The sequence below is a fragment of the Megascapheus bottae genome, chromosome 6, assembly GCF_031878675.1.
Source record: "Megascapheus bottae isolate mThoBot1 chromosome 6, mThoBot2.hap1, whole genome shotgun sequence".
NCBI lineage: Eukaryota > Metazoa > Chordata > Mammalia > Rodentia > Geomyidae > Megascapheus > Megascapheus bottae.
The window spans coordinates 5,401,754-5,537,840 of NC_143514.1; the positions used below are offsets into that span (position 1 = coordinate 5,401,754).

The 136,087-nt window shown below is 45.6% G+C and overlaps 4 protein-coding genes and 1 pseudogene across 6 annotated transcripts in view; 2 read left to right on the top strand and 3 right to left on the bottom strand.

Moving 5' to 3' along the window:
• Positions 1–2,011, top strand: part of Acp6 (acid phosphatase 6, lysophosphatidic) — a 15,369-nt gene extending 13,358 nt beyond the window's left edge. The window contains exons 9-10 of the mRNA XM_090334161.1: positions 1,140–1,305; positions 1,814–2,011. Coding sequence (XP_090190287.1) covers positions 1,140–1,305; positions 1,814–1,957 — 310 coding nt within the window. The 3' untranslated portion in view covers positions 1,958–2,011. The remainder of the gene's footprint in view (positions 1–1,139; positions 1,306–1,813) is intronic.
• Positions 2,012–11,238: 9,227 nt separating this feature from the next.
• Bcl9 (BCL9 transcription coactivator) lies at positions 11,239–25,110 on the bottom strand. Its single transcript, XM_090334166.1, has 7 exons — positions 25,027–25,110; positions 22,827–23,143; positions 21,670–21,856; positions 21,100–21,199; positions 16,571–18,851; positions 15,364–15,627; positions 11,239–13,571 (listed from the first exon to the last, which is right to left on the bottom strand). The coding sequence occupies exons 1-7, from the start codon at positions 25,077–25,079 to the stop codon at positions 12,445–12,447; spliced, it is 4,329 nt and encodes a 1,442-aa protein (XP_090190292.1). The 5' UTR covers positions 25,080–25,110; the 3' UTR covers positions 11,239–12,444.
• On the bottom strand, positions 25,060–77,941 carry LOC150061289 (uncharacterized). 3 transcript variants are annotated; one of them, XM_090334164.1, is made up of 4 exons: positions 77,789–77,941; positions 30,888–31,018; positions 28,168–28,249; positions 25,060–25,338 (listed from the first exon to the last, which is right to left on the bottom strand). In XM_090334164.1, exon 4 carries the CDS (start codon positions 25,324–25,326, stop codon positions 25,060–25,062), a length of 267 nt encoding a protein of 88 aa, XP_090190290.1. In that variant the 5' UTR covers positions 25,327–25,338; positions 28,168–28,249; positions 30,888–31,018; positions 77,789–77,941. The 3 variants fall into 3 exon arrangements, with proteins under 3 accessions (XP_090190290.1, XP_090190288.1, XP_090190291.1); XM_090334162.1 differs by lacking the exon at positions 77,789–77,941 and adding an exon at positions 35,251–35,412; XM_090334165.1 differs by lacking the exon at positions 77,789–77,941 and adding an exon at positions 33,511–33,546.
• Positions 77,942–86,719: 8,778 nt separating this feature from the next.
• Positions 86,720–87,298, top strand: LOC150061290 (small ribosomal subunit protein eS8 pseudogene; annotated as a pseudogene).
• Positions 87,299–107,222: 19,924 nt separating this feature from the next.
• Positions 107,223–108,347, bottom strand: LOC150061291 (olfactory receptor 5V1-like). Its single transcript, XM_090333727.1, has one exon. The coding sequence runs from the start codon at positions 108,345–108,347 to the stop codon at positions 107,223–107,225; it is 1,125 nt and encodes a 374-aa protein (XP_090189853.1).
• Between the last annotated feature and the right edge of the window lie 27,740 nt (positions 108,348–136,087).

Sequence of the window (136,087 nt, forward strand, 5' to 3'; positions counted from 1 at the left end):
ATGACAGGCATGAGCCACCAGTGCCTGATTGCCCTTCAGTCTTTCACAGTACCTGCAAGGATCCTGCAGTGCTCGCTATCTTTGGCTACTTTGCCACTCTGCCTTGTAGTTAACAAAAGCTATAGAATTCAGTGATAGTCTTCTAGGTGGTGAGTCGATCAATAGGTCAATAAAACTTTATCCTTACTGGGCTTTGGTGACTCATACCTGTAATCCTAGCTACTCAGGAGGCTAAGATCCGAGGATCATAGTTCAGAACTAGCCAGGGTACGAAAGTCCATGAAACTCTTATCTCCAATTAGCCACCGGAAAACCAGAAGTAGTGCTGTAGCTCAAAGTGGTAGCCTTGAGCAAAAGAGCTCAGAGACAAAAAACCAAACCAAAACCAGAACAATCTGATCCTACCCAAGGGAGCAACACCTTTACTATGCGGAGAAGGACCAGACAGGCTTGTTTGTTAATGTTCCTTTGAAATGAACTTAGTTCTCCAGAGGGTAAACTTTCTGATAAAGAAGAGAGCCAACTCTATTTTTTATTTTATTTAATTAATTAATTAATTTATTTTTGCCAGTTATGGGGCTTGAACTCAGGGCCTGAGAACTGTCCCTGGGCTTTTTTCAAGGTTAGAGCTCTACCCTTGAGCCACAGCACTTTTCTATGTATGTGGTACCGAGGAATCAAACCCAGGTAGGTCTTCGTGAATGCTAGGCAAGCACTCTACTACTAGGCCAAACTCCCAGCCCCAAGAGCCAACTCTATTAAATTCATTTATGTAGGGAGTGGGGAAGCATTTCTTTTTTCTTTTTTGCCAGTCCTGGGCTTGGGCTCAGGGCCTGAGCACTGTCCTTGGACTTTCTCAAGGCTAGCACTTAGGAGAGCATTTCTTATGGGCTAGTAAGTCCCCAGACAGACTGGTTCCCAGCTACCTGTGCTCATTGTCTTCCTGAAACTTCACAGGGAAGGAGAAAGTGGGCGGGGCAGAGCTAGCCAGGGGAGTTCTCAGGACAACCTTCCCCTTCCCCTTCCTCCCTGAGAACAGGAAGTGCAGGAGATAGGGCTCTTCCTGACATCTTGTTTCAGAAGAGTTTTATAACCAGCTCAGCTGGGCAATGTCCTGGCCTCCTGTGTCCTTTTTGCAGAAAGCTGTACCTCTACGCAGCCCATGATGTGACCCTTATGCCTCTCTTAATGGCCTTGGGGATTTTTGACCACAAATGGCCCCCATTTGCTGTGGACCTGACCCTGGAACTCTACCAGCACCAGAAGTCCAAGGAGTGGTTTGTGCAACTCTCTTACCATGGGGAGGTAAGATCTCTGGGTGAGAGCTCTGATGGCTTGGCACCTGTGACAACCCCCCTTCTCCCCTGGTTAGCACTGGGTTTCTCTGGGGCCCAGCGCTGCTCTGAAGTCTGTAGGGGACTCACAGCTACAGCCGAGGGCTAGGGAAGAACTTGCATGTGGTATCTGGCCTTCCTCCTGAGTGCCTCTAGCAGGATGTAACATTTTGATTGTGAGGCTAATTTTGAAAACCAGCCAAGTTTTGGGGAGCTGATGTGTGTCCTTAGCCTCTTGGGTGGCTGCGATTCTCTGTCATGGAGGATGGGGTGGGAACTTGAGCTGTCTTAGCTCAGGGAGATGACTGAGTTTTCCTAGGTCATTTTTATAAGCAAGAAGTTGTGCTTTATCCTGTGGGGGTGGGACTTACAGGGAGCCCATCTGGCTGAGACTTGTATATTGCTCAGTTACTGGGCTCAGCTGAGGACAGCAGAAGGAATGGGGTCAGGGGACCCGCTGAGTTCTGTCTCTCCCTCAGGAGCAGGTACCCAGGGGGTGCCCGGACAAGATCTGTCCATTGGACCTGTTCCTGAACGCCATGTCAGTTTATACCACAAGCCCAGAAAAATACCATACACTCTGCTCCCCAGCACAGGTCGTGGAATTTAGAAATGGAAAGTGACTGACTTATACAAGCAAGTTGATTTGCAAATAAAATGCCTTTATATAATTATTACCTTTATAGAACGCTTTATATAATGCCTCAACTTTGTGTGTTTGGGGACGGGGGAACAAGAGGTAAAGTACATTTTTTCTTTTTCCATGGGTCATGAGCTTGAACTCAGGACCTAGACATTGTCCCTGAGCTCTTTTTCTTCAAGGCGAATACTCTACCACCTTGAATCACAACTCCACTTGCTTTTCTGCTCAAGCAGAAAACAATTTGAGTTATAGCTCCACTTCTGCCTCTTGGCTAATTGAAGATAAATGTCTCCTGGACTTTCCTGTCCTGACTGGCTTTGATCCTTGATCCTCAGATCTTAGCCTCCTAAGTAGTGGAATTACAGGCATGAACCACCAGTGAATGCCCAGCTTGTTGCTGTATTATTATTATTATTATTATTATTTCCTCTTCTTCTCCTCCTCCTCTTCCTCCTCCTCCTCCTCCTCCTCCTCCTCCTCCTCCTCCTCCTCCTCCTCCTCTCCTCCTCCTTCTCCTCTCCTCCTCCTCCTCTTCCTCCTCCTCCTCCTCTTCCTCCTCCTCCTTCTCCTCCTCTTCCTCTTCCTCCTTGTCTTCCTTCTTCTCCTCCTCCTCTTCCTCCTCCTTCTTCTCCCTTCTCCCTTCTCCTCTTCCTCCTCCTTCTGTCAGTCGTGGGCTTAAAATCTGGGCCTGAGTACCATCCCTGAGCTCTTCTGCCACCATCTCACTACTTAAGCCACAGTGCCACTTCCAGTTTTCTAGTGGTTAATTGGAGATAAGAGTCTCAGGTCCTTTTGTGCCCAGGCTGGCTTTGAACCATGATCCTCAGATCTCAGCCTCCTGAGTAGCTAGGATTACAGGCATGAGCCACCTGGCCTGGCTATATTTCTTTTTTCACTGAGAGTCAGCACAACTGTTTCACTCCATGAAAATAACCCTCGTAAAGCTCAGTGGCCTCTATCTGATCAACACAAATTTTTGTCTTCCTCAATTTAGATCTTTCCCCTGAACTCCAGTCTCATAACCATCCACTCAACGTCTCCGTTTCGATATTTAGGATAGCCATATGCAAAATATCTCAGCTCTTTCCTACCTTTGCTTGTAGCCTTAGTTACACTGTTAGTTACTACCTCACGTATGGACTGCAACCATGTCCTCCATTGAGGTCTGAACCTCTAGGCTTTCAGATGTATGAGAGAAGTTATTATGATAAAATGAGGTCATTTAGCTGAGCCCCGATTTAGCTGGCTTGTATCCTTATAAAGAGGAAATTTGGAAGCCAGGTGCTGGTGGCTCACACTTGTAATCTAATTCAGGAGGCTGAGATCTGATCAGGGTTCAAAGCCAGTCCAGGAAGACAAGTCTATAAGACTCTTATCTCCAGATAACCAGCAAAAAGCCAGAAGTGGAGCTGTGGCTCAAGTGGAAGACCTCTGGGCCTTGAGTTAAAAAGATAAGAGACACTACACAGACCCTGAGTTCAAGCCTTAGTATTAATACAAAATGAAAGAAAAGAAAGAGGAAGAGAGAAAGAAAAGGAAAGAAATCTGAGCACAGGCACAGGAAAGGCCATAGGAAGCCAGTGGAAGAAGGCAGCCCTTTGAAAGTTGAGGGGAGAGAGGACTCAGAAGAAAACACCCCTGCCAAGCCAGTCATGGTGGCTCATGCTTGTAATCTTAGCTATTCAGGAGGCTGAGATCTGAGGATCAAGGTTCAAAGCCAGCCTGGGTAGTAAAGTCCATGAGTCTCTTTCTCTCCACTTAACGACCAGAAAACTGGAAATGGGGCTGTAGCTCAGGGGCAGGGCAGTAACCTTAAGTTGAAAAGTCAGGGACAGTGCCCAGGCCCAGGGTTCAAGTCCCATGACCAACAAGAAAGAAAGGAAAGAAAGACCCCTGCCCACCCAGCCTTTGATCTCAGACTTCAGCCTCCAGCATTTTGAGGAAATGAAGCTTCTGTTATATAACCCATGCAGTCTGGGGTACTTCGTTATAGCAACCCCCAAAACTGATACACCTGGTATTTTTTCCTGAGGCATTCCTTAGCATTTGCCAGTCTATCCCCATATTCACTCACCTCTCTGTCTAGAAGGCAAGCCAAGTGAGGTGGACATCGTTCCCTGACACGTTGTCCCCAGCAGGAGCCACCCCCAGCACAGCCAGTGCTCAACAACAGCATGTTTGAATGACATTCCTGGGTCCATGCCACTCACCTAGGTTACTGGTATGGCTGCCTAGTGGGCCACACTCTTTCTAGTACCTTCTGAGAGCTGCCCCTTGTCAGCCCCAGCCTTGTTTATCACAGGCCTCCTGATCACATGGAAAGGAGATTTTAGGAAAGCAGATTCCTACTTCTCTAGTGACTTTACCTTAGTTTACACTCCTCTATCCCCAGCTGCAGACATGCATCCTTGAGCTGTCCTGTTCCTGCTAGCCTATAGGTGTCCCGTGGCCGTGTTCGGGGTTTTCCTGTGTCATTAGGGGTTGTCTCGCTCTTCTGTGTGTGGAACAAGTACAGGGGTTGTCACCAGCTGAGTGGATGAGTCCAGAACTCGACCTCCTGGCTCCTGAGCACTCCCCCCATTCGTCACTAGGGGGAGCCTAGGGTAAAGGGAATCTCCAAGGCTTTGGGCTTACACTTGTCATTATGACCCTTGGATGAGTATTCCAGAGTCACAAGCTTGCAGTTAAAAATCCTACTTCTGAGCTGAGTGCTGGTGGCTCATGTCTGTAATCCTAGCTGTTCAGGAAGCTGAGATCTGTGGTTCAAAGCCAGCCAAGGCAGGGAAGTCTCCAATTATCCACCAGAAAAACGGAGCTGTGGCTCAAAGTGGTAGGAGAGCTCAGGGTCAGCTAGACCTGAGTTCAAGCCCCATGACTGACCTTAAAGAACCTGCCTACCTCTGTATGTACTGTCTAACTGGAAAAGTCCATTCAGGGCTGGGAGAGTAAGGGGCGAGGAATGTAGCAGCTCAAGGTTTTGTTGGTATATCTGTCTGTCTAGTTGTGTGTGTGTGTGTGTGTGTACATGTGTATAAAATGGGACTTCAATATCTCTCCCTCTCTGTATTAACCTAGGAGTCACAGATATACCTTGGGTATGCCAATTATTTCCTGAGATGAAGTGTAATGTAAGCCGGTGCCAGTGGCTCATGCCTGTGATCCTAAGAAGGCTGAGATCTGAGAATTGTAGTTCAAAGCCATCCCAGGCAGGGAAGTTCAGTGAGCCAGCAAGATGCCAAAAGTGGAGGTGTGGCTCAAGTAGAGTGCTCACCTTGAGGAGAAAAGCCAAGCAACAGGACAGGGCCCTGAGTTCAAGCTCTAGGACCAGCGTGCTCAACAGTAAAAGCCAGCTAGACTCTAGAGGCCTAGCCTGGGAGCTGAGGGAGGAGCAGAGACCACAAATTGCTGAGCTGGGAGGAACTGACGGAGAGTGTAATTAAGAGAAAGGCTGGGCAACTCATAGGTAAGAAGGACGTGAAGGGTCAGACCAAGCAGGGCAGACCTCGGAGCTGTTAGCTGCGGAAGCCCCCGGCCCTTGTGGAGAGGAGGACCAAAAATGCCAGGGAGAGAAAAGGCCGGAGTGATGGCGCTTAGGCTACCATGTCCCCTTCCTAGCTCACTTCCATGTGTGGGGTAATGTACAGCAGTGGGGAGCAGAAGATGGGAGAGGCAATGGTTTGGGCCTGGAACAAGTGGGGTTTGAATGGGTTTTTGGTGATTGTGTTAGCATGTCCCAATACCAGCACACACACAGACACACAAATTTGTACACAGAAAATTCTAAGTGTACATTTAGAATTGCCTGGGCGTCTAGAATGAAGCCTGCAATGTGCTATGTCACCTGTGTGGCTTAAAACACCAGAGAAGTGCCCGGCACAGTGGCTCACACCTGTCATCCTAGCTACTCGGGAGGCTAAGATCTGAGGATCGCAGTTCAAAGCCAGCCTGGACACTAAAAACCAAGAGACTCTCTCCAATTAACCACTAGAAAAGTGGAAGTGGGGCTGTGGCTCAGGGGGTAGGGCAGTAGCCTTGAACTGAAGAGCTCAGGGTCAGCATCCAAGCCCCGAGTTCAAGCCCCATGACCCCCACACACACAAAAAAAAAACCCACCAGAGATTGGTGCTCAGCTCTGAGAATCAGATTTGATAGCTAAATAAACAACTCAAGACAGACTATCAAGAATTAGGGATCAAAGGAACTAAGTAGCCAATGCATTACATGTTTGATGTATGCAGGCCCTGAGGACCACAGTCAGACCAGCACACGCAGGGTTCAGGAACTTAAAGAGTGGAGAGCAATATGAGGTAGCATATGACACAGATTAGAGCTGGGTGTGGATGGACCAGACTACCTGAGAGGGCGCCAAGGGGACCTTGTAGTCTTCTACAGGCATGGAGCCAGAGGGTTGTGGACAAGGGTTTTGCTTACCTTCAGACTCTGTGATCCTGTGTATCCTGGCTCCCTTGGACAGTCTGAGTCAGAGACGGGCCTCAGTTTGTTTTTCCTGTGGTTGATCCTCTGATTTGGTGACTGGGAACGTTAAAGGAATAAGGATGTGCTTGAGCATCTGGTGACTGCAGTGCAGCCCTACTTACAGTATGGCCCCATGCCCGGTGCCAATAGCTCACGCCTGTCATCCTAGCTACTCAGGAAGCTGAGATCTGTGGATCATGGTTCAAAGCCAGCCCAGGCAGGAATGTCACTGAGGCTCAAGTGGAAGAATACCAGCCTTGAGCAAAACAAGAACGGCATCCAGGCCCTAAGTTCTGTCCCCGCTTTGTGTCAATAAGGCTTTGGGACTCCAGAGAGCTAAATAGTAATCTGAGAAAACACCTTCCTGCTGCCTCCACCATCTTAGACTTCCCTCCCTCTCCCTCCTTTTTTTTTTTTTTGCCAGTCCTGGGCCTTGAGCTCAGGGTCTGAGCACTGTCCTTGGGCTTTCACAAGGCTAGAGCTCTACTACTTGAGCCACAGCACCACTTCCAGCTTTTTTTCTGTGTATGTGGTACCAAGGAATTGAACCCAGGTCTTTGTGCGTGCTAGGCAAGCACTTTACCACTAGGCCACATTCCCAGCCCCCTTCTTTTTGTGTATGCCAGTCCTGGGGCTTGAACTCAGGGTCTGGGCACTGTCTCTGAGCTTTCTTAAGGCTAGCGCTCTACCACTTAAGCCACAGCACCACTCGTGTCTTTTTCTATGTATGTGGTACTAAGGAACTGAACCCAGGGCTTTGTGCATGCTAGGTAAGCACTCTACCACTAGGCCACACTCCCAGCCCTCATGCCTCTTTTGGTAAGGCTTTCCATGTCACCTCATGGCTTAGTTCTCAGCCCCCTTTGCCTTTTGCTTCTCCCTTCCTTATTTTCCCTGCTGGTCTAGATCGCCCACTCATCCCTTAACAGAGTATTTCCAGTTGTGCTCATAAAGATGCCTCACCGCCCCTCGTCCCCCGCCCTCTTCTCCCCAGCTTCCCACCTTTTCTTTTTTTTTTTTTTTTTTGCCAGTCCTGGGCTTGAGCTCAGGGCCTGAGCGCTGTCCTTGGACTTTCTCAAGGCTAGCACTCTACCACTTGAGCCTCAGCACCATTTCCGGCTTTTGTCTATGTATGTGGTACCAAGGAATCGAACCTGGGTCTTCGTGCATGCTAGGCAAGCACTTTAACCACTAGGCCAAACTCCCGGCCCCAAGCTTCCCACCTTTTCATGCAGGATAGCACAGATTTGGGTATGGAGCCTAACCACTTCATTATTTATTGTGTACTAGAGCTTGAACTCAGGGCGTCGTGCACTTGCTTGGCTTTCCTGGGGTGTAAGCGCTTAGCTATTCAGTGGTGACAGTACATTGCTCTCAAGGTTCTTGCTACACAAGCCTAGGAGCAGATTGTTTCCACAGAGCTTGGGGCATCTGTTGTATATATGGGATCTTTGCATTCCCTCACTGGTATCACACTTTTAAATAATGCCAAATATATTTTGAAGGCGTGAGCACCAAAGTACAGTAGAAATAAGGGAAATAAACTTCATTGCAGGGGACTGATATTTCAGCATTGTCATTTACTCACTACACAGTATATGAAAGGTACATACTTACATAAACACATATGTATGGCTGTATGCCCTAGGCTCATTCCTGTACTCTTAGCTACTCAAGAGGCTGAGATCTGAGGGTCACAGTTCAAAGCCAGCCCAGGCAGACAAACTGGAGAGACTCTGGTCTCCACTTAACCAGCAAAAAAGCCCGAAGTAGAGGTATGGTACATGGTAGAGTGTCAGGCTTGTGTGGAAAGAGCTAAGGGACAGTGTCCAGGCCCTGAGCTCAAGCCCCAGGACCAGCCCCACAACAAAGACATAAGTAACCAGATGAATGTGCTTGTGTATGAAACTTAAATGGCTCAACTGCTGACAGCTACTCCAGAGAAGCGAACTGAAGCTTAGGAATCCTGTGGTTTAGTGAACAAATAAAATCACAGCGTTCCATGATCTGTGACCATATACCTGCAGAACATATGCAAGTGGGCATGGCTCTGTTGCTGGCAAGATGCTGGGCTCTGAGAACCAGGCAGCCAGGAGCTGATCTTCAGAGACAACCTTTGAAGCACAGCTAGGAGTGAGGCTTAACTTGCAGACTGACCAGCAGGGATGAACAGAAGTCTGGGAGAAAGTGCTCGTAGGGAAGCACTGGGAAGATGTGGGAAGCTTCTGGAAGGTTGATAACAGTGAGAAATACTGACTCTTGGGAGACCTTATCAGAGAGGACAGTGGATATAGCAAAGAAAGAAAACACTGAAAGCCAGGTGCAGTGGCACATACCTGTAATCCTAGCTACTGAGGAGGCTGAGATCTGAGGATCAAGGTTCAAAGCCAGCCCGGGCACAAAAGGACCTGAGACTCTTATCTCCAATTAACCTCTAGAACACGGGAAGTGGGGTATGGATTGAGGGTAGGGAGGTAGCCTTGAGCTGAAGAGCTCAGGGACAGAACCCAGGCTCAGGGGTAAGACAGTAGCTTTGAGCTGAAGAGCTCAGGGACAATGCCCAGGCCAAGTTCAAGCCCCATGACACACAAAAAAGAAAACACTGGAAATTTCAGTTCACTTTTATTATTGAAGTTTATTATCTGGCCCTGCCTCTACCTTGGCTCTGGCCACTGGGGAAAGGAGAAGGGAAGCTTGTGCAGAACTGTGGGCAGGGGGCTGCTTCCCAAGTGAATTTTTTATGTGTGCCAGAACTGGGATTTGCACTCAGGCTCTCATGCTCTTGCTTAGTTAGCTTTTTTGCTCCAGGCTACCACTGGACCACTTGAGCCACATCTGCTTTTTGCTGGTTAGTTGGGAAGAGTCTCCCAAACTTTGCTGCCCTAGCTGGCTTTAAATCGAGATCTTCAAATCTCAGCCTCCTGAGCAGCTAAGATTATAGGAGTAAACCCCAGTACCTGGCTATCTTCATCCTGTTTTTTTTTTTTTCCTTTTTGCCTCAACCCTTCCTGGGAATTGAGGCAGGAAAGCAATGATACCAACATTAGTGACCACAACACATTATGAGCAGCAATGAATGGAACTTTCCAAGAAGGCAGATCAGGGGACAAATGCCAGTTCTCACCCTTCTGAAGACTCATTTCACGCTCCAGTTACCTGTTACCCTGTTATTTCTGTTCAGAGCCAGAATTCCTGAAGCACAATCCCTTTACACTCTTAATTTCTCTACAATATGAAACTTTCCCATGCAACACCAGTAGAAGACATTTGATTAGGTCAAACTTTTTAATTTGTGAACTCAGTTGTCCGAAAAAGAGACTGACGAGAGCTGCTAGGTGTGATGGTAACATGTCTGCAATCCCAGCTGCTTGAGAAATGAAGGTAGAAGATCAGAGTCGGAGGGCAAGGCAAGCTAAACACAAATGAGACATCCTACATGAAAAACCAACTAAAAAATGCAAAAGGACTGGAGGTCGGAGTATGTGGCAGGGTGCTGAGGAGATATGGGGGGGGGGGCGTCCCTGAGTTCAAGCCCCAGAACCAGGTCCCTAAAAATATAGAGAAAAATCCAGAAAGAACACACATGGAGAAGAGAGGACTGCTCATGGGAGTGCAGAGCTAGAAGAGCTCTCCAAAGCCCCGAGAGAGTGAGCACGCCCAGGAAACACACATACAGAAACAGCAGCCAAGCCCAATTTGGACAGGTTTGTTTGCAGATGCCCGCACCAGCTGCATTTCACTGAGATTCTCCCACCTGAGCACAACAAGCACAGACATCCACACACTGAGCTCAAATGCCTACAGCAATGCCAAACACACACACACACACACCCCAGAGAATTAACTGCACAGAACCACAACAGTGAATCCTTTAACATACACCGTGCAGGAAAAATGGATGTGCTGCCAGATGGGCCAGTTGTGGAGGGACAGGGATGAGTGAGCACTGAAAGGGACCATAAAGGCCATGGGCTGGGAAGACCCCGGATGCACAGGTGCACTAATGGTATTCCACCAGACAAGGCTCGAGGACAGCCACTCATAGCTCAGTCTAACCTTGCATCTTTGGCCTTCTTCATTATCTGTCAAGGTCGATGGAAGTACCCACGAAAGCCTATGAGCTGCACTACAGGGAAAGGCCAGCTGTGGGAAAGAGCGCCTACCTTCTGCTCATAACTAGAATGTCGGGGCTGAGGTAGGGACCATCCTCCAGAAACTACCTTTGTGTATGTGTGTTGGTACTGGAGGCTTGAACTTGAGACAGTCTTCTCCCTACTCTTCTCTCAAGGATGTGCCACAACTCCACTTCCGGGTTTCTGGTGGTTAAATGAAGATAAGCGTCTCACATCGGGGCACCAATGGCTCATCTGTAATCCTAGCTACTCAGGAAACTGAGATGTAAGAATCCTGGTTCAAAACCAGTCCCTGTGAGACTTTATCATCAACCACTCACAAACCTGGGAGCTGTGGCTCAAGTAAAGCACTAGCCTTGAGCAAAGGAGCTCAGGGACAGTGCCAAGGTCCACAACCAATTTAAAAAAAAAAGTTTCACAGACTTTCCTGCCTGGACTGGCTTTGAACTGTGAATCTCAGATCTTGGCCTCCTGAATAGCTAGGATTATAGGTGTGGGCTACCAGTGCCAGGTGAAAAGTTGCTTTCTTTAAATTCCCTCTCTTATGGATCCATCACAACACAGAGGTGCTCTGCTTCCGGGTCAGAGGGAAACAGGATTGCCAGACTACAGAAAATAGGAATCAATGTGAACAACAACAACTAAAAGACAGTTCTGTTTTGTAAGAAACAATATATTTTATTTTTCTGACACCACAGCTCTGGCGAGTGGTTTTGTACCAAATTTAATGGAGGTTACACAGAACGTTTTACGCATGGAAGAGAGAAGAAAGGGAAGAAGGAACCACAGAACTTAAAAACAAACAAACAAACAAAAGTCCTGGATAGCTCTTAGCATCAGCTCCACTCCCCACATTAGTAAAATTCACTTGGGAATTTTCCTAAGAACAGAAAACAAGGTGAGCAAGGAAGAGTACAATAGAGAAGACAGGCTAAGGGGAAAAGGCCACAGGGCACCCTGGGATAGAGCTCTCCCGGCTGGGGCATGTTCCCCAAAGAATATGGGGTACTACCAAAGGGGAGAGAAGAGGAGGGTGGCCAGTGGGAGACACGAGGGGGGGAACACACCTAACCCAAGGGACTGGACAGAGGGGAGAAAAATGTGGTGATTGGTTTGTATATTGTAGATTGTGCTCAAGAAAGCACTGGAACTGGAAAAAAAAACAACACAAACCAACAACAATAACAAAAACAAATGTCCTAAGCATCATTATTTTTAAAAAGAAAAACTTCCCCCCTCCCCCCACCCCTCGCTGAACTTAGTTTCTTTTTTTTTTTTCTTTTGTGCTTTTCATTAATACTCTGTTCTGAGGTCTTAGTTTGGTTTCTGGTTTTTGTTTGTTTTGTTTTTCCTATACACTGAAGTTGAAAGAAAATAGTCCGAAGGTCTGAAGATGGGCTGTCCACCTGAGCAGCCCAGCATTCCTGTTCTCTTTGCCCCTAAAATCTCTGCTAAGATCCCTTTTACAATATAGTACAGTACACACCAAAAACAAAACAAAACCAAAAAAACCTAAATATAAAAAAAAAAATAAACCCAAACCCCAAACAAACGAACGAGAGCCGGAGGGATCCTGGGGGAGCCGGTGGATGTAAACACGCGGAGCGGCGGCCGCCGGGGACGGGGCCGCCCCGGAGCTCGGCCTCTGGCTCCCCACGCAGGTGCCATCGTGGATACCCGAGTCCACAAAAATAAAACTTTAAAAATAAAGACCTGTTGGTTCCGTGACTCGCTGTTCCCGGGAAGTCCATACATTCTCCAGACGCCGGTGTCCGCGGCAGCCGGGCCGGGCCGGGCCGGGCCGCGGGCCAGGGCCTGGAGTCCCTCGGGGACGCTCGCCACAGCCGGCCGTAGCAGCTTAAAACATCATGTTTCCTGGGTTCCCCGGGCCCTGGCTGAACCCGCCCATGCCCACGTCGGCGGCCATGCCCCGGGGCCTCATCTGGGGGGGCATCACGATGCTCTGCTGGGGTCCCATCACGCCCTGCATGGACAGCATCATGCCTGGAGAGCCCACGGGCCCCGGGTGGGGGTAGAGCGCGGCGGGCCCGCGGTCCTTGCCGGCCAGCATGCCCGCGGCGGCGGCGGCCGCGGCAGCAGCGGCGGCGGCGGGGTTGCTCATGAGCGCGGGCTGGCCGGGCATGGAGGGCTGCGCCGGGGACACCATGCGGTGGTGCGGGCCCATCACGCCCTGCTGGAGGAAGGCCGGGGGTCGCATGGGGCTGTGGCCTGGCATGGAGGGCGCTGTGCCCAGGGGGATGTCCGCGGTGCCCACGGGTCCCGGCCCTCCCATGCCGGGCAGGGCCAGCCCCATGCGGGGGGCCTGGTCGCCCATCAGGCCCTGCACGTGCGGAAAGCCCGGCCCGGGCCCCGCGGGCTGCTTGCGGCCCGGCCCTTCCCCGCGCGGGAAGTACTGCAGCGTCTGGCTGGGCTTCTCCGAGGGGATGATGCGCGATAGGTCGAACTCGGGGATCCCGGCGGCGCCAGGCCGGATGACCTCCTGCAGGTCCGGGTCTGTAAACACGGAGGGCATGCTGCTCCCCAGGACGGCGAAGGCGTCGGGACCCGCTGGGCCTCCGGGCTTGCAAAGTGCTGCGTCTGCCGAACTCGGGGCTAGGGGGCCGGGCCGGCCGAGCGGGCCTTCCCCGGGGAAGCCCATCCCTCCGGGGAAGCCGCCCTGTCCCCCGCTGGGGCCGTTGTGGGGGAAGAGGACCTGCTGCGGGGGGGACTGGACCGGAGGGAAGCCCTGGGGGAAGCCCATGCGTCCTTGGGGGCCCATCGGGGGCTCCAGGATGGCATTGTGAGAGATCAGGCCGGGCCCCACGGGGACCCCGTGAGGAGGCACGCCGGGCCCCATGGCGCTTGGAGAGGGCATCTGGCTGGAGTGGGACAGCGGCTGCGTCATCCCCATCGGGCTGAGGGTTGGCATCGGAACCACGGGGTTTGGACCTGGAATTCGAGGAGTCTGTGTATTAATGCCCATTCCTAGAAAGACGAAGATATCAGAGCAGCTACTAAACTCGAGGGCTGATCAGATTAGCAGAAATAAAACGGTTCTGCACCTTGGGTGCACTGATCTGGGCTGGGAAGCATATAGCACACAGCCCGGCCCCAAGAAGATTCATGCACTCATGGGGTCACCAAACCCACACTTCTACACGACTGCATACTACTGAGTCCTCAACAGTGTGACACAACCGCAGAAGGCGGTAGGGGGAAATTCTCCTGTATGGAAATGTCCAAGCTCATAGACAAAGGAGTGTGATCTTCACTGGGGAAATTTAACTCCAGAGGAAATGATCTGCCTTGGTGACTTAAGCCTTGTCCTTTGGGGTCCAATGACCAGAAATACTAATTCAAATATTAATTTTTTGTTTCTACCCTATTGGTATGGTTGTGTGTGGGGGGGGGTTGGTAGTGGGCTTGAACTCAGGGTGTCATACTCTTGCTTAGCTTAACTCTACTACTTGAGCCACCCCTCTACGTCTGCCTTTTGCCTGCTTCACTGGGATAATGGTCTTTCGAATTTGTCTGCCCGGGCTGGCCTTTAACCACAATCCTCAGGAACTCGGCCTGGGAGTAGCTAGGATTACAGATGTGAGCTACTAGTGCCTGGCTTAGTTAACTTTTTTTTTATATTGCCTTAAAAAAAAGACCATTTAAAATTCCGGGTTACACAAAATATCTAAGAAGTGATAACTTCTTAGAAGAAAAGCATGCAGCTCTAGGCCACTGGCGGTACATTTCCCAGTCTAGTTATTGAGGATTGCTGGTCACTGGGTAGCAAGCCCTAAAAATCAGAATCAAACCATCGGCAGAGGCCCTTCCTGTGAGTGGGGCTGGTGAGGGTGGGGGCAGGAGTAGGGGAGGCAGAGGACTAGGAATGGCCCAAATAGGAGAAGTGGGAAAAGGAGAGTTTCATTACCTCTCCAGTCCTAAAGAAAGGCCCCTTCTCCCAAATGGTGGCTTTTCCATTCCCTGACATCCTGGGGCCAATTGCCTTTTCAGGAATATATTCAGGAACTAAAGACATTCCAATCAGCAAATTAAGAAAGCTTTTAGTACTGTTGCAGGAAGACCCCCAAAACCAACCCAACAACAAACCATGAGAAAACAAACTCCATCTTGGTACACATAAGCCTCAGAACTATAAGGAAATCTGCTTTCTTCTGAATCAAATTAAGTGTTATCTTAGATGGGCACTGGTGGGTCACACCTCTTATCTCTATGCATGCTAGTCTTGAGTGAAAAACTCTCAGGATAGTGAGGTGCCTGAGTCAAACCCTAGAAGGTGTTAGATGACACAAGCTAAAACTCTATTGAAGACACACCCCAGACCCAGTCCTGGGGCTTGAACTCAGGGCCTGGCACTCTCCTTGGGCTTTCTCAAAGCTAGTGCTCTACCACTTAAGCCATTGCACCACTTCCTACTTTTTCTGTGTATGTGGTACAGAGGATTGGAACCCGGGGCTTCGTGCATGCTAGGCAAAGCCCTCTACCACTAGTCCACACTCTTGGCCCCTACTGAGCGACACTTTAAGAAGTGTCTGTCTGGGCCGGGAGTTTGGCCTAGTGGTTAAAGTGCTTGCCTAGCATGCATGAAGACCCGGGTTCGAGTCCTCGGTACCACATACATAGAAAAAAGCCGGAAGTGGTGCTCAGGCTCAAGTGGTAGAGCTCTAGCCTTGAGAAAGTCCAAGGACAGTGCCCAGGCCCTGAGCTCAAGCCCAGGACTGGCAAAAAAAAAAGAAGTGTCTGTCTAGGAGCAGCTGCTTACCTGGCATATTATTCATGGATGGCAGGTTGGGAGAGCGAGCGGGCGGGGAGTCGTCATCAGAACTGGCCACGGTCTTGATGGCATCGTGGTATAATGGGGTGGAGCTGGGCATTGCAAACTTGGACATTCGCGACATCATAATGGAGAGCGGGTTCTGGGAGAGGGTGGGCTCGGGAGGCATGGTGTATGGCGTGCTGGAGGGAAGACTTCCAGGGATATTCACAGAGGTGGGCTGGCTGGCGGCCGGAGGAGGTGGGGGGACACCTATGGACAAAACCAAACCATCACAGTCATGGAATGAGATTCCTTTTGAAAGCTATCAAGTCCCAGGATCCTAAGTCAGCGAGGCCCGGAAGGAGAAAGATGAACACAACAGTTATTAGCCCTCAGACACCCACCATCCATCTTGTAGTCAGGCTCCGTGCGTGCAGAAGGGGGCCAGGTCATGACAGGAAAACAAGCATGTGTGCTAGGAGTACGTCAGGAATGTCAGTGCCAGTATGGAGAAAACACGACTTACAGACAAGAGTGTGAAAAAGGAGTGGATTTCTTTCCATTGCCAATCACCATTGACAATTTGACTCAGGCCTTGAAGCAAGACTTAAGACTGGCCACATCATCAGACATAAACATTTCCACAATGTCAAGGGGTTTGTGCCCTGGGCGGGCTGTGCCGCTCTACTACTACCCTGCAGAGGCTGATGGGATAAATGTCCCCTGTCAGCACTGCAGGCCCCAGCCTGGGATCTACAGCTCAGGGCCACTCTGGAGTCGCCAACCCAGCCATCAAAATACCTGCCACAGCCGGGAGGAAAACCCTAACGAACTGTAGGTGTGCGTGGGGTAGGTGGTGTGTGGCACCTGTGGCCCACCGGGAGACAAGCTCTCCACGGCTAGGGGCTGTTTCTGGCACAGTCCACGCACACATTCAACACCAGCCGGGGCAGCGGGCCTGCTCGCTCAGGGGTCAGGGTCACGCCCCAGCTCTCTTGAGCTGCAGGGAGCCCCTTCAAGTCTGTGGGTCCCGTGTTCTACCAAGTCCCAACTATCTATCGTGAAGACATTGCTCCCTCCTTTTAACAGCAGCATCAGGTACCCATGCACACATGGCGCCCACAGTGCACGCCTGGGCCTGCCACTCGTGCTGGCAAAGGCCGCGAGGTATGATATGGAGGAAGGGGGAGAGGGGAGATGGAGGCATACACACCTGACTCCACATTTCCCAGCATGGCTGGCGAGCTCATGGTGAGCGGGGCCTTGTGGTTTGGCGGGATCCCGGGACTCTGGAGGGGAGGCTTGGGGGAGGAAGTCCATCCAGGTGACGGGGCAGGAAGCGATGGAGACTTGAGGTGTACAGGCGAAGCAGCAGCAGACCCCAGGACTGGGGGGGACTTAATGGAAGCAGCGGCGGCTGGGCCTGCCAGCATGCCTGCCAGCTGCGAGGGAGTCTGAGGCGATTTGAGGTTCCCGGAGGGGGAGCCCAGCATCGGGGACTGGACTTGGTGCATGGGGGGCGACTTCAGAGGATTCATGCCTGGGGAGTGCACCTGGCTTCCGGCCACAGCCATCTCCAAGGGCTTGCGTCCCAGGCCCCGCGGGCCGGGCGGCGCGGGGTTGAGGCTCGGGGGGTTGCTGGAGGGGTTGAGAGGTAGTGGCGGCACGTGGCTGAGCCGGCTGTTAGTCCTTTGGTCGGGCCCAACGGGGTCTCTGAGGCTCCGCAAGCTGCTGTTGCTGCCCGGCCCCTGCGACAGGGGCAGGAAGGGCCGGGGGGCCCCCATGCCGTACTCGGGCTGCGGGTGCTCTCCAAACGGCAGCGGCACCATCTTCTGCGGGCCGGGCAGCATGTCCGCGCTCCCGGGCCGCAACTTCATCAGGTCCTCGGGGCCGGCCCCCGCCTCGCGCATCTTCTGAGGTATCATCTGAGAGCCGGGGGCCAGGCCGCCGCCGCCGCCGTCCCCCTTCAGCGCGCCCGGCACCAGCCCGAACTCCAGCTCCCGCCCGGGGCCCAGCTGCGCCGGCATTCCCTTGGGAAAGTCGCCCCGGGAAGGGCTCAGCGGCCCCTCCGCCGGCAGCCGGGGGAAGCCGGGGTTGCTCGCCGGCTCCAGGTGGCGCTGGTTGCCCGGCACCATCCGGCTCCCGTCCAGGCCGGGCCGCGGGCCCTCCATGCCCATGCCCGGGGGGAGGCCGAGCTGCTTCTCGGCCAGCTGCTGCTGGAACATCTCTTCTGGCAAGGCTTGGGGGTTCGGGAAGCGCTCCCCTCGGCCGGGGCCACTGAACACACCCTGGCCAGGGGGGAAGTTTCGACCGTCCGGGATTTTGGGCACCTCGTCAGGCCAACTGACCCCAGAAAGCCCGGGCCGCGGTGCTCCGCCGGGGCCGCTGGGCCCCTCCAGGTCGGCGCTCATCATCCCGGCGGCGGCGAAGGCCGGGAGGCGCATCTGGCCGCCTGGCATGCCAGGGTGGGGATGGGGGGCCATGCCGCGGGGAGGCAGAGAGTGGGGGATGCTGAGGCCATCAGGAAAGGGCTCGGCGCCGCCGCCCGGGGCCCAGCCTTCCCCTGGGGCCATTTGGTAGGGTGGGGGCGGCCCTCGGCCCCCGCCACGCGGCGGCGGCCCGTGGGGCCCGTGGGGGCCATGGGGCCCGTGCGCCAGCACGTCCTGCAGGGCGCACTGCTGCACCGCCTGCTCCTGCTTCCGCCTCTTCTCCTCGTAGAACTCCTGCTGCAGCTTCAGCCAGGCCATCTGCTCCGGGGTCACGTGGTCCAGGGGGTCGGGGCCCAGGGGCCCAGGCTGCGAGTTCAGAGGAGGTGGAACCATGTCGTCCGGAGAAAAGGGGACATCTCTGTGGCCTTGAGGGCCAAAGGCAGCTCCCACGTCTGTCCGGGACCCAGGCCCCTTGCCCAGACTCTGGGACTGAGCCATCATGGCCTGTATTGGCCCTTCCGGTTTCTTCTGAGGTCCATCTGGAACCCCAGGGTTCTGTGGGGGCGCCCCGCTAGGAGTGCCCGCGAACTCCTTCTCGTCGGGGAAGAGCATGCGCTGGATGTCCCGAAGGGTCTGTAAGGAGCGCTCCCGGTGCTCCAGCTGCTCCTGAGACAGGCCGTCGGGGTTCTCGCCCAGCGCGGGGGGCTCACCCCCGGACCCCGGCGGGGGAGCGGGGGCTTTGGGATCTGCTGAGGAGCTGCTGCTGCCCTGGGAGACGGGGGTCACGGCTCGGTTGCTGGGCGTTGAGCTGGGCGCAGTACCATCCGGGGGCAGTGGCGTGGAGCTGGCAGGGCTGCCCACTGGAGGAATTAGTTTGCTGTCTACCCCGGGACTCTCCTGGTCGAGAGGCCGCGGCGGGGCGGTGGGCTTGGGTGCTGGTGCCGGAATGGGGGGAGTTGGCTGCAGTCTGGTGTTCTGGGAAGGATTCTGGTCCTGGTTGGCCGGAGTCGGGGGCTGCTGTGGAAGAGGTTTGGGATCGTTCCGCAGGGCAGGTATCTGTGTGTTCTAGAAAGAATCGAGATATCACTGGTAAATTGAGAAGAACAATTAAAAGAGCAAGGCAGATTACTGAAGATTTGTCCTCATCACATAAATCTACCTTGGCACATATGTGTGCACATGTGTGCATGCATGCACGTGTGTGCTGATCCTAGAGCCCCTTAGAATTTTTCACTCAAGGCTGGTACTATCATTTGATCCACAGCTCCAATTCTGACAAGTTATCAAAAATCTTGCTATACACGGCCCTTCTTAGGACATGGAAACAAGAAAGAAAGAAAGAAAGAAAGAAAGAAAGAAAGAAAGAAAGAAAGAAAGAAAGAAAGAAAGAAAGAAAGAAAGAAAGAAAGAAAGGAAGGAAGAAAAGAAAAAGAAAGCAAGCAAGCTAGCGCACTATCAAATACCATCCTTTTTCTCTCGCCGATGATTACAGATTTCAATAACTTATAAGGCTGCTAGGGGAGAGCCATAGCACCATATATTTGATTATTTTGGGTGGGAGAGCAACCAGTTTGGTGTGGTTTCTGATCAAGGAAAGCTTACTTCCTCCAAGTAGGGGAGGCTAAACCCAACACCAATACAACCGGTATGCAGACTTCTGTCAATCAAATGCTCTGCTGTTTCCAAGTGTAGGCACAAGACACCAGAGCACTGGGCTCCAGCAGCTGAGCAGGGGTGGAGCAGTTTGGCTGCAAAGTCTCCTCAGGTTGGGGGACAGCTAAGGAACTCGTCTCCTTGAGTTTCCTGGGGACCTGACATCTCTGGTTTCTGTTTGAAGTTTGTGATCACCGATTCCATATTTGATAAGCGTTCGTACATTAACTGCAGTAAGATAATCTGCAAGCAGGAAGCACTGATGGAGCAATCCGAGGCTATCTCGCTCATTGATCTGTCCTTCCCAATGGCCAACGAGCTGCCCTTTCTAACAGGTTGGATGATTGCCTTATTATTATTTATTAAGTGCCGCTGCTACAGTAAGTCCTGGATAGAAACATACTGCTACAGTAAATCCTGGATAGAATCACACTCACCAGGGGGGCTTGCATACAAGAAGTGTTTGCAGGATGGGTATGTATGCCCTGGCCTGGGTATGTATGCTCTGACTCAAGAGAGTACAGAGGCCAGGTCTACAATGGTCTTGGAGACTTCCCAGAACCTCCACCTCCCTTCCTTGTGTTCATTTGCTTTTACTTGTTTTGTTGAACCCACTCTATGTATTCCCACACTCCTAAGACTCGCTCTTCCCTCCCACTGAGATCTCTGAAATGTCTCCCCATGTGTAACTCTATACACAAATCATTATGTCTATGCGTATGAACAGCTTATGCACTGTACATACAGAGATCTACAATCTCTGAATATCTGTGTATGTGTATAAATGCATCACTTGCAGGTATTTCATGCACACATAAAGATTTATGTAAAGCCAGGTACCAGTGGCTCATGCCTATAATCCTAAGCTACTTGGAAGGATCATGGGTCAAAGCCAGCCCAGGCAGAAAAGTCCATGAGGCCCTTAGCTCCAATTAACTAGCAAAACGCTGGATGTGGAGGTGTGTCTTAAATGGTTAGAGTGCCAGCACTGAGTTTAAAAAGCCAAGTGAAAACTGGAGGTTGTAAGTTCAAACCCCGGTACTGGCACCAAAACAAAAGCAAAAACACAACAACAAAGACACAGCTCACTTTTTCCCTAATGTAAGCTTCTGCTTGGTATTTAAGACCTGATGAAAAACAGATTTCTTCTAATTTTGAAAACATCAAGCAGGTCAGATCTTTCACTGTGGAATGAATCCTTCTGAAAACCACTAAGACTCCAATTACGGCATCACCACCATGTCCTCCAGTATGGTAGTTTCAGTTGTTGCTTCTATGTTCTTCAACTCACTCCAGAGTGTTACGAGGCTTTTTGTTTTAAAGGTTTTGTTTTTAAAAATGCAAATCTGCTCTGCATGTAGTCAGAATTCAAGTTTTCCTAGAGGTAGTTCCATGAAGGAAATCTTGAGGAATCTGAATAATTCTTCTCTTCCTTATACCTTCTTCCCCTAGTAATTTATCATCAACCAGCATTCTGGTAGAAGAGGCTCCAATAGTATGCTATGCCTAAGGCCCACAATGCCAGGACTAGGGTAAATGCCCAGAATGCAGCTCACTCCCGCCGTGAAGACTAGCTGCATGTATATCAGTGTGCCACCTCCTCCCCTCCTGCACAGCCGCTGGAGAACCATAGAGCCACAATACTGCTACAACAACGTACCAGAGGGGCTGTGCTTCTCTCCGTCTTGTTGTTGGAGACGTTCTGGATGTGGAAAGACACGATTGTTTCAACTTGGCCCTTCAGTACAGCTTCTGCAGCTCTACAGAAACAAGAGGCAGAGCCAAGGAGCACTCATTGGAGCACAAATTCCAAACACTTTCACTCCCGACTAACCTTGCGCAGGCAGTGCTGAATGAGAAGAAATCAAGTGAAGCTTGTTTCTTATTTAGGCTTATCATTTACCATCAAATGTCAAAACTTTAAAAGTTGCCATTGGTGAATCTCCGAAGATTCCTTACACAAACTAGAAATAAGCCTGTAATCCTAGTTACTCAGGAGGCTGAGATCTGAGGACCACTGTTCCAAGTCTGCCCAGGCAATAAAGTCCATGAGACTCTATCTCCAATGAGCCAGCAAAAAGCTAGAAGTGGAGCTGTGGATCAAGTGGTCAATGAAAGCCAAGGAAGCATCTTCAGTGGTTATCTCTGGGGATGAGGTGGGAACTACTTCTCTGGACCCCCTAAGGACACACAAGCCATGCTCAACAGCAAGACACAGACATTAACTTACTTATTGGCCATCTCAGTAGAAAACACGTACACCACTTTGGCTGGCGTCTTCTGGGCAGGCGTGGGCTCGGGGGCAGTAGTCTGGCCGTGCGAGGGGGTGGAAGACCTGGGCGCCGTTGCAGTGGATGGGGTCATAGAGTGTGGTGTGTGTGGATCCTGGGACTTGATGTGATCAGCAGAATTACATTCTAAAAGGATAAGACAACTCACTTGTCACACAAATCAACTTGTTTCTTTTTGCCAGTATTTATAGCAACACAGCCCAAACCCACATTCAGAACTTCAACAAGAAGAGGCAAGGAAACCATCTCTTCTACTCATAAAATGTCAAATATTCTTCTTCCTGAATGACTCATCACAGAACACACCTCCTCTCCTTTCTTCTGTAATAATTATAATCTACCAGATATGAACACTTTACTTTTCTTTCCTTCTTTTTTTTCCATCGGGGTCTCATAATGTCTATAGCCACAGCTGGCCTTGAACTCATCATATAGTACAAGCTGGTCCTGAAATACAAGTTCAACCCTCCTGCCTCAGACTCCCAAATTCTGGGATTACAGCTGGGCACTACCACATTCAGTCCTGGCCACTGTTTTGGATTTGGTTCAAGGCTTCTCCCTTGTTTCAGCATTTGTTTATTTCCTTTTTTTTTTTTTTTGCCAGTCCTGGCTTGAATTCAGGGCCTAAGCACTGTTCTTGGGCTTTCTCAAGGCTAGACCTCTGTCACTTGAGCCATAGTACCACTTTTTGGCTTTTTCTATGTATGTATGACAAATCTGGACCAGTGCTGGGGTCATCAAGTCTTCCTGTGTGTCCCCAAGTTGGCAAGGCATGAACCAGAGAGTACAGAACCCAAGCCATGGAGTTCTTTTGAAGGAGAAGAGAAGTGAATGCCAAAAAGGCATCCTCTGGTGTGGGCTCATGGCACAAACCAGTGGGAACTACTGGCTTGAACTGAGGTTCAAATACAGTGATAGGCTGGAAACACGCGTAAGAATACAGTCTGGTCTGCCACCCACCCCACCATGCCACGGCATCCTCAAGAGCAAGAACTCTTGCAAGCCTGCCTGCTTCCCCCCCCCCCCCAGCCACCGAGCTGCCAGCAGCCCCTCTGGACGCCAGGGACTATGGCACAGGAATCCCTTGTGCACATACCTTTTATGTCACAGTCGTCGTTTGGAGTCCCAGGATCTCTCTGATCAAAGGAGTCAGCGGAAATACTTCGCTCTCTTTTCCCCTTGCCCTTGGCACCATTTCCAGCCCCATTCTTCAGCCCCATGCTCCCACCTGGGCCAGGAAGTGCTTTAGGGGTGTGGCCCCCACTCTTGGAGTCACAGGGGGATGGCTGGGATTGGCTGGCGGAGCCCCCCTGTTTACCCTGACTTGAGAATTTGGAATCCAGCTGGGGGTTTCCAGATGGGGACATCACTGTAGGGGGACGAACCATCACCTCCTGCTTTGACTTAGGGCTACTAAAAGAAACAAGGACAGAGGAGAGCAGAGACCACATTCAGCTGTCAATGCATAGTCAGGAAAAGCAATTTCTATCATGGGTCAAGGGGATGCTAAGGACTAAATAACCCCCCCTCATATTTCACCCCTGCCACTTGCTTTTCCCCTCCACCCTGGCTCCCTTCTCAGAGCTAATGGTGAGAAGAAAAGATCAGGCCTGCCAGGCCTCGGAACCCTAGAGTCACATGGGGACCCATCTCTAGGGCTTCTGTCAATAAAAGACAACGGTTTCTATGTACATAGAGAAGAGACTCTCACACTAAGACTAGCTTAGAGTAAACAAACAGGCATCGTTAAGATCAAAATACTACCCGCCCCCAGACGGATGGCAAGGGAGCCTAGCTTCCCAGCAGCCAAAGGCAAGGGCCTGTCAGTGCCTGCTGGTTAGGGAAACCCTCCAGGAAGGCCCTCCAACAGTAGCCCACTCCCCACACCACAAAGACCAACCTTGCCCAGGGGCAAGGGAAAGCTGTTAGTGCTGGCATAAGTATCTGTGCTTAGGGTCTCGGTCTGTCCTTTTTTGTTCAAGGCTGGAGCTATACCACTTGAGTCACACCTCCACTGTGGCTTTTTGCTGGCTAGCTAGAGATATGAGTCTTACAGACTTTCCTGCATGGGCTGGTTTGGAACTATGATCCTCAGATCTCAAATTTCTAGCATGAGCCACTAGTACCCAGCTAAACAAAACAAAAACAAAACCCTCACAGTGTAAGATTGGTGGAACAGAGGAAAAGCTTCACTGCCTGCATCAGGGCTGGTAATATTAGTTGTCAGATCTTATGTCTCCCTCGTCATCCCAGGCCTCAGTTTCCTTACTGTCAGCGTAGCAGATCATACTGATTGGTCTTTAAAGTCGTTTTGTTTGTACTTGGGTGAGGAAAAGTGGTAAGGAGGAGGGGCCGCAGAGTAGCAGATAAATGAACTACCCAGGACTGAGCACCAGACTCACACCTATAATCCTAGCTACTCAGGAGGCTGGGATCAGAGAATCGAGACTCAAAGCCAGTCTGGGCATTGAAAGTCTGTGAGACTCTTATCTCCAATTAATCACCAGAAAACCAGAAGTGGCACTGTGGCTCATATGGTAGAACAGTGAGCTTAAGAGCTCAGAAACAGCATCCAGGCCCAGAGTTCAAGCCCCCAAACCAACAGGAAATAGATAAATAAATAAGAACTTCCCTGGCTGACACCTGTAACTCACACCTAGCTATTTGGGAAGCTGAGATCTGAGGATTATATTTCAAAGCCAGACCAGGGAAGAAAATGCAAAAGACTTATTTTCAATTAAGCATCATAAAGAAGTGGATCTGTGGTTCAAGTGGTAGAGCGCTGGCCTTGAGCAAAAGATCTAAGGGACAGCTGGGCAGGAGGCTGAGATCTGAAGATCAAGGTTCAAAGCCAGCCTGGGCACAAAAGAACCTGAGACCCTTATCTCCAAATAAATCTAGAAAATGGGAAGTGGAGCTTGGCTGAAGGGTAGGATGGTAGACTTGAGATGAAGAGCTTAGGGACAGTGCCCAGGCCTAGTTCAAGTCCCATGACCCACAAAAAAACAAAATAAAAACCAAACAAACAAAAAAAATCCCTAAGGGATGGCATTCAAGTCCCAAGTTCAAGTCCCAGTACTGCCCCCCCCCCCCCGCCCCAATAGAAGCATTCAGGAAAACTGCAATGTAAGTTTACTGGTTTACTACTCCATTACTATTTACTATCTTCTCTTTCTTTTCCACATGGATCTCATCTGCTTCTGATTCCACACGTTCCACTAGGGAGGGTTTGCGCACACCTATGTCCATGCCCCCCCATCCCCCTCAGGGGTGGAAGCAGAGGCCCTGGTCCTTACCTCTGTGTGTTTCCTGATGGAGAGTTCCTCACTTTAGGGTTGCTGGAATGCATTGATTGAAATCCTGAGCTTGCACTTGCACACAGGGACAGCTTCCCGAGTTCCTCTCGGGCTGCAGCAAAGGCAGCTGCTGGGGACGAGGGCAGGAGCCCAAGGTCTCCTTGGTGCGTCCCTTAGCGCTGGCCGCCTGTGTGCCTTTTTCCTCTTTGTTTTTCTCCGCTGTGGAAGTGGGTCCTTTCCTCTTGCAGCTCCCGCATTCTCTGGGTGTGTGCCTCCTACTACACAAGGAAAATCTCGCATCTCCAGGGCACACTGTGGGGGAATAAAAAAAGCTGAGAGCCAAGACCTCAAACACACCACAACTGGTTCAAGATCCAGGTGACGGCACCAGCCGAAAGGGCAGCACCAGATCCCTGTTTGCTTCTGTCAGGACTAAAGGGAAGGTCAATGTTCATGTTATGGCCACATGCTCCAGGGCTAAAGCGCATCAAGTGTGGCTAAGACTCTTCCAATAACTGAGCCTCCAGCCGAGCAGTGCGGACCAGGCCTTGGAAAAACCACTCAATCTTTGATTATATATTCTCCCTCTAGATTTCTGTACTTCTGAATATAAAACTCATGTTTTCCTTTCTTCATAGCAATGTGAATTTGTTATGTTTTCTTGTTGTTTTGTGCCCTGCTGGGGCTTGAACTCAAGGCTGGTATTCTACCACTTGAGCCATAGCTCTATTTCCAGCTTTTCGGTGGACCATTAGAGATACAAGTCATGGTTTGTCTGCCCAGGCTGGTTTTGAACTGTAACAGCCAGCATCCTGAGCACTGAGATTACAGGTGTGAGCCATGAGCATCTGGCGAAGAAAGGTGTTGACATCCGGGTACTGCAAACCCACAGTGACCTCTAGCATGTCAGCTCTGGTGGCACACAATGGCACGAAGACCCAGGCTCCAACCATGACCCAAAGGATCCCTGCTTCTGCCTTCAGGGGAGAAGATGACACAGAAGTACCACGTACTTCTGGAAACAAAGATCGAGCCAATACCTTGAGTTACAACCAGCGTGCTACTGAATGACATCTAGTATCCTCACTGTCCTCACTGTTATCCCAGGGCCCACAGGCATGGGTGAGTGTGGGAGGGACCGAGAATTATGAAGATTAAAGAACATCTTTGAAGGCGAAGGGATTTTCTGAACCAATTTGCAAGGCTAATTTGAAGCATAAAGGTCAAGAAAATATTCCCAAACCTGGCTAGAGAACAAACGTGAAATTCCTTTGTTGAGGGAAGATTTTACATAAGCCTCAAGCTGCAATGTGGGTTACTTGAGCCCCTCACCCTGGGCCCCTGCCCTCCCCCCCCACCCATCCCCCCACTCCTCTGCCCTGCACGCTTCTTGAAGGCAGAGTACAAGATGCAAAGATCATGATAATGGGTACAGGACTACTGGAAAAAAAAACCTCAGAGTTTGGCACTGGAGGTGCACACCTGTCATTCTAGTTACACAGGAGGCTGAGATTGGAGGATCACAGTTTAAAGTCAGCCCAGGTAGACAAATCCATAACTCTGGTCTCCAGTAAAAACTAGAAATGGAAATGTGACTCATGTGGTAGAACGCCAGCCTGCAGTGTCCAGGCTGAGTTCAAGCCTCAGTACCAGTACTCATACAAATCAGGAAGAGATTAGTAGTTCAAGGGTTCCACCTGTCACGTATTTTAAGAGCCTCAAAAACTGAACTGAATGAAAATTGGGAGAAACCATTATATTCTAGGTTGGGCAGAACAATCACTATGTCGTGTTAGACTTACATGTACATTTCTTCATGTAAAAGTCTGTCTTATGTAGTCAAATTTTTTTCTTTTGATATAGGCAGAAAAACTCTAGAATAAAATACTATGAAATATATGAAATATTTCTATGCTAACCTCAAGAGATAACAGTCACAAAGCTTTTTTTTTTTTTTTTGGTCAGCCTTGGAGCTTGAACTCTGGGCCTAGGTGCTGTTCCTGAGCTCTTCAGCTCAAGGATACTGCCCTATCCCTTGAGCCATAGCACAACTTCCGGTTTTCTAGTGGTTACTTGGGCAAATGTGTCTCGCAGACTTTAGTGCCTAGGCTGGCTTTGAACTGCAATCCTCAGATCTCAGCCTCCTGAGTAGCTAGGATCATAGGCATGAGCCACTGTGCCTGGTAACATAAAACTATTTTGATCTTAATTACATTTAGTAGTATATTTTTAATTTTTTTAACCTACCACCTTACCCTTTTTCTGTTGTTTGATTTTTTTTTTAATGGTTTAGATGCTATTGTAGACTACCGTTATCCAATTTGAAATGTAATGCACTGTCCTTGAGCTTTCTCAAGTCTAGCACTCTACACTTGAGCCACAGCACCTCTTCTGGCTTTTTTTTTTTTTTTTGCCAGTCCTGGGGCTTGAACACAGGGCCTGAGCACTGTCTTTGGACTTTATTTTGCTCAAGGCTAACACTCTGCTAGCCTTGGTAACGGGAATCGAACCCAGGGCTTCATGCATGCTAGGCGAGCACTCTACCACTAGGCCAAACTCCCAGCCAATTTCTGGCTTTTTCTATGTATGTAGTATCAAGGAATTGAACCTAGGGCTTCATGCATGCTAGGCAAGCATTCTAGTACTAGGGCATTGCACTTAGGGGTTCTTGCTCTTGCTTGGCTTTTTCACTCAAGGCTGGTGCTCTACTACTTCAGCCACAACTCTGCTTTCAAATTTTTGCTGGTTAACTGGGGATAAGAGTCTTATGGACTTTCCTAGTCAGGCTGGCTTTGAATTTTAATCTTCAGATCTCAGCCTCCTGAGTAGCTACGATTACTGGTGTGAACCACTGGCACCTGGCTCATAAACCATTCTGTAACTTCTCACTGAACTTTAGGAATCACTGGTACTGTAGCAGTTATGACAAATGGATCTGATCCCACTTGTGAGGAGAACTGAACATTCAACTCAGGGAAAGAAATGAAGGATGGTGGTTACAGAGGCTAGATCATGGGAAGGAACTGTGGATTATATGAAGACACACATGAAACTGTTCCTCAACATTACCATTTGTTTGTTTGTGCCAGTACAGCCTAAGACCACATCCAAAGCCAGGCATCAGGTGTCAAGTGTACTCACCCAAACCCCAAGGGTCACGACACTGCAGTGTTCATCCTGGAGGACAGGCGTCCAGAAACCCTCTGCTCAAAGGTGATTGTCACTACAAGTGGACAAAGAATAGTGGGAACCCAGTTCCCAGGGGATTTAAAAACAAAACTCCAACAATATCCATTCATCACTGAGTATCTTAGCAATGCACGTTTCCTATGCATTCCATAATACTAGATTCAGAGGAGGCTGTTACTTGCCATGGAAACCAAACCAATTCTGGGCTACAAAAGAGAAAATATAAGATGGGCAGAGATTTTCAGGTCCCGGTGGCTTCCTTCTTCTCCTTCCTAATTGTACATTTTATTTTCAGAGGCTGAAGAAATATTAAGTGCAAATAAAATCAATTTTCCTCCTTTTGAAGTTTCTGAGCATTTAGAAGGGGAAAACAAAACACCTTCCATTTTTTTGTGTCTGCTCATTTCTTACTTGTATAGACAATGGCACAAAAAAGTAAAGCTTAACAGACAGACTCCACATATGTTTTGGAATTTACCAAATGAAGACCCCTCAGTTTCTCCTTCTTGCAACTGCTACTGTACCAGAAATCCCCAAACCAGAAACTTTACAGGAAACTGAGGCTGAACAACTCTGTCCTAGCTAGGTAATTTCCTCTTATTTAGTGCCTACTATATGCAGAGTCCTGTGTTCAACTGAATGAGATTAAGTTTTTAAAAAATCAGTTACTGACCAGGCACTGACAGGTGTTTCAAGCCTAAAATCCTAGATTCTCAGGAGGCTGAGATCTGAGGATCAGGGTTTGAAGCCAGCATGGATATGGACATATATATATATATATATATATATATATATATATATATATATGTGTGTGTGTGTGTGTGTATATATATGTATATATATATATATATATGATTTCTATTTCTAACTAGCAAAAAAACAGAAGTGGAGGTATAGCTCAAATGCTAGAACACCAGCCTTGAGTAAAAAGTAAGCTAAGCAAGAACACAAGGCCCTGAGTTGAAACCTCAGTTACCAGCATTAAAAAAAATATATATATATATATCAGTTACTGGTCAAGCAGAATTATTTTCAACATATGATAATGAGCCACCCTCTCTGCCAGAATTTATAGTTTTGGAATTTCAAGGAAGAACTAAGTTCCACTTTATCTTATGGCCCAATATTTAGGAAATCTCTTCACAAAGACTATATATAAAGTTGGCATCAAGTTTTAAGTAATTTCAGACACATATCTGACCAGACTCAGAATCACCTCTAAAATTCCGGTCATGAATATCTGAAGGATGTTTTTCCACCTCCCTGCTCTATAAAGTCAAGTTTATTACAACCATGTCATGTTTAACAAATTTCATTTCTATGCTATGACCACTACTCCTTAAAAGGCATAGCATCAGACTTAGAATGTGGAACTAAAAGTTTAGCCTCTGAATTCCATTCCTAGCTCTTTCTTAACTTCTGGCACGCCAACTGCTTAAAAGCTAGTTCTCTGAGAACACAGAGGAGACCCTATCTTTCCCCAACAAGTGGGAAAAAAATAAACCAACAATGAAGGATGTAACAGACGTGTATAGAAAACCCCAGCCACCCCAAAATACTCATGCGTTTTATTTCTCTACTGATAAAAATACATCTACAATTCTTCAATCACTAACAATCACTCAGGAAGCAAACATGAATTTGTATCAAGCTAAAGAATGATGACCAACATTCTAACATTCAAAAACAAATTTCAAAGCTGGGTGCTTGTAGCTCATAGCTTTAATCCTAACTACTCAAGAGGCTGAGATCTGAAGACCATGGTTCAAAACCAGCCTGGACAAACCAATCTGAGAGATTCCTAATTCCAGTCAACCAGTAGCAAAAAAAAAAAAAAAGAAGAAAAAAAAAAAGCTGGAAATGAAGGTGTAGTTCGAGCAGTAGAATGCCAGCCTTGAGTGAAAAAGCCAAGCGAAGAGCACAAGGGCCCCGAGTTCTAGACCCAGTATAGGCACAAAAACAAAAAACTCACAGATTAAAAAACCATTTCAAATAATGGCTACTCAAGGCCTTATTTCAGCAACATAGGTGTCTGTTCTCTGCGAAATTTTCCTTGATTGCCAATTCTCCCTTCTGTGTCCTTCTTGGCCACTAACACTATTATTCATAGCACTATTAAAATACTGTGAAACTGTCGACTGTTCCATGTACACTGCTCCCCGAGGTTAGTCATTTATCTTCTCATTACCCGACACTCACTGGAAACTCAGTAAGTGCTGGTGGGTCCTTGTAATGACCTTGGTGCCATGTACTGCTGTCCTTACCCTGCATGCACACCAGTGAAAGGTGACAGGATACTTACAAGTTTATTTCCCACCTCCTTGCCTCCTCCTCAGCCTTCTGAGGAAACAATGGACAAGTTCTACACAAGGAAAAGCAAGAGACTAGATGTATGTGTGTGTGTGTAGAGCTCACGTTCCTGCTTATTTCTCTGAAGGCTGACGCTCTACCACTTGAGCAACACCTTGATTTCTGGGTTTGGGGTGCTTAATTGGAAATAAGAATCTCTAGGGGTCAGCTTCCACCTCTGAAGAGCTCGAATTACAGGTGCTAGCCACAGGTGCCTATATTGGTAGTTTTAACTGACAGGAAGCTCTTTAGATACAGAAACAAATTCCCAACCTATTTAGACTGAATCGCAGAAGTTATGGGTTTATTACCAAGACCTTTACCTTTCAGGATGTCCAATTTGCTCTATCTTCTACATGAGGATACAGAAGAGCTTTCTAAAAACAATCCCAGCCACACAGAAGGGAATGTTTTGGTCAAAGTGGAGTGACACCGGCCAGCTTCACATTCAGGCCTAGAAGGACAAAAAGTGGGAAAGTTTATACCTAAGTTTACTCTGACTCTGAAAGAAACTACCCATCCCCCATGTTCTGTGGCCAGAGCAATATTTGAAAGAAGAAAAAAAAAATAAGAAACCAATCAGGTCAAAAATAAGGAAGGCAAAGCTGCTAAAACTCAAAACACAGCTGAAAGTTATGGACATCTTAGCTTAAATCTACCCAACTGCACACTACTCCAGCTAATGGGAATCTGTAGGGCAAAAATCTACAAGATACAACAATCTCTTTTTTTTTGGGGGGGGGGCAGTTGTAGGGCTTGAACTCTGGACCTGGGCTGTCTGTCCCTAAGCTCTTCAGCTCAAGGCTAGCGCTCTACGCCTAGAGCTATACTAGTACCACTTCTGGTCTTCTGGTGGTGAGATAAAAGTCTCACTGGTTTTTGTGTCTGGCTGGCTTTGAACTGCCATCCTCAGATCTCAGCCTCCTCCTGAGTAGCTAGGATTGCAGGTGTGAGCAACCGGTGCCTAGCTCTTTTATTTTTTGCCAGTCCTGGGCTTAGGTTCAGGGGCCAAGCAGTGTCCTTGGATTTTCTCAAAGCTAGAGCTCTACCACTCGAGCCACAGCACCACTTTTGACTTTTTTATGTGTATGTGGTACCCGGGTCTTCGTGCATATAAAGCAAGCACTCTACCATTAGGCCAAACATCCAGCCCTCTTTTAAAACAAACAAACAAACAGATCATTTGTATGAATCCCAGACTGGTCTTAAGACTTTCAATCCTCCTCAGTTTCCTGAATGCTGTGATTACAAGCATGAATCACCCAGCCAAGATGAAGTCTGACTTCAATTATTAAACTTTTTCTATAATCAAGAATGGCCACCACAGGTGTACTTTTGTTTTAAGTCTTCTCTGTGCCCCTGTTCTTAGAATAGAGAAAATATTGAATACCACAATCTAAAAGGCAAGTGTCCATACATAATTTTTATTTCAAAAGGTAGTTAGGGCAGGTGTTGGTGGCTCACACTTGTAATCCTAGTTACCCAAGAGGCTGAGATATGAGGATCATGGTTTGAAGCCATCCCAGGGAGAAAGTTTCTAAGATTCTTATCTCTATTTACATTAACCAGCAAAAAGCTGAGAGTGGAGGTATGGCTTCATGGTAAAATCACCAGCTTTGAGCAAAATGAGCTAAGAACGAGTACATTGTCCTAAGTTCAAGCCCCAGTACTTGCACAGTGACAAACAAAAATCAGTTGGTACAGGGGGGAAAAAATAAACTAGTCTAGAGTCAGACTTGTTAGCCTGGGATTGGCTGGCTGCAAGGAGTCTGTACATAGACTCTTCTTAGACAGGTGGTTGTGACCTTGCTAGAAAAAACTTGGAACTTCACTTTCACATGTCTTGAGGTTAAAGTGATTAGCCTTCAACTGCGGATGTAGTTTTAACAACAAATAACAATACTAGCAATCCTATCCAACAAAACCACAGTACATGTTCAGGTCACATCAAATGTTGAGGGCACCCAGTATAACATGTACACTCATTGCTACAGTACTGGCCGGTGCCAGTGCTCACACCTGTAACCGTAGCTGCTCAGCCTGATGCTGAGATGTGAGGATGACAATTCAAAGCCAGCCTGGATAGGAAAGTCCATGCCTCAAGAATCTCCAATTAATCACCAGACTGCTGAAAGTGGAACTGTGGCTCAAGTGGAAGAGCACTTAAGTGGAAAACATCGTGGGCCCTGAGTTCAAGCTGCAGTAGCAGCACAAAATAAGTTGGGGAGTTGAGAACTTCTGGTCTAATGCAAATGAAGTTTTTATAGAACCTACCATCATATTGTCTTAAGACACCTAGAAGAAGAGTAAGTCATTCTTCCCATGATTTCACAGCTGAAGATTAAGCTACCAGGAGCTGGGGAACACCTTCAACTCTAGACATATGGCATCTAGGTTAGCGCTGAACACCCATTTTCCCGTTTGTCGACCTCGACCTCCATTTACATCTGTGCAATTGCCAATTAATGTCCCACCACTAAATGGAAACCCACCACTATGTGGAAATAGGAACTATCTTTCAAAATTAAGCCAGACATAGCAGCTCACATCTATAGTCCTAGTTATTCAGAGGCTGAGATCTAAGGATCATAGTTCAAAGCCAGCCTGGGCAGGAAAAGCCTGCGAGAGTCTTACCTTCAATGAACCAGCAAAAATGACAAATTTGGAACTGTAGCTCAAATGGTAGACTGCCAGCCAGCCTTAAGCAAGAAAGCTAAGGTAGAGTACAATACACCCTTGAGTTCAAACCCCAGGACCAACACATACAAACAGATGAATTTTAAAATATATAAAACTAAAAATCCCAAAGAACAAGAATGGCTTATAAAATGCTTTAAAAAAATCAAATATGTTGCCATAGTTGTTATAAACACTAGAGGGGAAAAAAAAAGTTTGAGCACCTCTGAGATAGACTACAGAGTCCAAGTATCGGCAGACAAGCATTACCTTGCTGTGATGAATGGAGTCATGGGTCACTAGAGCAGGTAACATCACTGGCAGTTCATATTTGGAGGACTGGAGATGATATGAGAGATTTGTTCAAAGTCACATGAGCGCAAATCATGAAATGGGATAACAAACCTGGGGGGGAGGGGGCCTGCTAAAGACAAGCCTCAAGAGAATTTTCTGCTCAGGCCAGCTTTGAACTGTGATCTCAGATTTCAGTTTCCTGAGTAGCTAGGATTACAGGTGTCAGTCACTAGCACCAGGCTGTTTTCTTTTCCTTTTGACAGTTGTGGGGTTTGAACTCTGAACCTGTGCACTGTCCCCAAATTCTTTTGCTCAAGCTGGCACTCTACCACTCTGAGCCACAGCTCCACTTCCTGCTTTTGAGTGGTTAATTGGAGATGAAAGTCTCACAGGGACTTTTCTACAGGGACTGGCTTCGAACCACGATCTTCAGATCCCAGCCTCCTGAGTAGTTAGGATTACAGGCATGAGTCACCAGTGCTCAGCTGTCTATTTTATTTCTTATTCTTACTACTTGCTAATCATGATTCTTCACTTGGACTCTCCATACAAAGGCCCACATTTCTGCCCTCCAAGACAAACATTTAATTCCTCAATTAAGTGACCCTCTTATCACTGACCCACATGGAACTTTCTCGGTGTGAAACTTAAACTCAGGGCCTCACTCTCTTGACTTTTTCTGCTCAAAGCTGGTGCTCTATTCCTTGAGCCACAGCTCCTCTTTTTGCTGATGAACTGAAGATAAGAGTTGCATGGACTTTCCCGCTCGGGCTGGCTTCCAAAAAGTGATCCTGAGATCTCAGCCTCCAGAGCATCGAGGAGGGCAGGTGTGAGCCCCTGGTGTCTGCCTCCGATACGTAACTTGTTATGTGGCCATTCCATTCGCCTTCCTAGGGAAGCCCCTGCCCATTTGCCTGGACCAAGGCCTTGACTTGTGTCAATTCGTTTCCACCCTGGAGACCATCTTCACTGAGAAGTTTCTGATCATTTCTCCACCTTGTCTAGGAACTTTATTAAGTTACCCCAAGTGGATTCCAATGTAACCCCCTCTTCCTCAGCCTGGGAGGGCAGACCCGGGCAACCTCTTCACACCTGGTCCCCTGCAGGTACGGCCCCAGGCCAGGCCCTCGCAGGCCTCGCACCTCACCGCGGCCCTGCTGCAGGCAGCTCTCCTTCGGTTCGCCCCGGCTCCTCCATCAGGCTCGCCCCACACGGGCCCGTGACATCTTAAGTCTCGGCAACTTTCAGAGGCCAAAGCCCAGGGCTCCACCTAGCAAGCCACGGGTGTGCTCCCCGACCCTCCGGTGACCCGGCGCCCCGCGACCTCCGCCCGCCACCCTTCAACAAGTCACCGGCCTGCCAAGTCTCCTCTACTCCCCGCTCCTCCGGGGAGCCCGCAGACCCCCACAAACTCAGCCTCCGTCCTCTGGTGCGGCTCGAGGGCTGGCTCCTCCGACGCCCGCGCTCCCCAGACCCCGGAGCGGACCCCCTTGGAAGGCCGGCTCAGGACACCCTCTCCAGCACCCCGAGAGAAGCCGGGCCCGAAAGGCGCCCCGCCCCCCGGACCCCTCGGGCCCACCGCCCCGGCCCCGACTCCCCAGGTCCGCCCCGCCCCCGGAGGCAGCGGCCCCGGCCCCACGGCAGCTCCCGGCACGCGGACACGGCCCCCGCCCGCCGCCCCCTCCCCTCCCCTCCCCCTCCCCAGGTGCCGCTCACCGAGGCGGGCTGGGGGAGGGCCCGGCGCGGGGCCGCGCGGGGGGCCTCGGTCCGGGCGGCTCTCAGCCCCGGGGGGCCGCGGCCCGGGCCAGCGGCAGCGGCGGCGCAGCGTCTCCCCCCGGCGGCGGCGGCGCCGTCCCACTCCCGCAGGCACACATAGGCTCCATTGTCCGCCGGCGCCTCCCCCTTTCCGGCTCCCCCCGGCCCCGCCCCTTCTCCCTCCCCTTCCCCTCCCCGCGGCCCTCCCCCAGACGCACCGCGCCACGAAAGGTACCGCCGGCCCCGCCTGGGACGCCCGGGAGGACGGCTCCTCCCCCGGCCCCTCCGTCCCGCCCTCCCCGCCGCCGGGAAGGGACCGCCCCTCCGGGGAATGTCGGCGGTCCCCCCTCCCGGAATGCGCGCGGTGGTACCAACCCTACCCCCCCCCACCGCCCCCGGCGTCCCCCGCCTTCCCGCCCAGGCCACGCCCCTCTCCCCGCCCCGCGCGCGGCCACGCCTTCTGACCACGCCCACTGAGGTTTTACTACGGGGCCGCCCCGCCGGCTCCACCTCCGGTTTGCATGGCCACGCCCCTTCGCGTCACCCTGCCGGAGGCGGCGCCGGCCTCCCACCTTAAAGAGCCAGAGCCGCCGTCTTTCTCGAGGGGAAGGACTTCCCTAAAGGGGCCCGCGGGCTGGGGGCGCGGCTCGGAGCTGCTCTGCACGGCCCTCCCCGGCGCACACCCAGCGGACTCCCGCCGGAGGGGACCGCCGGAGGGACCGGAGAGGACGGAGGAGGGGGAAGGGCGGGGTAGAACTTGGCCATCTTTGACAGCAGCGGGCGGGGAGCTGCTGGGGACCCGGCGACTCCCGCACTCCAGCGGGTGGCCCCGAGCCGGGCCTGGTCCTCCGTCCTCGGGGCCACCCGCACCCCGAGGGCGCCCCGCGCCTGGACCCCCCCGGCAGCTCTCGGCCCGACCCGCTTCCTCTCCTCCACGGGTTCCGGCACCCCGACGCCCCAGACACAGCAGCCCCAGAACCCGGACGCGCGGTCTGCACCCTGGGCCCCGCAGTCCCGGCCCGCGGGCCCCGCTCCGCCCGGCGGAGGGGTCCGCAGAGGCCCCCTCTGGTGGCTTCACAGCCACGGTCTTCCTCCCCAGAAGGCTGAGGGCCCGTGGGTCTGCACCGGGCCCTGGAAGTGAGACTGGAAGCCCATCGGGTCGCACTTTTCCACGGACTGCGGCTTGGTGGACGCGTGTGCGGGGTCGGAGCTGAGACCCCGGGCCGCGGCGGCACACCCGCCGGGCCGCCGCTCCCCCGCCCCACCGGTGCTGCGGGGTCTCCCTCTCACGCCCGGGAAACCGCCCTGCCCCAGGGGAGCAGGCCTGCTAGACGAAGACACATTTCCTCCCCAGAGATGGATAGAAAGCAGCACAGCCCAGCAAGCTACATAGCTGTCAGGGTGTCCTGCCAGGTATAGACGTCAACCACCTGTGCCCAGTGAAACCTTCTTCATGAAATGGTGCTTTTGTAAAGAATGGTACAAGAGAACCCTAAATGAGAAAGCAAAGTTGCTTCCCTTCCAAACCACTTAAAACTCTTGACTGGCATATTTCTATACTATGACTCTTTGCTTACATCCTGTGAAAAAGTATAGCCAGATGTCTCCTTGTCTTCTCTGTGATTGAACACATGGAGGGGGGGGGGAAGGAAATACCATTTATAGTTAGAATAAACAATATAAATCTCAAGGCAATTGAAGAATTCCAAATGGGGATAATTAAAATAAGGTGTGGGTTTGGGGTTAACTTTTGGCTTTAGAATATTATATAGCCAAGAACCTCTGTAAAAGAAGGCAAGTGTAGAAGACAAATACAGCCAAACAAAGAATATGCAAGACATCTTTGGACCTGTATGTACCTATGAAAAGGTCATGATGAAACCTATTGAAAATAATAATGGGAGAAAGATTTTTAATCCTATGTTACACAAGAGGTTGAGCTCTCAGAATCATGGTTCAAAGCCAGTCCAGGCTGGAAAGTCTGTCCAATTAACCACCAAAAACGTAGAAATAGAGCTCAAGGAATGGTAAGAGTGCCAGCCTTGAGCAAAAAGATATTTGTAAGGGGAGCATGGGAAGAGAGAGGGACAGAAAGTAGTAGTGGAGATAAATACAAACAAACCATTTTATGCATGTATGTGCAATCATATATGGGAAGAGAAAAGAATTTGGAATTACTAATGTAGGTGAAAAGTAGAGTTTATCTACAACAGTAAATAGCCTTCAGCTGGAGTATGGGTTACTTCTGCTTAACAAACTCAAAAAAAAGAAAGAAAGAAAGAAAAAACCCATTATGACAATTATACACAAATTTTTTGTTAAAGTCCTAATCATTTTTTTTGCTAGGTTCTCATACAACTGTGTTTCAAAGCTCAATTGTCCCCTGAACCAGAAGAAAAATGCAAACAAATATTAAATACACAGCACTAGGAATAAAAGCAATATCACAAATTAAAGCATGCCAAATATAAAATCAGAATTCTAAAGGTTAGAATCTCCATAGTAATTTTAGCTTAGCAACACAACACATGGATGAGAAAGGCATTTTTAAATATTATTTGTTCTACTAAATAGTTTACATTCATTAGAATATTTATCCTCTGAATTTTCTAGCTCCCATGAGTCTCCATCTCACTAGTTTAGTGTTTAAGGTCTGAACACATAATATATGCAGACACACTAATGGATGATGGCAAAACCATTCTTAAAAGCATCCTATAAGTGAAAGCTTCCACGTTTCTACTGCTCTAGAATCTCTAGGATCTGTGTTCTTCAATTACTGTTTGCTATTATTGGTTGTGGACTGTTACTGTGTTTTTTTTTTTTCTGCATGCTTCATTTTCAAGTTAAAGGAACAGGAGGTTTTGTTAAACATACCCAAATTAAAATGGTGAAGCCAGGTGCAGGTAGCTTGTACATATCATCCTTAGCTAAGAAAATATAGTTCAAGTCGGGCGCCAGTGGCTCATGCCTGTAATCCTAGCTACTCAGGAGTTAAGATCTGAGGATTGAGGTTCAAAGCCAGCCAGAGCAGGAATGTTTTAGAGACACTTGTTATCAACTCACCTGCAAAAAGCTGCAAGTGGAGGTGTGGCTCAAGTAGTAGAGTACTAGCCTTGAGTGAAAAAAAATAAAAACAAAAACAAAAACCAGGGACAGCACATGGGCCTTGAGTTCAAGCCCCAGGACTGGTGTGCACGTGCATCTGCGTGTGTGTCCACACATCAATTTTTAGATGAGGTCTCATTGCTAAGTTGCTGTGTCTTTTCGGCTCAGAGCTTCAGGGTAATCCTGACTTTATTCTTCCTGGTCTAATGAATCTCCTTGGTTAGTAGAATCCACAAATCACTCCTATATATTGTTATTGCTTTCAAAGTGAGGATGCTTACCTCTGTGATTCCTGCCTCTAGCCTCTGCCTGTCAGCTGTCACTTCTACACGCTCTTTCCTCAGGGACCTTCTCACACACAGCTCCTGCCATAAGGTGCACACTAATGATTCAAGCCATATTGGGTAGATGAGTGCCCATCTATGCTGAGATCCTAACATTATGTGATACTAGACTGCTTTGTTTTGTTTTTGCCAGTCCTGGGGCTTAAACTCAGGGCTGGGCACTGTCCTCTAGAATTTTTTTTTTTTAATTCAAGCTTTACAATCATTTGAACCTGGGTTTAAACACTGGAGTTTCTTTTCCTTTTCCTTCCTTCCTTCCTTCCTTTCTCTTTTTGTCAGTTGTAGGGCTTGAACTCTGTGGGCCTCCGTGCTGTCCCTGAGCTCTTCAGCTCTACCATTTGAGCCACAACACTACTTCTATTTAACTGGAAATAAGAGTCTCATGGACTTTTCTGCTGTCTTTAAACCATGATCCTCAGATCTCAGCCTTCTGAGTAGCTAGGATTACAGGCATGAGCCACTAGCACCCGACTTGAACTATATTTTCTTAGCTAAGTAGCTTCAGGTAATAGACAAAACAAAGCTAAACCATATATTTTTCTTTCTCATGCATTTCAGCAGCACTTGTTTCTATCATTAGTTCTAAAACACACCCTAAACTGATGTGTTTACACCTCACTCTTATAATCTTGACTCCTTAGGAGGCTGAGATATGAGTATTGAAACTGGAAGAAGGCTGGGGCAGGAAAGTCCTTGAGACTCTTATCTCCTGTTAACCACCAAAAAGCCAAAAGTGAAGGTGTGGCTCAAGCAGTAGAGCACCACCCTTGAGTGAAAAAGTTAAGCAAGAGTCCTGAGTTCAAGCTTCAGTACTGGCACAACTTTCTTTTCTAAAGTTTACTAAGTACCCTGTGTGTGCCAGGTGCAAGGTACTGAAGATTGTAAAGTATACAAGGAAGTATAAGACGTTCCCTCATGTTGGGATCTGGAATCTCTCTAGTTAGGAATACTGACAAGTAAATATCTATAATTAATTATATTAAGTGTTGTGATACAGATAAATAAACACCAGGTGTTAGGGACATATGGAAGAGAGGTATCTATACAGACAGGAAAGCATTCTTCAAGAATGTGTAGGAGTAGGCTAGGCAAAGGACTTTGAAATGTATGAAGGCTCAGCTGGGTGACAACATATATAAATAACCACTAGGCAAGAGAGAGGGTAATAAATAAATGGGGAAAAGTAAAAATGGTGCAAAGAAGATGAGAGGAGATACATTATTTTAAGAGAGAGGCATGCACTACCCTGCTTCATGGGGGAGAAGGGATCGAAGTTTGCTCTTCAGCTTCCCCAGAACAAGTATAAGGGAAAACTTACCAGATATTATATATAAAACATTGTAAGGGTAAAACTAGCAGTCATTTCTATGTGTGTGTATGGGGGGAGCTCTGGTTAGAGCACCTGCTTTTGTTGTCATTTTTTTTTTTTTTTTTTGCCAGTCCTGGCCCTTGAACTCAGGGCCTAGGCACTGTTCGTGGACATTTTTTGCTCAAGGCTAGCACACTGCCATTTGAGTCACAGGGCAACCCCTAACCCTTTCAGTGTATGTAGTACCAGGGAATCAAACCCAGGGCTTTGTGCATCCTAGGTGAACACGCTAACATTAGGCCACACTCCCAGTCCTGTCTTTTAGCCTTTTAAGCTCAACTCTGGTGCTCTACAATGTGAGCCACTGCTCTACATCCATTTTTTTTTTTGCCAATTAATTGTACATAAGAGTCTTTTGGACTTATCTGCCAGGCTGGCTTCAAACCAAGATCCTTAGATCTCAGCCTCCTGCATAGTTGGAATTACAGGCATGAGCCACCAATGCCCTGCTGTAACTTTCAGAACCATGTGGTAGTAAATTAATGACTGTATAGATCTATACAAATAATACCTGATGCAAAATGGAAGTGCTATTACTATCATGTTTGGTTGTGCTGGATTGTCTAAAGTAACTTGGCATGAGGAGAGATTTTGGGGACAGTGAGTAGAATTCACTCACTGGTCTTTCACTGTGCTCCTGACACTTCTCTATATTCTGCACTTAATTTTCTGTCTTTGGAGCCAGACATGGTAGCTCACAACCCAAATCCTCAGGACCCATTCAACAGGCTGAGGCATGAGAATAGAGATTCAAAGTCAGCCAGGAGACTGTTGTCTCTAGCAAAAAGATGGAAGTGGAAGTGGAGGGGCCAGGAGCCTGGCCCAGTGGTAGAGAGCTCACCTAGCATGGATGAAGCTCTAGGTTCCATTCCTCGGTACCACCTACATAGAAAAAGCCAGAAGTGGTGCTGTGGCTCAAGTGGCAGAGCTCTAGCCTTGAGAAAGCCCAAGGACAGTGCCCAGGCCCTGAGTTCAAGTTCCAGGACTGGCAAAAAAAAAGGGGGGGGTGGAAGTGGAGATTTGGCTCAAGTGGTAGAGTGCCAGCTTTGAATGTCTAGGCCCCAGTGGTACCCACAAAAGAACAAAAAATTTTAAAGTAGAAGAAATAAAGAAGCTAAAATATTACTACAATGTAAATTGTTTTTTAGATCATTATAGTTCATTGCAACTATTTGTTAACCCTATGTGCTTAATCCTACATATTTAGTGCTATGAATTTAAATCATTAATCTGGTTTTCACTGAGTGGGCTAGAGAACTGTTCCAGGTCTTCACCCTGTTTAGTATACACACATACACACACACACACACACACACACACACACACACACACACACACACATCCCAAGAGCTTTTAGGGCCCACAACTCCTGAAATCCCAGCATTAGAGAGCATTTCCTTGGGGTTTTTAAAAGATTCTCATTAAAATGCAAATGTCCCCAAAGGGGAGGAACTTCCTGGGAGTGTGATTAGTTAACCCCTTAACTGATCACATCCTGGCTAAGCAAATGTCAGCCACACCCTTACCCCCCCCCCCCCCCCAAGGAAACAGGCTTAGGGCTGAGGAGCAAAACCCTCCAACTGTCTGTCCTGCCCTGGGGGGTTGGATGGGGGGGAGAATAGTCTGTTCTAGAAGGGAGAAGGATGGCTGGGGAGAAAAGGAGAAGCACCAGGCCTGTGTTCAAGTTCAAGGCCCAGGATATAAGATACACAAAATAAATACAAGTTAGCTAGTACAGCCCACATTGGCTAAGTCCGATTCTCCATTGTGCTGTGACTTTGAACCTGTGGTGGATTCTTCCCAAAGAATCTAGAAAGACAGTGGATCATGAGGGATGTGACATTTGAGCTGGGGTGGGGGGAAGAAGGGTGAGAACTGGGGGAGGGGGAACCCTGGCTGTCTGAACCCCACTCCAGCCTGTGCTCAGGATTAGTGCTCCGAGCTTGGGGGACAGAGGACAAATCAGGAAGGAAGAGAGGGGTGGAAGGGTGAGAAGACGTTAACTTTATGCACAGGGATTTACTATGTAAGATGCAGGATTCTTATCCTGCATCTTCCTGGAGCATTCTAGAGGCTTCATGGAGGAGATGCTTGTGCTAGGTCTGAAAGTGTGAGAGAAAATATCAACAGGTGGGAATGGGGCCAGGAAAGAGTATTCTGTGCAGCACAGCCAGGAAATCCTAAGTGGGTAAGATTGGTGATGAGAAGGGCAGCCATGCCTCAGTCTGTATCCTAGCTACTCAGGAGGCTGAGATCAGAGGATCGAGGTTCAACGGCAACCCCGGGTAGGAAAATCTATAAGATTCTTTTATATTCTCTTTTATTTTATTTTATTTTGTATGTATGGGGGAGGGGGCGGTCATGGGGCTTGAACTTGGCCTGGGCACTGTCCCTGAGCTTTTTGGCTCAAGGCTACCACCCTACCCTTGAACCAAGCCTCTCTTCCCATTTTTCTAGAAGTTAATTGGAGATAAAAGTCTCAAGTCCTGGCTGGGAAGTTGGCCTAGTGATAGAGTACCTAGGTCCTGGGTTCAATTCCTCAGTACCACATACAAAGAAAAGTCCGGAAGTGGTGCTGTCGCTCAACTGGTAGAGCGCTCGCCTTGAGAAAGCCCAAGCACAGTGCTCAGGCCCTGAGTGCAAGCCCCAGGACTGGCCAAAAAAAAAAAAGTCTCAAGTCCTTTTGTTCCCTGGCTGGCTTTGAACCTTGATCCTTAGACCTCAGCCTCCTGACTAGCTAGGATTACAGGCGTGAGCCACCACACCTGGTTTCTCTTTTATATTTTTGTCGGTCAGGGAGTTCGAACTCAGGGTCCGGGCTCTGTCCCTGAACTCTTTTGCTGGGGGGGGGGGGAAAGGAAGGAGGGAAGGAAGGAAGAGGAAAAGGAAGGATGGGCGGAAGTTTGGTTGGGATGCAGTCATGGGGACTCAAGTCAGGGCTATTGTAATTATTGTGGTCTTTGTAGGGGGTGATGAGGTCTTCTATCTGGGGTGATGTACTGGAGCTGGGCGCTGCCATTTGAGCCACAGCTCTACTGCTAGCTTTTGGCTGATTAATTGGAATAAGAGTTCTGCAAATTTCCCTGCCTGGGTCGGCTTTGAACTGTGATCCTCCGATCTCACCTTCTGAGTAGCTAGGGTCATAGGCAGGAGCTACCCGTGCCAGGCAGTGGGGCTTGTTTTGAGTGCTAATGCGCAAGTGCTTTTAGGGGGGGATGGTGATAGACAAGGGCCGGTGGGGGCCATAGGGGCTGCAGGGGCGAAGGTATCACCAGTCAGTCAGTTGATGACCCCTAGCCAGGTGACAGGAGCACTGGGCTGTAGTAAACCCAGGCAAGTCTCTTCTCTGCTCAGGAGCATACTTTTTTTTTGGTTTGGTTGTTGTTGGTTTTTCTTGTTGGAAAAGCAGGCGCTAATAAAACTTCTCTCTCCCCCCCCATCCTTTGGGAGTGCTGGGAAGAGCAACCAATATGCATACATAAATAAACTGAACGCTCCCAGCAAGAACAAGACCTGCTAGAAATGCTCAACAACCATAAATTCAGCCACCCCCTTCGCCACGATTGTAAACAAGGTGTCTTTTTAAGAGCAGATGTAGTTAACCAAATACTAACTTAGAGGCTGTCTATATAACCTCTAACAGCATGCAATTAAATCCAAACACTAGATTTCCAAGAGTTTTCTCATTAAAGGGTCTCAGAGTGAACCTAACACCTCCACTAAACTGCCTCAGACTACAGAGCAATTAATTAACATTAAAATGACATCATTTCCCTTTCCTTTTCTTTCTTTTTTCTTTCTTTCTTTCTTCCTTCCTTTCTTTCTTTCTTTCTTTTTTTTTTTTTTTTTTTTTTTGTGGGTCATAAGGTTTGAACTCAGCCTGAGCACTGTTCCCGAGCTCTTCAGTTCAAGGTTACCACCCTTCCCCTTGAGCCACAGCCCCACTTCCCGTTTTCTAGTGGTTAATTGAAGATAAAGTCTCACATTCCTTAGTGCCTGGGTTGGCTTTGAACAACGATTCTCAGATCTCAGCCTCCTGAGTAGCTATGATTACAGGCGGGTGCCACCTCCTTTTCTTTTGATGTGTGACTAATACTGACATACCCACTGTTCCTTCAACCTGTACTTTGTGTGTGTGTGTGTGTGTGTGTGTGTGTGTGTGTATCCATATTGGGACTCAGGCCTTTGGGCTCTTGCTTGACTTTTTTTACTCAAAGCTTGTGTGCTACCACTTGAAGCACACCTTCCCTTAGCTTTTTGGTGATAAGACTCTCATAGGGATTTCTGCTCAGGATGGCTTTGAACCATGATCATAATCCTTAGATCTCAGCCTTCTGAGTAAGGTAGGCTTACAGGTGTGAGCTACTGATGCCTGGCTCTAACCTTTACTCTTTCTCACACCTCTTATGTCCATCACTTGACAAAATGATGCTATATAAAATATTCAGATGTACAGAACCCATCGAGAAAGAAGTCCATCATACAGAAACATTAACAGAAAAATGAGGAAAGAGCCACTACAGCGACACTGGTAAAATGACAAAGACTGCAAATCTAGGTGTAAAGGGACACCTCTCTAATTATATGTTGCATGCATAGCAAATCTCTTTTACTAAATCCCATATCAAGTTCTACACCCCTAAAGAGCAGATCGGGTAGGTAATAACTCCTGTCCTCTGTGGTAAAATCCAATTTTCACACCTAGTAAATGAAATAACTCTAAGGGCAGGTGGGTGAGCCGTTAGCAGAAGGTTAGGGGCGATGCATCATGTAACGGCTCTTCTGGGAAGGCCAGTTAGAGATTTGCTCTTTTCCTGCTACTTAGCCAGAAAACCTCCAACCTCGGAGGCTACAAAGCTTGAACCTTCGTGTGTGTGTGTGTGTGTGTGTGTGTGTGTGTGTGTGTGTGTGTGCACAAGCATGTGACAGTGCTGGGGCTTGAAACGTGTCACATTGCTGTCCAGGCTGGCTTTGAACTGCAATCCTAGATCTCAATTTCCTGAGTAGCTAGGATTGAAGTGTAAACCTTTATTACGTGTTGTAGGGATGAATGAGTTAGGTGGTTATGGTTCAAGTCTGTGCGAAAGCTTGGCTCTGCCTTTTCTGTCCTGCTTAGTACGTTACTGAGCCTTCAGGAGATCAGTTAGACTCCATTTCTGAGTGAGTGATCAAGGGAAGGAATTGGGCTGGGCGTGGTGGCTCACACCTGTAATCCTAGCTTCTCAGGAGACTGAGATCTGAAAACTGTGGTCTGAAGCTAGCCTGGGGTTGGGAGGTGGGGTAGGGGGAGAGAAGTAACAGTGGGGCGCAAGTGGTAGAGCTCTAACCTTGAGTAAAAAAGCTAAGAGACAGCACCTAGGCCCCAGGACTGGCATTAAAAAAAGGAGATGGAGGGCAGGGAGTTTAGCCTAGTGGTAGAGTGCTTGCCTAGCATGCATGAAGACCCAGGTTCCATTCCTTGGTACCACATACATAGAAAAAAGTCAGAAATGGTGCTATGGCTCAAGTGGTAGAGCTCTAGCCTTGAGAAAGCCCAAGGACAGAGCCTAGGCCCTGAGTTCAAGGCCCAGGACTGGCAAAAAAAGAGGGGGGATGGGTTGGGGAGCAGAGGAAGGAGAATTGTGAATTTGAACTCACCCTGGTCTAGATAATGAGACCTTGTCTCAAAACTGTGTGTGTGTGTGTGTGTGTGTGTGTGTGTGTGTGTGTGTGTGTGTGTGTGTGTGTGCTGGTCTTGGGGCTTGAACTTGAACTCAGAACCTGGGCACTGTCCTTGAGCTTTTGGGCTCAAGGTCAGTGCTCTATCAGTTGAACCATGCTCCACTTCTGGTTTTTTGGTGATCAAGTAGAGATAAGAGTCTTGTAAGTCTTTTATTTCCTAGTTGGTTTCAAATTGTAATCTACAAATCTCAGCCTCCGAACTACCTAGGGTTACCCGTGTGAGCCACTGGTACATGGCTAAAATTTGGCTTTTTTTTTTTTTGGTGGATCATGGGGCTTGAACTTGGTCTGGGTGCTGTCCCTAAGCTCTTCAGCTAAAGACTACCACCCTCCCCCTGGGCCTGGGTACTGTCCCTGAGCTCTTCAGCTCTAGGCTACCTCCCTACTCTCATTTCAAGTCCCACTTTGCATTTTCTAGAGGTTAATTGGAGATAAGAGTCTGGGTTCTTTTTATGCCCAGGGCTGGCTTTGAACCTTGATCCTCAGATCTCAGCCTCCTATGTAGCTAGGATTATAGGCATGAGCCACTGTGTCCAGCTAATATTGCCTTTTTTAAAAGAAAGAAATTCAATCATTTGATTCCATCCAATATAAAAGTCTCTATATAAAAGTAAGAAATTGGCCAGGCGCAGTGGCTCATGCCTGTAATCCTAGTTACTCAGGAGGCTAAGAACTGAGGATCTTATTTCAAAACCTGCCCAGGTACTAAAGTCCTCTTGTCTCCAATTAACCACCAGAAAACAGGAAGTGGCGCTGAGGCTCAAGGGGTAGGGCCTATTGCCTTTGAGCTGAAGAGCTCAGGGACAATGCCCAGGCCTAGGAGTAGAGTGGTAGCCTTGAATTGAAGAGCTCAGGGACAGCGCCCCCACCCAGAGTTCAAGCCCTATGACCAAAAAACAAAAAAAAAGTAAGAAATTAAAAGGCAGACAACCTAGAGAAAATAAAGTATTTCTAACAAATGCAAATGAAAAAAAAGTAAATGAATGTTCTAGTATAAAAAGCAAAGCACTCATACTAAGCTATGAAAAATGTAAATGCCCGAGTTGACATTTAACATCTCACACACAGAGAATATTAGCAAGAGAAGAAATCTTGAACTTGTGAAAAAATTTATAACCAACTTAATCAAAGAAATACAGGCAAAATTTATTTTCCACAAGGTCTTAGCACATAGTAAGCACTTGGTAAATATATGTTGACCTTCTTAAATTAACTGAGAATAAGAAAATTCCATTTCTCAGTGTTAATGTATGTGGTCAAATGAACATTCTCATATACACTTGGGAGATGACATTTTAAAGAATCAGTAGATTGTTTCTGTAAAGGGCAGATAGTAAGTACTTCCAGGTTACAGGAGACTATAAATACTTCCAGGTTACAGGAGACTCTAAGTACTTCCAGGTTAGAGGACACTATAAGTACTTCCAGGTTACAGGCCATCTTGTCTCTGTGGTGACTGCTCAAGCTGTCACTGGAGGATGAAAGCAGCCAGAGACATTTCATAAATGAACGTGCATGGCCAGGCTCCAAAAAGACTTTATTTATGGACAGTTAAATGCGAATTCTACATCATTTTCCTGTGTCATAAATATTATTTTTTCTTTTCATTTTTCCCTAGGCATTTAAAAATGTAAAAACCATTTTTTTAACACATAGGCAGTCTAAAAACAGGCCAGAGAAAAGATGTGGTCCTTAGGTCTTAGTTTGCCAACTCTCGTCTTAAAGGAACATTCTAGAAATCAATCTGGTAGCTATTAAGAGTCTTTAAAAAGAGCCATAAGAAAGCTTATCAGTTTTTAAATGATCAGGTACAAACACATTTTTCCCTTCCAAGACAATTTTTATTTGTATCAAATTACAGAGCACCATAATTAAGCATAAATTTGCAGTTTGAATATTGTAACCTAATGTAAAATTATCTAATTATCCAAAGTTTATTATATGTCTAAATGCACACTGAATAGATTATTTGCTATGATTTTATGTAATAAATATTTTTGAATTGTCATTTTTAAAATAAAAATATTAAAAATCATACTCTTTGTCCTAATAATTCATTTTTCAGGAATGATTTATAAGGGGAAATGAATTAAGAAAACACAGGAACTTACACAGAGAACCATCTAAATGTCTGGCAGAAAAAGAATAGTATACTGGACCTTGGAACAGACATAAAATTAAATATTAGATAGACATAAATTTTTTGTAAAGAAATATTTCATGGCTGGGAGTTTGGCCTAGTGGTAAGAGTGTTTGCCTAGCATGCATGAAGACCCAGGTTCGATTCCTTGGTACCACATACACAGAAAGAGCTAGAAGTGGTGCTGTGGTTCATGTGGTAGAGCACTAGCCTTGAGAAAGCCCAAGGACAGTGCTCAGGCTTTGAGTTCAAGCCCCAGAATTGGCAAAAGAAAAGAAATGAAAAGAAAAGAAATATTTCATGACATGTAAAAAAGTCTCATGACAATTATGTGGAAAAGAATCAAGAAGCAAAATATGCACATTATTTTATCCTAGTTTTTTAAAAAACCATGTGCATATCATTTGTATGGATAAAAACATATATATATATATATACACAGAAAAGATGGCAGGAAAGTTTAAATGGTACTCTAGATACTAGGTTAATGCATGATTACATTTTTCTTCATTTTTTTCTGTTCTAATTCTCCACCATAAGTATGTTTTTTGATAATCAAAAAAGATACAAATATCATATCTAAAGTAATTGGGGAAAAATTCAGATTCCAACATTTACACGAAATAATCAGAGAACACAGAAAGGCTTTTCAAATGCAACCTAAGTGTAAAACCCTGATAAAACTGGATTGGAAACAAATTCAGGTAAGTCAAAGTCATCAGCTAAATGACTGTAAAAGGAAATAAAAAATCTACATCTAATCCTTAACTCCTGTTTGGGGGTATGGACTCGGGCTTGAACTCAAGTCCTTGTTCTTTTGATTAGCTTTCTCATTCAAGGCTGATCCTCTACCAACTTTAGCCACAACTCCACTTTCAGCTTTTGGTGGTTAATTGGAGATAAGAGACCCATAGAGGGCTGGGAATGTGGCTTAGTGATATTGTTTGTCTAGCATGCACAAAGCCTTAGGTTTGATTCCTCAATACCAGATAAACAGAAAAAGCCAAAGTGGTGCTGTGGCTCAAGTAGTAGAGTGCTAGCCTTGAACAAAAGATTCTCAGGGACAGTGCCCAGGAGTGGAGGGCTGGAATCTTACAGACTTTCCTGCTAGGGTTAGCTTCAAACATCAGATCTCAGTTTTCTGTGTAGCTAGGATTGCAGGTAGAAGTCACCAGCGCCTAACAATTCTTTCCTTTTCTATTTCATATAAGGGAGTCACATTTGGCATAAAAAATTTGAACATGGGAGTAATTTGTAGCATACTTATGCTTTCAAAATCAAACTCAAACTTTTTTTCCTTCTAATGTTGGGATTTAAGTTAAAAGCCTTGTGCAATGCCAAGCTTGCTTGGCAGGTGCTCTACCACTTGGGCCACACCCCCAGCCTGTAGCTTTTTGACTGGTTATTTGGAGATGAGTCTCTCAGACTTTTTTTTTTGGGGGGGGGCAGTCCTGAGGACTAAACTCACGACCTGAGCATTGTCCTCGGGCTTTCTCAAGGCCGGAGTTCTGCCACTTGAGCCACAGCACCATGTATGTATATGGTACTGAGGAATCGAACCCGTGTCTTTGTGCATGCTAGGCGAGCACTCTGCCACTAGGCCAGGCTCCGGGCCCTCAGACTTTCCTGCCTGGGCCCATGTCAAACCTCCATCCTCTGGCCTCAGGATTCGGTGCTTGCCTTTCCTGAGCCCAGCAATCGAGTTCAAATGGTTCAGAGGACACAACCCACTGTGACGGGCACTTAGAGGAGAAGGAGGAGTGACAGACACATTCCAACAAGGAGACCACGTCTCCCAGAGCCCCTGAGGGAAGAGCCGGGGAGAAGGGGTTCACCACGAACAGCAGAGTGGTCCCGTCCTCCGGGTCCTTCGCGGTTTTGAACTCGACCACAACTCCTCCCCGGTAGTGCTAAGAATTTGCTTTGCAGGCGCTTGGGGTGAGTTCGCTTTCACTCCTCTAATAGGTTATTTCCTTCCCAGACTCACCCCGGCTTCCCCCTCGAGGCCATGCCCCACGGAAGGCTTGACTCCTGGCAGGCTAGCCACGCCCCAAAGAAAAGTCACACCCAATGGAAACAACACCCCCAGTGGAAACCACGCCCTCCAAGAACGCCACGCCCCCGCAGGAAGCCACGCCCCAGGAGCCAAGCTGTGAGTTCTGGGGCCTTCACTTTTTCCCACAAGTTGAATAGAGGTTGTGAGTCTGGCGCTAAGTGGTTCATGCATGTCATTCTCACTCTTCAGGAGGCAGAGATCTGAGAATCCAGGATTGAAGCCAGACCACACAAACAAATCTGAGAAACTTCAAATGGAGAGAGAGACAGAGACAGAGAACATGAATCGTGCAAAAGACAAAAAGGAAAAGCCTTCTGCTCTGCAATGAATGAAAACATCCAGTTGGACATAAATGGAGGAAATATAACACATTCTTGTACTTTAAAATAAGAAAAGAAAGAATGAATGAAAAGGCAAAGGGTGGGGGGAAAAACGCAATGCTCAAATCAAGGAAAGAGAAATCAGAAAACTACCCCCAAAGTAGTATTCAGGAAGGTGGGCAGACTGCAGTCTCCTGCTGCTGGCGTGCTCAAGTTAATATTTGCCAGACTTAGCATTCCTGGGAGTGTACCCTTGGGACAATGGGCCCCTGCCCGGCATCACGTGACCAGCCGGGGGACAGGATTTCAACCATATCACACACAGCTCTCATTACTTGCAAGGAAGTGATCTTACTGAGGAAAGCAGCGCAAACCATAAACACATTTACTTAAAAAGGCAACACTATTATGTGTGTCCAAATCGTGACTCACACAATGCTCTGGTCACAACAGCTGTGATCTGGGTCCAGCACAGCCCATACCAGAGTGGATCTAAGAGTGTCCCCAAGACACCATAGGGCTCTACAGGGACACTGTCAGATACAACTTTTTTGCTGTGTTTTGGTTGTGTGTGTGCGCGCGTATGTATGTGCCAATACTTGAACTCAAGGCCTTCTGCTCTCACTTGGCTTTTTCACTCAAGGCTGGGGCTTTACCACTTGCACCACAACTCCATTTCCCACTTTCTACTGGTTAAATGGGAAATAAGAGTCTCACTGACTTCTGCCCAGGCTGGCTTTGAACCCCGATCCCTGGATCTCAGCCTCTTGAATAGCTAGAATTACAGGTGTGAGCTCCAGTGCCTGGTGCCAGGTATAATTTTCTTACTAGTAGGGGAGGAGTCACAGTCATTTTGTAAAGAGTTTTACAGCGCCAACTATATCAAGCTAGCTTCTGTATCACAAGAAAAGGGATTGATGTCTTTCTGAGGTTAAGGTCTTGTTAGGGAATCATTATATCAAATAGCAGAATTGTAAGGCTACAAAGTATTATTTTATCTATTCTACTCACTTTTTCTCTATCCGTTAGACTAAAATCTTAAAATTTGAAATGGAAGCTGGATACTGGTAGCATATGTCCTAGTTACTCAGGAGGCTGAGTCTGAAGATAGCAGTTCAAAGTCAGCTTGGACAGAAATGTTTATGAGGCTCTCATCTTTAGTGAACCAGCACAAAGTGGGAAGCGGAGCTGTGGCTCAACTGGTAGAGTGCCAATCTTGATTGAAAAGCTAAAGACGTGCCCCAACCCTGAATTCAAGCTCCAGAACCACTCCCAAAAAAGCAAAGAAAAACCACACCAGCATTATCACACCAGCAGAGATGGGATCAAGTTTCTTAACTTTTCCTTATATTTCCTGGATACCTTTTCCTTATATTTCCATTGTACTCCAAAGAAAGTATAAGCGGAAATAAGCTAATACGACACAAACCATGCTCACCAAAGCACGGTGGAATAGAAAGTCAGAAGTGAGTTAGTGCCAAAAGATTTTATTTAGAGAAAAGTTGGAGGGAGGTGATGCACATGTAACTCAGATAATCAGTTCAATTCTTATCAGTAGTGGGGCTTGAACTCTGGGCTTTGTGTTCTTGCTTAGCTTTTTCCCTCAAGGCTGGGGCTTTACCACTTGAGCCATGCTGCCACTTCCAGCCTTTTGCTGGTTTGTTGGAGGAAAGAGTCTCTCAGATTTGTCTGCACAGTCTGGCTTTGAACTGAGAGTCTCAGATCTCAACCTCGTGGAGTGTGCCATGAGGCAAGTGTTTGATGAAAGAAAAGGAAATGCTAAATAACTTAAGACTATCAGTTCAAAGCCCAACAGAACTTCCCAGCATATTTGGAACTCGATATATTCTAAAAAATAAACTATGATAAGCTGCTGCTGACCCTGGCTAGTGTGCTACTTGAGTTTCGAAGAAGACTCATGCTGCAATAATATTACACTGAGTTAGGTGTTTCTTGTACAAATCCAAATCCAATTACTTTAAAATTACAGTTAGGCAACTTCTGGTTATTCCCAAACCAAAGACAATCCCAGATGATTCAATTGTAATGGTATGGGAAGGCTTGTGGATTTTTTTTTTAACAGTGAAAGTATTCTTTTACAGATTCGCCAAGCCCTGTCCACACAAAATTATATTATGGCAATGCCCTTTACCTAAGCAGACATTTCTCTTTGGATGGTAACAGATTTGCTAGGATTCTTCTTCCCCTTCTCACCTTGGTCCTCTAGTGCCAAGAGACCAGCAGGGAAAGAATTTGCTAACAGTGATTATAACCTGTCGCCTCAGTCTCATTAGTGCTGGCATTCGGAGAAATAACTGCATCAAAACAGCCATCTGAAGAGTTGGTCTGAACAGGGCCAGGACTGGTAGCATGCATCTGTAATCCTGGTTCTGTGTGAGGCAGAGGAAGGAAAATGGTTCAAGGATAGCCCAGGGAGAAAACATGAGATGCTGAATGGTAGAGTGCCTGCCTGGTAAGAATTAGCAAGCTTTCAGTACTGAAAAAATAAAAACAAAAACAAAACCTAGTCAAAACAGAATTAGTGTCATGTTTAAATGTAATACAACAATGGCTCTGTGTGTGTGTGTGTGTGTGTGTGTGTGTGTGTGTGTGTGTGTGGTGTGCGAGTACTGGGGTGAGTACTGAACTCAGGGCCCAGGCATTATCGTTTAGCTTTTTTATTCAAGGCTGGTGCTCTACCATTTGAGCCACAACTCCACTTTCAGCTTTTTTTGCTGGTTAATTGAAGATAAGACACACAGACTTTTCTTCCCAGGCTGACCTCAGGCCATGATTCTTAGATCTCAGCTTCTTGAGTAGCTAAGATTACAGGTGTTTTATTCTCTATCCTGGATTCAAGTTTTTTTTCTTTTCAGCAATATTGGCATTTGAATTCAGGGCCTTGACCTTGATAAGAAAGCAGTCTATTTCTATGCCAAGCCTCCACTTAAGGCCCAGGGCCACTTTCATAAAAAAGAGAAGCATGACATAATGTAGAATACCCAGACTTGAGAACCAACCAGATGTGGCTTTGAATCTGGAAAGGAGATTGACTTCTTATAATTAATTTGACTATTTATTCAAAACCTGTCAGACTACAGATACTTTGCTGGCTATGGGGCACTGGGCATACAGCAGTGAAAAAGGTGGTGATATTTGGTTTGATGGGGAATATGTATAATTAAATTACACTAACTAATAAATAATAAATTACAAAAAATCATTGAGCTGGCCAGGCACCAGTGGCTCACACCTGTAATCCTAGCTACTCAGGAGGCTGAGATCTGAGGATCATGGTTTAAAGCCAGTCCAGGCAGGAAAGTCTGTGAGACTCTTATTTCCAATTAACCATTAGAAAACTAGAAGTGGTGCTGTAGCTCCAGTGGTAGAGCACTAACTTTGAACACAAAGAGGCTTGGGAATAGTGTCCAGTCCCTGAATTGAAGCCCCAGGACTGGCCAAAAATAAAAAATAAAAATAACAGGACTATGTAAAGGAGCTAACCTTGACTTGAGACTGGAAGTGTGGTTCTAATCTGGCCTGTTAGAGGGACTTCCTCATCTTCAAGTACTTTTTTCTTTCTTTCTTTCTTTCTTTCTTTTTTTTTTTTTTTTTTTTGCCAGTCTTGGGCTTGAGCTCAGGGCCTGAGCACTGTCCTTGGATTTTCTCAAGGCTAGAGCTCTACCACTTGAGCCTCAGCACCACTTCCGGCTTTTTTCTATGTATGTGGTGCCGAGGAATTGAACCCGGGTCTTCATGCATGCTAGGCAAGCACTTTAACCACTAGGCCAAACTCCCAGCCCCTCAAGTACTTTTTTCTAAAACAGTGATTTTAACATCCCAGAATAGCTCTCTGAAATTTAATGAACTTAAAGCATTTAGAGCCTGTGGCCTCATGCCTATAATCATAGCTACTCGGGAGCTTGAGGTATGTATGAGGATCACGGTTCAAAGCTAACTCAGCCAGAAAAGTTCATGAAACTCTTATCTCCAATTAATCACCAAAAACCCAGTCAGAAGTGGAGCGGAGACTCAAGTAGTAGAGAGTCAGCCTTGAACGAAGAAAGCCAAGCAAGAGAGGGAGGCCCTGAGTTCAAATCCCAGTGCTAGCACAAATATTTTTTAAGTATAAAACTTTCTCTTCAATTGATATTTCTGCATGTGGTACATGAGAGTTGGAGAGCTATGCCACCCAAGTTCACAACCTTTTGGTTAAAATATATATTTATAAATCTATATATTTATATTTAAGAATATGTATATCCATCCTCAGCTCAGGGTCAGACATTCACCTTGACCACAGAGGCAGGACCCCAAACCTCTCCTGTGCCAGGGTTAAGAGGTTACAGGGAATCAGATCTAAAACCCCAGCCCCCTTCAAAGGCTGCTGGTTCTCCTCATTTAATCAGACATGAAACAAATCGCGTGCTGCGGCAGAGGCGTACAAACACGCTTTAATTACAATATTGTAACACCAATTAGAGATCTATCTAATCGAGGACTCGGCACTTCCTGCTCGGATATTACTCCCATGTTGGGATAATTACTGCTAATTAAGCTTGGAACTAATTAGGCTAAATGATCTCATTTATACCAACAAAGATGACTTCTAGGAGTTCATAAGAAAAACTCGGGTGATTTTATCATTCCTGGACTATTTGGCATTTCACACTGGAAATCACGCCCTCTCCTGACGTGGAAGTGTGCGTCTACTGGTTCCTCTGGAATTCTGGAACTGAGTGGTGGTCAGATCTCCATTTGTCCACATTCCTCTTCACAGGACAGCAGCTGTGTCCAGCCACTCAGGACCACTCAGGACCCAGGGGTACTGGAAGGACAGCCAGGAAAGGAAGGAACTGTGGCCTGGGAGACCCAGCCTTGTCCTTGATCTGTATCCCTTCTGACTTTCCACTTATATTCACTGTAGCCCCTTACTATTCCTCCCTCACACACTGGGGCTTGAACTCAGAGTCTCAAGCTTAGCTTTTTCACTCAGGCTGGTGCTCTACGATTTGAGCCACATCTCTACTTCTGGCTTTTTGCTGGTTAATTGGAAGTCGGAATCTGGCAGATTTTCCGCCTGGGCTAGCCTCGAACCACAAGCCTCAGATCTCAGTCTCCTAAATAGCTAGAATTACACAAGCATGAGCACCCCGCACCCAGCAAATAAATAGATACATAAATAAATGATATAAATGTACAAGTAAATGTATTTATTAATAAAATGTAAATTTATATTTTAATAAATTTATAAGTAAATTTAAGGATCTTTAAACTTATATCCACATGTATTATAAATAGTATTAGGTGTTTATTATATATATATATATATTTTTTTTTTTTTTTTTGCCAGTCCTGGGCTTGAGTTCAGGGCTTGAGCACTGTCCTTGGACTTTCTTAAGGCTAGAGCTCTACCACTTGAGCCTCAGCACCACTTCTGGCTTTTTTTCTATGTATGTGGTACCAAGGAATCGAACCCAGGTCTTCGTGCATGCTAGGCAAGCACTTTAACCACTAGGCCAAACTCCCGGCCCAGGTGTTTATTATATATTATATTGTATATTATTATACATAAACGTATCATTTATTATAAACGCAAGTTATTTATTTATTTCAGAGCCTTGCACTCTTGCTAAGGCTGGTGCTCTACCACTTGAATCATATCTCTACTTCCTACATAAATTTTCAAATACATTCACCACTTCAGGTATAAGAAAACTGAGACCTCAATCAATACATTGTATGTGTTCTACTGGACTGGGGCTTGAACTCAGGGCCTCAGTACTATCCCTTAGTTTTTTCACTCAAATCTCAGAATCTTGAGTAGCTAAGATTACAGGTGAGAACTACAGGCACCTGACTCAATAAATACATTTAACAACCAAATAACCTACACTGCTAAATATTGCTCCACCACTTCTCTCTTCTTCCATTGGACCATCCTTCTGTCCATTTGTTTATCTTATGAAACTGTGAAGTCTTCAGAGAAATTTCAGATTCTAAAAATCAGGCTCCATCCTATGGTACAAGTTCCCAGTCTTGATTTTAGCCAGTAGTATCCATCAGTTATGAAGTCTTTACTGGGTATCTAACATGTATTCCATTCTGTGGAGAATAATGTATTTTCCCTAACACAAAACCCTGGTCAATGAGTCTAAGAAGATACTTCACAAATCTGTGAGCACACAAACCTGCCCATGGATATATGCACACACACAACACAGAGATATGCTTGGTGAGATTGTTCCCAAGTAGAAAAGGAAAGCAGTAAAACCAAGCCATGGTTTCCATCCTTAAATATCAGAGGACTGATATTTAAGCACTGGTAGCTCACACCTGTAATCCTAGCTACTCCCGAGGCCAAGAATCACAGTCCCTAGTCAGCTTGGGGAGGAGGAGGGAAACCCATGCGATTCTTATCACCCATTAACCAGTAAAATGCCAGAAGTGGAGCTGTGGATCAAGTGGTAGAATGCCAGCCTTGAGTGAAAAAGCTAAGTGTCAATACCTAGGCCCTGAATTCAAGCCCTAGTATCAGCACCAAGAAAAAGAAAAAAAAAATAGCATGTACACAGTGCTAGATGGAGAAAGACTATTTGCATAAAGGAGGAAAAGAACTGGATTCATTGGTGATTTTTACCCTCAGAGACCAGGTGAAACTAACTAAGCAGGGCGGGGATATGGAGCAGAGACAGCTTCCTGGATGGAATGTGGTTTGCTTCACTGCAGGAGCTCATGGAATAGCAAGCGTGAGGCATCCATGAGGAATTCAAATGTGTCTGGAACTGATGGACAGGCGTTAGAGAAATCACACACACTGCTAGTTGTGGATGCCATGGAAAACCTTAGAGAAGCAAAGACATCACTGACAATGTTGTGTGCAGGAAGAATGGGGTCGGGGGTGGGGGCTGAACTGAGCGAAGGAGAGGCTAGATGTAGATAAGTAATGTGAAACTTATGTATTTCAAAAGGTAATTCCTGCCAGGCACACGCCTGTCATCCTAGCGACTCTAGGAGGCTGAGATGGGAGGATCACAGTTCAAAGTCAGACTGGGAATGAAAATCTGTGATACTCTTCATCTCCAAGTAACACCAGAAAATTGCAAGTGGCACTGTAGCTCCAAGTGGTAGAGCACTAGCCTTGAGCTGAAGAGCTCAGGGACAGCGCCCAGGCCCAGAGTTCAAGCCCCACGACCAACAAAAAAAGAACAAGAAAATGTAATTCTTCATCTAAGATGATAAGGCAAAGCTCCTATCTACCCTTCTTACAGAAACGGCCTTAGCAAACCTGCAAATGCTTTTAAAATGGGAAACTCAAAAGGCATTTCCCAACAACTCGTGTGTTGCCCGTAGGATCTGTGTAGTTGACTTTGATGCCTTTTAGCATGTGTGTGTGTGTGTGTGTGTGTGTGTGTGTGTGTGTGTGAGCAATGGGGCTTCATCTTCAGGCTTAATGTTCTCTCTTAGCTTTTTTGCTTAAAGCTGGTGCTCTACCACTTGAGCCATGGCTCCACTCCCAGGTTTTTTGCTGATTAATACATTTCTCTTCCCAATCTGCCTTCAAAGCAGGATCCTCAGATTCCGCCTCCTGGGTAGCTAGGATTACAAGCATGAGCGACCACACCTGGCTGCTTCAATGCCTTCTGACAAGACCCCTTTGCTAGCATTTTTCTACTTCTCCAGGATCTGACTTTTCTACCTTTTCACTCAATATTGGGAATCCCCAGAATTTCATCTGAAGACTTCTTTTCATTCAGCCTGTTCTTTCTAGATGATTTTGGAAAGTCTCAGTTGCTATTTACAAACAGATGGCTTTCAAAACAGTATCTCCAGCCCAGACATCTTGTCAAATGCAAAATCTGACAGATAGAAGAGCAGTATTTATTCAGCAGTCTTTATCTGTTGAAACGAAGTGAGGTCTAGGCTGGAGTTTTCAAGGAGCAAGCTTCATTAGGCCATCTGTAACCTTCTGGGCCTGACCATTTCCATTTCCTTCTTAAGGAAAGGCTGTTTGTTAGGGAGAATTCACTGTGGTTAGGTTTCAAAGCCTCCTCAAAACTGTGCCACTTGGATCAGGAGTGTAGCCTAGAGGTAGAGTGCTCGCCTAGCATGCACAAAGCCCTGGGTTCAATTCCTCAGTACCACATACCCAGAAAAAGCTGGAAGTGGTGCTGTGGCTCAAGTGATAGAGCTCAAACCTTGAGAAAGCTCAAGGACAGTGTCCAGGCCCTGCGTTCAAGCCTCAGGACTGGCAAAACAACCGTGCCACTAAATCTCTTAGGAGGTGATTTGAACATAATACTTTGCCTGTAAGTACTTCCAGCCTTTGACGGGCCTTCAGGAAAGGAACTAGGACTTTGCTAAGACTATAGGATAGCAGGGATGTTTATAAAGGTACAACATTGCTCTGTGCAGTGGCTCAAGCCTGCAATCCCAGATGCTTAGGAAGCATCTCCTCTCCAGTTAACCAGCAAAAAGCCTAAGGGGAAGTGTGGTTCAAGTAGTAGAGCCTTGAGAGAAAACACGAAGGGACACTGAGTTCAGGGCCTGAGTTCAAGCCCAATATCAGCACAAAACAATATATGGACTTTTGTACCATTGCTTAATGAGCATACCTTTTTTTTTGTAAGTGAACTATTTTTCCCTTACTTTGAATCAACTCAGAAATAAATGAATGGGTTCCATTTGGTCTTTCCTTCCTAACTTTCCCTTAGGCAGATAGCAAGAAAGTGTGAAATGTCAGCTCAATTAAGATATTTTGGAAGTTATCTGATGCTCAGGAAACACTGAACTCAGTGATGATTCTATTCTGACAATCATAGAGATCTTTTGTTGTCGTTGTTCTTCAGGACATGAGACATTTAGCTTGATCTTCTCATTTCTGTGCCGGCTGCATTCACGCTCACAGGAAATCAGTATGAGGCCCATGGGTTTACAGCACCCACTTGGAGTTATGGTGTTGGGGCCTGGCCTGCCTGTAGGTGAGGAGCTAGAGGAGTGCTGTGGGAGAGAGGGGGGCTCATGAGGAAAAAGTTAGGAAAGCCTGGTTTTTTTGTAAGATAAATAAATAAAAACGATACAACCCCCAAAACTAGTGGCTCACACCTGTAATCTGAGCCACTCAGGAGGCTGAGATATGAGAATTGAGATTCAAAGCCAGGCTGGACAGTAAAGTCCATAAGACTCTTACTATTCAAGGAATCAGCAAAAGGCTGAAAGTGGAGCTGTGGCTCAAAGTGGTAGAGCACTAGCCTTGAGAAATCAAGGACAGTTGGGGCTGGGAGTTTGGCCTAGTGGTAAAGTGCTTGCCTAGCATGCACAAAGACCCAGTTTCAATTCCTCAGTACCACATACATAGAAAAGTTGGAAATGATGCTATGGCTCAAGTGGTAGAGCTCTCGCCTTGAGAAAGTCCAAGGACAGTGCTCAAGCCCAGGACTGGCAAAACAAACAAACAAACAAACAAACCCTAGAAAAAAAGAAATCAAGCACAGTGCCCAGGCCCTGAGTTCAAGCCCCACAGCTGGGGGGAAAAAAGTCAAGTGAGAATGCAAGGTGCAGGGACCAAGCCATAATACTGGCACAAAGCAAAAAGAAAGAAAACAGGAGGACTTATCAGTAGAGTGCTTGCCTCACATGCATGAAGTCCTGGGTTCGATTCCTTAGTACCACATACCCACAAAACACCAGAAGTGGTGCTGCTGTGGCTTAAGTGATAGAGTGCTAGCCTTGAGAAAGTCCAAGGACAGTGCTCAGGCCCTGTGTCCAAGCCCAGGACTGGGAAAAAGAAAGAGAAAGGGGGGAAGGGAAAGAGAGGGAGGAAGGGAGGGAGGGAAAGAAAGTGAAAAAGAAAGAAAGAAAGAAAGAAAGAAAGGAAGGAAGGAAGGAAGGAGAAAAGAAAAGAAAAGAAAAGAGAAAGGATCCATGACCCTTTCACAGTGTGAACAATTCAAGTGGTGACAGGTAAAATGGGTTCTGGGGTGCGCTGCTCCCCTCTCCAGTGAGAGGTGCTGCCTGGCTTCCTCCGAGGCTGGCCAACCCCCCAGACTCTGTTTCCCACAGAGCCCAATTTAGCCTTAAAACAACAATAACCCTCGCTTCCATACAAGATGGGGGTAATTCAAGCTACCTGGTTCCGTACCTCCACCCAGAACCCATCTATAATCCACCTCCACCTGGCCCCATTCTCCTCAGCCCCACCTTGGAAAGAAGGTCCAGCAGCCAGGCCAGAGAAGGCAGAGCCAGTGGGCCTAGTCAGACCCTGCCGAGCCACTTCCACAGACCCCTTCTGTAGTTTGCCTGTTCTCTTCTTCAGCAAGTCCTGCAAACTGGATACATATCAGGTTCCCCAAATCCTGGGTTCAGCGTCCATTTCATGCTCAAGTATCCACTTTTCCCAGTGTGTGTGTGTGTGTGTGTGTGTGTGTGTGTGTGTGTGTGTGTGTGTGTGTGTGTGTGTGTGTGTGTGTGTGTGTGCGCGCGCGTGCTAAGCCTTGGACTCAGGACCTTGGGATTTCACTTGGCTTTTTCCACTCACAGCTGGTGCTCTGCCACTAGATCCATGCTACCTCTAGCTTTTTTTATTTTTTTTTTGCTGGCTCATTGGACATGAGTCTTACATAGCCTTTTCTGCCTGGGCTGGCTTGGAACTGTGATCTTCAGATCTCAGGCTCCTGAGTAGCTAGGATTACAGGTGTGAGCCACCAGCACCTGGCTAACAGCTAATTTATTTAAGGCAGAGACAGGTCAAAGAATAAGGGAATGAACTGAGCACTGTTTTGATTGGAAAAAGGAAGGCAGAGAGGTTCCATCCGGGACATGTGCAAATAGCCTTGTTTTGTAATGAAGGCAATGATAATAACGCCTTTTCATTATGTATAATTTCATGCTTCTCAAAGGTTTCTTCCATTTGTACAGTTTGATTATCAAAATGATTCTGCCCTCCTGTTCTACAGATGGGGAAACTGAGTTCCAGACGTTTGCCCAAGCTTGCAGATTTCACACAGGCTTGGAGCCCTATTTTAAAGCAAGCACTTCAGACTTCATTTTTCCCAGTGCCTTTTGCAGACAGCGCAACCTCCAATCCTTCTTCTTATCTAACTTCACAGTGGAAGTGGAAACAAATGTAAAAGCAGGAAAGCTGAAACTGGGGGCTTGGAGCTCACACCTGTAACCCTAGCTATACAAGAGGCTGAGATCTGAGGATTGCAGTTCAAAATCTAGCCCAGACAGAAAAGCCTGAAAAACTCTCATCTCCCATGAACCATCACAAGTCCAGAAGTGGAAGTGTGGCTCAAGAAAGTGGTTGAGGGGCCGGGAGTTTGGCCTCGTGGTAGAGTGCTTGCCTAGCATTCATGAAGACCCGGGTTCGATTCCTCGGTACCACATACATAGAAAAAAAAAAAAGCCAGAAGTGGTGCTAAGGCTCAAGTGGTAGAGCTCTAGCCTTGAGAAAGTCCAAGACAGTGCTCAGGCCCTGAGCTCAAGCCCACAACTGACAAAAAAAAAAAAAAAAAAAAAAAAAAAAAAAGTGGTTGAGAGCCAGCCTTGGGCAAAGAAACTAAGCAAGATCACAAGGCCATGAGTTCAAGCCCCAGTATCGGTGTGCACATGCGCGCTCGCACACACACACACACACACACACACACACACACACACACACACACACAGGAATATCTAGGGATGAAGCACACAATAAGTGATGGGTTAGGCAGGCCTTCCTGCACAACAACATTTAACTTGCAACCTGACTGGTCAAGAAATGGTCAGCTATGTGAAGTTCAGAGGGCAGAGGAGAACGCATATGCAAAGGCTCTAGGGCAGAAATGAACTTGGTGAATTTGAGGGACTGAAAAAGGCCAGGGCAGCTAAAACTAAAAGGCAGAGAAGGTTAGAAGACAAGGTCCGAGAGAAGCATGAGGCAGATCAAGCCTGGCTTATGCTTGGACAGCGTAAGAGTTTGGATTTTGTTCTAAATGCAGCGGAAGGCTTTGGGATATTATTAAGCAAGGAGCAATGAGATCTGATTTGCTGTTTATAGAGATTATTCCTAATCCAGTTACTTCTGGAATCAACTCGAAATGGGGTGCACAAGCAAATGCATTCATTTCTCTTAAGCGCGTCGTTTTCCCCTTACCTAGTAAGCTTGAGTCCTCTTCTAACCCCGTTCGATCTGTGGTCCTGCAGGCCCCATCAAATCCGCTTCTAGCGTGTTTATTCCATTCTATTGTCATCACCCTAATTCAAATGTTTTTCTTAATTTTATCAAGCTTGGATAATCTTTCTTATTTCCTTCCTTTGGCTAGCATTAGGTTTAGTTTGCACACCCACAGTATTTTGGGGTGCAAGGTGTTTTTGTTTCTTGTTCATTTTTATGCAGTTACTGGGGCTTGAACTTGTGCACTTGCTCAGCTTTTGTCATTTAAGGTGGATGCTCTACCACTTGAGCCACAGCTCCACTTCTGGCTTTTTGCCAGTTAATTGGAGTTGAGTCTCATGGAGTTAAGAGTCTCTGCCTAGGCTGGCTTTAATCCAGGATTCTCAAATCTCAGTCCCCTGAGTAATTAGGATTACAGGAATGAGCTACCAGAGCCTGGCAAGTTTGCTTGTTTGGTTGGTTGGTTTTGTTTTTGCCAGTACTGGGGCTAAAACTCAGACCCTCACGCTTATTCAGCTCTCTTGCTCACAGCTGTCACTCTACCATGTGTACCAAACCAAGTCCTTGAATAAAGGTCTGTTTATATTGCTCGCTTGCTCAAGAACTTTCCACACCCTCTCCGGTGCTGAAGAAACCAAACTGCAACTCTCAAACCCTTTGCTATACATCCTGAACCCTTTTCCCAGTCCATTTAGCACAGGCCTCCTGTGTGCTGGCTGAATGGATTGACGTGGTCTTCCTGACCACGTTTTGCTGATGTTATTTCTAGGATAGATTCTTTCCCCAATTATATCCATCGAGAACCTGTGCTGGTCAATCCTTGGAGACAAATGGAAACATCTCTCCAAGATTCTCCTTTTGCTCACTAGATGGGAGCCTACCATAGGAGGAGTTTGTCCAGTTCTTCCCCCGTGTGTGTGTGTGTGGGGGGGCACATATTTGCTAGTACTGGGGCTTGAACTCAGGGCTTGAGCTCTTGCTTTTTCCGCTCAAGACTGGCGCTATACCCCTTGAACCATACATCCACCTCTGACTTTTTGCTGTTAATTGTTTGCTTGAGTTGGCTTTGAGCCAAGATCCTCAGATCTCAGCCTCCTGAGTTGCTAGGGTTACAGGCATGAGTCACCAGCACCCAACTTGTCTGAGCCTTTTTAAAGTACTTATTATATTCTTCTTTGCATCGAAGTTAGTTGCCTGTGTACAAGCCTTGCATCCCTACTTTGTTGCTAGAGGACTGTCATATATATATATATATATATATATATATATATATATATATATATATATATATATCTCGTAATGGTCCTAGGGCTTGAATTCATAGCCTGGGTAATATCCCTGAGCTTTTTTTGCTCAACTAGGACTCTACCACTTGAACCATAGCTCCATTTTTGGCTTTTTGATGACTAGAGTAAGACTTTCCTGATGGGCTGGCTTTGATCTCAGCCTTCTGGGTAGCTAGTATTACAGGCATGAACCACTGGGACCTGGCTATCTTTCTCAGTTTTTGAATGCTTGCTAATACCTTGCAGATATTATGACATGCAGGAGGTGTTTGAAGAAAAGGCACGCTGAATGAATGAATGAACAAACAAGCAAGAAAATGAATAGACAAAATAGTCCATAATTTGTCTTTGGACTGCAGCACCCAAAGAAAATTGAGAATAATTGTAGGGGGGACTAAGAACGTTCTGGCCCTTTTATCTTTCCAGTGGCCTTCTCAGAACTGAGAGAAACACAAATAACTCTGCAAGTTGTTTCTCATTGTTTTTCAAGGGATGGATGTTATTTCAAAGTCACTTGGGAGTGAATGAGAATTAGACACTGAAAATAGTGCTGCAGGACAAAGATTCCTGCTACCCACAGTCCTTTAGTCCACACAGTGGAAGTATGGGAAATCGTGTAAAACCATTTCCCTTAGTGATTAATTTGATTAGAGTAGTTTCTTTTCTGGAAAAAAAAATACGTTTCAGCTAATTGCTTAATGCTTCATTGTATTCTATTAGAATTCCAGAAAGACAAGTAAGTGAGTTAGGGTTTCCCTCCATCAAACTGTTTTCCTTTGGTTTCGTTTGCTCAGTACTGGGCTTTAACTCTAGGCCTCACATTCTCATTTAGCTTTTTTGCTTAGAGCTGGCATTCTACCACTTGAGGCATGGCTCAAACTTCTGGTCTTTTGCTGGCTAACTGGAAATATGAGTCTCATAGTTGCTCAAGTTGGAAAATCAGAGGCCTTTCCCTCCTTCTTTTCCTTCCTTTTTCTCAGGTACTGAGAATTGAACTCAGGGCATGTGTTTCTTCACCTTTCAATGTAGAGATGTTAAGTGTAAGGGATGTGTGAGGCCTCACTCCACTAGTGTAAGGCAACCCTGAGATCTGGGGAACACCTCTGCTTAAGGGTCTCAGGGTTTGTTCCCAGACCTCTCTATGGTAGTGTCTCCAATTGTAAGGACATGATTCGATGACTCTTACTTCAAGCAATGAAATATACGTGCAGAGTAAGAACTTTTACACGGTGCCTTATACGAGACAGTCATTAAAAAAGAACTAGGCACCAGTGGCTCATACCAGTCATCCTGGCAACTCAGGAGGCTGAGATCTGAGGACTGCAGTTCAAAGCCTGCCTGGGCAGGAAAGTCTATGAGACTCTTATCTCCAATTAACCAGTTTAAAAAGAAGAAAGGAAGCGAAAATGTGGAGCAAATGGTAGAAAGAGTCCCAACCTTGAGCGAAAAAGCTGAGACAGCATCTCATGGGGAAACAGACACATAGCAATCAGCACTCGGCGTTTATCTCGCAGCTAACTGGCCACTTGGTATTTAGTTCTTTTTTGAATTATTATTTTTTTTTTGCCAGTCCTGGGCTTGAGCTCAGGGCCTGAGCACTGTCCTTGGACTTTCTCAAGGCTAGAGCTCTACCACTGGAGCCTCAGCACCACTTCCAGCTTTTCTTTCTATGCATGTGGTACCGAGGAATTGAACCCATGTCTTCGTGCACTCTAGACAAGCACTCTACCACTGGGCCACATTCTGGGCCCATCATTTAGTTCTTGAGTAATTGTAACCCTTGTCTCCACTCTACCACAAAGGGACTGGGTATCAATGGCAAAGGTTCTGCAAGCCAGGAGCATGGATTTGAACTCAGGCTACTTGATTGCCCCCCAGGTCTCCTGTCATGGCTATTCAGTTCAACATCGCTGGCCCATGGGATTTTATTTATTTATCTATTAAAACTTCGGTAGGACAGAATGCTGGGACTAATGGCTAAAATGAGGGCAGGAGATTAGCAGGGATTTCAATTCTCCTGTGGGTCTCTGACCTCTTTACCAAAGAGAATCAGAGGCTAGCTCTGAAACTTTCATTAATTTTCAATAAATGTCTACAACCTCATTTTGGGGTTGATTTGGCTCTTTCCCCAAATTAAAATGTCCTCCCCTTATCCCCCAGTTTCTCATTATAGGCAAATCCCTGGCATGTTTTGAGCCTGTCTGTTGTGTTTCTTGCCTCTTTTGTATTTCTGCATTTCTTTTTCTGGATTTTCTTCCCTATTAAAAAGTTCTGTTTGTTGGCTTTGAAATGAAAGACACCCCCAATGCCAAATTGTGATTTTTTATTTTTTCAGGTGAAGTCCTAACGTCACTGTAGATCATTAATCTGTTTTATTGTAATTATGGAAATAGTCAATGGCGAATGATGTGCACTATATTATTTTCTGCATTATTCTTTATTCCCTTCTCAAAGTTAATATGGCCTATTAGATCTCATTCATCCTTTCCACTGCTGCGGCACAGCAAGCAGATGTCTCCATTGAGCAACCCACAATGAATCTGAGATCTTTTTTTCCTGAGCACTTCCAAGGAGAGCAATTCACAGCCCATCAGTGTGGATGGGCTGCTTCAATTGTATCTCCCCATGTACATTAGCACGTACTTGTCTACATAAAATTTCACAGAATCACAGACATTAAAGACAGAAAAGACCAGTTCGTTTATCAAGCTTTCCCACTCTGCCAGCAAAACCAAGCAAAGGAAGCAAGTTTATTAGTTCATACTATTTTAATGAGGTTTCTGGATAATAATAGCAATTTCTGTTTATCATGCCTCATCTCTTACTTCCTAAAAAGTCAGTAAGGATCTTCCCTTCCTTTTCTTTTCTTTGTGTGTGTGTGTGTGTGTTTTTCCCATGTGTGTTCCAGTACTGGAGTTTGAACTAGGATCTCACAGGACTTTTTCGCCAAAGGCTGGTTCTCCACCCCTTGAACCACACATCCAAGTCCAGCTTTTGGCTTTGGAGTTTCCAACGGCAAATCTCGGATCTCAGCCTTCTGAGTAGCTAGGATTATAAATTGGGGCTACAGTGCCAGTCTATTTAATACCATCTTTTATAGAATCACTGGTGTGAAGAGAAAGGACATTGTAGAGATTTCTGGTATGACCACCTTAAGCCCTCCAGGACCATGGCAAACGCCGTCTCCTGCAGGCAGCCTTTCCCTGCCACCACCATTCCCTCCTCTGCCAAATTAATTGTTTTCTCCTTTGACTACCACCATTCTATGATCCGTGGCTATACACACTATAATTAGTTGTTTGATCATCTGTCTCTGTCCTCCGAGATGAAAGCACCTTAGAAGTAGGGGATTCAAGCCCCACGCATCCTCTGTTTCCCATAATGCCACACAACACCCTGTTTATATTCATCATACGTGTTATACCACCTTTTCTGGTCTTAGTGACTTCATTTTGACATATTTCAATTGTTTAAGCCAGGTGCCAATTGCTCACATATGGAATCCTCGTTACTCAGGAGGCTGAGATCTGCAGATCAGGTTCAAAGCCAGCCTGGGTAGGAGTCCCTGAGATTCTTATCCAACTCACCAGCAAAAAAAGCTCAAAAATGGAGGTATGGCACAAGTGGTAGAGCACCAGCTTGGAGCGAAAAAGCCAATGAGAGTGCAAGGCCCAGAGTGTCAGTACCACAATAAAATAATTATTTTAAATGTTCCTGTCCGTATACTTTTCGAATTTTGCCTTGCCTGTGTGACCATGACAATCAGATTCAGGAACGAGATTTTTGTGGTATATTCCTAGTACTACTACTATCTACTACTATCCTTCCTCCCTCCTCCTCCTCCCCCTCCTTCCCCCTCCTTCTCTTCTTCTTCTTCTTCCTCTTCTTCTTCTTCTTCCTCTTCTTCTTCTTTTTCCTCTTCTTCTTCTTCTTCTTCTTCTTCTTCTTCTTCTTCTTCTTCTTCTTCTTCTTCTTCTTCTTTCTCTTCCTCTTCCTCCCCCTCCCCCTCCCCCTCCTCCTTCTTCTCCTTCTTCTTCCGACCCCCACTCTTAACCAGCTCTGCTCTGCCACTGTGTTGAACAAGTATCATCCTAACAGGACCTCTGCCTTGACTAACAGTCAGAGGAACCTAGGTTTAAACAAACAGCCTAGATTTAGAGTTGTCATTTAGTGGTTGCCTGACCTTGTGCACATGCACATGTGTGTGAGTACTGGTGCTGAGGCTGAACTCAGGGCTTTGTGATTTTACCTAGGTTTTTCTACTCAAGGCCAGTGTTCTGCCCCTTGAGACATGCCTCTACTTTAACTGGATTTCTGCTGCTTACTTAGAAATCAGAGTCTCATGGACTTTTCTGGCCAGGCTGGCTTCAAACTATGACCCTTAGATCTCAGTCTTCTGAGTAACTAGGATTACAGGTGTGAGCCACTGGCACCTGACATAACAAGTAAAATTTCAATGCACTAATATTTTGATCGATGTCTGCTTCCTTTCTATGTCCAAGAATAATTGCCACAGCTGAATGGGAACCTGTTAATAATATATTTAGTCACTTTAAATAGATGATACCTCTAATCTCATTCTTTTGGGGAGGGCGGTCAGTCATGGGTCTTGAACTTGGGACCTGGGCTCTGTCCCTGAGCTCTTTTGCTCAAGGCTAGCCCCCTATCACTTTGAACCACCGCTCTATTTCTGATTTTCTGGTGGTTAATTGGAGCTAAGAGTCTCACAGACTTTCCAATCAGCGATGGTTTTGAATCACAATTCTCAGATCTCAGCCTCCTGAGTAACTAGGATTACAGGCATGAGCTGCCAGTGCCCCCAGCTTCTTCATTCCAACCTAATAATTTTTAATCCCTATTTTACAAAGTAGTGGAGTGAGTTGGAGAGAGAATAAATAATCCAAGGTCACATAACCAGTTCAGGTCAGATTATTCTCGAGGCGACTGATAAGAAAGCTCAAGAATAGAATCGGGGAGTATAGAGAAACAAAAACCAACCAAATCCACACACAGGAAGAAATCCCAGGCCCCAACTCCTTACATAGACTACTACGTGTTCAGTTCTAAGACTCCACTGGCCTCTGGGACAAATGTCCTTATTCATGGATTCTTGCTTTACCCTAATGTAGAAGATGGAATTAATCACCTAAGAGCTAACTCTAAGACCCTTCACTCACCTAATTTCTTTCTTGAGCATGAATTTACTGCTTGTTCCCATGTCTTTTGAACGTAGTTATACTAATTACCATCCATGACACATCTGGATCCCTACAAACCTGCTCATCCTTTCTTTGTTCTTTTTTTTGTTAACGTGGTACTGAGAAATCGAATCCAGGGCCTCCTACATGCTAGGCAAGCACCCTGCAGCTAAGCCACATTCCCAACCTCTATCCTCCCTTTCTTTAGACTTCCAGAGCAGTGAACAATTAAGTACATCAAATACATTTGCTGCTAGCGATGTGGAGGAGCAGATAGGCACCTTTGATAATTTCTCCAGAAAGATGGTGTGATCCTCCATCAATCACAACAGCCATGCACTGCTCACATTCCTGTCTGGACCACAAGTGAACTTCAAACACATGAACAATTGTAACCATAGGTTGGTATTGGGTCATAAAGCCGGACCCAAAAGACAAATTTACTGAGAATTTGCAATATGAAATTCTGAAAGAATGAAAGAATTATCAGGAAAATGACAACTGGAAGGATATCAAGAGAGAATCCAGAGTTTAAAAAAAAAAAGTCTTGAAGAAGGCAGGATAAAGAGAGGAGAGCTATAGATATGGGAAGCTGGGCAGTCAGTAGAAACCACAATGAAATAGAAGCAAGGTGCATGCCAGTACCCACGCCTCTGATTCTAGCTGTTCAGGAGGCTGAGATCTGACCATCAAGAGTCAAAGCCAGCTCAGGCTGGAAAGTCCATGAGACTTTTATGTCCAATTAACCAACATAAAGCCAATAGGGGAGGTATGGTTCAAAAGACAGAATGCCAGCTGTTAGTTTAGAAGCCAAGCCAAGAGAGTGATGCCCTGAGTTCAAGCCCCAGTTCTGGCACATCTGCATGTGCACACGCACACACACACACACACACACACACACACACACACACACACACACAAAAATAGATGTGAGATTGGGAGAAGTTATCCAGATCATTGCTAGAAGACAAGAAATCAGGAAAGGTGCCTGAGAAAAGCAACAGGGTGATAGGAGGAGATGGGAAGAGATGGAAGCCATTCCTTTGGTCGGCTGACTTGAAGAGGCAAGGCTGTGAATTCTTATTTGCAGTTCTGTCTGAGAGTCCCCCCATGAATACCTCTTTTCTTCAGCAAACTCTGGGCACTACGTTCTTTGCAAGTGGAAGCTGTTTTCTAGAGGGCTCAGTTCTTAAGAGCATTTTTTTTCCCAGAGAAGTGGGAGCAGTGTTACCTTCTTGACATGGAAGATATTTGCTATTCTCTGACTGCCCAGACGTCCTCAATATCTCTGTTGTCCATAGCTGAGATGGAAAGAAAAAAACCAACTTCTTTTTGGTGACTACCTAAGTAGCAATACATGGCTCTAGTAGGGGTAAGAGTCAACTTTCCTTATAGTTAGTGATTCTTTGACATAAAAGATAAACTCTTCATCACAAGGCCCAATAATGGAAACACAAAGAGTAGGAATCTTAGGGGGAAAGCTGGAGACATAAGGAGAGGTGGGGTTGGCGATATACACAGCCTCCATTATAAATGTGAAATGCAGTCTTTGCAACAAGACCTAAGAATGTATGGGGTACCTGTAATCCTGGCTACTCAGGAGGCTGAGATCTGAGGATTATGGTTTGAAGCCAGTCCAGGTGGGAAAGTCTGCCTGGAAAAGACTTATCTCCAACAAAGCACCAAAAAGAAATAGAGCTATAGCTCACATGGTTGAGCACCAGTCTTGAACACAAAAGCTTTGAAACAGTTTCCAGGCCTTGAGTTCAAGCCTCAGGACCAACACACACACACACACACACACACACACACACACACACACACACCGAATAAACAGACAAAGAAGAGATTAGCAACAATAATATGTAGAATATGCCCTTTATTCCCTTTATGGTAAGTTAGTTTTCATCAATGACAACATTTTACACATTTCCACATAATACATCGTTCGTTCTTTAAAGCTTACTGCTAAACTCATTCCTGTTTGCTCACCTGGAAAGTTAATAACATACTCATATATGTCCTTTTTAAGGTTGTTAGGAAATTAAGGAAGATCTCCAATGCTAGAAACCTTAGGCAAATCAGACTCAACTGCACTAGCTGTAAAAAATAATTACAGTATTCAAAAATCTATTTTTCCAAATTAGAAAGTATGATTCTCCTACCTCAGCCACCCATACACTGCACTACTGTACCCAACAAAATAAACAATCATATCTTACATATTTTTTTTCAGATGGGAAAAGGTCAATTAGAAGAATCCGTTTACTATCAAGGCAGCCTTGAAATGGTCTGTCTTGCTACATGCAAGATGCTATTCCTAAAACATGGCAGAAGAATTTACTCTGTGCTTTGAAAAATTGCCTCAAGAGCTATGGTGTAAAATTTTTATAGTATATCTTTTCAAAGATTTAACCAACTCTAAATGAATAGTGCTTAAAATTTCTCAGAAAGGAGACATGATTAATGAAAATGTCGTTCATTCTCTCTACACTCTGCTTACTTCCAGTCACATTTCAAAAGCAGTTTAATATTCACTTCCTTCCTAAGTTAGGTGCCTATTACACACGTGTGCACACACATGTAACTTATATGGAACATATTGGCAAGCCTTCAGTAATATTCTTTTCTTTTAAATTTTTGCCAGTCCTAGGGCTTGAACTCAGAGCCTGAGCACTGTCCTTGGGCTTTCTCAAGGCTAGAGCTCTACCGCTTGAGCCACAGCACCATTTCTGGCTTTTTCTATGTATGTGGTACTGAGGAATCGAACCTGGGTCTTCGTGCATGCTAAGCAAGCACTCTACCACTAGGCCAAACTCCCAGCCCCTTCAGTAATATTCTTTAGGAGTTACATGTCATATTGTCAGTAGTCCTATTATCTCCAAAGCCCTTGTACAAACACACAAAGAGAAGCAGCACTGTGTCTATTTAAAAAAAGCCTGCGAGTGGCTCACAGCTGTAATCCTCGCTACTCAGGAGCCTGAGATCTGAGGATCGCAGTTTGAAGCCAGCTTGGATGGGAAAAGTCAATTTACCACCAAAAAGTCAGCAGTGGAGCTGAGGCTCAAATGGTAGACCTACCATTTGCAGTAACAGAACTAGGGGTCAAGACCTAGTATTGGTGACCATAGACAAGGTTTGTGGAATCTCTTATCCCATGGGGTCAGATTAACAACTGACTGGCAGAGAGGGAAAGAACCCAATCCTTTCATTCCAACAGAGGTCCAGAATACGAAAGGGATTGTGATAAAACCCAAATCAGAAGCTGGTTCAGTGTAGGAAGTATGCCATGGACAACCATGGGTAAATCAGAATTGGGGAATCAGGGACCTTTTTTTTTAATATTGGTACTGGAGCTTGAACTCAGAATCTCACATTCTTGCTTTTTTTTTTTGCCACACCTCCAATTCCAGCTTTTTGCTCATTCATTGGAGGTAAGAGTCATGGGCGTTGGTCCACCTGGCTGGCTTTGAATTGCGATCCTCAGATCTCAGCCTGTTAAGCACCAGCTCCTGGCTACATCCCAATCTTTAAAGGAAAGTCAGCCAAACCAAGGCAATCATTTTATTTATTTTTATTTTTTGTGGATCATGGGGCTTGAACTCTGGGCCTGGGCACTGTCCCTGAGCTCTTCAGCTCAAGACTACAACCCTACCCCCTGAACCACAGCACCACTTCTTGATGGTTTTTTGTGTGTGTGATTAATTGAAGATAAGAATCTCGCATTCTTCAGTGCCTACGCTGGCTTTGAACCAAGATCCTCAGATCTCAGCCTCCTGAGTAACTAGGATTACAAGGGTGAGCCACTTGGCCCAGCCCAAGGCAATTATTTTAATATCCTATCAACATGGTGCCTTGAATCAAAATAGCATGATGACTGCCTCCATTTTCTGTGTCTCATCTCTTGAAGAGATGAGCTGAGACAGTTAACCAGGATCCATCTCACCCCTTATTTCCTGGGAGTTCTTGGGTGAGTCATATAACCTTACTCAGATATACATAACTATAAAAATATGACTTAATTCACCAGGTTGTTGTAAGAGAGGACTCAGCAGATATTTTAAAGTACATTAAAATGTCAAGGTTTTTAAGGAATTTTCCATTTTCCATATTGATGTTTTTTGGAGGGGAAGGGGACAAAATTTCCTTCCATAGAAGTATATGTATAAGTAGTCCATTGTGACTGGTACGTTTGGGGTGTATCCCATGTGCTGTGATTGTCTTGCCTTTCATAGGATTAGAGCATCCAACATTTCTACTTGGACAAATAGATGCACATAGCCGTTTATTTATTATTGTGCTGGTCCTGGGGCTTGAACTCGGGGTCTCACACTCTCACTTGGCCTCTTTGCTCAAGGCTGGAGCTCTCCTACCACTTGAGCCCCTCCTCCACTTCCAGCCTTTTTTGCTGGTTAACTGGAGGTAAGAGTTTCATAGATTTTCCTGTTCTGGGCTGCCTCAAATGGAGAGCCTCAGATCTCAACCTCCTGAATGGCTAGAATAACAGGTGTGAGACACCTACACCTGGCTAATTGCATTTTTTCAGGTGTTCTTACTTTTTCACCTGTGTTGTCTCAAGAGCTGAAGATAGCCTGTATCTCTGCTGTCTAACTGTTGGAATGTTTTTCTCCAACCAAGTTTTAATTCGCTCAACTCCCTCCAATGTCAACACCCTCCCCCATACCCCGAGGTGCTCTGTGTTGAGGAAGGGGAGAATGGCAGTGAACAAAGATTCCAGTAGGGGCCACAGGTGTCAAATATAGATCAGGCAATGCCATTTAAGTTGTTGCTACCGTGTGGGTTGGGTATGTCGCTGCGTCACAATGCTGGGTGCATAAAAATGACTCTAATTTTACTCATGACATGACTTAACCACACAATGTGTGTGGGTTCCCAAAGTATAGCACCAAAACCTATGATTTACGTGTGGGTGGACATGTCTGTCTTCTTCTTTTTAAACTATTAAATTAATCTTTAAAAAAAATAAGAAAGGAAGAAAAAGAAAATGATGCCAGATTGACAACACTAAAGACAACACTCCCCTGAGTCTTAGAGAAAGACACAATATATGAAGCTGTGATAAAAATTCTAATACAAACCCGCCTCAGAAATGACTGACGTCTCAGCCCAGTATTCTCTCCAAGAAAGATCATGAATTGAAGGGAGGGGGCGTGGCTCTGCTTTTGATAATCACCCCGGCAGGTCAATAACTGGACCCAAGTGGGATCTGTTTTAGAGGTTTTAAAAAACTGTTTCTTTTTTCTTTTGTGCCCTTTCTAGGGCTTGAACTCAGGGCTTCACACACTTATTTTTTTTTTTTTTTTTTGCTCAAGGCCAGTGCTGTACCACTTGAACCACAGCTCCACTCTGCCTTTTGCTGGTTAATTGGAGATAAGAGTGTCTCAGATTTGTCGGCCAAGATTGGCCTCAAACTGTGATCCTCTGCTCTCAGCCTCCTGAGTAGCTAGGATTACAGGTGTGAGCCACTGGGGCCAGATTCTTAAGAATCTTTTCCATGGATAAATGGCCATGTGTCCTTGCAGGATGGGGAAAAGTCATTTCTTGACACTTATGGTCTTTGGAATTCCAAAATGACGAGGCATTATGTTGGTGTTTCCTACAACTAACGAACAATAGGTGAGATCAGGGCTTCCCGTCCACAGTCCCCTCCAAGTCACACTAGGGTTCAACAGTAGGGAAAGGCTGCTACTAATGTGAATTAACCAAATAACAACTGCTACGGACACTGGCACATAGCAAAGATGGACTATTTATTCACTTATTTATTTTTGGTGCCAGTACTGGGACTTAAACTCGGGGCCTTGCAGCTTTGAACTTCGATCCTCCCTAGAGTTTAACCAGCTGACTGGCTGGCTGATGTGAGCCACCAATGCCTGCTGGTATGGTGTGTAAGAGTTGTCTCCACCTTTGGAGCCAGTGGGCTTGGAATGCTACCAGAGCAGCGGGGCATCCACCATACCCAGAAAGGGACAGGCAGCTTATTGGCGGTCCCAGATTTAAGAGCCATAGCTCAGATGATTTGATCTCTAATACTATCTGTGAGCTGTTCAATATACAGGACCCGTGATCCAGCCCTGATTTGTGTAGCCAGGTGGTTAATACTGATAACACCACTGAGACAGGGAGCCTCCTGTCTGGCTCTTTTCCTACATCCTTAGTGGCCAATACGGGGCCTGCAGCATAGTAAAGGCCCACAAGAAAGAAAGAGTGAGAGAGAGAGAGAGAGAGAGAGAGAGAGAGAGAGAGAGAGAGAGAGAGAGAGAGAGAGAGAGAGAGAGAGAGAGAGAGAGAGAGGGAGAGAGAGAGAGAGAGAGAGAGAGAGAGAGAGAGAGAGAGAGAGAGAGAGGAAGGAAGGAAGGAAGGAAGGAAGGAAGGAAGGAAGGAAGGAAGGAAGGAAGGAAGGAAGGAAGGAAGGAAGGAAAGAATTAACTGAGCTGGGCACAGGTGGCTCATACCTGCAGTCCTAGCTACCAGGAGGCTGAGAGCTGAGGGCTGTGGTTTCAAGCCAGCTCAGGCAGGAAAGGATACCAGACTCTTATCTCCAGTTAGCCCGTCAGAAGCTGGAAGTGGAGGTGTGGCTCAAGCAGCAGAGCACCAGCCTTGATCAAACAAGCTAAGCAAGAGTATAAGGCCCTGAGTTCAAGCCCCAGTACTGGCACAAAAATAAAGATGAAAAAAATGCAGCTGTAGTCCAATAAAACATTAAATGGAAGAAAGTTCTGGGACCTTCTTGTCAGATGCAGGCCGCCTGATGTCTTCCCTGTGTCCTGTCTCCCACCCACTCTCCCGCCCAGCAGTCAAACTCCCAGGCTTCTCTAGAAGACCCTGGCTCTTCTCAGCTGGGGCTACCTGTCTCCAGCTATTAAGACGGAGTTAGAATGGCAGCAATCACAGCCTACCAGACTTTGACATATATATTTATATATATATGTATATGTGTGTGTAAATATATATGCATATTCACAAATATATAAATATATATACATATTCACATATATATATATATTTGACAAGTTGTGTTCTTGGAGTCAGAAAGGACCTAGAATTAGCAAAGAAAATCCAATTCCTCCCCCCCCACCCAAGATTTCTGGAAGACCTGCAACCAAGAGCTTCTCAAAGCAAATCCCTGTGCAAAAGAAAGCAAACCCATAATTCCAAACCAACAGCGGCAACAACCAAAAAGATGACTTCCTTCTTTGGCTTCCAAACAAACATTTTAAAGATGAATATTACTGATTGTAGCCTTCCACTCCCATCTCTCAAGATGTCACTTTAAACAGCAAAAAGGCTTTATCCACAAAACCACCAGCGAGTAAGCAGCCAGCACAATTTACCCTCACACCGACACAGTAAGATATTTACTCTCTGATAAACGGCGATTGTAAATAAATCTCATTTAATCTCTAAAAGCCACAATAAAAATCTTTAACCTCCAAGGTAGAGTTTACAGATGGGGATGCATGTTCAGTTCCTGCCAGAAAACACAAGATCTTCACTCAATGCCTCTAACTGGAAGCATGGTTTTTTTTTCTTCTCAACATCTTTCATTGACCTTCATACATATATATATATATATATATATATATATACACACACACACACACATATATATACATACATACACATACATATGAGGGAAAAGGGAATAATCCAACCCCTCCTGCCCCATTCTCTGTGAAAATCGGCCAATGAGTCTCAGGAAAAGGCATAGAAAAGGACAGAAGCCAACAGGTGGAAAAGGGGTTTTGTTTCCTAAGAAATGCCCAGACATTCGTTTGTGTGCTCTGGGTCTATCTGCCTCGGGGAATCGTAAGGGACAGTCTTCTATCAGGATTGGGGCCATCAAAAATAATGCCAACACTTCTACTTTAGGATGCCACCACATTTCTAGCTTGGAGATTTTTCTATGCCTTTTAAAACCGAGGGATTTATTCTCTTCCCCTAAATTCCAGACATTCAAACAGGCAGCACGTCTCCAAAGCTATCCCCCACCTCAAACTAGCTCTCTGGATGTTACAGATGGGGAAACTGAGGCCCAAGACAACCTTCATTTCTTTGACAGTGTCTGCCAACAAGAGAAATCCCCGGAACTGGGAAAGTTTCTGGATTGTGTTGAGGCAGAGTTCTCTCCTTTGCTCTTCCTTCTTGCCCTTTGCCTACAGACTGCTTGGGGGTGCTTAAGGAAGGGGGTACCACCCCTTCGGAAGAGGCATGCCAGGGCAGTGTGAGGCACACGCGTGCGCGCGCACACACAGACCCACGGACCCCCAGGCACACTTGCACACACACAGTTGCTTGCAATGTCTGCAGTCACTCCTCAAGCCCCAGCCTGGGAACTGCGCGGCAAAGCTTTCAGGCCTCTTTGGGCTTGGCTCTGGGCTTCCCTGAACCAAGGCTCTCTCTACCCTGCTCTCCTTCATCTTTCAAGCCTGTCTCTCTCTCTCTCTCTCTCTCTCTCTCTCTCTCTCTCTCTCTCTCTCTCTCTCTCTCTCTCTCTCTCTCTCTCTCTCTCTCTCTCTCCCCCACCCGCCACCCTTCCACCCTCCTCCCACCCCTCTCTCCTTCCACCCTTTCTCCCCCAGCAACCCAGAGGCACAGATCCTGTTCCTGGGGTTCTCTAGCAAAAAGGGGCCACCCCCAACCCTGAGCTCCTGGCAAGGACTTCCAGGGGTGAACGTGGGAGCTCCCATCGCAGGACAGCAGCACAGGAATGAGACCTCCACTTCCAGACCCAGGCAAGCAGCCTGCCACAGAAGAAGCAATTGTTAAGGGCTCTTACCTTTTTTTTATGAGGAGAAATTCTGGAGAATCATTTCAGAAACTGAGGGGGAAAAGTGAATGGAGACAAAAAAAAGACCCTTTGCCTGCATTCCCTGGCCTCCTGGTATCAAGACACCAGGACAACATCAAAGCAACTTAGGGGAACACTTTAGGGGCCTATTGTCTGCTCTGGTCTGATCTGTTTTTCTTCTGACTCCCCCTCTGGCTGCGCTCACACTTGGTATGGCCCAGGCATTCATGCCAAGTAGCTTTCACACATGGAAGCTTGTCTCAAGCAATTGCTGACAAGCCACAAACAAGACATTCTCCCTCCCTTCCCGCACCCCTCCCCCTCCCCCTCCTCCCCCTCCCCTCCTGGCTCCCCTCCTCCTTTCTTCTGAAAGGCAAACTAAAACTCTCCAGTGACAGGCAAGCTTGGCCTAGCTGTGCATGCACACACACACACACACACACACACACACACACACACACACACACACACACAGAGCTCAGCTAGTTGCTACACTGGTGAAGTTAAGAGAGGTGGGGGGGGCGGGCGGGGGGGATGAAAAAGAAAGAAAGAAAAAAAAAGCCCAGGCTGAGTTGAGTGGGGGGCAGGGAGAGAAAGCAAGGGAAAGAGACCAGAGCAGAGAACCCTGGTAAAATGGCAGAAGAGGAGAGGTAGACCCTTTTGAGAAAAGGCAGCAGTGGCAGCACACGTGGGCACACAGCACATACCCAGGGCTCTCTGAACAGTGAAATCAATGACCCAACAAAGACCCAGCCCGGAGTCCCATCCCCTTGGCAAGGTTGGGGGGTGGGGGAGACAAGGAGGAGGACTTCGGGACTGAGATTTTCTGCTTAAGCATGACATGATTTCTTTTCCTTCCTTCTCTTGGGCTTGTTCCCTTGAATAATGGGAACTTAGACCTGAGCCACTAGCTCAAGTCAAACCATGAGCTGTGCAAATGTGTGAGGAAACTTAACTCTGGCTTCAACTTGTCCCCAAAATATTTTTAAAGTAGAGACTGTGGTGTGTTTGCTTTTATTTGGGGGGGGGGCATTTCTTTCTTTTTCTTTCTCACAGAAACCCTAGAGAACAGTAGTAAGGGGAGGAAACAAACAAACAACAACAACAAAAAAAACGGTAACAAGTAGTGTAAACTCAGAGCTGTGAAGTGTGGTGTGGAAGTTACTGATTGCCAGACTGCTGGAATTTATGGGTGGGGGGGCAGAGCTGGGGGCGGGGAAAGGCTGAGTCTCCCAGAGCTGTTTTCGAGGAATGAGGGGGAATGAGGTAGGATAATGAATATGGCAAGATGCAAGCAGGAATTTGATTGGTGTGGAGGAAGGAGGTGCGGGTGCAAGAGGGGGGGTGTGTGTGTGTGAGAGAGAGAGAGGCACTGCATTAGAAAAAGAAGAGAAATGGAAGCCCAGAGGTTGAAACATATGGAGTAAATGAGATAGCAATGGAAGGCATAAAATGAGAGTAAAAAGAAACACAAAGGACAAGCAAATTTGCAGATGGCTTGAAATCAGTAGGGCCAATTGAGGGCAGGAAGAAGAAAAAAGAGGGGATGATGACATGACATTCATATTTTTAGCATCCTGCGGAGTCAGACAGAGCGAAACTAGCTCTGCCTGCCGAGGCTACGAGTTATCCCTGTAATGCCAGGCTCTGAATGGAAGCTCACTTGGTCCTAAGCCAATCTCTGTCTCTGTCACTGTCTCTGTCTCTGTCTCTCTGTCTCTCCTCCTGATACTGGACTTGCACTCTTATTGGTTTTTTCACTCAAAGCTTATACTCTACTGCTTGAATTTTTTTTTTTTTGTCTGTCAGGGGGCTTGAACTCAGGGCCTGGGCGCTGTCTCTGAGTTCTTTTGCCCAAGGCTAGCACTCTACTACTTCAGCCACAGCACCATTTTCAATTTTCTTGGTGCTAAGAAGAGTCTCATGGACTGTGGTACTCAGATCTCAGTCTCCTGAATATCTAGGATTACAGGTATGAGCCACCACCAGTACCTGGCTGCTTGAGCCTTGACTGCCAGCTTTTGGTTGGTTTAACTGGAGATAGGAGTCTGAGAAACATGTCTGCCTGAGTTAGCATCCAGCTGTGATTCTCAGATCTTAGCCTTCTAATCAGGCGCTAGCCACCACGACCCAGCCTCAGCTGCTCTCTTTGGCATGATGGTTACTTATACTCAAGATATTCTTCTGCACAATGGAAATGAAACAAACCATACCACTCATTCTTCATAGGCATGCTGTAAAGAATAAGTTAGTACTTTATTCTTGTTACCCCTAATGCTAGCTAAATGGCTTGTCACTCCCTGAAACCCACCAGGTCAGATTATTTTTTTCTTTTTGGGGGGAGGTGGCGGCGGGGAGAGGCAGGGTGCCAGGCTTGCTTAGCTTTTCTCCTTAGCTGAAGCTCTACCAAACCTCCACTTCAGACATTTTGCTGGTTAACAGGAGCTGAGAGTCTCGCAGATTTGTCTGCCTGGGCTGGCTTCTAAGTGTGATCCTCAGACCTCAGCCTCCTAAGTAGCTAATGTAAGCCACCAATGCCCAGCTCACAGACATTCTTGCTCCAGTTACTTTTCAACCTTAGTTTATTCATGCAGATTGCTAAGAACTGCCTGCCAGGCCTCCCACACACAGAGATGATGCTAGTGATTGCAAGGACTTTATATGGAGTATTTATACTTGACTCTCAGCCTTTTCCCAAGCATTAATACCATGAAATAATTTCGAGCAAGACCATCTCTATTTACAGATCATAAAACAGCAAGGCACAGAGGGTTTGAGTTAATTGAGGCCCTATAGCAAGAAAGAATTGAAATCAAACTGAGTTCTGTGACTCTAAGCCCCAACATTTACCTACCAAATTGTGGCTTCTCCATGGACGGCCTGGGTTCTTGACAGCTCTCCAAGTCCCGAGGGCCTCCAAGCCAACTTACTGCTTCTTGCTGCACCCCAGGGCCAGAGTTGTGATCCTCTCACTTTGAGCTGGGGGAACTTCTGACCTCCCCTTTACAGGCTACTGACTCACCCGTACTTCTAAGGGTTAGTGACTCACAATGCAAAAGGAGGCTCCTCGGCAATAATTGCACCAAGGGTCACTTTAACCTTTAGTGATAATGTGCAGATTGCCACGCAGTGAAGAAAGTCAGCAAAGACAGCAAAAGACAGTTCTTTCCCTGAAACACACACACACACACACACACACACACACGCCTATATTCAAAATTTAAAAAGTAGACAAAAGTACCCACCAAGTGTGGATGAGGAGGAGGAGGAGAATGGAGGCAAAAATTGACTCCATATGTGTGCATGTATAAAACAACCCCATAGGGCAGAAATGATTGTTGCTTCTACTTTGTATTTGTGTGCCCTTGCTGAGCTTTGTATACTCACTTAGCCTCTTTACTCAAGGCTGGTGTTCTACACTGGAGCCACAAAGTTCTACTTCTAGCTTTTTGCTGATTAGTTGGAGATAAGTCTCTCAGATTTATCTGCCTGGGCTGGCTTTTTTTTTTTTTTTTTTGGTGGGTTGTGGGACTTGAACTCTGGGCTTAAGTGCTGTCACTGAGCTCTTCAGCGCAAGGATACCACCCTACCCCTTGAGCCGCAGCACCACTTCTGGCTTTTCTGGTGATTAGTTGGAGATAAGAGTCTCATGGGTGCCTGGGCTGGCTTTGAACCACGATCCTCAGATCTCAGCCTCCTGAGTAGCTAGAATGGCAGGTGTGAGCCACCTGTCTTCACTTTGACTTCCTAGTTGAAGGAGTTGAGGCTGGGGGATTAAGGAATTTGTGAGGCTACTGGTCTAGGAAATCATGGTTGAGATGAGACCCACCATCTGCTTTTCTAGAAACTTCCATCTTCTCTCTATTAAGGGGCCAAAAAAGTGCCTGCAATTACTAAACTTAAAAACAAAACAAGAACAAACACCCCCCCCCATGCTCAGCAAGAGAAAGAAAAGAGAATCCATCCTAAGCATAATATTTTCATAGATACCCTTGAACTCAAGGCTTGGATGTGGCGACTCAGTTTTCCTTCATTGATCTGAGGATTATGATTTGAAGCCAACCCAGACAGAAAATCCATGAGACATGCAGCTCTCATGTCCAATTAACCAGCTGAAAGCCAGAATTAGAGGTATGTCTCAAGTGGTAGAGCACCAGTCTTGAAAGAAAACTTATGTAAAAGCACAAGGCCCTGGATTCCAGCTTCAGTAGTGGCACACACGAGCATGGTGCACACACACACACACACACACACACACACACACATACACACACGGGTGGGAGTAAATGCTGAGATTCCCAAACATCCGACTTATAAATGATCTTGGCAAACATACCTCATTCACAATGTGACACCCACCTACTTGGATATATTTGACTGTGGAGAAGAATGTGGGTGTCAGACAAAAGAGTGTTCTCGCTCCTTCACATCTCTAGAAGAATAGTCTGACGTAAAGATTTCAAGAATCAAGCAGAAAGCTTGAGGAAACAGATTTTTTAAGATTTACCAAGATACAGAAGCAATTTAGAGACAGGTAAGAAAGACTAGAGCCTGCATCATATGAAAATAGTCTTCTCTTCTAGTAATAAAGGACACGCATTAAAAACAGAGTTCTCCCTAATGACCGAAAGGCAGAGTAAGGTCGCCACATTCTAAAAGTAGAAGAACTGAATTTTGTTGTCAAAAGAAATGACCCAACCAAGTGTTCTTTCTTTCCCTCTCTTTCTTTCTTTCCCTCTCTTTCTTTCTTTCCCTCTCTTTCTTTCTTTCCCTCTCTTTCTTTCTTTCCTCTCTTTCTTTCTTTCCTTTCTTCCTTTCCTTCCTTCCTTCCTTCCTTCCTTCCTTTCTTTCTTTCTTTCTTTCTTTCTTTCTTTCTTTCTTTCTTTCTTTCTTTCTTCTTTCCTTCCTTTCTTCCTTTCTTTCCTTTTCGGATACAATTTCCAGTGAGCTACTATTTAAACAGTACCAGGAATTGAACTCAAGTGTGTTCTATGTCTGGAGCTACAGATCTGTCCTTTAACTTTGAGTTTGGTTTTCAGATAGGGTCTCACACTAGCTTTCTCCAGGCTGGCCTTGAACCACAATCCTCCTGTCTCTGCCAACCTAAGTGATCTTGATGAACGGTGAACTTTTATACAAATGTTACCTTGTAGCAGGAAGTGAGAATGATATGCAATAAAAAAAATAACAGCACAGTAAGCAGAGCTATGGCTCAAGCAGTAGAGTGCCAGTCTTGAGTGGAAAAAACTAACAGAAGCTAGGCATTCAAGCCTGTAATCCCTGATATGCAGAAGGCCCAGATCTGTGGATCCGTGTTTAAAGCTAAGCAGGACAGAAAAGTCCATAAGACTCTTAAGTCTAATTAGCCAGCAAAAAGCCAGAAGAGGAGGCATGGCTCAAGTGGTAGAGTACCAGCTCTGAGCAAAAATGCCAAGCAAGAGCTTAAGACCCTGATTTCAAGCCCCAGTATCAACACTTACACACAAAGAGAATAGCATAGCAGCCCTAAATACACGCAGGCATGCTTTTTTTTTTTTTTTCCAGTCCTGGGGCTTGAACTCAGGGCCTAGGCACGGTCCTTGAGCTTTCTCAAGGCTAGCACTCTACTACTTGAGCCAGAGCACCCCTTCTGGCTTTTTCCATGTATGTAGTACCGAGGAATCAAACTTAGGGCTTGGGGCATGCTAGACAAGCACTCCACCACTGGACCACGCTCCCGGCCAGTCATGTTTCTTATGCAGATTGTCTCCATTAATCTTCCCAATTGGCCCCGTGGCATTCTCCTACCAAGATTCACAATAAAGTAATGTTTATGAAGTTGGTATCTAGAGCTGGATAAATGAGCGTCTTCATTTTAAAATATTAGATGCTGCATTTGTTCCTTTCTATATTTATTTATTGCCAGTATTGGAGACTGAACTCAGGGCCTGTGTGCCCTCCCTTAGATTTTCTACTCAAGGCTGGCATTCTACCACTTGAGCCACAGCTCCACTTCTGTTTTGGTTTTAGTTTTTTTGTTTTTTGAAGCATGGTTAATTGGAGATAGAAGTCTCCCTGCTTTTCTGCTTGGGCTGGCTTTGAACCACAATCCTCAGATCTTAGTCTCCTGTGTAGTTAGGATTATAGGCGTGAACACCAGAGCCTGGCAAATTTGTTCTCATTTTCCCTCCATCAGTTTAGGTGCTTAGCCCAAGATTTCACAGTTCGTTAATAAAAGAGGCTTACATTTGCTTCTGTTTGACCTCCATCTCCTGGTCCATATTGCTGGTTTGTGTGGTCTGTCTGTCTCATACATTTTTCAGATCTGCAGATAATTGAAAGGATGTGCTGTTTGTATTATCTCTCGTTTGTCTTTATTAGGTCTCCATTTGAACTGTGAGTCTGTCAACATAAATATTCAAGGAGAACATTTTTTATACAGGGTATCTTAGAGGTATCTTCTGTAAAACTATTACGTAGAAAGACTCCTCAAGGCAATACACAGTAGAGCTCAAGCATCTGAGAAATGCAGAGTGACGTGTTTTAGGACTTACAAATGACTGGCTTAAATTTCCTCTTCTAGCTTGGCAGAGTGGTACACACCTCTAATTCCAGCATCCTAGAGACTGAGGTAGGAGGGCCAAGGAGCTCAAGGCCAGCCTAGGCTACATCGTGACACACTATCTCACTCAATTAACCCGTCCACCCGCAAACAGCCTAGTTCTGGAGGTTCACGCCTGTAATCCTAGATACTCAGGAGACTAAGATCTGAGAAGCACGGTTTAGATCCAACATAGGCAGGAAAGTCCATGAGATTCTTATCTCCAATTAACTACCAACTACCCAAAAGCCCAAAGTGGAGCCATGGCTCAAGTGGTGGAGTATTAGTCTTGAAGAAAAAAAAAAACTAAGTATCAGTGTGTGCACATGCACACACACACACACACACACACACACACACACCCTTTAAAAAAAACTGTTTAAGGGTATACAATGAGCCTAAAAACTATGTATCAATAAGAGATTCAAAGTTCTGAACTTCAATGAGAGGCGGCAGGTAAAAATAAACCACTTTTGTTTTGAGTGGAAATGCCTTTGCCCTTTCAGGAGAAATGAATGCTGCTCTGACATTCTTTCCCAAGTACACGCCTCAGAACAGACTCCCACGTGTGGGTAAGGGAGAATGGCCATTTTGGAACTACCCATCAGACTAAACACTGCACAACCTTAATATATATATTTTAAGGCATAGTTCCTTTTATTTCCCTAGGCAACTAAGCTCTGATAAAGCTCTAAGTTCTACCACAGATCTATGAGATGCGATTGAAGGATCTTGACTTACTGATAAAGGACCATTAAAGAGATTTGCTAGAGCCTGCCTATTTTTGGTGCCTATGTAGAATTGCTTTTGGAATGGATGAACCAATGTTAAGTTTGGGTTGTGTAAAGGTTGTTATGAGACACATGTGTGTGCCATACATAGGCCTCTAGGGAGGAATTCCAGTCCTAGTCATACATTTCTAAGTGCCAGCGGCTTACTTCTGTAATCTTGGCTACTCAGGAGACCAGGATCTGAAGATCTAGGTTTGAGGACAGCTCCAGTATGTGTCCAGTCTGTATGAGATACTTATCTCTAATTAGCTACCAAAATGCTGGAATTGGAGAAGTTGCTCAAGTGGTAAAGCACCAATCTTGAACAAAAATGTTAAAGGACAGCCCTCAGGCTCTGAATTCAAGACCTAGTCTTGGCACAGGTTTTAAAAAATCATATTTTACAAAGTATCCCAAATATTAAAGTCATTGAGTATTTAATAAATAATATAACTACTATTTAAGTGGTACCAAAAAAGTCATTTTGTGTTTTTCTTTCCACCTCCACTACCTCCTCCTGTTCCTCCTCCTCCTCCTCCTCCTCATCCATATTTTTTGGAGCCAGTAATGAATCTTGAACTTGGGACCTGGTTTTTGTCCCTTAGCTTGTTCGCTCAAGACTGGTGCTCTATCACTTAAGCCATACCTCTTCTTTAGGCTTTTGGGTGGTTAGTTGGAGATAAGAGTTTCACAGATTTTCCTTCCTAGCCTGGCTTAGAACTGCGATCCTCAGATCTTAGCCTCCAGAGTAGCTAGGATTACAGGTGTGAGCCACCGCGCCCAGCTCTCGGTCTTTCTATTCTGGGTGTGGGAGGGAGCTTAGAAAACCCAGAGAAAAGCCCAAGGAGTGAAAGCTAACTACAGCAAGAACATAGAAGAACTCTAGAGCGGGCTCCATCTGCTGGGGCTGTTTGTGCTTTTTCCCAGAGACAGGCTCCTGGGTGTAGCTTGAAGCTCACCAGAGTGGAAGGAGGGTTGCCCGTGGGAGTAAGTAGTTGTGATAAACAACGAGCCAACTTCTCCCCCAGGACTGGATCAGAGGAGGCGTAGCAAACCCTGGAGAGAAACCCAAGCAGTTCACTCAGAGAGCCAGGAAAGAGAGTAGCTCTCTTATTGGCCATGGCTGCCTTGCACCTGAGTTTATCAGGGCCTGGCCTGGATTATGGGGCAGAGGGATTTTAGGTAGGACCCAGGCATCCAACAGCAATCAGGTCTGCTTAGAAGCTTGCTAGGCAGCAGCTACAGAGCCACGGTAATTCTTTGCTGTAACCAGTTGTGAGTTCAGTTTAAACTGCTTGGGAGAGGGGTGCTTAGGAAAGGATTTCTTATCAGCCTGGCTCCAGGGCTGGGGTTGTTCTGCCTTAGGGAACTAGAAGGAGATAATTGCTCAGAAACTATTAGAGTTACATTCACAGTCATCTGGACCTGAGGTTGTTTGACCTCTGAATACCCCAAATGAGAAGAATGTAATTATCTCAGCTCAAGACAATTTAATAATAATAAGTAGAAACACTAAAGCCAGGACAAGGGGATTTATAAAAACTTTTTTTTTTGAGGGAGGAGTGATGGATGGGCATTTCTCAGCGTCACAAGATGCTTGGGGGCAAGAGGAAGCCCTACCACAAGAAGCAGAAGTATGAGCTGGACACCCTGCCACCAACACTAAGATTGGCCCCATTGCATACACACAGTCCGAGTTGGAGGTGGCAACAAGAAATACCATGCTCTGAGGCTGGAGGTGGGCAACTTTTCCTGGGGCTCTGTGGGTTGTACTCATAAAACAAGGATTGTTGGTGTTGTCTATAATGCATCCGATAACCAGCTGGTCTGCTCCAAGACCCTGGTAAAGGTCTGCGTTGTGCTCATCAACCGCATGCTCTATGGGCTGTGGTAGGAATCTCACTTTGCACTGCCCCTGGGCAGCAAGAAGGGCCCAAGCTGACTCCTGAAGAGGAAGAGATTTTAAACAAAAAGCGATCCAAGAAAACTCAGAAGAAATACAATGAACGGAAAAAGAATGCCAAGATCAGCAGTCTTTTGGAGGAGCAGTTCCAGCAGGGCAAGCTTCTTGCCTGCATTGCATCCATACCAGGCCAGTGTGGCTAAGCAAATGGCTATGTGTTAGAAGGCAAGGGGCTGGAATTCTGAGGACGATCAAGGCCCGGAAGGACAAATAAAGTCATCTACCATCCTTAGCTCATATAATAAAGATGTTTAGTCTAAAAAAACAAACAAACAAAACCCCACTTTATTTTTGGAGCTATTGGCCAGTTGCTCATGCCTGTAAACCTAGCTACTCAGGAGACTGAGGTCTAAGGATCCAGATTCGAAGCCAGCCTGGGAAGGAAAAAAATCCCTGAGACTCTTATCTCCAAATAACCACCAGAAAATTGGAAGTAGAGTTGGGGCTGCAAGTGGTAGACTACTAGCCTACTAGCTCAAGGACAGTACTTAAGCCCCAAGTTCAAGTCCCACAGATGACAAACAATAACAAAATAAACCTCACTTTGTTGTTGTTGTTGTTACTATATTGGGGCTTAAACTCAGGGCCTGAGCAACATCCCTTAGCTTTTTCCCTCAAAGCTAATAGTCTACCCTTTGAGCAGCATTATTTGCAGCTTTCTGCTGGTTCATTGGAGATCAGTCTCTTGATTTGTCTGCTTGGGCTGGCTTTGAACCGTGATCTTCAGATCTCAGCCTCCTGAGTAGCTAGGATGACAGGCCACCTTGCCTGGCTATAATGGGCTTTCCATATTCCTTCTGAGGTATGGATTCGTTATCAGAAACTTTAGAATAAACTTTAGCAATAATATCACTAAGAACCACTTGATATTGATTGTTGACTATGTGTTCAGTCCTGAGTTTAACATTTTATGTCAGAGATTGAACTTGGTATTTCGTAGAGCAAGATTCTAACTCTGGCTCCAGGACTCAGTAGCTCTGCATCCTTGCTCTGGTCCTCTACGGCTTGATATCCTCATTCTGTTTCGCCAATCCCTGCTTCTCGTGGAAAGAAATTAGGTTGTCGAGGCCCCTGGGAAGTTCTTACTGCCCCACTGGCTGGCCTCCCAGAGCCCGAGTCTCTCATAAAAAATTCATTTGTTTGGGTTAAAGCTTCACCAAGGAGAGGTAACCTATCAAGCCAGTGACACCAAGGCAATTTAATTTCATGGAATCACAAGACATTAGGGTTGGCGTCAACTGTGGTCTAATGTCTTGTTAGTTCCACATCTGTACCCACCTTTTCTTTTTCCATGTGAGAAGGGCGCTCCCATCCATTTCAGCTACTCTCTCCCCTGTCTTTGGATTCTATTCTTCTCAGAAGGCTTCCCAACCCATCTCAAGTCCCTCTGTCCACCACTCCGCCATCCCTTCTCTCCCCTGGCTTCTTGTCACCATCCATATTTCATTAAATTAGCTTAAGTCTCTCTGTCTCTCTCTGTCTCTGTCTCTGTCTCTCTGTCTCTGTCTCTGTCTCTCTGTCTCTCTCTGTCTCTCTCTCTCTGTCTCTGTCTCTCTGTCTTTGTCTCTCTGTCTCTCTCTCTCTGTCTCTGTCTCTCTCTCTGTCTCTCTCTCTCTCTGTCTCTCTCTCTGTCTCTGTCTCTCTCTCTCTCTCTCTCTCTCTCTCTCTCTCTCTCTCTCTCTCTCTCTCTCTCTCTCTCTCTCTCTCTCAGTTGATACTGAGACCTTCCTCTTAATTAGCTTTCTCTTGCTCAAGAAGGGTGCCCTACAACAGAGCCACACGTCTACTTTCAGCCTTTTGCTCGTTAATGAAGATAAGAATCTCATGGACTTTGCTGCCCAGACTGGCTTCAAATCGCCATCGTCAGCCTCCTGAGGAGCTAGGACTATAGGCCTGAGCCATGGGCCACTTGCCACTTCCAATCCCCTTCTCTCCTCTCCCTCCAGGACACTGGTTCCAAGCCTGGCATCTCCAGCGGTGAGGGTCCCCTCTGCTCTGATCTCTGCAGTTGGGAAAGGAGACATTCCAGTTTCTTCCATCCACCCTCCCTCCTTCTTCCTTCCTCTGGTCCCATCTTCTCACCACTGCTATAGACCAGAAGTTGCAAAGCCCTGCTGGGAAATGCCAGTCCTAGAGCAGTGATGGGATCTGAACAAGTCTCTAGTCAAACCGTCGAGGCACTGCACTACACCTGCAGTGTCCTGACAGCACCTGGGACACATCAGGGTGAGAGGAGACCTTCCCAGCCAGCTTGACATGTGAAGCTACCCAGGCATGGATGTTAGGAAGGCACAGGATGTGGCTGTAAATGAGATATCCCTTCCCAAACCCGAATGGAATCCTCATTTCCCTGGAATCTCTGAAGCCCAGCTGTCATACACCTTTAGGCGCTGAATTTTGAAGCATCTTCTTCTCAAGAGAGGCAAGTTGCTGTACTAGAGATGGGTGGGGTCGATGACCTGCTGGAAGGAGCGATTCTTTCTTCTGAGGAGGTGTTTCCATCAAGCCAGAAGGTGGTGGCTCATGTCTGTCATTCTAGCTACTCAGGAGGCTGAGATCTGAGAGTCATGGCTTGAAGCCAGCCTGGGTAGGAAAATCTGTGAGGCTCTCATCTCCAGAAGTGGAGCTGTGGCCCAAGTGGTAGAAAATCAGCCTTGAACAAAAAAATCTAAGGGAAAGTACCTAGGCGCTGAATTCAAGCCCCAGCACATACATGGTGGGCACGCGCGTACACACACACACACACACACACACACACACACACACCCCTTATCAGCATGGAGCTGATTCCCAAAGCTCCCATAAAACCTGCTCTACCTCCAGATTTTCAGTTTCAGTCCTCACAGGATTATCCATCCACCAATTGCCCAAGTCAGAAACCCCTGGCAGATTCTCCACGTCTCACTGTTCCTTATCCATCCATCCATCCATCCATGCATCCATGCATGCATGCATGCATGCATCCATCCATCCATCCATTGTATGTGGGGGGGAGAACTGGGGGGTTCTGGTACTAGCTCTTAAGTCAGGGCCTCACACTCTGTCTTGGCCAGCACTCAAGGCTAGCACTCCACCACATGAGCCACACCTCCGTTTTAAGCTTTTGCTGGCTCATTGGAGATAAGCCTCACCCACTTGCCTGCTTAGGCTGACCTTGAACTGCAGTCTTCAGATCTCAGCTTCATGTGTGCCTGGGATCACAGGCAGGAACCAATGGTACCCAGCTCTCTGGTCCTTTTTATTTGTTTCCCAGTTTTGTTTTCACTCCCCTGCGGCTCCCGCCTGGGGTTGAGATGGTTTTCTGCTCTTCATCTCCCATCCCGGGCTGGAAGCCGCATTCATTGTACCTCACAGAGGGCGCTGCACCATTTTCTGCTTTTATGACACAGTGTGAAGCAGTGACAACTCTGTCACAATGTGTATGTTTAAGGCAGAGTTTTAAATTCGACACAAAAGAAAAGGGGAATGTGGGGGCTCCTGAACCTGAGAAAGGCAGCAAAGACATTTGATCATTTCCAAGATACTAGGCCTGGAGCTTTATTTTATTTTCACCCCAACCCCTGCATAATAAACTAGAGCGAATAATGAGCCCAGGAACCTTGGAGGGAAGCCATTTAGCAGCATTAGAGAGAGAACGTCATTTTAGAACGGGAGGGGACCTCAGACCCCATTTACTCCAGCACTGCCGGGTTAGGATTAGGGTCCTGTGACACAGGGAGGTGTTCCACATTCCTCAAAGTCACGTAGGGACTTTTATCTAGAACCAGTCTCTTGGACATGTTGTGTGGGTTCCGGCAGAGCTGGAGTAGAGATCACACAGCCTGCAGGAATGCCAGGGAGACCAAAGTAAAAGAAGACAAGGCATAGATGCTGGGGGAAAGGAGCCAGGAAGGATGGCTGAGGAAGTTGCATTCGGAGCTTAATTGCATGCTAGGTTATTGGTGGCCCATTCCTGGAATCCTAGCCATTCAGGAGGCTGAGAGCTGAGGATTGCAGTTCAAAGCAAGCCTGGGCAGAAAACTTTTTTTTTTTAATCCAGCCAAAAAGCAGGAAATGGATGTGTGGCTCAAGGGGGAGAGCACCAATGTTGAGGAAAAGCTAAGTAAGAGTGTAAGGCATTGAGTTTAAGCCCCAGTACTGGCACACACACACACACACACACACACACACACACACACACACACTACTAAAAATAGAAGCACAATTATAAACAGAGTGGTTAAACTGGAGACATCTGGGCAAGAGGTACCAGCTGAGCAGCAATTAGTTACTGGGGCCAACACTCGCTGGGAGTCAAGGCAAAGAAAAGAGGCTGAGTCAAAGACACTGATTTGCAAACATCTCAGGACCCAGAGGAGCCATCGCTGCAAGCCAAGGACCGTGTTTAGGTTTATGGGCGTGTGGACAGGATCTTTGGTCAGCATTACTCACCTCAGCCAGGCCTGTGGGTCCCAGCCAAACCTATATGAGTTGGATTGTTGACCAGGGTCATGGGAGAGTAAATGGTGGCTATGCTTGCCTGACCTGCAATCAACCTTCAGGATGGCAGGGAATTCTGATCTGACTATCCCTAAACCCGGACGGTTATGTCTGAGACATAGCAATCAGAGCTGCAGCAATCGCTGTGACCAAAAGCATCTTCAAAAACCAAGACCAGGCCGGGTGGGAGGCCTAGTGGTAGAGTGCTCTCCTAGCATGCACAAAGCCCTGGGTTCAATTCCTCAGGACCACATACACAGAAAAAGCCAGAAGTGGTACTGTGGCTCAAGTGATAGAGCTCTAGCCTTGAGAAAGCTCAAGGACAGTGCCCAGGCCCTGAGTTCAAGCCCCAGGACTGGCAAAAAAAAAAAAAAAAAAAAGAGACCAGCCAGGTGCCACTGGCTCATGCCTCAAATCCCAATCATTCAATCTGAGAAGGAACATTTTAAGGAGACTGAAATCTGAGGATCATAGCTTGAAGCCAGCCTAGGTAAGAAAGTCTAGAAGGCTCTTATCTACAATTAATTAGCAAAAAGCTGGAAGTGGAGCTGTGGCTCAAATGGGAGAGTACCAGCCTTGAGTGAAAAAGTCAAGTGCAAGCACAAAACTCTGAGTTTAAGCAAACCCCAGTACTGTTGTGTACCTGTGTCCTGCCCCCCTAAATAAATAAATACAGATAAAACTACAGTGTCCAATCCTGTGACCCACGAGTCCACTTTTCTCAGATTGACACAGATCTCAGATTGGTGGAGAAGTGGGAGCAGTGAGGGAACAGACACTCAGAAAATAGAGAAAATATAACTGAACTCGTGTGTGTGTGTGTGTGTGTGTGTGTGTGTGTGTGTGTGTGTGTGTGTGTGTGTGTTGGTACTGGACTTGAACTTAGGTCCAGGTGTATTGTCCTTGAGCTTTTTCCTTTAAGGCTGCTGCTCTACCACTTGAACTGAACTGAACTCATGTGCCCAGAGCTTTTAGGATTGCCACAGTAGCTTGTAGTAAAATGACAAAGGTTCACACTGTTTTCTTGCTGGCATATCCTGAAAATTTTTGTCAGAAATATTGAGTAAGTGACTTACCTTTGCTAAATCAACACCATGCAAGCAACATCTGGAATGAAAGCAAAATACCTCCACCAGTTATCTGGGTGTTTTGTCTACCTGATCAAACAGATGGATTTTTTTTATAAACATTTGGACGAAACGTGATGATGTTCATTTTTCATTCAGATCACAAAAGCATACTTTGCCACTTGGCAGGAATTAAAGGTCACCTAATCTCAGATATTTGCATTATCATGCAAACCAAGGTTAAGATACGGGATGTGTGTTGTATCTAATTATACACATTGTATCTTATTTAAACACATGTTTATTGTAATGTTTTGTTCTCCTTGGTTGTTTAATTGAATTGTAAGTGAATCCTTTCAGGGTGAGCTAGGGTCACTATAGGTATTGAAATAAAATGAAATTTTATAATTAGAGAAGACGATTTATGAGAGAGAGAGAGAGAGAGAGAGAGAGAGAGAGAGAGAGAGAGAGAGAGAGAGAGAGAGAGAGGGAGAGAACATGCCACATGCCACAGGTGCATACATGTGCAGTGATCTTGGTATTATTTGAATGAAAAAAAAAACCAACTGAGTTCTTTTCCCTTCTTAGTGGCAGAACTACTTGCCTTTTCTTTTTGTACTAGTACTGGGATTTGAACTAGGCCTCTTGCTTGGGCTTCTCCTCCCTCTCCACTCAAGGTTAATGCTCTACCATTTGAGCCACAGCTCACTTCTGGTTAATTGCTGCTAAGAGTCTCATGGAATCTTCCTGAGCTGGCTTAGAACCACTGTTCTCATGTCTTATTTTCTTGAAAAGCTGGGATTGCAGGTGTGAGCTACTGGTTCCCAGCACCTGCTTGGTTTTGTACAGAGAGTGGCTGTCAAAGCTCTTTTCATCCATTTTTCATTTCCTTTAATCTCAGGCTGAAAACAGCAAGTATCTGTTCCCAGACCCTTATGGAAACAAAGCAGAAAGAGCCCAAGACTATGGAACCCATCAACTCCAGAGATCAGTTGTGTATCTGAATCCTCCTCTCCAAGTGGTCAGAGCTTCAGCCCAACCTCCTTGCTCTTATTCAGGGCAATTCCACCCAAACACAGCTTTGTAGAGAAAATGGACTGTTGACATTCTTATTTTGTTTTGTTTATTTATTATTTATTTTGTGCCAGTACTGGGGCTTAAACTCAGACCTGGGTGCCGTCCTTTAGCCTTGTGCTCAAGGTGGTGGTGGTGGGGGGTCTATCCGTGGGCCGCTGTTCCACTTTAGACTTTTTGGTAGTTAACTGGAGGTAAGAGTCTTATAGACTTGTGATCCTCAGACCTCAGGCTCCTGAGTAGCTAGAATTACAGGTGTGAGCCACATGCTCCTGCTTGTTGCGGAAGCTTTCTCTGCCCAGATTTTGGTCTTATACAGTATGTGTTTATGCTCTTGGTCTTATACAGTATGTGTTTACATTCCCTGAAAGCTTTGTAGAGCATTTTATCTCTATCTTACAAGTTGTTCTTTCAGCTCATCTATACTGGGTAAGAGGTAGCCTGGAAATGGGAATGGTCCTGTGAAGATCTAGAAGCAAGAGGGAAAACTTTTTTTTTTCCTAAAACTAAGTCATGTATGTGAGCACTGAGTTAAAAAAAAATTTGGACGAAGGAAAATGAAATTAAAAGGTTCAGAAAAAAAGGAAGAAAGGGTGAAACAAGCTGGTAAATGAATGAGACAAGGGAGGTCTGGGGAGATGTGAGAGGACAGGAAGGGATGGGAGTTCTTATTTGCAGTGATGAAAAGTTAAGGGAGGGTGAAAGAGGCAGCCAGGCTGCAGTGCTCACGGTACTAGAACCCACTGGAAGACAGCTGCTCGGCACTAAAGATAGCGGGATGGAGGAGAACGGTAGTAGAGTAGCTCAAATGGTAGTGGAGTAGCTGGAGGGGAAGTAGAGTAGCTGGAGAGGTAGCAGAGTAGCTCAAATAGTAGTAGAGTAGTTTGAAGGGCAGTGGAATAGCTGGAATGGTAGTGGAGTAGCTGGAGGGGAAGTAGAGTAGCCCACTGCAAACATCACCTCTGTGGTCTTATAGGGAAAACAAGTGAATTAGATAATGAAAATAGCTCTCACCTATGCAGCCATCAATACCCCCAAATGCACCAAGAAATAGCTCAGGCACTCTAGATATGCCTGCTCATTTTAGTATAAAGTGAAATAAAGAAAAAGCGATGTGCGGGGGGGGGGAGGGCAGGAGTTTGGCCTAGTGGTAGAGTGCTTGCCTAGCATGCATGAAGATCCGGGTTCAGTTCCTCAGTGCCAAATACATAGAAAAAAAGCTGGAAGTGGTGCTGTGGCTCAAGTGGTAGAGCTCTAGCCTTGAGAAAATCCAAGGATAGTTGTGCTCAGGTCCTGAGTTCAAGCCTCAGGACTGGTGAAAAAAGAAAGAGAAAGAAAGGAAGGAAGGAAGGAAGGAAGGAAGGAAGGAAGGAAGGAAGGAAGGAAAGAACAGAAAAAGCAATGAGGTAGTGATATGGAAAGAAATGTCTCTGACATATGCTTGGCACTGGTGGCTCATGCCTGTAATCCTAGTTACTCAGGGGGTTGACATCTAGCATCCTGGTTCAAATCCTGCCCAGACAGCTGACAATTTGAGAGATTGTTGTCATCATTTAACCAGTACAAATCTGGAGGTGGAGATGTCACTCTACTACTCCAGCCACAGTCTAACTTGTTCCCTATTTTTTTTTATTAAAGAATTTACTAACATTGCTTTTTACATCATATTGCAAATGACGTGTTTAACAAACAAGTATTCAAGAAGGGAATCTCTATACAATCACTGGCGTTTAGATTTTAGAACATAATTAAAATTAGACTGAGGGTTTGCATGTCATAGATACATATTAACCTATGTAATAAAACATTCCTGTTTTACTTTTAGTCTTCTGTTTCTGCTTTGGATCAGCCTCTGGCTGAGCTCTTTCTCACTTGTGACTTCACCAGTATCTGGGATTACAGGTGCGAGCCACCATCTCCAGCTGAGTTTTGCACATTCACTTCAATATTGCTAAGCTATAAGTGAGTCTGTTCTTTGGATTTTCTTTTAAGCCAGTTATCTTTAGCTCCCTTAGAGCTGAAACTGGCATGCATTCATTTCAAATGTGTGATTCTACCTTTTGGGAGGAACTTCTAACAAAGTTGACAGTAGAACTTTTGTCCATCAGATGTCAACATCCTCTCAAACTTAGGTTAATGGAAATGAAGTAGAATCCTCAGTGGGGATTCCTCTGGGTTGACTTCCTTTTGTTGTCCTTAGACAAATTAACAAGGAGAGAATTCATCCAGCAAAGACTCACACATCCCAACAAGATTCGAACTGCCGCTCTGGGACCCTCCCACACCTGAAAGTACACATACATCTCTTTTATAACAGTTCAGGAACAATTTGGAAGTTTCAGATGAATGTGGACTAGACAAATTAGCAGTACGAAGCCTCAGACACAGGAAGGAAAAATATTGTCCTGAGAATCAAAAATCCAACATTCTGCTTCCTGATTAGCAAAATGGCCTGAACCGAGTTCTTGACTATCTCTGGGTCTCAGCATCTTTATTTGTGCAATAACCTGATATCAGTAGAATTTTGTTTGTTTTCTTCCTCCTTTTCCTTTTCAAAAGAATGCTTGTACCGAGTCCCAATTTGCAAAAGAAAGCAGTCAATCTAGCTTGGGAGGGCATCTTCTTGTCCAACCCCCCAAGTAAGGTGTTTGTGATGATAAGGAATCTCCCCCAGCCCCCAAATACTCACAATTCCACCAGGGCCTGGAGAGGCAGAACCCATAGCACTGGAACTCTTCCTAATTCGAGGATGCTACATAGAATTGCTTTGACTATGGGTTGAGAGTATTAAAAAAAATCTCACCCACGCTGTTCAACCTTTGCTTTGCCCATCCTACCCTGATGTCTGTCTCCAATTTTAGCTCTGACCTTTAGAGTTTTTGCCCCTTCCTCCATTCTTTCACATTTCTGGGATCTGCTCCATGGTTTCAGTTTAAAACACATCCATTACATTCGTGTGTGTGTGTGTGTGTGTGTGTGTGTGTACTAGGCTTGAACTCAGGGCCTGGGCACTGTCCATTTTTGTTCAAGGCTGGCATTCTACCACATGTGCCACAGCAGTACTTCTGGCATTTTGCTAGTTATTTGGAGATAGGAGTTTCACTAACTGTTTCTGCCAGAGCTGGCTTTGAACCACGATCCTCAGATCTCAGCTCCCTAAGTAGCTAGGAGTATAGGTGTGACTCACAACTGATTTTGGGTTCTGAATCTTTATAAAATAAAAGCCTTGTTGGATGCCCATGGCTCACTCTGAAGGCTGAGACCCAAGGATATAGTTCAAAGCCAGCTGTGACAGGAAAGTCCAATGAGTCTCTTATCTCCAATTAACCACAAAAAGCCAGAAGTGGAGCTGTGGCTCAAGTGGTAGAGTGCTAGACCTGCGCAGGAAGGCTCAGGGACAGTACTGAGTTTAAGACTCATTACCAGCACACACACACACACACACACACACACACACACACACACACACACACACACACACACACAGTCTTATTCATTGTCCACTCTATATGCTCTACTGGTTTTTCTCTGCCTGATAATGTAGTACAAACTTTGTTGTTGTTGGTGGTGGTGTTATGGGGCTTGAATTCAGGGTCTGGGTGCTTTTCTTTAGCTTTCTCACTCAAGGGTAGTGCTCTATCACTTTGAGCCATAGTCGCATTTCCTGGTGGTTAAATTGGAGATAAGAGTCTCATGGACTTGCCTGCCTCGGCTGGCTTTGAGCTGTGATCCTCAGATCTCAGCCTCCTAAGTAGCTAGAATTACAGGTGTAGGATTCCAGCTAGGATTAGTAGCTTGTTAACAGCTCTCTTTCCTCACCACCATCACCTTTAGCTTTAGTTCGACAATTTGCACTTTGAGGCTATGCCTGCAGTATCGCCCATTGATGGATCCGTATCTTTGTGTTTCTTCTGCCTGGAGAATTCTTTCCTAGTCAGCTCTTGATCACACTCGCATTTGCAGCACAGCACACCCCTCTTATTCCCAGAGCAGAAGGCGTGTTCTGAGGACCTCCTGTCTGTGTTAGCTTCCCCCAGAGAAACACCTTAGGGAGGCGGCCGCCTTGGGTTGGCCCAGGATTTCCCAGGGTCCTCACTGAGAAAGCAGAGCTTGAGTGAGGAGAAATTCTCATGGAGGGGATTTGAGAGGGATCCGTGACAGATGTAGCTGGTGGGGGAGAGGGAGGGATGGAGAGAGGGAGACAGAAGGGGTGGGATGGGCCAAGGGCCCAGCCTCAATCTGACCCCAGGAAGAGGGGCTTTAGAGCTTGAACCTGTCCTTGTCAAGGTCACAGCCCTGTGTGTGTGTGTGTGTGTGTGTGTGTGTGTGCACATGCAGGTGGTGGAGGGGTGTAGGGCAAGGGGCACAGTGAGACACACCCCAGAAGAAGCTTGGAGCTGCCTCCAGAGAACGGGGCAGCTGTGAGTGTGAAATACAGTTCAGTACGCTCAGTACACCGTGGCTACAGCACACCCAACCACACCATGCCCAGAAAGTGACATCGCCAGGTGCGGTGGCTCACCCCTGCCATCCTAGCTACTCAGGAGGCTGAGATCTGAGGTTTGCGGTCAAAGCCAGCTGGGCACTAAAGTCCATGAGACTCTCATCTCCAATGAATCACTGGAAAACCAGAAGAGGGGCTGTGGCTCAGGGGTAGGGTGGTAGCCTTGAGCTGAAGAGCTCAGGGACAGCACGCAGGCCCAGAGTTCAAGCCCTACAACATCCCCCCCCCAACACACTCACACACACACACACACACACACACACACACACACAGCCAGAAGTAGAGCTGTGCTCAAGTGGTAGAGTGCTAGTCACGTGCAAAAAAAATCTAACAAACAGCAGACCCTGAGTTCAAGCCCAGTACCCACTCCCCCCCTCACACACACACACATACACACACACACACACACACACACATACATACATGTGCACACATGCAAGCAGCGTGCCTGCACCCCCCCACACGCACACACACACACACACACACACACACACACACACACACACACAGCCTGAGTTCAAGCCCAGTACCCACTCCCCCCTCACACACACACACATACACACACACACACACATACATACATGTGCACACATGCAAGCAGCGTGCCTGCACCCCCCCACACGCACACACACACTCAAACGTGCACACCACATGCACCCTGCAGCCACCTGGAGAGAACCTTCCAGACACAGCCAGGCGTCTCTCCCCTCACAAAAAGCAACAGCTGTCATTTTCATCACCATCAGTAGGGCGTTTTGCGTTAAGGACAAATGGGAATGAGAAAACGAAGAATAACTTAAAGGAACCAAGATGGCTCATGTGAACTCCTCTCTGCCTTCCCCACCCCACCCCACCCCCGCCCCAGCTTCTCTGAAATGACAGGAGGGTCCCCACAGCAGACAGATGCCCGGTTGAACATGGTTTCCAGAAAAACTCTCGCCTGTGTCTTGTGATTGGCTGAGCGTCTCCTGAGGGCTGGGAGCTTTTTAAGCAGCTGGTACAAATGGAAGCCTTTCTGAAATTAACCAGTTGATGGATGTCACGGGCTCCTACTGCATTCCAGGGTTGGGCCAGCTTTGCCTGCACAGCCTCCAGGGTCTGTAACTAGGGAGAAGATGAATGACCCAAGGGGATGGGCAAGGAGAGGGTGGGAAGCTGGCTGGAGGTGGGGGGGTTCTCCCTCACTCCTCTCTACCATTCCTCAATATTTGTGGAGAGGAAACCTCCACCTAGGGCCTTGGGTCTGTGTGATTTCCACATGTGGCACAAAGTGTTTGGAACGGGCGCACTTGACCTTGGCTCGAGGATTTATTTACAGTGTGACCTGGAGCAAGCTCTGGGCCAGTTTCCTCATTGGAGGAAGAATATAAGACCCACCTCTCATCAGCATGCATGGATGCACCAAGTGGGTTTTACATAACTTGGACACACTAAGTGTGAGTTATTCACTGGTGGATGAATGATTATTGCCATTCTAAATATATATATATATATATATATATATATATATATATATATATATTGCCAGTCCTGGGCTTGAGCTCAGGGCCTGAGCACTGTCCTTGGACTTTCTCAAGGCTAGAGCTCTACCACTTGAGCCTCAGCACCACTTCTGGCTTTTTTCTATGTATGTGGTACCGAGGAATCGAACCCGGGTCTTCATGCATGCTAGGCAAGCACTTTAACCACTAGGCCAAACTCCCGGCCTCTAAAAATATTTTGTATCAGTCTTGTGGCTTGAACTCTGAGCCTCATGTTCTCACTCCCCCCCCACCCACCGCCCCACCCTGAAGGGTGGCGCTCTATCACTCAAGCCATATTCTCAACTCAGGCTTTTTGCAGGTTAGAGATTCAAGTCGATCAGATTTGTCTGTCCAGGCTGACTTCAAACCACAATCCTCAGATCTCAGCCTCTAGAGAAGCTAAGGTCACAGGAGTGAGCCACGAGTGTCGACAGCCACTACACATACTCGTGGATTAGTCATGAACGTCCACATGACTTCCTGCCAGCTAGCTACCAGCCAGAAATCAGCTGACACGCGAATTCTAATGCCGCCTGTGCATTCTAGGAATCTGTAAGGTAAATTCTACTCTGTGTAGGGGTTATCAGCATATTCCAAGGCCAATTGTTGAGCCAGGCAAGGGGGTCTTTCCCGTATCTGTTTACTGTTCTATCTAGAAAATTCTGTAATGAGAACAGCCAAATGAACCAGCAATGCATTCATGTACACCCTCGCTGGCACTAGCTGGTTCGTGGCGCTGGTATTGGTGGCAACATCTGCCCAGGACTCCCTGCCATTTACTCTTGCTTGAGGGGAAGTCTAAGCCCCCCTTTGTTGTGTGTTAGCTATGGGGCTGGAACTCAGGGCCTGGGTACTGTTCCTTAGCTTTTTCACTCAAGGCTGACGAGCCACAGCTGCACGTCTGGCTTTTTGTTTTCTTTCTTTGCTGGAGGTGATTGAGTTTAATGGCTTTCCTGCCAGGGGTGGCCGGAAACCGTGATCCTCAGATCTCAGCCTTCGGAGCTGCTGGGTTTCGAGGTGAGCCACTGGAGCTTGGCTCTGAGTCTCCCCTCAAGTCCAGTTCCTCTGTGTGTTGCCCTGTGAAGTGACTAGTGTACTTGAGCTCCTTTGCCACCCCTGTGCTGTCACATTGTCTACATGGGCCACCATCTTAGGGTCTGTGACATTCATTATTCAGGATCCCCTGATGTAGAATCACCTGCAAACTAGCATGCTCTGTGGATGTAGGCACTCCTGAGGACCAGTCCGGTTTTGACTATAGGTAACATCTAACACAGTTGTTTCTTGGTGTGTGTGTGTGTGTGTGTGTGTGTGTGTGTGTGTGTACACGTGCCAGTAGTGGGGCTAGAACTCAGACTTTTGCCTTTGCTTGTCTTGTTCTCTTGAGACTGGCGCGCTATCTCGTGAACCACAGAATCCCTGTCCCCCCCTCCCCCGCCATGGTTTTTTTTAAATTATATTTTTAAAAGCGTTTACATTTACTAAAACATGCAGCAAAGTATTATAATAATAGGATCATTTGGGGTCATTTCTGAGATATAATTCTTGAGAAGCTGGGGTGTTAATAAAATGAACACTGGCTTGAAATCCTAGCTATTCAGGAGGCTGAGATCTGAGGATCAGGTTCAAAGCCAGCCCCGGCAGGGTTATGAGACTCTTATCTCCAATTAACTGCCAGAAAACCAGAAGTAGTTTTCTGTGGCTCAAGTGGCAGAGCATGAGCTTGGAGGGAAAAGGTTGAGGGACAGTGGCGCAAAATGAGATCCTTGGCCCTCAAATCCATGTCATTTCCATGATCCCACGCTGACTTTTCAGCAAGAGGAAATGTCATGGAACCGTGGACCTGGCTCCTAACCCGCTGGGTGGCCTCGGAAACCAAGCTTGGCCTTTCTAGGCTCAGCTCTCCCCAGCCTGGAGAGGGATGGACGGCAGCATGTGTCTGCCATTGCTAGTCTCTGCCGCCCTCTAGCGGCCATGCTCGGGACTACAGTGGTCCTCAGCTTCAGGCCCGGGGGCTAACGCAGACGCTGGGGACGGGGCGGTCTGGAAGCCCATTCAGCCTTCACTGACCAAGGATGAGCAGGAAACACCGACCGCAGAAGCCTTCAAGATACAAAGAAAACATTCTTTTATTTACTTTTTGCTGGGGCTTGAATTTGGGCCCCTCTCTCTCACTTGGCTTTCTCTGCTCAAGGCTGGCACGCTACCACTTGAGCCACAGCACCATTTCAGCTTTTTGCTTGTTATTTTGAGATAAGAAGTCTCTCAGATTTGTTGCCCGGGTTAGCTTTGAACTGTGATGCTCTGATCTCAGCCTCTCCAGTTGCCAGGATTACAGGTGTGAGCCACCAGGGCCTGGCCAGAATTTCATTTGAGAGTTGAATATGTCACAGGATTTTCAGTTGCATTTTCACTGGCATCAGGCAAATGTTGCTTGGTTTTATTTTATTTTATTTTTGCAGATCTAGCTCTGTCCCAGTGAATTGTTATGGACAATCAGACAGCTCTTGCCACGGAACTTGCAATCTACAGATGGATTGGTTGTCATTATATAAGGGTCTATATATGTATTATCAAAAGTATTTATGGGGCCGGGAGTTTGGCCTAGTGGGAGACTGCTTGCCTAGCATCCATGAAGACCTGGGTTTGATTCCTTGGTACCACAGACATAGAAAAGGTCTAGCCTTGAGAAAGCCCAAGGACAGTGCTCAGGCCCTGAGCTCAAGCCCCAGGACTGGCAAAAACAAAACAAAACAACAATCATAGTGATAGATTGATATCATAAAGCCTGATTACTTCCTAATGCACTCTAAATACCTCTGTGAATGTGTGTGAGTGTGTGTGTGTGGGGGGGTGCTCATGTACACTAGCACTGGGTTCTGAACTCAGGGCCTAGGCTCTTTTGCTAAAGGCTGGCACTCTACCACTTGAGTCATGGCCGCACTTCTGTCTTTTTGCTGGTTCATTGATCATAAGAGTCTCATGGGCTTTTCTGCCCAGATTGGCTTCAAATTATGATCCTCAGATCTCAGCCTCCTGAATAGCAAGAATTAGAGGCATGAGCCACTGCTGCCCTTCTGAAAACTTCCTGTCTGTAGAGGGCAGGAGCATTAGCTCCTTTTCTCTCTTCCCTTTTATTCTTCGGTTTTTGACCTTTTTCCTTGCTAGTTCCACAAGCAGTTATTAAGGCCCTTTTATAGGAAAGTCTCCCTGATAATGGTTCAAGGTTCAAAGCTGAAGAGAACAGCTCGTTGACTTCTAGACTTCCTTATAGACAAGGAGATATAATAAACAGTAGTTGGTGGGTAAATAAATAATTGCAATCTATGATTACTCCTTGACTTCCCCGGATGCTGCAGCCATCTACATTTCTTTGATTTTGATCCCTATGCAAACACCGCAGAGTTGTCTGCAGGCCAGATGACTATCTTGAGGAAAAAGAGTCAGTCCTGGGCTTTTAGCACCAAGTCTGAGCACTGTCCCTGGGCTTTCCCAAGGCTTTCTCTGCCACTTGAGCCACAGCACCACTTCCAGCTTTTTCTATGTATATGGTAGCGAGGAATTGAACTCCGGTCTTCGTGAATGCTAGGGAAGCACTCTACCACTAGGCCACACTCCTGGCATATAATTATGATTCTGTTAGTCTTTCCTTGTCTTCCCTTCTACAAGAAAAGATCTGAATCCTTCCATATGTGGCTTCAGTGCAGTCCATTTCGAGCTCTTTTTCACATCAGGAAATGCAGCTGGCTGAGAAAAGTTACCATCAGTGAGAACCTTTCCAGTGGTTCCTGTTTAGCCCCTCTCATTATTTTCTAGCCAAAGACCATCAGTGTGGACTTAGAAAATAGGTACTATGTTTTTCAATCTTCACCCTCTTGGCAATTTGCTTTTCTTATCCCCTACATGTGCTATCAAGCCAGGCAGAGTGTCTCATTCCTGGAATCCCAACTATTTGGGAGGTGATTAGAAGGATTACAGTTCCAGGATATCTAGGGAAAAGAGTTAGCAAGATCCATTTGTACAAACAGCCTGGTCTGGTGGTACGGACCTGACACCCCACCTATGGGAGAGGCAGAGGAAGGAGGATTATAACTCAAGGTTGAACCCGGAAAAAAAATGCAAGACCCAATCTGAAAAGATAAATATGGGAAAAAAGAGTGGAGAGTGCGGCTCAAGTGGAGCTGGAGTTCAAGCCCCAGGACTGTTGTGAAAATATAGATTGGGGTCATGTTAGGTGAGGCCTCGTTCCTAGATACAGCTTCAGCTCTAGCTCATTCCTAAAATCTAGAACTCCACCAACCCAGGATCGTGAATTTCTTTTCCCTCCGTCCCTTCCTTCTTTCTCCCCCCTCCTTTTTTATTCCTTTTTCCTTTTTCTTTTTTGCTAGTTCTGAGGCTTGAACTCAGGGCCTGAACACTGTCCTTGAGCTTTCTCAAGACTAGAGCACTACCACTTGAGCCACAGAACCTCTTTTGGCCTTTTCTGTGTACGTGGTACCAAGGAATCAAATCCAGGGCTTCGTGCATGCTAGGCAAGCACTCTACCCTGAGGCCAAACTCCCACCCCCTTCCCTCCCTTTTTTGCTTTCTTTCTTCTTTTTCTTGCTGGGTAATTATTGAAAAAAAAACTCAAGAAATTTTCTACTTGGGTTGACTTTGAACTATCGTCCTCAGACCTCAGCCTTCTAAGTAGCTAGGATTATAAGCATTTGCCATCTATGCCCGGCAATCCGGGTGTGTGTATGTGTGTGTGTGTGTGTGTGTGTGTGTGTGTGTGTGTGTGTGTGTGTGTGTTTGTGTGTGTTTTGCTAGTCGTGGGGCTTCAACTCTGGGCCTGAGTGCTATCCCTGGACTCCATTTTTGCTCAAGGCTAATGCTCTACCGCTTGAGCCACAGCACCACGTCTGGCTTTTCCTGTGATCAATTGTATCTCCAACTAACTAAGGGTCTCGCTAACTTTCTTGCATAGAATGGCTTCGAACAGCCGCCTCAGTGGCTAAGACTGCAGGCACGAGTCATTGGCACGTGGCTGGTTATTTTTTTTTTTTTAATTATTTTTGTTGGTCATGGAACTTGAACTCTGGGCCTGGGTGTTGTCCTTGAGCTCTTCAGCTCAAGGCTACCACCCTACCTCTTAAGCCACAGTGCCACTTCCTATTTTTATTATTATTATATTTGTATGGGGGGCGGGGGCTCATGGGGCTTGAACTTGGCCTGGGTGCTGTCCCTGAGCTCTTCAGCTCAAGGCTACCTCTCTACCCTTTGAGCCAAGCCCCACTTCTCATTTTCTGGTAGTTAATTGGAGATAAGAGTCTCAGGTCCTTTTGTGCTTGGGCTGGCTTTGAACCTTGATCCTCAGATCTCAGCCTCCTAAGTAGTTAGGATTACTACACCTGGTTATTTTTTCTTTTAATTTTTATTATTTTTTAGTTGTTTGTTTATGTGGTTCCAAGGAATCAAACCTAGAGCCTCATACATGGTAGGCAAACACTGTACCACTAAGTCACATTCCCAGCCAGTCCTTATGTTCTTGTTGCTGTTCTTTTGGGTTCCGTATTTTCCTTATTCCCCTCTAAGTCTAGCTGGATTGCAGGGTTAAACTTATAGTTATGATTAAGCATTCAACTACAAAATAATATTATATGTCGCATTAACTTAATGCACTCAATTTGTATTTTATTTGCTTTGCTTACATTTAATTTGTAAATAGATTTGGTTTTTACAGTTGCTTATGTAAGATATATAAGTAAGTGTAAGCAGTTTGTACTGAGTTTCTATTGTAAATATTTCTGTAACTTCACAGTAAATGTTGTCCAAGTCACTATTTTAGCCAGGCGCTGGTGGCTCACACCTGTAATCCTAGCTACTCAAGAGGCTGAGATCTAAAGACTGTAGTTCAAAGCCAGCCTAAGCAGAAAAGTCTATGAGATGCTTATCTCCAATTAACCAGCAAAAACCAGAAGTGGAGCTGTGGCTCAAATGGTAAAATGCTAGCCTTGAGAGAAAAGACCAAGTGAAAGTGCAAGGTCTTGAGTTCAAGCCCCAGTCCTGGCCTGTGCAAGCACACATGTGCACAAACACACACACACACACACACACACACACACATACACATACACACACACTCCCTTAAACATGAGACACTTTGAAAATGCCAATCCTTTTTTCTGAATGCTTGAAGAGAAATAAAAAAATATGTTCACAAGATACTTATACACAAATATTTATAGCAATCTTATTTTAATAGCTGTAAACTGGAAAGGGTCCAAGTTTCCATCAACAAAATAAATGGAAACATATCATGGTAGAATATTAACCAGTGTAAAATGCAACTAATTATCGATACAGAAACATTTGGTCATGATTGATAAATCCATATCCATCGTTATCAGGTTGTGCAAGCAAAGAATTGAGGAGTGTGGGGTGACAAAGGAATGGTGGAATCAAATTGTCATCTGGGTGCTGGTGGTTCATGTCTATAATTCTAGCTACTCAGGAGGCTGCGATTTGAGGAGCTTGATTCAAAGCAGGAAAGTTCATGAGATAAATTTTTTGGTCAGTCCTGGGGCTTGAACTCTGGGCCATAGACTTTTCTGCTTAGGCTGGCTTTGAACTACATTCTGCTGTCCCTGAGCTTTTCAACTCAAGGCTAGTGCTCTACCATTTCAGTCACAGCACCACTTCCAGTTTTCGGGTGGTTAGCTGGAGATGAGTCTCGTGGACCTTCCTGCTCGGGTTGGCTTGGAACTGTGATCCTTGGCTCTCAGCTTCCTGAGTAGCTAGGATGGCAGGTGTTAGCTTCTTATTGCAAATGAACGCTCAGAAAGCCAGAAGTGGATCTATGGCTCAAATGGTGGAGTGCTTGCCTTGAGTAAAAAAGCTCAAGGACAGTGCCCAGGCCCTTTGTTCAAGCCCCAGGACTACTGGCACACACACACACACACACACACACACACACACACACACACACACAACACTGGCTCCCTCATTTGCCAAATCTTCATAAAGTAGACATGTCAGTACCATAAGCGTCTGCTCTACCCTGTAAGCAACACCTTCATTTTTGGCTTTTTGGTTAATTGCCAATAAGAGTCTGGAGCTGGAGCTGCCTTTGCGTGAGGATTGTGGCCGTGAGCCCTTGGCATGCCCCACCCACAGTTCCTTCTTTATTCCTCTTCTAATATCTCAAGTGTGACTCTAAAAGGGAAGCCTCTAGGAAGGGAAACCCTCGGGTTTTGTGCTCTTGTGCTTGTGGGGAGATGAGAGAGCCATGAAGATTCTGCTGAAAACCAGTGGAAAGTAGCTGCTGCATTTTACCTGCAGAGTGGAAGAGGTAACATGTGAAAAGGGAGGAGAGAGAAGCTCGTGGAAGGATCCATGTGTAGGAATGGAGGCTCAGTAGGGTTGCCCGCTCCTCGGAGGTTTCGTGAGCACCTAGTACATCCAGAGGGAGCTCCGTGGTCTAGACGTCCCTGTCGTCAGGCGCCGCACACACACAGCCCGCAGCAAGCTTCCTCAGAGCGCCCTTGACTTCTTCGCTCCTCAGGCTATAGATGATGGGGTTCAACATGGGGGTCACCACACAGAAGAGCACGGAGGCCAGGATGTCCACATCCAAGGAGTAGCCCTCTCTGGGCCTGTCGTAGTTGAAGTTGGCCATTCCGTAAAAGACCACCACGACAGTGAGGTGGGAGGCGCAGGTGGAGAAGGCCTTGCTTCGGCCCCGGGTCGAGGGAATCTTGAGGATGGCAGACAGGATGAGCACGTAGGAGCCCGCGGTGAAGAGGCAGGGGCTCAGGCCCACGGTGGCGCTGGCCACGTAGAGCGCAGTCTCGTTGATGGTGGGGTCAGAGCAGGACAGCTTCAGGAGCAGCGGGATGTCGCAGAGGAAGTGGCTGATGTGGTTGGGGCCACACAGAGTGAGGGTGGCGATCAGAGCCGTGTGGGTGACAGAATTCACCAACCCACACAGCCACGAGCCAGCCACCAAGCTCGCGCACACGCGTGTGCTCAGGAGCACTGGGTACCGCAGAGGGTGACAGATGGCCACACAGCGGTCATAGGCCATGGCGGCTAGCAGGACACATTCCGTGCCAGCGCAGGTCACCAAGAAAAAGATCTGTGCCAGGCAGCCCTGGTAAGAGATGGATTTCTCCTGCCGGAAGAAGTTCACGAGCGTCAGTGGCATCGTGCTCGACGTGTAACACAGGTCCAGGAAGCTCAGGTTACCCAGGAAGAAGTACATGGGGGCATGGAGTGTGGGGCTGGCCCAGACGGCTGTGACGATGGCCGCATTGCCCAGAATGGCCGTCAGATACATGGCCAGGAAGAGCAGGAAGAACAGGCCTTGGAGACTGGGGTGGTTGGAAAAGGCTAAAAAGACGAATTCGGTCACGTGTGTTTGATTGTTGGTGTCGAGTGGCATCCCAGCTGCCAACGGGAGAACAGGGACAGTGCGGTGAGACCGAGCCCGCAGGGCTGCAGACAAGGCCTGCTGGCCCTGGGAAGCATTCTGGGGAGCGCTAACTTGGGAACTGATCTCACAATGGCCAATCGAGGTAGTTAGCTCAGCCGAGGGACTTCCCATCCACCTGCATGGCTGATGATGGGTTAGAATTAATGAATAGATCTGCCGTGATTTCTCCAGCCTGACTCAGAAATATCCCCCGCCACCCCTTCCTCCCTGATTGTTTTTAGATACATTCCCGTTTTCCTAAGACATACGTTTGCATTGCAATATGTCAAGGGAATGAAGAAAGTCACGGAAAGGAGTTTAATCCTGTGATCCCTTTCTGTGGGTTCCTTTGTGGCTTTTTCTGTTTTACAGAGCTCCGCATCTCTCTTTACAACATGGAAGGATTAGGAATAGTCAGGCCCCGGTGACTCACGCCTGTAAGCCTAGCTACTCAGGAGGCTGAGATCTAAGCATCCTGGTTGAAAGCCAGCCAGGGCAGGAAATTCTGGGTCTTATCTCCCGTTGACCACTAAGAAGCTGGAAATGGATCTGTGGTTTAAGGGGGAGGGCACCAGCCTTCAGAGTAAAAGCCAAATGAGAGCATGAGACCTGAGTTCAGGCTCCAGTACCAGTCCCAAAACACAAACAACAAGCTGCCCAAGTTTCTTCCTGACACATCATTGAAGCATGCAGATTTGTTCCTTCAAAAATTCTAAGGAAGGGCCGCGAGCGCCGCCTAGTGGTAGAGTGCCTGCCTAGCTTGCATGAAGACCTGGGTTCGATTCCTTGGTACCACATACACAGAAAAAGTAAGAAGTGGTGCTGTGGCTCAAGTGGTAGAGCTGGAGCCTACCACTCAGGCTCAGGGACAGTGCTCAGGCTCTGGGTTCAAGTCCCATGGTGGAAAAAAAATTGTAATGTGGGGGGAAAAGATTTTCTGTTTATATGGAATATAATTCCATTTCTAAAAATAAAATAAGGAGAGGAGCAAAAGTAGGAGATATCTTTTATGAAATTCTCATTTCAGGTTGGTCCTAAATGATTTCCTTTTCTTCACCTTTTTTTTTTTTCCAGTTGTGGGGCACTGTCCTTGGACTTTTCTGGAGGCTAGAGCTCGACCCTTGAGCCACAGCACCACTTCCAGCTTTTTTCTATGTGTATGGTGCTAAGGAATTGAACCTGGATCTTCGTGCATGCCAAGCAAGCACTCTACTACTAGGCCAAACTCCCAGCCCTTTTTTTCATCTTTCTATTTCCTCTTCACCACAAGTAAAATGATCCTATGGCCTTTCTCTTCTCTGTCTCTGTTTCTCTCCTGTTCGCTTGCTCATTTATTCTCTGAGGATCTCAAAAAGTCAAGAAACTTTGCGTCCCAGTGCTGTGATCATAGCTGGATACTGCTATACCTGACACTGTCTCTTTTTTTTCTGAATTATTATAGCTGCCTTTTAATCGTTTCCTTGCTCATAGCCTTCTTTTTAATGCATGTGCACGTATGCATTGATTTACTTGTAGAACTCAACTCTATTAGTGGTCGATGGGTCCTGGAATACAGATTTTAAAACCCAGGCTCTGTGTGTGTGTGTGTGTGTGTGTGTGTGTGTGTGTGTGTGTGTGTGTGTGTTTGGGCAGGTAATACTCAAGAATGCTACGTCACAGACAGGAAGATGAGAAGTTGAAACAGGCTCTCTGGGTGGCAGGAGTCGCAGGTAAAATGGACAGCTTGAGTCTGGTCAATAGGAAGCAAGCAAGTCCAGGCACTGAGGCAGCCCACACGTTTCTAAAGGGCTGGAAGTCCCGGAGGCTCCAAGAACATCTCTGCAGTTGTGTGGCTGTTAGAGAGGGATGATTCTGGTCCTGAGCTTCACTGGCGGCTGTTATCAACCCCCATGGAGCCAGCACACCTCCCCCTCCCATCCCTGCAGACCCCTGTGCAATGCACATGGGAGGCGCCTCTGGCCAGACTCCAGGACTGGTTGGGAAAATGATGGTTTGCACCTTAAGGCCAAGCTCAGAGGACATGGGGATGAGCCAGAGGCCTCCAGGGAACAGGCTGGAAGGAGGCCTGTGTCTGACCCGCCCTTCGCTCCCAGTGTGACCAATAGGAGCAAAGCCCCAGTAGTCCTTCAAAGGGAGCTCAGACAATGTCCCTCCTCTTCTTCCAGGGCAACAGGAGGTGCAGATGCTGTAGTGGCTGTAGAAGAGGGGAACAGTAATGACCCCTAGAATACTTGTTAGATAAGGCCATCCAGAAGAAGGTGACCCCGGGAGACACATGACCTGGCTTGTAGAAACCCAGCTTTGAGAAACTGACAGACATCTATAGAGTTAAAAAAATCCATGCACAAGATTTTCCATGTACTGCCGCTCTCAAAGGGCCAAATCGTTATGAGAGCTATCCCTGAATGTATAGGCCAGGTGCCTTAGCCAGGCTTCATGGGAGAGCAGCATTCTACCTGGGCTTAGAAACTCTGTATGTGTGTTTGATGTAATATGTACAGACGATTGTTTTAGTTTTTTGTATGAACTGGGAGGATGGATTTAAGTTTATTAAAAACCAGTGGCACATATTTTCTCTTCACTCACAATGTTAAAAAAGTAGATTACAATTCCTCTCATTTCTTTTCTTTTTTTTTTTTTTCTTTTGGCAGTCCTGGGGCTTGAACTCAGGCCCTGGGCACTGTCCTTCAACATTTTTTGCTCAAGGCTAGTGCTCTGCTATTTGAGCCACAGAGTCACTTCTGGCTTTTTCTGAGTATGTGGTACCGAGGAATCGAACCCAGGGCTTCGTGCATGCTAGGTGAACACTCTACCACTAGGCTGTGCTCCTGGCCCTATGATTCCCCTCATGGATATAATGGAATTCCATCTGCATATAATTAAATTTTTATGGTACTAAATTTGCAATGCCAGCTACTCAGAAGGCTGAGATCTAAGGATCATGGTTTGAAGCCAGCCAGGGCAGAAAAGTCCCTGTGGGACTCCTATTTCCAATGAACCATCAGAAAACCAGAAGTGGAGCTGTGGCTCGAAGTGGTAGAGTACTAGCACTGAGCAAAAGAGCTCAGGGACAGCGCCTAGGCCGTGACTGAGTTCAAGCCCCACAATGGACATATTCTGAAGCATATATATTAAATATATAAAAATACATATTCTGAAACCAGATATATATACATATGTATGTATATATGTATATGTGTATGTGTATATATGTGTGTGTGTATATATATCCTCTTTTTTGCCAGTCCTGGAGACTGAGTTCAGAGCCTGAGCACTGTCCTTGGGCTTTCTCAAGGCTAGACCTCTACCACTTGAGCCACAGCACCAATTCTGGCTTTTTCTGTGTATATGGTATGGAGGAATTAAACCCAGTTCTTCATGCATGTTAGGCAAGCACTCTATCACTAGGCCAAACTCCTGGCCTATATATATTTTAAAATATGACTTGAATCATGTCATATTTCAAGCCATATTTCATTGGCTTGAGTGTCAGTTGTAAGAAACACATAGGGCATTCTGTCTATCTTATCTATCATCTTTGTGTGTAGGTTATGTGTGTTTATGTGTGTGTTTGTGTGTGCTTAGTAGAATCAGAAGAATGTTTTTCTTGGTCTGGCCTGTGGATGCTGAGAAAGTAAGGAGTGAGATCCATTTCTTTTTACATATTTACACACACACACATACACACGCACACACACAATTTTTTTTTTTTGCCAGTCCTGGGCTTGAGCTCAGGGCCTGAGCACTGTCCTTGGACTTTCTCAAGGCTAGCACTCTACCACTTGAGCCTCAGCACCATTTCTGGTTTTTGTCTATGTATGTGGTACCAAGGAATCGAACCCAGGTCTTAGTGCATGCTAGGCAAGCACTTTAACCACTAGGCCAAACTCCCGGCCCCACACACACAATTTTTAAATAGAAGAATCTTCCAAACTGGGCACCAGTGTCTTACTCCTGTAATCCTAGCTACTCAGGAGGCTGAGATCTAAAGATCGAGGTGAGAAGACAGTCTGGGAAGGAAAGTCCATGAGACTTTTATTTCTAGTTACCCACCAGAAAACCTGAAGTGGCACTGTGATTCAAAGTGGTAGAGCACTAGCCCAGGGTTAAAAAGCTCAGGGACAGTGCCCAGACACTGAGTGCAAGTCCAGACTAAGTAGTGAATTAGGACACAAATTAGGTAGTAATTGCTAACACCTATGACATATTTCGTGAATTCACCTTTAGAGGGTTTTTTTTTCCCATAATGGAAACAAAATGAACATGAGATAAATCAAGATAATTGGTGGACCTGTGAAAAACCCTTTGTGTAGATGAAGAAGCACCGATACTCTATTTAATGGCTATAATATAAAGCAATGATTAAATGTTTAACATTTAATTTTCATGTTATCTATCTAAAACACAAACTTAAAACACAAACATGCACACCCACACCATGACACACACGTGTGTGCGTACCCATACCCATACATACTTATACAGATTAATAACACCATTCAGAAGCTTTTCTAAGAGCAAGTCGGGCTGGGTGGCAGTGGCTCACGCCTGTACTCCTAGCCACTCAAAAGACTAAATTCTGAGAATCATGGTTCAAAGCTAGCCTGGGCAAACACATCAGTCATTTCCAAATAAACTACGTACCTCCGGCACTCACAAAGACTCTTGGATCTCTGGTTTTGATACAGGCCGTGTTGATCTCCACAACAGCCAAACAACTGAGCCTTGTTCAAACTGAGCACAGTTGAAAGACAGTACATAACGAAGTGGCCCTGCTGTTCCAGGAGCTGCCTAGTGCATGCTTATCCCTTGATGTACGTGTCAAAAATTCTCTTCCACATCTCCACAGTTTACTTTTCGAGGACAGCCGTTTATAAAGCCTGTGGGCTGACCTTTGGGGAGAAGCCATGTCATCTCTCTCAGCAGTGGTTCTGAGACTCCTTGGGGAGCAAACACCACTCAAGGACAACTGCCTGAACTCTACCAGTGAAGAAGAATGAATCCTCTCTTGGATTCATTAAAGTTGTGGCAATCACCTTTTTGGTTTTGTTTTTTCCCTTTGCAATGAGGAGATGGACGGGGTGGGGAGTGGAGGGGGGGTGATAATGCCTGATAGCCTTCATCCCCTCTGCACGGAGAAGATGCCAAGTATGAAAGGATATGTAATAGGATTATGTGGTTGGATTTTCTCCATACATAAAGGATTTTTCTCCATTGGCCCTGAGAGCCATTGCCAAAGGCTATGAGCCTAGAGGCATCATTCCATAAATCCTGTCACTTGGACTTGTGTTTGTGCCCCAAAGTTATGGCATATTTGCCCCTTAGCTTTTTGGATGTAATCTGTCCTTTCTTCCCCTGCAATACCCTTGGTGCCTTTGCCTCTTGGTCCTTCCATGGCTACTCGCCTGATGCTAACCCTGCTTATTGTGGAGTTGAGGGAAAAGCTATTGGTCTGACAATATTAAAGCAATTTATGGTACGATATTTTAGATAAAAATATTAGACGATGTTAAATCTTCACAGCTCCAAAATCCTCCTAACAACATGGCTTTTTTTTTCTGTATGGGAGAGAAAAGTATAGAAATGGTCCTTAGGGAGATGTATGTCCAGACAATCAGTTACTACCACCCAGTAGAATGGCTACCTTCAAAACCACACCTAACAAACCAGTGCGCAAGTCCACGCCTGTGGTCCTCATTGTGTAGGAGCCGAGAATCACAGGTAAAGGCCAGTCAGGGCAGGAAACTCTGTGAGACTCTTATCTCCTATTAACTAGCAAACAAACAAACAACAGAAGTGGAGATGTTTGGTCAACCTCCTGTGAAGTTAGGTTTACAGACCATTAGCGCCCCACTAGCAGATGACATGACTTTAAAAGACAGAAATTAATTCTATTTGTTGAATTTAACTAATCACATTAGCCTTCAAAATAAAGATCAGGGTCCAGTTAAGAGTCAGATCATACTTAGGATTCAACATGTCATTGTTTTGGCTTGAACACAATGGCTACCTGTGAGAGAAATGGTACCTCCGATCCAATATCCCAAAGAACGGTCAACAACTTGCATATACTTGACCATATGGTCATCATCAGTCTCTTGATGAGAAGCCACACTACTTGAGGAATCAGCTGAGCCATGCTATGCTTCCATTTCTTTTTTTTTTTTTTTAATTTTATTGTCATGGCGATGTACAGAGGGGTTACAGTGAACACATAAGTTAATGAGTACATTTCTTGTCAAATGTTATTACCCCCTCCCACATTTTCTCCCACTTTTCCTCCCTTTCTAGCCCCCCCACCACCCCAAGTTGTAAACATAGTGTCTTGTGAATATCGCTGCTGCATTTGTTCACACTTTGTCCTTTGTCTCACCATTTTTTTTTTGTCAGTCTTGGGGCTTGAACTCAAGGACTGGGTGCTGTCCTTGGGTTTTCTCAAGGCTAGCACTCTACCACTGAGCCACAGCACCACTTCCAGCCTTTTCAGTATATGTGGTACTGAGGAATGGAACCCTGGTCTTTGTGCATGCTAGGCAAGCACTCTACCACTAGGCCATGCTCCCGCCCCCAGTCTCACCATGTTATTGTTCCCATTCTCTAATTCAAACAAACATATATACAGCATACCAGGTACCAAAACCAGGGACAACAGGGGCTAAACCATAGGAGAAAAAAATGAATGAAAAAAGAATAACTTCACAGAGTACATTAAAAACAACAACCACAAAGAAAAACCTCTTGTTTCCATACCCTAGAGTTCATTTTGCTTAGCATCATCTTATATGACCATATGTACATAGTTATTAAGCTACTGTGATCCTCTGCTAGGAAAATCCTAGACATATATTAATTATTACAAATGAAGAAAACCATGAAGTCTATATTTCTTTGGTTCTGACTTACTTCATTGAATATGATTCTTTCCAGTTCCTTATACATGGGGTGATGTCATTCTTTCTGATGGCAGTTTGCTTCCTTTTCTGACTCACAGAAAAGAGTTTTGAGAAATAATGGTCATCAGAACTACTAAGTTTGTGGTAGTGTGTTGGGTACCAATAGAAAACAAAGATGCCTGAGTCCCGTCTGGAATATTCAGGGTGAGTACTGAGAGACCATCAGGCTCGGTTTTACCTCACAGCCTCTCAAAGCTGTGACCTCTCCATCTTGGTTTCTTTCACCTCTATGCTACCCCAGGCCAGATAGAACTCAGAGAACAGATAAAAAGAAAACCAGAGAAAAAATAATTTATTCTCTTCTGTTTCTTAATCAGCAGTTACAGTCAACGGCCTTGAGAAAGACAAGTTTGGACTGTTGGGAGGGTGATATTACTAGATTATTAAAAAAAATTTTTAACGGGTCTCTTTCCATTCTGGATGAACCACAGATTGCATGCAAGGCTATGACATATCAATTGTAATTTCTAGAACTGACGCAAATACAGTAACATCTGAAATGATCTTCATGGAGGATTGATCTTCAAGAGGATTTGTGTATCTTGGGTTTCCTTGATTTTCTGAAGAACGTGTGAAGCTATTCCTTAGTATAAATTCAGCCCATAGGCTGAGAGCTGATGGCTCACATCGGTCACCCTGCTTCCTCAGGAGGATCACAGTTGAAAGCCAGCCCAGGAAGAAAAATCCATAAGACTATTATCTCAGTTAATACATCATGGAAATAGAATTGCTTTAGTAATTTTCTTTTGTTAGTCCTGGGGCTCGAACTCAGGGCCTGGTCACTGTGCTTGGGCTTTCTCAAGGCTAGAGCTCTACCACTTGAGCTATTGTATTACTTGCGGCTTTTTCTGTGTATGTGGTACTAAGGAATTGAACCCAGGTCTCTATGCATGCTAGGCAAGCATATTCCTGGGCAATGGTAAATATTTTTTTATTGCTGTTATAAAGATGATGTACAGAGGGGCTACAGTGACATTAGTCAGGCAAAGAGTACATTTCTTTTTGGACAGTGTCACCCCTTCCCTTGCTTGGAAGTAGAATTGTAGCTCTCGTGGTTCAGCACCAGCCTTCACCATCACATGAGAGTCGAAGCCCTGGGTTCAAGCCTTAGTACCGCCACGAAATATCGCTCAGCCAATCAATCTGGCCAACAACAAAATACAGCACACTGGCCAAATAAAGTTTTATTTGGAACATAGTTTTACTTGAAACACATGCTTTTGTGTTACCATGGCAGATCTGAATCAATGAGAAATAGCTAAAAAAATAAAAGCCTAAAGTATTTACTTTCTCTTCCTCTTCCTTCCCCCCCTTCCTTGAACTCAGGGCCTGGGCACTGTCCTTGAGCTTTTTCATTGAAAGCTCTACCACTTTGAGCCATAGCACCACTTCTGGTTTTTCTAGTGGTTAATTGGAGGTAAGAGTCTCTTGAGGACGTTCCTGTCAGGAATGGCTTCCAATGACGATCCTCAGACCTCAACCTGAGTAGTTAGGATTACAGGTGTGAGCCAGCTTACTTGCTGGTTCTATACAGATAAAAAAAAATGTAGGGGGCCAGGAGTTTGGCCTAGTGGTAGAGTGCTTGCCTAGCGTGCACAAAGACCCGAGTTCGATTCCTTGGTACCATACACATTGAAAAAAGCTGGAAGTGGTGCTGAGGCTCAAGTGGTAGAGCTCTAGCCTTGAGAAAGTCCAAGGACAGTGCTAGGCCCTGAGCCCAAGCCCAGGACTGGCAAATAAAAAAATGTAGGGGTTGGGGATTTAGCTCAGCAGAAGAGCCCTTGCCTGCCAAGTGCAAGGCCCTGAGTTCAGTCCTCAGCTCTGGAAAAAAAAATTGTAAGTCCTGGAGTAAGTAACTGGGATTAGATAATTGGGTTTCATTATGGCTTTATCACCTGTCAACATTAATTCTGAGCAACCTACTTAGCCTTCTGAACATCATGTTTTGTCATGTTTGAGATGGGATAATGATTGGACTGTAGAGATTCTATTAAGTAATAACAAACAAATCAATTCATATTATATACTGCCATTTGGTCAACACTATCATTTCAAGGTCCTCTTCAAAGGAAAAAATGGTTATTCCTCTAGTTGTGATCAAATAAAATGGTAATTTTACCATCTTAACCAATATACACATATTTTGGTCTCAGAAAACAAATACTATGATCCACCATCACAGTTGTATTTGGCTTTCTTGTTTTTGTTTGTTTGTTTGTTTGCTTGTTTTTTTGCCAGTCCTGGGCCTTGAACTCCAGGTCTGGTCACTGTCCTTGAGCTTCTTTTGGTCAGAGCTAGCGCTCTACCCCTTGAGCCATAGCACCACTTCCAGCTTTTTCTGTGTATGTGGTACCAAGAAATGGAACCCTGGTCTTCGTGCATCCTAGACAAGCACTATTCCACTAGGCCACATTCCTGGCCCCTTCGCTTTCTATTTTGTGAGTGCATTTTTTCCCAATATATTTTTATAAGAATCCGGGGAAGATGGAGAATAGATCTCATTATCCACACTTGGGGATAATAAAATTTCCCATGGAAATTCAAACATCCAACTATATGCTGCTCAGAACAGCTACAACGTCATTGATAAGATTAGGACTACAATGCTTCCTCTTTGTCATCCCCACCATCCCCTCAGGTGATCCACTTCCATTTCCACACATCTACATTGAATAGCAGGACTGCATCCATCCATCCGTTCTCTGTCTATTTGTTTGTCCATTCCTCTTGCCACCCTCAATAGGTTTTCTTAGTTGTTTCTCAAGTGGAGCATAAACTCCAAGCTCCAGAGTACCACTAGTGGCAAATGCCTTCATTTTGGGTCTCAGCTTGAATTATAACTCTCAGAGAAGGTCCTAACTACTTCTCTAGTATACATTCCTTTTTTTCCTCAATTGAGCCTTATTTTCTTCTCTTTAAGAGGCTGTATAAAGGCATTTTAATTCCATATTTCAATTTCTGGGTATGATGCATCTTGAACAGTAATGGCTACTCCATCATTCTCCTTCCAGTATTCTATAATCTTCAGTCCATATACACCTTCAAAGAAATTATAAGGCTGTGGAAGTATTTGTTTGCTCATTGTTTCTCTCCAATGAAAAATAAAGGGTATCTAGAAATGGACACAAAAGTATTAGATGCACCAAATAGAATTTTTGAGCTGAAACGTATAGTAACTGAATTGAGAAGTATCCTATGTGCATTAGAGTTTTAGCAGATAGAGGAAAGAATCAGGAAATCTAAAGAGCAAAAAGAGTAAAGAATGAGGAAGAACAAATAGCTTCAGAACATGCTGAACATTGTTAAAGCACGGGTATTTGCATAATGGGGTTCTAAAAGAAAAGTATTTTTAAAAGATGTGAAAATAGTTAAAGAAATAATTTAATTTGATGGAAAACACTATTCTGTACTGCACTCAGCAGACCAATGTCCCCTATAATACTCCCATATAATAATTACCAAAACCTGCCACTATGCTACAGCCATCACTAAGTAAGCCACTTGCAATGAGGCAGTTGTCCTGGTTCATCTGTGTGTTCCCCAGGGTCTTCATGAGATGGGGGAAGGAAGGTCAGAGGGACACAGTGTGGAAAGAGTTGGGAAACCCTTGAGAGACTTGTCATGTAAGAGAAGGCCGCAAGCTAAGAGCTGCAGTCGATCTCTTGGAACAGGATGGGCAGAGGAATGACTTCCTCAAGTGCCTGTAGAAAGCAGGCAGCCCTGCCAAAGACTTGATTCTAACCCGGGGAACATAGTTTAGAATTCGAACCTCCAGGGCTGGGAGTTTGGCTTGCCGAGCGTGCACGAAGACCCAGGTTTGATTCCTCAATACCACATACACAGAAAAATGCTGGAAGCGGTGCTGTGGCTCAAGTGGTAGAGCACCAGCCTTGAGAAAAAGCCCAAAGACAGTGCTCAGGCCCAGAGCTCAAGCCCAGACTGACAAGAAAAGAAAAAAAAAAAAAAGAATTCTGACTTCCAGAACTATTTTAAGCCACTATGTCAGTGGCAATTTGCTACAATAAGAGAAACTGTTACTTATACCTTCAAAAAGCTCAATAAACTCCAATTAAAAATATAAAAGGCCATGTCTAGATATATTTTTCAAACAGTTTAAAGGCAAAAACAAAGAATACATTCTAAAGGCAGTAAGAAAAAGTATCATCACATATAAGGGATCTTCAATGAAGTTTACAGCCGACTTTTTATCAGGAACTATGGAGGCCAGAAGGCAGTGAAACAACATATTTCAAGGTCTTCAAAGCAAAGTTCTTCAAAGCAAAAGATTCATAGAATTTTTATTCATTAAAAAAAATTCATCTCTTTTGGGACTGGGAGTGTGGCACAGTGGTAGAGTGAAGACCTGAGTTCTATTTCTCAGAAACATATACACAGCCGGAAGGGTGCGATGACTCTGATGGAGAGCGCTAGTCTTGAGAAAGCTCAAGGACAGTAGGCCTTGAGTTCAAGCCCCCAGAATGGCAAAAAGAAAAGAAAAGAAAAAAAAAGTCATCCCTTCAAAATGTAGTGGATTTCCAATCTGAATTCAAGTCCAGATACAACTAGACGTGCTTGAGTAAGTGTCTCCTGGAGGTCTGGTTGCGGTTGGAGGCCTGGATTCCTTCCTCTCCTGGCTTGGTGGCTGGTGGCTGCTGTGAGATGAGCATGCTGAGACAGTGAACTTTGCCGCACTTTTTTTTTGGTCAATCATGGGGCTTGAATTCTGGGTCTGGGTGCTGTCCCTGAGATCTTCATCTCAAGTCTACCACCTTACCCCTTTGAGCCACAGCCCCACTTCCAGTTTTCTGGTGGTTAATTAGAGATGTGTCTCATGGACTTTTGTGCCCAGGCTGGCTTTGAACTGCGATCCTCAGATCTCAGCCTCTGGAGTAGCTGAAATGACAGGCGTAAACCACCGTGCCTGGCATCCACATATGTTTGCCAAGGTACTCTGGCTTGCGACAGGTCCAAAAGCAGCAAGCAGTCCACTAAGACAAGTCTACTAAGGTATTACTTCTAAAGTAAGGAAGGAGGAAAGGAGATAACAGAAACCTTTGATTCAGCCTGTCATCTAATATTTTGGAAATCATAACAATGAGAACCACCCCAATTCTAAAAATGTCTGAGAAAGGCTGCTGTGTTATGGATTACTTAAAAAAAAAAAACAACTGAACTACTTTGGATCTGTTGACACCTTGACACTGGAAGGTCAAGTGGAAAAGGCCTGAGCAAGGATTTGTCAAATACTGTGTTTGGGTTCATCTCATTAAACAACTTTAAGTTTACTCTACAATAAATAGGACACAACACAGACTCTCTTAGCTTTGCATGGACAGAGGTTCTATCAGGAAGTAAAGAGATAAGACGGTGACAAAGACTCCAGGGCCATTCACACATTCTTCCCAGTTGTACACAGGAGTCATTAGCTTAATAATCACTGTGAAGCGGTTTCTAAACTTAGACATGGTACAAGAAAAGTTTCTAAGAACATTTAGGAGTTATTTGTGTAAAAAATTAATTTCCTATATTCTTGACTTTTTTTTGCCAGTCCTGGGGACTGAATTTAGGGACTGAGCACTGTCCTTGGGCTTTCCTCAAAGCTAGTGCTCTACAACTTGAGCCACAGCACCCCTTCTGGCTTTTGTATGTATTTGGTAATGAGGAATCGAACCCAGGTCTTCATGCATGCTAGGCAAGCACTCTACCACTAGGCCAAACTCCTGGCCCCTATTCTTGCTTTTTCTATTAAACAAACCAAATGTCATTAGCAAAAAGAAACAAGAAATGAAGAACTGTGCCCTTACAGAGTGGGACTCCTGAAATAAGATGTGTGTATTCTGATTGCTGGCCATCAAATAATGATAAAACATTAAAGCAGCTGGTATATGATTAAAAAAAAACATTTAGGCAGCCTGGTGCCAGTGGCTCACGCCTGTAATCCTAGCTACTCAGAAAGCTGAGATCTGAGGATCATGGTTCAAAGCCAACCTGAGTATAAAAGTCCATGAGATTCTTATCTCCAATTAACCTCCAGAAAACTGGAAGTGGTGCTGTGGCTCAAATGGTAGAGGGCTAGCCTTGAGCTGTAGAGCTCAGGTACAGTGCCCCAACCCAGAGTTCAAGCCCCATGATTGACAAAAAAGGAAAATGTGCAAAGGGATAGTAAATGAACTAAAAGATTAAGGAGGAAAGAGGTCTGATTGGAAGGTATGAGCGCATGGAGGATCTGTATGGCTAAAGCAACTGTAGACTTATTTGATTACTCATGACCTGCAGAAATCCAGTAAACAGAAGGAGCACATTAACAACACTTCACCAATAAGAATTATAGGGTTTAGAGAAGTGAAAGGAACAGAGTTATGCAAGTGTCAAATAATAGACTATTTCTTCTGCTAGAGGTTGATTTCCACTGCTATTCAACCTCTGGAATTCAGTATAGTAAATTCACCACCCTCAACACAGCAATACTTACAAGAAGACGAGTAGGCAGAATAAAATAAGATTAGAGAAACGGATGAAAACCTTAACCAGAAATACTTCCTTGCCCCCCCGCCCCCAAAAAAATCCAAGGTGTAGTATTTGAATAAGGTAGAAATGAGACAGAACAAAAAGTAAATCTAGAGTAACAGGACGCCTGGTTGAGTACCAAAGAATAAAGGGAAGACACAATCCAGATCGCAAAGTCCATGAAGGAAAAATTGGCCCACTTTTACAATTTTACACAGAGCTGGTCACTCATGTCTAAAAGCTGTGGCAGATTCTTCACAGAGCTGTATGCCTTTGCACCAGTTCTCAGAAACAGTCTGAATTTTCTCTTTTTGAAGATTATCAGAGCCAACATGCTTCCTTTAAAATACTGGGAAAATAGGATTCTCTGTCAGTAGATAGATTTTTGGAACCATGAAGTTATTTGAAGTAAGTTCATTTAGAACAAATTCATTGCATCCCACGAGTGACCAAGTTAGTGGCTCCACGGGCACAGAGAACTTCTGTGGCTTGTCTCTTGGTTTGATGGCATCAATACAAGCTTCGGGTGAAGACCCCTCGATGGGGATTGGGGATCCCCCTTCTTTCCACAGCCACCAATCGCCGGGGAAATTTTCTCAACGGGGGTGGAGGTTTTGTGATCCCCTTCATTGGAGTGAATAATTGAAAGTAGAGAATGATGTGTTAGTACTTCTTTGAAGGATGTAATTAGGTAATATCATGCAAGAAGAAAACTGTCATAAAGTTAATAAAATGCAAATGAGAAAGTACTGCAGCACTGCTCATCTGCATCATCTCATTGACCGAATTCAAGATGAAACAATAAGAGATAAACCAAACAGTTTCAAATAGCCATCGGAACTACGCAGAGCCCTGTCCTCTGGCCACAAATCAAATCAGGAGCGGCTCTGCCTGAAGGATCGTTCTTGCCGTACTTATGACTGAAATGGGAAGAAGGATTAAAAAGTGGCATGCGGAATGGATTAAAGAAATGGTTTAATTATTACAGTAGTTCTCAAATTTTTCTAACTCATGAACTGTTTGAGAACATTTGAAGCGACAGCCCATCCACTCTGGAATTTTCCTTTCAAGAAAAATATTTCTAGCTAGAGACGGTGGCCCATATGTATAATCTTAACTGCTCAAGGGACTCCGATCTGAGGATTGTGGTTCAATGTCAGCTAGAGCAAGAAAGTCCATGAGACTCAGCTCCCATTGACTACCAACAAGCTGGAAGTGGAGCTTTGCCTCAAGTGGTAGAGTGCTAGCAGAAAAGCCCTGAGTCAGCGCTTAGACCCTGAGTTCAGGCCCCGGGACTGGCACAAAAAAGGAAGGGAGAAAGGGAGGGAGGAAGAAAGGAAGAAAGGAAGGAAGGAAGAAAGGAAGGAAGGAAGGAGAAGGGAAGCGAAGGGAAGGAGGAAGGAAAGGGGGAAGGGAGGGAGGAAGGAAAGAAATAGAAAAATATATTTGAGGATCATTGACAACTGCCTTTCTTTTTTTCCCCCCCATAGATTTATAACAGGTATAAGGTTTAAAAGAATGGTTAGCTTAGATGGAACACCAGAAAAGTACAAACAGAAAGAGATGGACACCAGTGGAAAGAAAAAAAAAAAAGAACACCATAGTACATCTCAAATCTCTGAAAGAAACAATGTGAAGTGGTTGTAGTCAGAAGAAACTTGGAATAGGCAAAAAAAAAAAAGCCTTGTGCTCTGGGGCCAGAAGTTCCCTTCTTTCCACTTTGTTTGTTTGTTTTGTTTTTGGATCCCATGGTGGTTTCTTCCTCTACATCTATGCACACAAAGCATTCACAGCTTAAAGTACTCCTGGACCTTCCCATGGTACCCAAATGAAGCAGGCCCCGTGCCAGCCTCATGGGTCGACAAATGAAGAAACATCTCCCTCAGCTGTCTCCTCTACAGACCCAGGAAATTCAGCCTTGAGCCCACAGCAACCCAGGAGATTCTCTGAGCACCCAGCTCTCCAGGGGAGCCCAGAGACTGCAACCCCGCTGCCCAGATGCCCCAGGCAAGTGCAGCCTAGAGCTCCCCTGAGCCATTGTGGGAGCCTGTGTGCTGTGCGCGCTGCTGAGCACAGGAAGGAGTTCCAGTAAGAGTCAAACCATTCCAGGGACTGAGCAGGGCGAAGAGGCAATCTCATCTTTGAGAACTAGAAATGTAGGCAGCTACTTCCCCCAACCCCACAGCCCTGCCCCTCCTTTTACTCTCTCTTCCTTTCCCTCCTTTATTTCACTGGTATCTTATTCTACCACCTATGTCTCTGTTATAACTTCACTGTCTCTGCAGTTCTCTGATGTTTACCATACCCCTCACCACCTACTTTACACACACACACACACACACACACACACACACACACACACACACACGTAGTAAGAGCTCTTATCAAGCTCTGCCCCCCCCTTCATACTCTTCAGCTCTTTTCTCTCACTAATATTCCTAGCATTCTTATGGTACCATATAAAGACCCTAGACCTCTGCAAAACAGAACAAGATTGGCTGTGTCGACATGGATACCAAGTATGTCTTATAATCAGGAAAAATCAGTACGGAGTTTCCATGAGTAAATCTAACAGAGTGAAGAGTCACCCTCGATTAAGGGAGGAAACCAGAATATCAACCTAGTTAACCTTCTCCTCCCCCCTCACTCCCCTCCTCCAGACCATCCTGTTAGAATAGGAAGACTAACCCAAAGGAAAATCTTCAGATGACTAAAGGCTCTGTATACTGAGACTCTTCAAATGAGTACATCTCAATCCAAACCCAGAAATTTTGAGAAAGAGGAGTAAATTGGATCCTTGGGTAGTTCTATTTTTGGTTTATATGAGAAATCTTCATACTGACTTCCCAAATCTTGAAAAGGAGAAGCCCATTCAGATGCAAGAGTTATTTAGAACACCCAACAGACCAGATCAGAATAGAATCTTTCCATGACTATTATCGATCAAACAGTAACGCAGAAAGCAGGAAAAATATACTGAATGCTGAGAGGAGAAAAGAAAAGAATCCTACACAGGTAAGTCAATCATAATAACCTCAAATGTGTATGTGTATGTGTGTGTGTGTGTGTGTGTGTGTGTGTGTGTGTGTGTGTGTGTGTTGTAGAGCTTGAACTCAGAGCCTGTGCTTTTTCTAAGCTTCAAAGCAAGCACTTTACCATTTGAGCCACAGCTTCACTCTGGCTTTTTTTTTTTTTTATAATCAATTAGAAATAAGAGTCTCATGAGCTTTTCTGCTTGGGCTGCATTCAAACTGAGGTCCTTAGATATCAGCCTCCTGAGTAGCTCGGATTACAACTCTGAGCCACTGGCACTAGGAAAAACTTGATTTCTTTCTTTCTTTTTATTTTTTTTGCCAGTCCTGGATCTTGAACTCAGGCACTGGGCACTGTCCTTGGACTTTCTCAAGGCTAGAGTTCTACCACTTGAGCCACAGCACCACTTCCAGAGGCTTTTTCTATGTATGTGGTACCAAAGAATTGAACCTGGGTCTTTTTTTGTTTTTGCCAGTCTGGGCTTTTGCTCAGGGCCTGAGCACTGTCCTTGGACTTTCTCAAGGCTAGAGCTCTACCACTTGAGCCTCAACACCACTTCCAGCTTTTTTCTATGTATGTGGTACCGAGGAATCGAACCCGGGTCTTCGTGCATAATAGGCAAGCACTTTAACCACTAGGCCAAACTCCCGGCCCTGAACCTAGGTCCTCGTGCATGCTAGGCAAGCACTCTACCACTAGGCCAAACTACAGCTCAATAACTTGATTTCTTAACAGAAACCTTAAAAGCAAGAAAGGCTTAGAACATTATTTTTCAAGTCCTGAAAGTCAACAATTGTCAACTCTATCCCCCAAACTCCTAGAGTGGATTAACACTTTCAACAAGGTAGCAGAATAGAAAAATCTACAAACAAACTAGTAGCTTTTCTGTATACCAACAAAGTACAGATGGAGAAGAAAATTCAGTGGTGTAATTCCATCTTCAATAGCTTCAAAAATATTCAGAAGTAAATCTGATCAAGGAGATAAAGATAGCTCCATGATATAACCCATTTGAGCAAGTAACAAAATAAATGTCAGAAAGGCATAAATAAATGCCATATTTGAGGGTAGCGAAGGCAAAGGGGGAAGAGGCAGTAAATGGAGAGAGGAATGCTGGGTAAATACAACCTGATTTTCCATGTGCATATGTGGGAATGGACCCAGAAAACTTGAAGGGAAAAATGAGGATAAGATAGAGGAGGAGAAAGATGGAAGGGGAGGGATTGGTCAAAATGCATTGCATGCATAAATGAATATGCTATGTTGAGACCCCTTTGTACAACTATTTGAAGATAAACATAAAAAATAATACCCAGTCCAGAAACAAGGACATATAAATCCACTAGCACAACGATGTTCATTGCAGCACTATTTACCATAGCAAAGATATGGAACCAACCCAGATGTCCCTCACTTGATGAGTGGATCAACAAGATGTGGTATTTATACATAATGGAATTCTATGTTGCTGTCAGAAAGAACGTAGAATTTTGTCTCATGGACTTTGCTGCTTGGCCTACTTCAGTTATACATTTAGAGACCCAGTTTTTCCAATTTGCTAACAAGGCTCTCTTTTCTCCAATTTATTTATTTATTTTGGCCAAAACTCACGTGTCTGCAACAGATTGTACTTATGGTGGCTCACACATCTAAGCCGAGCTACTTCAGGAGGCTGAAGACTGAGAATCATGGTTTGAAGTCATGGTTGAAGAAAGGCTCTCATCGCCCATTAAATTGCTAAAAAGCTGGAAGTAGAGCCGTGGCTCAAAGTGATAAACCATTTGCCTTAAATGAAAAAGCTCAGGGATGGCCCCCAGGCCCTCTGGGCCTTTTGACAAATTCTGACTTGTGTTGTCATTGATGATTTTTTTAAATTTACTGTTATTACAAAGGTGATGTATGGAGGGGCTCATCAATGATTTTGAAATATATTCAACTCCTGTAATTAAGGTGTCTTCTGAAGGGGCACCGGAAATATTTCTTCTCTTTGTTTGCCTCCAGGCCCTGCAGCTTATTTGTTTATTTGTTTATTTTATTTTATTTTTTGCCAGTCCTGGGCTTGAGCTCAGGGCCTGAGCACTGTCCTTGGACTTTCTCAAGGTTAGAGCTCTACCACTTGAGCCTCAGCACCACTTCCGGCTTTTTTCTATGTATGTGGTACCAAGGAATCGAACCCTGGTCTTCGTGCATACTAAGCAAAGCACTCTACCACTAGGCCAAACTCCCGGCCCCAGCTTATTTATTATTTATTTATTTTAGTTTTTAATATTCAGTTTTAGTTGTTATTATAAAGGGGAAATACAGAATGTTTGGTGTTACATAAGTCAGGTAATGAATACATTTCTTCTTGGACAATGTCACTCCTTCCCTAGCTCTGTCCCATCCCCACCCACAAGTTGTACAACTCATTTTCAACATAAAGTCTACTGAGTACCACTGCCACATTTGTTCACTCTTTGTTCCCCATAGTTATGCTCCCAAAGACAGATAAATCAACAGACAAAAAAAAAAAAAAAAGGAAACAACAAAGAATAAAACCTTGGAATACTTTTTAAGCAACAACGCTAGAACCTCTAGGTGACGCTACACTTTCCTCCTGGAATGTGCACTTTTCTACATTCCTGTCTATGCACAGTGCATGCTAGGCAAGCACTTTACCACTGAGCCACATTCCCAGCTCCCAGGAGACTTGTCTCTATCGGGAAACCAGAAGTGATGCTGTGGCTCAAAGTGTAAAGTACTAGCCTTAAGGGAAAAAGCTCAGGGACACTGCATAGGCCCTGAGTTCAAGCCCCCTTGAGGAGAGAAAGAGATTAAAAAAAAAAAAAGATTGAAGCTACACCTTCTATCTTTTATGTTATACAAAAAATTGATCCAAGGGTGCGAGAGTGTGGCCTAGTGGTAGAGTGCTTGCCTAGCATGCACAAAGACCGGGTTCAATTCCTTGGTACCACACACATAGAAAAAAAGCCATAAGTGGTGTTGTGGGTCAAGTGGTAGAGCTCTAGCCCTGAGAAAGCTCAAGGACAGTGCTCAGGCCCTGAGCTCAAGCCCAGGAATGGCAAAACAGACAAACAAACAAACAAACAAACAAAAATTGATCCAAAACGAATCAATTCTAAATGTCAGTTTAGAAATGAAAGTTTGAAACTACTAGAAGGAAACCAATAAGACATTTGAAGATATAGTCAAGGGTAATGCCTTTCTGAATATGACTCCAATTATTCAAGAAACAGGAGCAAACATTGAGAAATGGGTTTGCTTAAAATTTTATTTTGTTTTAGTTTATTATTTTATGCCAGTATTGGGGCTTAAATTCAGAGTCTGGGCACTGTCCTTCAGCTTTTTAGTTTAGGGCTAGTTGTCAAATATTGAGCCATTGTTCCACGTCTGGCTTTTTTGGTTAATTTGAGATAAAAGTCTCACAGCCTCTGCCTGAGCTGTCTTTGAGCCACCATCTTCAGAGCTCAGCCTCCTGAGTAGCTCAGTTTACAGGAGTGAGCCACAGTGCCTGGCTTGGTAGTGTATAAAATTTTAAACCTCTGTACAGCAAAGGAAACAATGATCAGAATCAAGAAACAGCTTACAGAATGAGAGAAATCTTTGCCAGTCACTCATTGTATAAAAGGATTAATATTCAGAATATTTAAACAACTCTAAAATGTAAACATTCAAAGAATAATCCAATTCTTAAATGGCCACATGAATTAAGCAGTTGGCTAACAACTACATGAAGAGATGTTCACATCCTTAGTCATAAAGGAAATGCAAAATCAAAACCACACTGGAATTCCATTTCACCCTAGACAGAATGACAGTTACCATGGAAACAAACCAACAAATACTGGCAGAGATGTGGTGAGGGAATGGAAGAGACACCCTTCTACATGGTTGATGGTGATGCCAATTAGTGCAACCACTATAGAAACCAGTACGATTGTTCCTGGAAAGATACAAATAGATTTACCAGCACAGCACTCTTGGGTGGAGGTCCAAAGAACTTAATTGAGGGTGTGAAGAGATGGCTACACAGCTATAGCAGTCATCATAGCCAAAATATGGAATCTGTCTATCAACCAATGAGTAAAAAAGAAAAGTTGGGTGCTGATGGCTCACATCTGTCATACTAGCTACTTGGGAGGCTGAGGTCGGAGGATTGTGGTTTGGAGCTAACCTGGGCGGGAAAGGCTGTGAGACTCTTTTTTTCTTTTTATGGGTCATGGGGCTTGAACTAGGAGGCCTGGGCGCTGTCTCTGAGCTCTTCAGCTCAAGACTATCACCCTGTCCTTGAGCCAAGCCCCACTTCTCATTTTCTAGAGGTTAATTGGAGATAAGAGTCTCAGGTCCTTTTGTGCCCGGGCTGGCTTTGAACCTTGATCCTCAGGTCTCAGCCTCCTGAGTAGCAGGTGTGAGCCACTGCACTCAGCTGTAAGACTCTTATCTCCAATTAACCAGCTGAAAATTGGAAATGGAGCTGTGGCTCAAGTGGTAGAGCACTAGCCTTGAGCAAAAGTAGCTTAGGGATAGTGCCCAGGCCCTGAGTTCAAGAAATAAAGGAAGGCAGGCAAGCAGGTCGGCAGGCAAGCTGGAAGGAAGGAAGGAAGGAAGCAAGGGCAGGCAGGCAGGCAGGCAGGCAGTGTGGTCTATTTACACAATGCAGTATTATTCAGCCATGAAATGAAGAAAGTGGAATGGTTGTTAGTAGGAAAATGAATGGAACTGAGAGAGCATTATGTTCACCATCATAAACCAAACTGAGAAAGACAAATATCGCACGTTCATTACCATATGTGGAAGCTAGACCTAATGAAGAAAAGAATGACATGAATGCACGATGGAAAACTGTGTAGGACCAGAACTGTTGGGAAGAGAGAATGAGAGGAGAGAGCTTAGGAGGATGAAAATGATCAAGGCCTTATACACATGTATGGTACTGGCATATATGGAGAGCCCAGTGAAACCTCTTGGTATAATGAATCAATGCCCCTTTTAAAAGGGAGGGGCTGGGGAGGCTCTCCAAAGAGAAGCAAGCTTCCTCAGGGCGAGCAGCGATGGGGTGGTCTCAAGGGGAGTGCAGGGAAAGTTCTTGGAGGCAAAGATGAGGAGGATTGCCTAGTTAGCTGAAAATCATCTTTAGCTCCAACAATCAGTAAAACAAGTGAGACCAGCCCAAGCTTCAACATGAACTCATAGGCAGACGTCCTTGCAGACAGACATTGTGCTTCTAGATGCTATTGCCTTGTGGCTGGTGGGGTCGATTTCTTCCTTTCTCTCTGCACCAGATCCCCTCCTCCATTGCCTCCTGGCTTTTATTGTAGTTTAAAAATAGGGTTTGTCACATGTGACTCCATTTTGATCCTATTTCCCCCCAGGAAACAGTGAGTGGGATTCTTGGCAATTTACACTGATTTCAGTTCATATTACTAATTGGCACTGGAAACAACTAACTTGTTGGTAAAAAGAAAAATTCTGAGATGTTCTAAATTTAATTGCAAAGGCCATAGGATGTGGGAGAAACAATCAATTGTTTGGAAGAAATCCTAAAAAAAAAAAAAAAAAAAAAAAAGACTCACAGGGCACCAGTGGCTTACGCCTATAATCCTAGCTATTCAGGAGGCTAAGATATGAGAATCCTGGTTCAAAGCCAGCCTGAGCAGGCAAGCTTATGAAACTCTTATGTCTAATTAACAGATGGAAGTGGAGCTGTGACTCAAATGATAGAAGGCTAACCTTGAATAAAAACCTAAGGGACAGCACCCAGACCCTGAGTTCAAGACCTAGGACTGGCACAAAATGAATGAATGAATGAATGAATGAATGAGGCCTTCAAAGTGATTGATGGCTCTGTATTGATTTGCATCTCAAAAATCCAGTCAGGCCATCCTCAATGATGTTATGTTAACCTACCCCCGATGCAAAGGACCAAATGAGGGAAACCTATAGAATTACACACAAAACGACTTAGCTTGGGAGATAAGAGTTGGGTAAATTTGTCTGCCTTGGCTGGCTTTGAACAACAATCCTCAGATCTCAGCCTCCTCAGATTACAGGTGTGAGCCAGTGCCCAGCTTCAATAGCCACTGCTGAAGCATGTAAGGAAGTTGGTCTCTGTGCTTAGCTCACCTTGAGCTTTGCAGCTCAACAACAGAAGTCACAGACAGAATTTGTGCTTGCTTGTTTGAGTTTGGACCAAGGCACAAAACAAGTCTGTCATTTTTGCCCCATCAGGTGGGTACCTACACTGAGGCCCGCCAAGCCGTTATCTATCTGTATTTGGAGAATCACTGTCCCAGAGACTTGACCTCAGCTCTGACTCTAGGAGGAAGAAGTACCTGGGAGTCCAGAGCAGGGACCAGGACAACAGGACATGCTGGGTGTGTGGAGGCACTTGTTTCTGCAGGAAGCCATCAGGTTTGGGAGTCAGATGCTAGCTAGGTGTGGGTGGCAGCTGGTGACGGCTACTGCACTCATTCTTCATAGAGAAAGTGGAGGGAACATGGGCTCTCATCAGCTTTGGCTGGTGGCCGGGCTGCCCCGGCAGGCTGCGCCCTCCTGCAGCCTCCCCTACCGCTGCCGTCTGGGGCACACAGCTGGTGGTCTGTTCTGAGAAATCCACGTTGCCCTTATCAAACTACGTGAGGATCACAAGGGGTGGAAATGACAGAGAAGTCATTCTACTGCACAGCTTTGTTATCCTCCACTTTCTCTAACAGGCAACTCCAGTTGTCAAGGTACAGACTATACGTGTGTATACAGGACACACATGATTATATAATATCCTAACATAATTTATATATACTATATAAACATACATATTTATATAATATATAATGCAACTATGTTCTATTGCATTTTATGTAATAAACACTTATATTTATATAATGTAAACAAATATTTATATATTATATAATTATATTGTGTTGTATACTATATAGTAAATATATAACATATGATATGTGTTAGGTCCACCTGAAGAAATGACTTCTTCCCTTGGCTCTCTCTCCCCCTACACCCTGGAAATCCCCACCCAGCACCTGTAACCCTGGAAACTGGCATGCCTGGGGGCAGTGGGAGGTCCCCACTGAGGCATTTCCCCATCCTCTGAGATCACATCCACTTCTGCTGTGGCTATATAATCTCTCCCCTACATAATCTCTCACTTCCCGCCCTAAGCTCTCTTGCTCGCCCAACTCCATCTTGGGCGGCAGGCAGGCACCTGCTCTTTCCTCATGCAATAAACCCTCTTCTCCTGAACTGTGTGGAGTTCCCTTTTGGCAGACCTTACAATAAGCAGCTTTTATATATAAATTATATAGCGTATAAATATATAGATATACGTGCAATATGACATATACATAGAATATAAAATACAACAAAACTATTATAAACATATAACTTGTATTTATACAATATATAATATTTAGATATATTTAATACAGATATTGTTTATAACATGTACATTTATTAAAACATTATTCACACATTTATGCTTACATATTTACAATGTAACTATATTGAATACTTGCATATTCAAACACATATGTATGCTTTACATATTTATATGCTTTAATAAATACATTTACATGTCATTTATATATTTATATATTTGTGTTATTAATATAATTTAAATCATACATGCTTACACAGTTATATTTACATATCTATAAGAAATATACCTACATATACTATTTACATACTCACTTATTTATATATTTATATACCTATATACTCACACATGTGTGTTTAATATTAAACGAATTATTTCCATGTGTACATATTACTATTATCCATATATTGACATAGTTAGGTGAAATATAATATATAGGTTATATATTCTATATACTGTATATTTGTAAGTATGTTATGTATTTGAATATAAATATGTTATATATTTATACAATATATACTATAGATATAGATTATATAAGATTACATATATACTTTATATTAAACATATGTACACTCATATGCACATTCTATGCATAAGATACAGGTACAGTATATATAGTGTGTACAACATATCCAGTACATTAAAATCTTATGTACAGTTGGGTTATCATCACTTTTCTTGGCATCAAAAGGAACATAAATATCCTGGAATCTCAGTTACATATTTCTCTGGGGGATAGATTCCCAACAATCACAGATATTCACAGCAGAACTGAAAAACAGCAGTACCCCCCCAAAAAGACCATAAAACACCCCTCTAGCAACCACCACCCTTGAGCACTGCCAAAGAAAGATGCCCAAAGATGACAGGAAAGGGAGGACTCTGCTGGCAGCAAGGGAACCGCCAGACACACATGGCAGCTGGCAGCATAGCAGCAAGCCAGGAGCCAGAAACGTGCATGCAGGGCACGACTATGGTAAAACGTAGAGCAAGGCAGGCATTACTCAAAAGGCCACTCTTCCTCACAGACCTCAAAAGAGGTCACTGGGACGCTGGGCACGGGTGGCTCCCGCTGGCAGTCTTACCTATTCAGGCCACAGTTTGAAGTCAGCCAGGAGACTCTTATCTCCACTGAATCAGCAAAAAGCCCAAAGTGGAGGTGTGGCTGAAGCAGTAGAGAACCCACCTTGTGGGAAAAAAAAGCCAAGTGAGAATGCAAGACCATGAGTTCAAGCTCCAGTACCAACCCTAATATTGTACTGAAAAGACTGTCTTCTAGAAAGAACTTCTAAGGAATTACTTCGTATTAACAAGAGTTGGACCTAGTTTTCCAGCTGGATTTCACTGCCCCGTGGGCTGGGTCTGACTGGCGCTTCCAAGACTGCATACAGCCTCCTCTGCAGAGGGGAGTAAGACAGGTCACCACTTCTCTGGAAATGAGGGCTTCATTTCAGAGACACTTTCAGTAGATTTCTGCTGGAGGGGTGAGCAAGTTTCCTTCCCATTCTAGATCTCTTGTGATGGCTGGGAATCGTAGTTTTTGTACTCTCTAACCTATGCCAAGCCAGGAAGAACTTCCAACGTTGCCTTCTGCATATCAGCCTGAAAATACTGTCCTCATCTGATAGTGTTTTGTGAAGGCTTAGACAGAGACCCTTGGAAAATATTTATACTGTGGTAAAATATATACAACAGAAATAAAATTTATGTTTTTTTGTGGTACTGCAATTTTGCTGGGAGCCGAGTAACGCCATGTCTAACTTTGAGCTACATCATTGGTATTGTGAATCACTTTCTGCTGAGAGGCAGGGCAACACGCAAGAGGCAAGGGGCAAGAGACAAGGCAAGGCACAAGAGGCAGGGCGCAAGACTTGATTACCATTGGTTACAAATGTGTTATGGCTTTATCACTCTCTGCTGGGACCTAGAGTGAGGGCATATTAGCTGGAGGGACTTCCTCAAGAAATTGGGGTTAGAATTCCTGACTTGACGGGTCTTCCTGACGTGTCTGTTTGTCCTCCAGGAAAGGAGAGCTAGGTGCGGGTGGTCAGTGGGCGCTCTTCTCTCTCAGCTCATCCTGCCTTAGGTATGTTTTCCGTATTCCTCCTGCTGGTCAAGAGGGAGCAGGGAAGAAAGACCCTGACATTCTGGCACCCAACGTGGGGCACAAAAAGAGTGCTTATCATGAAACCGTCAGCAAGTTGAGCCAAGCGAGAGATACATGGAGGAGGGACTGAAGGACCAGGGAAACCTGAAGGGAAAAATGCAGGCTGAAGTTGCTCACAGGGAAAAAGAAAAAGACAGGGAGGAAGATAAGGAGAAAGAGAGGGACAAAGAAAAAGAAAAAGAAAAACCAGAAACGAAGAAAACACAAGAAGAGAAGAAAGCTAAGGCTAAAGAAAAGACTGGAGAGAAGATTATGAAAAAAGTGAAAGGTGGTAAACAGGAGAAAGGGAAGCAACTACCTGCAAAAGTCAAAGAAGTAATGAAAACTCCTCAAAGACTGAAAAAGCAAAGAAACCTGTAAGGAAAATACAAACTAAAGTTGCTCACAAAGGAAAAGAAAAACACATAAAGAAAGCAAAAGATAAAGAAAAAGAAAAACCTATAAAGAAAGCAACTCACAAGGAGAAAATTGAGAAAAAAGAAAAACCTAAAAAGCTAAGGAGAAAGAAGACAAGGAAGCTGCATGATCAGAAAGGTAAACACAGCAGAAGCAGCCAGGTGTTCTAACAGTATGCTGGGCAGGACACAGAGAGACTCAAAGTAAAACAGATGAAAAAGGCCAAAATCAGACTAAAAGACTTGCGCAGTGATCATTCCCAGTCCGCCTCCGAAGCGGTGTTGCGGCAGGCAGCGCATTTCACTTCTGCACGGTAGGAAAATACTGAGGAGCCTCGGGGAAGTCTCTGGCCAGAGCAGTAAGGGTGAGGCAATAATGGGTTCAGAAAAGAACTGGAAAAGGGGGGTTCAGAAAAGAACTGGAATAAGGAGTTCAGAAAAGAACCAGAAAATAGGTTCAGAAAAGAACTGGAATAATGGGTTCAGAAAAGAACCGGAATAAGGGGTTCAGAAGCTTCCAAGAACTGGATGGTTAGACTCATAAAAGATTTACTTAAAGCAAATGGTACTGCAGTAAAAGAAGCCATGGTTGAGGCTTATGTGGATACAATAGCGAAAGAACTGAACGGCCAATATTAATTTTGCACGCTTTAAGATCTTTGAGTATGAATGTGTGTGTGAGTGGGTGTGAGTGAACATGTTCAAGGTTAAATTGTCAGCTTGCTATGTAAAAGAATGGATGAATTTATACTTGAAACACAAAGGCAATTGGGTAAATCTAAGTCTAAGCGATGTGGCAACTTCTACGGGAGTGCTTGCTTTCGTCCAAACAAATAGTTAAAGAACAGGTGGAAAGAAACACAGAGACGCTTGGAGAAATACTTGAGAGAGACTCAAGTAAGCAGAAAGAGGAAGAATTAAGTGGTAGTGATTTAGAAAGCCTGTGTTCGGGTGCAGAATTGCAAGACAGAGAGCCACCGCCCATAAGTTGAATGTTTCCAATGTCTCAAAGGATTATTGCGTTATTTTAAAGAGGAACTGGTTAAAATGATTTTTCTAAAGATTCTGAAACCTGCATTTAAAAAACCTGGTATTGTAATGCATAGAGCTGTTTACATTGTAAACATTGTATCCTGTTTAGCCCAGAGGCATTAGGGAATTTGGAATTTATTTCCTTGAGTTAAAGTTTGGAGACAAGTATCAGAAAAGCTTTTTAAGGTCTCTAGCTATAGAAACAACGCCCCTGAGTCAGCTTGAGGAAGTTATAGAAGATGGATCTTCACCCATCAACCCCCTTATAATAAAGGGACCAGAGTCATTTTTGGAAGGTGGGGTAGGATAAATTAGAGACACTGGAGACAGTAGTAACAGATGTGAAAGAAGGGCAGGGGATAGTACAGCGTGCACATCAGAGGGGGGATTAGAAG

Excerpts from the sequence above, each read along its gene's own strand:
- LOC150061289 (XM_090334164.1), bottom strand. The coding sequence starts at position 25,326 with ATGCGAGATTTTCCTTGTGTAGTAGGAGGCACACACCCAGAGAATGCG.
- LOC150061291 (XM_090333727.1), bottom strand. The coding sequence starts at position 108,347 with ATGGGAAGTCCCTCGGCTGAGCTAACTACCTCGATTGGCCATTGTGAG.
- Bcl9 (XM_090334166.1), bottom strand. The coding sequence starts at position 25,079 with ATGCATTCCAGCAACCCTAAAGTGAGGAACTCTCCATCAGGAAACACA. Across the intron at positions 18,852-21,099 it reads AGAGAAGCACAGCCCCTCTG|AACACACAGATACCTGCCCT; the intron begins GTACGTTGTTGT and ends GATTCTTTCTAG. Across the intron at positions 13,572-15,363 it reads ATCCATGAATAATATGCCAG|GAATGGGCATTAATACACAG; the intron begins GTAAGCAGCTGC and ends TCGTCTTTCTAG.